Source organism: Sceloporus occidentalis, unplaced genomic scaffold, assembly GCF_023333645.1.
Source record: "Sceloporus occidentalis isolate IW3139 unplaced genomic scaffold, rSceOcc1.0.p SCAF_47, whole genome shotgun sequence".
Classification (NCBI taxonomy): Eukaryota; Metazoa; Chordata; class Lepidosauria; order Squamata; family Phrynosomatidae; genus Sceloporus; species Sceloporus occidentalis.
Genome location: NW_028317027.1, coordinates 1,917,779 through 2,027,979, shown reverse-complemented (window position 1 = coordinate 2,027,979; position 110,201 = coordinate 1,917,779). Strand labels below are relative to the sequence as shown.

General features: G+C 38.8%; 2 protein-coding genes across 2 annotated transcripts; both read left to right on the top strand.

Moving 5' to 3' along the window:
• Positions 1 to 13,248: 13,248 nt before the first annotated feature.
• LOC149289188 (von Willebrand factor A domain-containing protein 3B-like) lies at positions 13,249 to 84,366 on the top strand. The gene is made up of 34 exons (XM_089490858.1): positions 13,249 to 13,396; positions 14,447 to 14,535; positions 16,784 to 17,034; positions 17,884 to 18,040; positions 19,507 to 19,676; positions 22,848 to 22,951; positions 24,293 to 24,403; positions 24,874 to 25,067; positions 25,415 to 25,569; positions 27,734 to 27,872; positions 28,096 to 28,227; positions 33,554 to 33,652; positions 34,383 to 34,565; positions 34,663 to 34,793; positions 35,803 to 35,936; positions 37,309 to 37,446; positions 38,267 to 38,324; positions 38,405 to 38,561; positions 45,107 to 45,225; positions 48,346 to 48,396; positions 49,500 to 49,686; positions 52,679 to 52,799; positions 53,873 to 53,997; positions 54,698 to 54,826; positions 57,292 to 57,389; positions 60,384 to 60,541; positions 74,809 to 74,915; positions 75,265 to 75,424; positions 80,136 to 80,255; positions 80,830 to 80,951; positions 81,676 to 81,768; positions 82,199 to 82,364; positions 83,485 to 83,719; positions 84,168 to 84,366. Exons 1-34 carry the CDS (start codon positions 13,249 to 13,251, stop codon positions 84,364 to 84,366), a joined length of 4,740 nt encoding a protein of 1,579 aa, XP_089346984.1.
• A 7,000-nt stretch (positions 84,367 to 91,366) lies between these two features.
• CNGA3 (cyclic nucleotide gated channel subunit alpha 3) lies at positions 91,367 to 105,091 on the top strand. Its single transcript, XM_089490857.1, has 7 exons — positions 91,367 to 91,470; positions 95,189 to 95,305; positions 96,466 to 96,645; positions 98,082 to 98,132; positions 101,904 to 102,011; positions 102,110 to 102,216; positions 103,671 to 105,091. The coding sequence occupies exons 1-7, from the start codon at positions 91,367 to 91,369 to the stop codon at positions 105,089 to 105,091; spliced, it is 2,088 nt and encodes a 695-aa protein (XP_089346983.1).
• Positions 105,092 to 110,201: the final 5,110 nt, after the last annotated feature.

Sequence of the window (110,201 nt, the reverse complement as noted above, 5' to 3'; positions counted from 1 at the left end):
TGAACTTACACATATCTGAATATGTATTTTAGTGCTTGGGGATTCCTCTATGTTGCTTCCCAAAGTCCCCAAAATGTGTGCCTTGATACTTTGGGTTCACACATGAATTCAAGAGAGTCAATGAACAATCTGCTGAAAATTATTAATGCATACTTTGTGCAGCTCATCACCATGTTGAGGTTCCATTTTTAAATAGATATGAATCATTCAAAAAGAATGTTGAGTTGCTTCCAAGACAATCTTTAGCAATAAAAACTGGTGGGTTGAGACATAATGTGTAGAGACGATAATAAAACCAGGACTTGTGAAAAATGAAAAACACATCTGTACCGTGACACAGCAGAGCACAAAAAATAATGCATTTATTGACACAAGAAGTAGTACATACATTCAATGATAACCATGACAAAAACAGCAAAACTTTAACTACTGTATGTCCAAGGACTGAAGGGGCAGCAGAAGAGGCAGGGTTTAGACCGTCTGCTCAAGACTGTCAATGATCCTGCCGCTTGAACCTAAAAAACATCTCTCGTATCCGCCAATTCCTCATCCAAGAATTCACAAAAACTCTGGTTCATTCGTTTATCATTTCCCGTCTTGACTACTGCAACAAGCTTCTGGTTGGTATTCCACTGTATTCAGCTGCTAGGCTTATTTTCCTTGCACGTCGCTCCTCTTCTGCTTCCCCACTCTGTGAAACCCTCCACTGGCTCCCGATTACCTTTAGAATTAAATTTAAAATCCTGGTACTGACATTTATATAATATATATATATATAATATATACCGGTAATATGCATTTGCAATCTTTGCAGGTGCAGAGCTGCATTTTTTTTAAAGCCCGTAATGCTGATGCTTGTTTATTCAAGTGGGGGTGTCTATGGGTGCACCAGGAGGAGGCACAGTGGATCACTGGGTCCCAAAATCTTACTCCCTACACAGAGAGTGCTAAGAACAGGACCACTGAAGTCTTCAAGGATAGGTGAGAGATGAAAGGCATATACCACCTCTTCCTCCAACAAAACTAATATTCAAGGATCCAACATGGCATCTGCAGTAAAAAAAAAAAAAAGCCCTGTACTGCGATGCCCTGTGCTATATATTAATACAAAAACTGTACACAAAAATAAACAAGCTCATTGGCACACGTGCACAAAAAAAGTGCTGCTATTAAAGGCCTTACGCTAGCTTTATGAAAAATCTTCACCTGCTAGCCAAAAGGCCAGGAGAAGTGAGGAAAATAGGGTCCATTGGTGCTCTTATAAGCAACATCCCACATGTCATGTTGAGTGTACCCTTCACCAGAATCGTGAGGGTGCCCAGGTTAGGAGTTCCCGGGGGGCTCAAGGAATACCTCCGGTTTCAGGTTGCCTCAACTTTATGTCCAGAAGAGCAAATGTTTCCCCCTCACAGGTACTATACATGATCTTAACAAAACTACATTGTGAGCTGCACTCTCGTATGGTTCTGTTGTTGAAAGAGGATGAATGAGTCAAGTATTTTTTTATTGAAATGTAATTTTAGTACATTGTGTTGATCTTATGTATAAGGCTATCCCCTCACCTCTAGTTTCTACCTTCCTAACATGAAATCCCTTAGTACAGGCATAATAAACATGTTCCAATTAACTACAAACATACAAAAAGTGAGAAATGGATCGAAACAACAAACCCCCAAGAAAGCACTCAGCCCAAAGTGTCCATCATTGTGCATAGCCTATTCATATCAATGAACTTGCTGAAAAAAGTCCAACAAGATACTGATTGCAATGATAGACAGTAGTATATATATGTTAAATACACAAACTTTATTCAATTGTAAAGTCCACATGAAAGTTAAACATAAAATGATCAATTTCACCAGTGTTAACCTCATAATTACCTTGCTAGCGGGTGAATCCCTGTTGAGCAGTAAGGTGGCACTGCATGAGGATATTAAAAGGATAAAAGGAGGGAAGAACATTGATCTAATGTTATTCTGGTATGCTATTTTCATTAAAAAAAATGTTTTTTGGGAAAACAGAACTTTTAGGAAAATTATTCAGTGGAAAATGGTTAGGAGAAATAGACGGTTCATGGAGAAGGAGAAGTAAACACAGTAATAAGCCAGTAGACAAGCATAAACATGGATGACAGAGATTACAGAGTTATAGATGACACTAAAAACGTGATGGGCAAGCATTAAGGAATAAAACAATGACAAGTGTTAAGGGATGGAGAGACACAAAGGGTTTATCCTAATTAGGGTAGGGCTGGCACCTTCTGGCCCGTGGGGCAGTTAAAGCCAAGTGACCCCATTGGCCCCTGCACCTCCACCCTGGTAACTCTCAAACACTCTGGAACACCTTTAAAAGACACACACTCTCACATTTACACAAACTTACACACTCACGCTAACATGTATACACACGATTACACATACACTAACACACACTTAAACATATGCACACATTTACACCAAACATACACATTCATAAACAAAAAATCTAACACATCCATACTAACACACATACGTATACATACACTCTAACATACGTACATTCATACATGCATTACATACTCCCTTCTCTCTCTGCAGTATCACCCCCTTACCTCACTTGCAGGGTTACATAACATGGCGTATAATTATTTGCTGAAAGTATTATATCACATTGGTAAAGCCCAGGGAGTTCCTAGACATGCAGTGTGTGGGGAGGAGAGGGGATTCCAGATCATGTGTGTTGTGAGGAGAGGGGGCAGCTGGATCATGTTGTGTGCTAAGTGGCGAAAGGGGCTGCCAATTGCAGTGAGGAGATAAGCTTTCAGGTGGTATTGTGTGGGGGACAGGTGTCAGACAGCATGGGGGGCTGTCAGATATTGTTCAGGTGAAGGAGAATGAGAGGAAGAAGAAAATTGAGAACTAGAGAGAGAAGCTAAAATGACAGAAAAGAAACAAAAGGGAGAAAAAAGAAAGAGAGAGAGAATAAAAATGCAAATACACTAATTTAAATTCCACATAGTAGAGCAGCACCCACTTCTTTCATTCAGAAACCGGGTTTATGTTTTTTTGAAGTATTAAACAGTTGCAATAATAATAAAGCATATATGTAACTTGACATTCATAAGAGTGTAGTTTAAATGAGTCACACTACGCAAACATTATGCACCCGTGACTCACTTGTGACTGCAGGTTAACTCATCAGGACTGAGAAAATAAATTGTAAAGCAAGGTGATCTAACCAAGTACATCTGGGCAATCAATAATTATGTTTTCTTTAAACTGGTTACATTGTTAACATTGCTAAAAGGGTTAGCGAGGATAGTTTAGCCAATATTGGTACTGATAACTTTTTTTATAGCAGGCACATCCCATTATATATGGTTATTACTATTGATTCCAATAACTTGATTGTTTTGCTACATATTTTGATATGTGGAAATATGGCAGTAGTTAGCTGATCGATTTGACACCCTCAGACTTTGTCCCAACCCGTATTTAGTCCGGGACAATTATATGTCTGTCTTTCTAGAGCTACAGCTGAAAAGGCAGTCAAGTTAAAGATTCTTCATACTCTAAATCAGGATTACTTGGTACCTTCTAGTAAAACAGTTTATACCCTAAATATGATTTTTGTATGTAAGAATTATTATCCAGTGCACTGTGCACCATACCTCAGCCTCTATCATTTAGTAATGTTAAAGGGCCGTTTGGGGAGACCTGGCATCTAACTTTTAACGAGCCCATTGAGTAGTGGTGTTGCAGGGAGCCTGAGGCTACTGCCCCTCTGGACCTGCCACCCTAGGCAAAGCCAGAGTACGTCACGTACTGCAAATACAAACTCCTACTTTAGTAAAAAACTCACACAGTCAAGGGAAAATATTCAGGAATCAGGAAGGGCAGCCACACTGCAACATAACAAAGAGCCATTCACCGTACTGCCATTGTTCAATGGGCCAATTCAAATGAACATCACTGATCTCCCCAACTTGCCCATTAACACTATGGAAGACCTTGCGGGCAAAGTCTCCATATTTCAATTACGCCTGGTGATGCAGGTCGTTAAAAGGTGGAGTGCCAGGAATGCTAATGCTCATACAATAAACACATATTTACTTTTCATTGACCCTCAACCTGTTTCTGGAAGTCAAATTGTTATACTATATATACTACTTGTTATGTCCTTTTTACCCATTCTACAGCACTGCAGCAGCAGCCTAAATTCAGGGGCCCGGGGGGGCGTCCTCTACAACCCCTTGTTCTTGTCTCTATATACCAGCGCAAAATAGTTTAGAAAGGGCCCTTTCGACCTGGACCACTCTGGGCCTTTTCTAAATTTTTTTGAACCGGCATGGGGAGACAGAAACGTATTGGGGTCACGTAACGTCACATGACTCTGTGGTGAAACTGAGCAGCCGGAAAGGAAGCTGCTGGTGAGAGGTAAGCCGAGGAAGGGACAGGGGGTATTTATGTTTTTGTTTTGTTTGTGTTTATATGTATACATGTGAGCATGGATGTCTATGTATATGTGTGTTTGCATGGATGTGTAATTTTGTGTGTGAGCATGAATGTGTAATTGTGTGTGTGAGCATGGATGTGTGAGTATGAGTAAATGTGTGTAATTTGTGTAAGTGTCTTTACCTATGTGTGTATGTTGGAGGGGGGGCAAAGTGCAAAGAAGGCACAGACAAGTTGTTTGGGGGCAATGATGACACATACCAGCTGTTTTGGGGCAAAGATGGCACATACCAGCTTTTTGGGGGCACTGACAAGCTGGGGGGCAAAGATGACACAGACATGCTGTTTGGGGGTTAGGATAGCTCTGATAAGCTGCTTGGAGGTAAAGCCACTCGAGCTGTTTGGGACAAAGGTGGTGATCACAAGTTGTTTAGGGCAAAGGTCGCACTGTGGCACATGTTGCTTGGTGAGGTTGGGGGGCCCCAAGGCAATTTTTGCACCAGGGCCCTGTAGTTTCTAGTTACGCCCTGCATTGCGGAATATGATGGAGCTAATACATAATAATAATAATAACAATTATTATTATAATTATACTGGTTGATCCAACTTTAATCTAAAACCAAAACAAATATCTTACTTTTTTATTTTTAAGTGTATTATATTTATAAAGAATAATTCATGTTTACTGTTTACAAAAAAAAAATCTATTTATAACGTCGGTAAGCCAGGCTAGGTAAGGAATGACATAGAAAAACATAACAATCCCCTGGGCAGTATATACCTGACGTAATTATAGGAGTCATGAGTCATGGATAGTTTGATTATTTAATCCTACAAAATACTGTTTTTCACAGATGCAATAGGAGTCATCACTGGTAAATACGCAGCAAACCTCCTTTAACGTACACACACACGTATAAATATATATATTTCCTGCAAAATGAGTAATGTTTTCAATCTGTTTATTTATTCCCAGGGCGTACCTAGAGTATTTGGCACCTGGGGCGGATCCTGTATGTGCCCCCCCCACCCCACACAAACTGCATAGCTGCTATCGTTATATACTGGCACAGACATTGAAGGTGGTACAGCATAACACCTATCATTATATACTGAGGCAGACATTGACGAGGGTACAGCATAACCCCTATCACTTTATACTGAGGCAGACATTGACGGGTACAGCATTACACCTATCACTATATACTGAGGCAGACGTTCACGGGGTAGAGCATAACACCTATCACTAAATACTGAGGCAGACAATGACAGTGGTACAGCATATCACCTATCACTATATACTGAGGCAGACATTGACAGTGGTACAGCATAATCCCTATCACTATACACTGAGCCAGACATTGACAATAGTGCAGCATAACCCCTATCACTATATACAAAGCCAAACATTGATGTGGTATAGGCCTACCACTTCAGTGTCTGGATTAGTAGGGATGCGCCAAAATGAAAATTCTGGACCGAAACCAAAAATTCAGCATTTACTTGGCCAAAACCAAAAATGACCCCCCCACACCATAAGAAAAAATCTCACACTTTTATTAAAAGTAAGTAACACATCAAAATTGGACAAAAAAATAAAATAGCAATATATATATATATATATATATATATATATATATATATATATATATATATATATGATTGTTAACAGCTATCATGCCCATGCATACCCAGGTTCTAGCATGTACTGGTTGCCTGGGCATGATAGGAGTGTGACTGCTGTTAGCAATCATATATATATATTAATATTGTTATTATAATTGTTCACATGTGAACTCAGCACTGGAGGCATAGAATCAGACATACAAATCCCGTATTTGCAGATATACAATAATAATGTACGGAAACAGCATTGCAGGTATAGATCAACTAGAAGTCACATAAAAACTCAGCAATAAAAGGTATAGATAAAACCCCCTAAATTACAGGCATATATCACGGATTGCACACCCCAAAGCGGGCGTCCACATTGCCCACATAGAACCTGACCAGCACCCAAATTACACACACACATAGGACGTGCCATCTTTGCCCCCAAACAGCCCAGCATGAGTCTGCATTGTTCCCAAACAGCCGAGTGTATGCCATCTTTGTCCCATAAACACGCTACCTGTGCCATCTTTGTCCCATAAACACCCTGCTTATACCATCTTTGCCTTTTTGACAAATCAAATCAACAGCCGAGTGTATGCCATCTTTGTCCCATAAACACGCTACCTGTGCCATCTTTGTCCCATAAACACCCTGCCTGTGCCATTTTTGTCCCATAAACACCCTGCTTATACCATCTTTGCCTTTTTGACAAATCAATTATACACCTATGATTAACACAAACACTTTTACACTCACTAATTCACTTTCATTCACACAATAATTTATTCTTTCACACAAATTATTTACACATATTCATTGATGCATTCTCACAAATTCATTAATTCTCTCACTCATTCACACAATTCATCCACACATTAATCCATTCATTTTCTCTCTCTCATTCTGACTCTTTATTTCAATATTCTTGCTACCCTCCTTTCTCCCTATCTACCCATTCTCACCCCCTTCTGCCCTATCTACCCCTTCTCACTCAATTCTCCCCACTATCCCCCGTCTCACTCCCTTCTCCCTATCTACCCCCTCCTATCTACCCTTTCCCCCCTTTGAAGTTCACTTACCTTTCAGGAGTTCAGGAGTGAGGGTGCAAGGCCTCTGTCTCCCAGCTCTGCCACTGTATGGAACAGTATAGAGTGATGGGAGTTATGATGTACTTTAGAGCATAATTATATAATGAAAAAGACATTGGAAATGGTATAGCATAACACCCATCACTCTCACACATTTACCAATCCACAGATTCCACACATACCAATCCACAGATTCCACACTTACCAATCCACAGATTCCACACATACCAATCCACACATACCAATCCACAGATTCCACACATACCAATCCACACATAGCAATCCACTCTCACTGAATGATTTCCTACCTTTCATCTTTTCTTCTTACAGCAGTCAGCTACTTTTCTTCCTCTTCGCTCCGCTTCTTCTGTTCAGAGGGCACAGACATCGGTGGGCGCGGCTTCAGTGTTGTGCGCCGGGATCTGACAACAAACCCCGGCACACAGCAGCAGTTGCCGCAAGGGAGCCGGCTTAAAATCACTGAAGGGAGCCGGAGGTCTGTTAAAGACCTCCGATACCGCTCCCTTGCGAGCCCGTCTCTGGAGGGGTGCCGGGTGCTGGCAAGTTGGCACCCCCCTGATGAGCGGCACCCGGCGCGGACCGCCCCCCGCTAGGTACGCTACTGTTTATTCCTTCTTGTTGAAAAGGATTCCACTTTTAACTAAGGTTAAAAAATGTGTGACACAAAACACATCACAGCATGCATGTCCTAAAGTCCTGGGGAATAACTCATTATATAAGTCTCATTTTAATTATTCTTATTTTTTATTTATATAGCGCCATTAATTTACTCATCGCTTAATACAATACATATATTCAAGGGGTACGACAAGACAAGAATTGACAAACCGATACATTAGGTGGAGAGATCCCTCCTCACAAGCTTACAATCTTGATATTTACCGTATATATATAGAGAGAGAGAACTAAATAATTATTTCCTATATATATAGAGAGAGAGAGTAGAATTATATAATTATTAATTATGTATATATATATATATTTGTGTATATATATATATATATATATATATATATAAAGGAAATTAATAAATACAAAAACCACATACTCGCAAACAATTTTTTAAGCCGATTTCTACGTTGTCTAGATATAGTTTAAAGCACGCAGAACTTTTCCGAGGCATTTGACTCCGCCCACATCGCTGACAACCAATAAGAGCAAGCCATCGTCAATGTGAGGCGGCACTGATTGGTCCGAACGTAGCAACCACGGTTTCCAGTGTCAACAATTCGTAATGACCGAATATCGGACCGAACAGATGCCGAATCTAAACGTGTTTTTTTGACAAGAATTTTACAATCGGATCCCTGACCCAAACCTCTGAGCGGTGCGGGGTGAGTGTGTCTAGGCTCTGACTGGAGCTGCAGTAAAGCCATCCGCATGTCACATGCATACCAGCGCATGATGCCTTCACTCTAAATAATTAAGCACACTTTAGTGAATTGGAATTGGAATTCTGTCAAGCTGGGATAATTGTAATTTATGTATTTATACCAAACACTGACTGGGCAGTAAATCTGCTCTTGAAAGAGCCCATCAGATCCCACAGGTCCTTCCCCTTTATTATTCACAACAATGTGACATCACCTGCACCAAACTGCATCATTCTTCTGCTAAATGCCTTACTCTGAGCATTAGATATTTCGTAACAGTGTACTTGTTGGAGTACTTGTTTATATATCACAATTGTGCACCTTTTAACAAAAAAGGACCCTCTAGATTGTACACTTGCCAGCAGGGCACTTTTTACCTAATGTATCGCTTAGTTTTGTCATACCATATATATATATGTATTGTAAGAAACGCTGTGTAAATAATAAAAGATAATATTTTTGGGTGAAACAATATCTGAACTAATCACAGACATCTTATGAAAATTACTGCACAAACTGAATTTTGTTTTAATGCTGAATTGTGTTAGAATTCTTGGGTATAATTAACCACGTGTTGTTATTTACATCACATTCCCAAGTTTTGTTTATTTATTGATAAAAAACATACTTTGTAAATGGTGCATATATGTTTATTCATAAGAAGCCATCTATCTTCCTATGAATTCTTAATAGACAACTTGGAAATTATTACAATGTAGCAATGGTTGGCTTGGAGTTTGATTTTTTTTTTTTTTAATGAACGGCAGATATATTATACTAAACGTCATCTGATATAAGTCCAGCCTCCCCGTTGCATCACTAATCTATTAAGCAACAACAAACCATCTAGGATAGTTTTCAATCAGACCATGCTCATCTATACCCAATGTTAAGAGTCTAGTTTCTGTTTTCTGCTTTCTTGAATAATTGTTCATTGGCTTCTGGGTTACATCGGTTCAAGTTATCCAGATATATCTAGATCGACCCCCCTTATTGTAGTAAACAAATATTTGACCACCTTTATTGTAGTAAACAGATACTTATGCAGTTGTACTATGCTTTAGCTCAGGGGTGTAACTAGAAACCATGGGGCCCTGGTGCGAAAATTCCCCCGGGGCCCCCAACTTCCAACAGCTGGTCTGTGCCATCATTGCCCCCAAACAACTTGTCTGAGCCTTCTTTGCCCTTTGCCTCCCTTCCAACATAGAACATATGTAAACACACACAAATTACACACACTTTCTCATACTCACTAACACATACTCCATCTCACCCCACTTACACATCCATGCTCATATGCACAATTATACATCCATGTCACACACACACGCACAATTACACATCCATGCTCACACACACACACAAGTACACATCCATGCTTACACACAAGTACACATCCATGCTTACACACAAAAGTACACATCCATGCTCAAACACACACATCATTACACATTCATGCTCACATGCAACTACACATCCATGCTCACACACACACAAGTACACATCCTTGTTGACATACACACAATTACACATCCATGCTCACATACATACATTCATACGTAAACACATAAACACATTGTGACAAAAGGTGTGGTAAAGTGGTAGATGGAAGATATATTAGACCAGCCTTGGTCAATAGTAGCCTGCTTTAACCCCTTCGTGACAAAGGCTGATTTCACTTTTTGTACCCTTCGTGACAATGGCCGTTTTAACATTTCTGCGCTGCTCGTGTTTAGCTGTAATTTTCTTCTTTCCTGTTTACTGAACCCACACAAGTTATATTTTGGGTTTTTTCATGACAAGAAGGGCTTTCTTTAGATGACATTGTTTTGATTGTATCATATTACTGTATTTGCTCGATTATAAGACGACCCCCCCAAATCTTAATATTAATTTAGGAAAAAAAGAAAAAGCCTGAATATAAGACGACTCTATAGGAAAAAAGTTTTACCAGTAAATGTTAATTCATTTAAACTATTTTTTTAATAAAAGCTATGATTGAGAAAAATATTTTGGTTTTATTTCCTTCTATTTTCCAACCTGCCCCCCAGTTATGCACATCTGCCCCAGAAATGCCTTATACCCCCTATATGCCACTGTGCCCCATGATATGCCTTTTAACCCTCTAAATGCCACTGTGCCCCATGATATGCCTTTTAACCCTATATGCCACTGTGCCCCATGATATGCCTTTTAACCCTATATGCCACTCTGGCACTTAGAGGGTTAAAAGGCATATTATGGGGAAGAGTGGCATATAGGGAGGTTTAAGGCATTTCAGGAGGCAGAGTGTCGTATAGAGGGTTAAAAAGGCATTTCTGGAGGCAGAGTGGCATTAAAGGGGTTAAAAGGCATTTCACAGAGCACCCTGCCTCCAGAAATGCCTTATGCCCCCCATTTAACACTCCCCCCCCCCGACCCACTTACCGGTACTTCTGAGTCTCCCGTCATGTAGCTGGGGCAGAATATGTGTTCAGAAACATCTCCTGAGTACAGCGATACCTCACATGAATGATTTTGCCTGGCTGTTTGGGGGCAAAAGGGCCTCATTTGGGGCATGCGCATTTTTCAATGTTGAACTTTGGCATTTGGGGATCCACTGCCCATGCCCTATTTGGTACATCCTTGAGCTGGGCCATTTCAGTGTGCCCAATAAAACCATATATTTTTTAAAACTAAACACCCCAGGGTATTTTAAATGCTGGTATTTTAACTCTTTGCATGCACACATTTTACCACCAGCATTTTTTCAAAGTTTGCAGTAGTATTTTTGTGTGTGTATTTTTCCCACACACACCTACTTTATGTATGAATTTACAGCTCCTGGTATATGCCGCTGTCACACGACACCCCAATATGTGTTCAGCAACATCTCCTGAGTACAGTGATACCCCACATGCATGGGTTTGTCATTTTTTGGGGGAACTAAAAGGCCACATTAGGTACGTGTGCATTTTTCTAATTGGAAATTAGATGTGTGGCCATCCTTCCCCCCGTGTTAATTGGGACATTGTTGAACCCGGCCAATTCAATTTACCCCATCAAATCATACATTTTTTTAAAGTAGACACCCCATGGGCATTTAATATGCCAGTATTTTAACTCTTTCCATGCGAGAATTGTTTTAAGCTAATGTGCTAATTTTAGGACTTGCTCACAAAAATATATTTTTTATATATATTTTTTTTTTTTGCCTTTTTAAAAAAATTTTTTTACATTTTTTTTTACTTGAAGGTTCCCCTGATAGTAAAATGTAAAAATGATTTCCCACAGATGTCACTGTTTTTTTAACTATTTTTTTCTAATTATTATTAATTTTATTTTATTTTTTAATTTATTTTTACTAATCACACTGTGATTAGAAAGCTGGGCTCCATTGACTTGCATGGTTGAATGCAGTACCTGTATTCAACCTGCAAGTGGAGCCAGAGTTCTCTAGAGGGTCTGGAGACCATCTAGCGAACTTTTGCATCTTTATTATTTTTTTTCCTGGGCCACCGCCATCTTGCGGATGGTGAAGACTGCGTGCAGCTGCGGCTGTGACCGCTCTCCGGAGCGATCACAGCCCGCCCTGGGGTAAGTATTTGGTGTCGCTGGATGCCTCCTGATCGAGGCATTCCAGCGACACCATTTAAGTTTAGGAGGCGATCGTTGATCGCCTCCTAAATGTTTTTAAAACGGGCGTCATGTTGACGCCCCGGGGAGGGGCCAGACATGGCCCCTGGTGCCAATCATGGCGTTGCTGAATACCTCGAGGCCGAGGCATTACAGCAACGCCGTTTGGGTGCAGAAAGCGAACGTAGATCGCTTTCTGCACCCGTTTAAAGACATGCCGGTCCTGGCACGTCAATTGTCGTAAACGACTTGTTTTTCCGTGACGTGCCAGAATCGGCAATTGTCATTAAGGGGTTAAAATATGTGCCAGGGAAATATATTGTTTGGGGTGGAGCATCTGGAAGAGCAGGGTGGGCCAGTGCTCCAACAGCACTAATTGCTGTTTTTATCCAGTCCAGAGCCTGCATTCTGGACAGGAGCTCCACAGGTGTGGACTAAGTAACAGCTCACCTGTGGCTGATTAATTAGCAGGAAGAGGCTAAAAGGGGATTGAGCCTAATTCAGAGGGAGGGAGCCATTTTTATGCCAGCTATGAGAGCTGATAAACTGAGGGGTGGTTTCTCTCTGCAAAGCTGTTTTGTCCTAACCAAGTGTTCAAGCAAGCAAAGACTGTTATCCTGTGCTGCTTATAACTGCTGCTGTTATTCCTGAAAAATAAACATTGAAGCTGAGCTGGATGTGTTCTGGGCTTCATTTACCCTAGAAGACTGTGGTAACAACCAAGATCCTTGACAAAAATCCCAAGGAAAAGGGAGGCCTGTCACAACATATACATACATAGCCTCGCTCACCCATGCTTACAGTCTTCGTTTCACTGCGGGGTCACGTGACGTAATGTTATGGTTCCTGCTATTCTAGATATAAGGCTGTAGGATACAGTTTACATGCAATTTAAAAGGATGATGATTCATCCCCTGGGGTTTTTGTTTGTGGCTTTAATGGTAAAATACATGGATTTTTTGTGAATAAAATAAATGCCATTTCATAGTACAAATAATTGTTATATTAAATTGTATGCATCCAATACTAATGTTCTAGTAAATAACATACTGTTATTAATTTTTTAAGATTATTTTTACCCTGCTTTAGAATACTTCCCAAAAGATGGAAATGAGTTCTATAAGCGTGAAGTCTAAGGTTGGTGCAAATGAGCTAGTCTCGTCTACAACCTGGCTCCAATCCCATGGTCTCAGGAAAAAGAAGCTTACTCTGCCAAAGATATTGGCGCAGCTTGGTTTCCAGCATAAAGAAGGTAATTACCACAACCAGGACTTCTGAAAACTATAGGATCTCCCAAGTGGAATGCCGGCGCCTGTCCCTTCCCAGTGAGCAAAGTGGACAGTTGTCTGCCCTATGAGTACCAGTACCGGTATAGAAAACTGCATTTCGGTGACAAAAAGGCAACCATTTTCAGATCCTTACTAATGGTCCACTGCAAGAACCCCGTAACACATTGAAGTTAGCATGTGTAAAGCAGGTGTGGGGCTCTCATAGCCAGCAGCCCACCAGGCATTTGCCCAGTGTGCCAGATGGTCTGTCCGGGCCTGACTTTGACTTCAGTTTGCATACTCTGAAGCGCAGTGGGACCCAGGGCCACATTGGCCATTGGTGACTTGTGCCGACTGAATACATGTAGTGACACACTGTGAGACTACAAGAGCACCATCAGACAGTAGATCCACCCCTGCATTGAGCACTTGTTGCCCCTGCTCTTATTACTTAAAATAAGCTGAAAGTGGGGGAACCACTAATTTAATTTTCTTATTTATTTTTTTAAGTTTTTATTTTGTGGATTTTGGGGGGACTTTACATTTGTGTAGCACACCATGATCAGTGGTTCCAGATCCCAACCAATACCCACGTTACTTTTATATTTTTCAAATATAAGTTACATTTTATTATGTATTATGACTACATAATACATATTTCTCTTTTTGCTGTCTTCTTACACTAGATGGGTATATAACAGTGGATTTGGCAACTCCTTACCTTCAATTCCTCAAATACTTTTATAATTTTATAGTGCGATATAATTATCAAACGTACAAAATGTAGCTTTCAGTTAAAAAAAAAAGGTAACATATGTATTAGGAAATAGTTCCTTAATTTCAAATATAGTAAAAACTTCTAGAACTATTAGGCTGATTGGAAAACAGAAAGCATATACTATAGACAGGTTAACCCTATCTATGAAGGTGTTTAGAATTAGAACCACTATAGTTAATTATTAAGATGGCCTAGATTTATTGTATCTGTTATTTTAGAACATTTTGTATTGTCATTAATATCTCTTTTTCTACAGACTATGAAAACAAACTTGGGCGATCAGTGTCCTCGCGCTATGCACATGGTCTTTTCCACCAATATAGCATTGATGGTAAAATATATAACGTAAGTATAAAGAACATTGCTGGGGCTGGCAGTCAGTGAATGCAAAAACTTTTTCATCAATACTAAAACTAGAAATTTTTTTAAAATTCATGTGAGCCATAATGAAATATTTTTTCTTCAAACAAAGGTATAGAAATCAGGAAATTACACAGTACTTTAATATGCATTACAGTAGGGCTGTCGGGGGCACTAAACTGCCCCGTTAAACCTATTTAGATCTGATCGGTCCAGGACAAATACTGCTCATACAAGTGAATATTGGAACGGCATTACAAAAGTTCCCTGGAGGGTGATGTCGGTAGAAATGATCAAAAAAGAGAAATATACTGAAAAAAGGCTTATATAATCCTAAATGCGTAAGTTGCTCAGCTCAAGGTGTTCCAGGTTACATCACTGCATCGTCACGTAGAAAAGTCTTATTTGCCCAAGGTGTTTTCTGCGGTAAAAGGCAATTAAAAAATGAGATCATTATTTGGGCATCTTATCTTGTTTGTGTTGCTTGTAGAGATTTGCAATTCATGCGGTTGCTAACTCATTGTACAAGCTACCAAGCAACCATAACAATGAATCTCTGCCAATAACGATGACTCCTTAGAAACTATAAAGAAGAGTCACTGAGTCATTTTAAGTCTTTCAGGATTGGATCAGATACATTCGCTTAGCAAAGTATCACATTAGAAAAAAGGATCTCATTTGCAAGGGTCTGCATGGATAATGAGTTTGAGTCAATGACCCGTCTGAACCTTAATTGGTGTTAACATTGATTGAAATTGCATCTCTTAGATTTCAACGCCCTGACTAATCCCCCGAAAAGTGATCATAGGTTCTAGACTGTAACTGCTAATAAAAAGCAGCATTGGAATCAATAGAAAATGACTTCTAGCAACAAATTCAGCTGGTTGATAAGAGTATTAGCACAACTTAAATGTATACATGTGCAATCCATACCATCAAAAACATTTGCTTAGAATCTGCAAGCCACGTCTAAGGAAATTCTATGCACAGTAGAAAGATGGGTTGATGAGCTACATTTCCCGGTGCCTTAAGTCAGAATAATGATGAGGGTGATGGGACTTGTAGTCCCAAAAGCAGATACACGAGGGGTTATTTTAGAACATTTTGTATTGTCAAGAAGAAATAAACGCCCTGCACATGGGAGGCAAACACAGTATAGGAATAACAATTTAACCCTTCTAGTGCCAGCATGTGGAATGTAGCATGAAAAAGAAGCCGTTACGCTACTCCTAAACTAAATGATATGCCACTGAATTAGGAGTTGCATAAATGTATTTTATTATCACATTATTTGACATGAGTTAGTAGCGAGTGCCAGCTACACGGAAGACTATATAAAACAATAAATAATAATATGTATCAAGCAAACTGGGCTCTCCCATGTAACAGCATTCTTCCTGTTGTACATAGCAATTTACAGTGGGGTCACCCATTGCAGAAAATATAGCTGTAATACAGTGGGGTCACCCATGGTGAGGCTTCGTTTTAGGTAAAATGCTGCCGAACAGTCTGTGGAAAGTATTGTATTGCGGCGCACATGCAAGATCAGGTGGCAGCATGCTGGAAAATGATCTGATCCCTGCTAACATGCCTGGATTATTAATTGTGATGTCACATGTGCCCCCCCTAACCTTATTAACATGTACATAAAAATGGGTTGATGAGCTACATTTCCCGGTGCCTTAAGTCAGAATAATGATGAGGGTGATGGGACTTGTAGTCCCAAAAGCAGATACACGAGGGGTGCAAAACAGGCACCATATTATGTGTGTCTCCCCTGCAATATATTGCGTCACCTAAACGGACTGCTTGTGCAATCTGCATAAATGTACAACCATATCTATTGGATACATTTACTAGTGGGTTGGGACCAAATATTTCGATTTAATTACATGTAACTGTTTGGATTGGCCTATATAGGGATTTTATGAGGAAAAATATTTATTTTTCCTATTTTTACCATTATATCTTGTGATGGGATGCACGGTTGGACTTAAACTGGAAAAATATAGTCTTCCCTAAAACAAAGGGTAGGCGGAAACATGTATTCAGAGCATTGGAACTCTAAGGGTTAAAAGCTATCACCACATATTCCTCTAATGTTTAACTATATAATTCTACACACATTTTGTGAGCTTTTGTCTATGTGACTCAGTTACAAAATAAAACACTTTTTTAAAGGCATTTATTTCATTGATGTTTGTGTATTATTTTTCTTTTTAATTCTGACTAGCTGACAGCCAAGAAAGAACATTTCCCGCAGAAGATCCGTTTGGTCACCGATGCTATTGAGCTGTACAAGCAAAGACTCGCCTGGCTCGCCGGGGGAAGCCGGCTTACGTTTGGTGTAATACAGGAACAGTCCGTAGTTTTTATCCTAGACTTTAATACTGTGACTAAACTTCAATATGACCGAAGCCGGGATGCTTTCTGCAATGTTCTCCGAGAACAGGTGGCAAAAATTTCCAAGTTTAACTTAATTTGGTTAGTATGCATTTTAGTCACATGCACAACCCCATTTTTGTTATTATTATTTATTGTTTTATATAGCGCCGTCATATTCCATAGCGCTGTATATATATATTTATGTACTGCGGTGTCAACATAGAAATAAAGAAGTGATTTATTATTTTGAGTTGTAGCGTTGCTTGCTAATTGCTTACTTAATCCTGTGCACACTGGGATGCAGGTGATATTGGGGTTTTAATGTGTATAATTTTATAATGGGATCACATGGCTTGATGATATCTGTGTACAATAGTAAGTGTGCACACACATTTTATGCATAGGCATTTGGGCAAAGTAATATTAAACCACGAAGATTTTAAAGCTGATCTGTAACTTTTCCGGAATTTTAAAACTGAGTACACTAAATAAACCTTGTTTATGGCGGTTATAGATTAAAATGAGCAATATATGCATAAGAAACTCACCTTATGTGTATAGGTGTGAACTCTCCAGGATTGACCCGGTGTCTCTCCGTGAATCCCTCCCTCCTGGGACTCTGGGTCAGTTTTGCATTCTCCCGGCAGGAGATTGCTCTTTGGTCACACATTTCTCTTTGAGTTGTTGTTTTCGCCATCAAGCATCTGATCTCACATGGTAGCAGATGATCTACTACTTCAAAAATCCTTACAAAAAACAAAAAAAACCCTTACAAAACCAGCAAAAAATGAAACTAACAATGTACTCGGAGTTTCCAAAATCCATCTTTAGTTCCCTGTACTTTGAAGACCAGGGTTTGTTTTCTGTGCAATCACAATACATTACTATACATGCCCTAGTCTCTTGTAAAGTGTTTTTTCTTTATTTTCCTTATTACCTTTCTTTCAGGGTTTCGCTGGAGCCTGTTAAATGGCATCAGAAAACTGTTCGTGGCACTCAGCAGTCAATCGAGGCAGCTGTTGAGTGGGTTTCGAACCTACCATATACACCAGTGGACAACCTAGATAGTGCCGCTGAAGCTTTATCACAAGCGGTGAATGACCAGGTAATGAAATAATAAACACTAATTAAAGGCAGCAGCACGTAATTGTTGAATAATTAGACATTACACCAACTCTGTTGAATTTAACACCTTTATAATGCAGCATTAGATACAGCTTCCAAGTAGTGTTGAATTCTCTGGCTCTTCCTCGAAATATTTATTTCACCGGTAGGGTATTGACAACTAAAAAGTAAAAGTCTGTATTGTTTTTATGTTATTAAACCTTCAGAACAAAGAATGAAAATACATGTCTACTTAAGTTTAACCACTTAAAATACTAAAGAGTGCAGTTAACGTTTTGTCTTAGTAGAACAGCACCGTTTAGTCAGGCACTGGTACAGTATCGCCCAACAGTGAGTTGAGATATTCATGCTGCTCCTGCTCAGCTCTCTGTGGTTTGTTCCTTCATCATATTTTGATGTTCACAGTCAGGGCCGGACTGGGGATGACTAGGTGGCCCTGGCACTTTAAGGCTGGTGGCTGCCAAATGACAGGCTTGCACCGTGATCTGACGCTCACTCGGATTGTTTTATGGGACTTTTGATGGCTGTACTGACGTTTTACAGATTTGTAACATTAAACACATTTGGACTACACTTTGAGTTGGTTTTTGGTCTTCAGGACTTGGAAGTCCTCTTTGGAGTTCATATATATATAGCTCCTCGTTGGATTGGAGTTTTTGGAGCTTATCCCTAATTATTATTTTTCATTTATTATTATTTACACAGCTATGCACTTTATATACTTTTAGTTATTTTGTTTTATTATTATTTGCTCCCTGGTGTCCCTTGGCATAAATATTAATATACATTTTTCTGTCACCTTTGGACACATTTATATCCAGGGATTGCATTTTTCTGTAAGTTAATTTTAATTAAACACTTTTGGTGTTTTCACGGCATCGTTGTATCATCTAATGCAGGATTATCTATTTGGGCAGATTTTTGTCCCAGCATCAAAGGATCCACTAAGAAAGCTTTTGGGGCCCTTCAGCATGCAGCAGCTGCAGGGTCCTATGTGATGCCCCTGCTGTAGTGTGTTAAATTGTATCATATATCTGGCTCTGTTACTAAAGTAAATTCCTGCTGACATCCCGGTTAACTTCCCCAATTAAAGGGGAAATAGAGGGGGGAGTGGAGAATGTCAGGACCCCGCTCCCACGACCCGGAAGATTCCAGTATTGACCCGGAGAACCGGAGGAACTGTGTTTCTTCCAGAGTTCTCCAGGCCAAACCCGGAGAGTTCCCAGGTATGGTAATAAGCGCTGCATAAATTGTTGGCGCTATATATATAAAAGATGAAAATGATAATAATTTAGGACCACTTAAGTATAATAATGAAACTTGTGCAGCAAAAACATAATTACACATCAAATGTAAGCACATCCTTTTCAGCTCTGTTGTTTTTTTAAGTTTTTATGTACATCTAAAATAATGACCCAAGCCTTGCTCAAAATTAATATCTTGCAGGTTGAGGCCGTGTACTACTTCAATGTAGGAGACATTTCTGATGGAAAGAAACCACTATTGGGGCAAAGCTTTTCGAGTAGCCCGCGTCCAATTCATGTTGTGTCTTATAACCCCCAGAGCAGTGGAACTATTACATTTTGGAAAGAGTTACGCCATCAGTCATCTGGCAGGTATGTACTTTTTAAAGTTATTATTATTAATAATAGTAATTATTATTAATAATAATATTGCTTCACCCATCGCACTTGATCAGCTTCTTCTATGAAGTAATATAAGCCAGGAGTGGAACGTTTAGATTGCCACATCTACAGTGGTGATAGATATGTATCTTGTTCCAAAATGTACAATTATGTTTAATGAACAAAAATAACGCAGAATTGTACATTGTTATTGGTATATATATATATATAATGTATATATATATATTTATATATAATGTTTGAGTCAGCCTACAAAAAAACTTTTTAAACAAGAGTTCAATCCTTAACCTATAGTAAACATGCTGAGGACTGTAGATTAACTAAATAAAATAATTTATTACACAGATACATATAATTAGATGGTTGGTTTTTACATGGCAGGTCAATACATGTTTGGCGTATCTTCTATCACAAAATATTCACCAATCACAAAATATTTACATCACAATACATAATCTTGGCACCGATGCCAAATTACTCTAAATAGGAGTATTTTGCAACCCCTTACAAAATCGTCACAACAGGTATGTTTTGTGCAGGTTCAGCTAAAAACATCCTTGCATATAATGTACTATCTGCCAGTCGGTTCTAGTGCTGGGTTGGCAAACTTTGTGGATGGTCTAACAAGACCATCCATGCGCATGTGTGCAAAGGTCTCCCATTTAATTCAATGGGAATGCCTTCCTGCCACTGAATGACTGCTTCAAGCAGTGCCGATAAACATCGACCATGTTGGAGGAGGAGAGCTGCAGCTTCTCCGGAAGGTAAGTACCTTATTATTATTTTTAATTTTTAAAGAATACATTTTAATATGCATTCTTTTTTAATGAGGCTGCCAGGGACATTACCATACCTGGGAACTCTCCGGCTTTGACCAGGAGATTGCCGGGTGAGCACTGCTTCTCCGGTTCTCCGGGTCAAGACCCGAATCCTCAGGACACGCCCCGCTCCCCGCCCATTTTTCCTTTAAATGAGGGTGTGTCCAGCTGCCGTCAGTGGGAACGTCCCCGAACTCCCATTAATGTCACTGGGACCACCCACCGGCGTCAGCGGGACCGCCCACTGACATCAGTGTGCAGTCCTGGCCGCATCCCGCAAGGGAAGGCTCCGGGTATCCAGAGCCCAGAAGTTCCCAGGTATGGACACTGTCCCGTTAACAAGCAGACTTAATATGGTCTGCTGTTAGATGTATCTTTAGCCAATATATTTTGGATTTACCAAGTCTGTTAGCATGGCCTTTTTTATAAATATTTATTTTGTTGAACTGATAAGTGACTCCTAATGTGTACCCACAGAGCACACACACTACACACTTACGCTGGCATGTGGGAAGAAATGTAAGCCTAACCTATGAAAGCCTGGAAAGCATCCATTTCACATTAAAAGCAATTTTGTTTAATGGACATAATAGATAATAGAATGACAATTCATTGAATAAACAGAGAAAGCCATGCATGTAGAAGAGACCGCATGGCATACTATAACCTAGTATCTAATCAAAGTATTTTCTAGAGCAATTGTAGCTTGTATTTCTCCAGGCACTGAAAGCTATTAGCTTCTTCATAGCCAAAGGAGACAATTAACACCACATAGGAAATCGTGTGCTGAATTAAAACGGCAATTAGGATTTCTGGTATGATTATCACCCCCTGCTTACTCCTTTCCATTTAAACTTCTGCTTCATTGAGTTAATTTGACTGCTTGCGTTTGTTAATCTGTCACGCTTGATGTTATTGCCAAAAACTAGCAAGATTAACTAATCGATCAGCTTCCGGGATCTTTGCCGCCTCCATCATCACATATACAGTATATTAAAAAGTAATTCTGGCCTGTGGATGATGAGATATGACCCGTATTGGCCATACGTTGATCTGTCTCTCCAATAAATAGTAGTAAATAGTAGACTTGGGCACCAGGGGGCTCTTCATCTTCATCTTCGTGCTCGTCTTTGGCAAAAAAAAAAATCGTATAGCATAATAACTTTGGATTTCAAGCATATGAAACAATCCAAAGTTATTATGCTCAATGTATCTTACCAATAGACAGCAGCATTCTGCCCGAAGCTATATTAGCCATATATGGTAGTGTGCTCATTTGCATTTGTTAATTATTCAAATCAAATATATTCCCATGATCCTTTCGTCTAACAGTTTAATACAAAAAAACCCAAAATAAATATAAAAAAAAAGTTTGCAAGTTCGACAGAATTATTGTCCGCGAGTGCGGACATTTAACTGTTGCAGCGGGGAGACCAGCGGTGTCCCCGCTGTGTAAGTTAAATGTCCGTACCAGCAACTTTGTTGGTCGCTGGCACGGACTTTTAACTGTTGCAGCAGGGTCCCAGGTTGTTTTATTTATTTATTTCTGAATAGAACCAGTGGGCCGTGCGAGTGAGCCTATTGGTCGCTTGCACGGCCCTTTAACCTACGGATTTCTGCACCCGTTATTTAACGCAGCATCGCAGGGGTTAACGGGAGCGGAAATCCGTAGGTTTGCTGTCAGGGGTTAAAAAGGCCGTGCGAATGAGCCCATTGGTCACCTGCAGGGTCTTCCTCTGGCATCAACCAATTGGTTGATGCCAGAGGAGGTCCCTGCAGGCAACCAATAGGCTCACTCGCACTGCCCTTTAACCCCTGACGGCGAACCTGCGGATTTCCGCTTCCGTCGACTCCTGCGATGTCGCGAAGATGGGGAAGGGACCAGGGAGATTAGTAGACGACGACTAACATGAAGATTCTTTGTGTGTGTGTGTTCGTCTTCGTCTACATTTTACCGCCTCTCTCTTCTCTTCTTCGTGTCTTCGGAACGAACACGAAAACGCAAGACGAATGCACAAGTCTAGTAAATAGTGTTGTTTTAAAGAATAAAAATCTGGCACCACTTCAGCTTTTCATTTACTTAAACCCTTCATCATTCTCAGTCAGCTTTTGTCAGACCAATAAATTGCAGATGCTTGCAAGCCGCAATTTTACTACAGATGATGGGCTATCCAAATTTAGGAGATGTATATTAGCACTGGCATTTTCGTAAAAAATGATGTACGTAGTAAAATATATGACATCAGACACGTACTCCAATTTTATTATTTGGCGGAGAGTGGGCCCTATGGGCATTATGTTAATGTTATTTCTGTTATAGCAGGTTCCATCTATATTCAGAACAAAATAAAAATACTGTCAGGACGTTAACTCAACATGGGGAAGATCCAGCCACAACAAAGCCAATCGCTGCCAACATTCTTCCTGGTAAAATATTTCACCGTTCTTTTCTCTATGTTTGCATGTCTTCCTCCTACATATGTTGTAGTTATAGAATTCCCATCATTGTAAGCCACATTCAGTAGTTCAATGCAACAACAACAGGAAACCTGTCTGCATGCCAATAAACACAACTATGTCAGTTTGTGAATCCATAGAGAATTTGATATATTAAAACTGAAATGTACCTAGCAAGTGACAGCTAGGGTGTTAGTCCCAAGTTCCAGGTTCTCAGGCTCCTTCACCACATATACATATACTACGTTCAAAAGTTTGGGGTGACTTGTTTTTGAAAGAAAAGCTCATTTTGTTCGTTGAAATAACATGAAATGGATCAGAAATACAGAGTAGACATTGTTAGTGTTGTAAATGACTATTGTGGGTGTAAATGCCTGATTTTTAATTGAATGTCTTTATAGGGGATACAGAGGCCTCTTATCACTCCCATCACTCATGTGTTCCAATGACATGTTGTGTTACTAATCTAAGCTTCAAAGGATAATTGATTATTAGAAAGCCCTTTTGCATTTTTTTTACACAGCTAGAAATTTCCTTGAAAGCAGCTAAGTGACCCCAAACATTTGAATGTATATCTGTATCTTGTATATATGTCTATATAAGTGTGAACTGTCACCATGTCATAAAAAATGACAATGTATATGTAATTCTTTATTGCTTGCCACAAGCAAACCTTGTCACTTGTGTATTATGTGGATATGCAGTGTTTATAGCATTAAAAACCCAGGCTGGTCTTTCTGTGGCATTCTGTGGCAACCCAATAAGAGTTATACTTTACCCTACTATAAGCACCTGTAAGCACCGAGTTTGCACTTGCCAGTTCACTTCAGATTTGTGTCTGCCATGTCTGGAAATAGAACTGTCACATTAGTCACTTTCAATCACTTTGCTGACAAGAGCTATTCACAGCTGCTTGAAGAAAGACACCTTACATGCCTGATATGTAGAGTACACATGATCTGATCATCAGAGATTTTAACCGTGTTGGCCAGTGTGTAGCTCTTTATTCTTTGGAGTGTTTGTTTTCTCTTTAAAAAAATATCTAAATTATACATGCTTTGCTGTTTATTTTGTTTGGGTATATATGTGGAGTGCAGAGGTTTTTCCCTTTCTATATGAGGCATTTACTAAAATGTTCTCAATATAGCTTGATGCTAAATACCCCTGGTGCACCATGTCTGTGTATTTGCCCGCTGCCCCTGTATCTCTCACTACTTCATTTTCCTATACAAAAATGTATTTATATGTATATAAAAATGTAACAATTAAATGTTAAATAGATATTAACTATAAGTGATTGTTATTTTCTAGAGTGTGACCTGAGAGAAGATCAGCTGATGATTACGAAGGAAATGGATGAAGCCGAAAATACTCTTAAAAAATTACATGATATTTTAAAAGCATTTTATGATCCCGATGATGGTAATTATTTTCTAGCCTTGTCTTTTCTTGTTAAAGCCACTTTGATGTCACTGAAAAGATCTTAGTTCTGAGACATCAACCACTTCATTATACAGAATGAATGCAGAAATAAGGCTAATTGCTAACAAAGTTATGCCTTTATCAGCTCAATGAAGAAAAAGATGCCAAAAAATATAAGACCAATTTAAGATATTCAATCAGTTTACAATCTAGAAGTATCTAGGATAGATAGAGATAAGTTATATTAGAATGATGAGTTTCAAACCACGCAGGATGCAATCAAATATTTAAGACCTACCAAGTCTTTTTCAAATAAAGATCATTAGTATATCATATTTGTCACTGTTATTTGGCAATTCGGTGATGGGAGCTACCCGATTGCTGAAGTATATGACCAGGAGATGCATCTAGAAGAAGGATTTTGTCCTGTTGGGTTATAAATAACGTGCCTTAAATTTGTGTTTGCCTAGAAAACAGCACCCAACCCATGCCTGAGCCAGGACCTGACGATTATGTTAGTTCAAAAGAATGGCTAAAAAAATTTGGATTAAAACCACAGAAACTGCGGTTTTATGATGCCCTCGCAGACTGTGCTTTCCGCCACAGTGATGGTGTAGTGGACATTAAGACGAAGCCAGAGGATGAGTCCGTGCAGACAGATGCTGTAAGTACTATAAACAAAGCATATACAGTATAGTATTTTTAATAATATAATAATAATACATGCACAATTGTGAACAGAACCACAATCCTAACACATTTTATTATATATCTGTGTAAACTCCAGCTACTTCTAGCAGAAGCCCTTTCCAAGAATCCAGGCAAAAAAAAGTATTTCTTGAATCACGCAACACAGTTTTCATAGTTTTTTCAGTAAAAAAACATATTTAAATATCGTTATCATAGGTTCCCTCTCCCTTCTAACTTATTAACATGCAGTCACATTTTGTGCAAGGCTTATAAATGTTTTGTCCAAGGTTTAGTATAGAATCTCACTGGCCTTCCCTGCAGGAAAATAACATAAAATTTATCAACGCCAAATACTGTGATCGCTTTGTGCATGCGATCTGGAGAGATGGCTCTGTGGTCCATTTATACGTCAGCAAAGAAAAGTGTCGCTGGTATGAAGAAAAAATGAAGGCTGCTCTAGAGCTGATGGAGAGAAGGTATTTCTTCACAATTGATTGAAAGGCTTTGAGATTCAGTACAAAGGGGGTTAATGCAGCTCTTCTATTCTTTCATTCTATTGTCTATTCTTCCAAATCTGCCAATGGTATATATATATACCGTATTGGCTCAGATATAGGCCGCCCCCGTGTATAGGCCGCACCCTAAAAGTTTGGTGCTTTTTTAAAGAAATTTTTTTTTAATAGACATGCTGCCACTCTGTCTCCCCCCCCCCGAGATATGCTGCCACTACCCCCCCCGAGATATGCTGCCACTGTCCTCCCCCCCCGAGATATGCTGCCACTGTCCTCCCCCCCCGAGAAATGCTGCCACTGTCCTCCCCCGAGATATGCTGCCACTGTCCTCCTCCCCCCGAGATATGCTGCCACTATCCTCCTCCTCCTCCCCCCGAGATATGCTGCCACTGTCCTCCCCCCCGAGATATGCTGCCACTGTCCTCCTCCCCCCGAGATATGCTGCCACTATCCTCCTCCTCCCCCCGAGATATGCTGCCACTATCCTCCTCCCCCCCCCGAGATATGCTGCCACTCTGCCCCCCCCCCCGACTTACCAGAGCAGACTCCCGGGTGTCTTGCGGGGTTGGCGGGGGACATCTATGCAATACGCATATACAACTTCCGGTGCCGGGACTCAGCGGATGTGCCGGCACCGGCAGTTGTATACGCGTATTGCGTAGGTGTCCCCCGCCGGCCCCGCAAGACACCCGGGAGTCTGCTCTGGTAAGTCGGGGGGGGGGGGCAGAGTGGCAGCATATCTCGGGGGGGGGGGAGTAGGATAGTGGCAGCATATCTCGGGGGGAGGAGGAGTCTGCTCTGGTAAGTCTTGGGGGCAGAGGTAAAACGCATCGTGCGGACGTTCACCGCTGCCGGTGAACGTCTGCACGATGCGCTTAGACAATCTCCCGTGCCGGCACCCCCCCGTGGAAAGTGCCGGCAGGGGAGGCTGTCTGAGCGTATCAGAGAGTAGGATACGGGTCCCCTGCACCGCTGCGGGGGATCTGTATCCTAACCCTGCTGCCTGCCCGGCGCTTGACCCCGAATATAGGCCGCACCCCCACTTTAAAGACTTAAAGTGGGGGGGGGAAAGTGCGGCCTATATTCGAGCCAATACGGTATATATATATATATATATATATATATATATATATATATATATATATATATATATAAATACTCACACATGTAGTACAAAACCCCCTTATGTTTATCTTCTTGTTCTTATGGTTGTTCCTCCTTGTTAAGTTATCTCTTCCCCATTCGTAAGTTGCTGATTGTTGCTGATTGGTTAAGGAGACTTTGTAAAGGGGGTAATGACAAGCTATATGTAGATTTAATAAATTAATTGTGACAGCAACAGTTCCCCTTTAACATGGTTCAAAACTAAATATCTGACACTGTCTTTTGAAGATGAAAGAGGCTCATATTAAAAAGAAAAGGTTAGGTGTAGAGCATACATTCAATATTAATATATGACATTTGCTACAGAGGAGGTGCTTCAGCTTTAAAGCACAAAGTCATTAAATAATAACTTAGAAGACATGAAAGACATATTTTTACCTTCATTCAACAAAGTAAGAAATATTCTGGGTTTTTTAAAGGTGCCATTCTGCCTACTTTACTACTCTGCCTACTTCTAAAACTAAATGCATTATCCTTAGTACTTTTAAATACCAAAATTATTCTCAAAAATAATTTAAGCTAGTTTTTGAGTAATTCATAATACCACAAAACACTTAATTGTCATGTCCCCTTTGCCATTCTCTTCTGCTTTTGTGAGCAGTGGTGATCATGGGACAATTAGGGAACTCAGGCCCTTGAGCGACCTGCCAAACTCTGAACCGGACCACGATCACAGTTCCCATGTGGCCACATTACAATGTACTGATGCAGAAAAACTGCAATATGATGTCATATGCCAGTATTTTACCTCGATACATAGTGTGGTAGTTTGGTGATATAGGTAAGGAGATTGTCGTGCTATGGCTCCGCCTCTAACCACACCCAACATATCTGTAACCACACCCTCAGTGAAGTTGGCCTGCTTTAGTGCCCATGAAATGTTGGGGTGGGGGTATGTTACTGTTCAATGCAAAAATATACAGCTTGTGTGCGCTCTGCTTTATACCGTATTGCCTTCTCGTAGAGTCAAGTGGCTTCAGAAAGGCAGCAGAGAACTTTTTGGCACTATCCTTGAAGACCAAATCTATATTCTAATTGACGTCTCACATTCCATGAAAGAGAAGCTGTTTCTTGTGAAGGAAAAAATATTTCAACTTATGGAGGTAATATTGGCTACTATTTTAAAAATCAGTTTTGCTTCACTCCTGCTGAAGAAACATCGCTATTGGCTCGTACATGGATATTTAATTAAATATAGTGTCTAGGTTTGTATCGAAATATGCATCTTACAAACTAAAATTAAGCTGTGTGACATTTACATGTTTTTAAAAATATAAGTAGAAGCTTTGTTTTTTAACAAATTGTGTAAAAATTTGGTTTTGACAGGAGCAGCTCAGATACAAAAAGATGTTCAACTTTGTAAAGTTTGATTCTAAAGTTGAAGCGTGGAAGTCACAATTAGCAGAGGCTACTGAAAACAACTTAAAAGATGCTTGGTTTTGGGTTAAAGAGCTCCAGGTAAGGCTATCTACTTACAAATTTTGAAGTATTTTAACCCCTTCGAGTTACCTCCCTAAGTGACCAGAGATCTATGTCATTTTTAGCATATATATGTCCATTATTCTGCTTTTCCATGTTTAGTGTACCCACACAAATTATATATTGATTTTTTTCAAGGACAGCTAGTGCATTATCTTTATACTACTTTTTTTTAAAATAGTATTTAATTTAATGTGAATAATATGTCAAAAACAGCAAAAAATTTGAAAAAGATTTTCACATTTTTTTCAATTTGACTTTTCTTTCACAAATTAGGTGACACCGATAAAAAAAAAACAAAAAAAAAACCAACCAATTTAATGTCCAGCAACATCCCCTCAGCAGAATAATATTTTTAATGTATATTTCCAGTGGGAGGGGTGAGAGGTCTTTGGGCACATATTTTTCCATTTTTTATTATTTTTTTACATTTTAATTTATGTATTTATTTATTTTTCAGTAGCAGGAGCTAGGGATGGGGATGAAGTCTCCTAATCCAAAAACTAAAGAATGTATGCTTTGATTTGAATGCAGTAGAATGCATTAGTGTCTATGCAAAGCCTAAACTGCCCCTGTAACTTTATTATGTGTTTTTCCATTATCTTATGTGTTCAGTGGGTTTAAAGTAGGGCTGCAACTAACGATTATTTTAATAATCGATTAGTTGGCCGATTATTTTTTCGATTAATCGGATAAAAAAATTCAATTTTTTTTTCAATTTAAAATAATGTAATAAAAAACGTACAATTTACACTTTCATCTCTTTATTGCAATGACCTCTCTCTATTCACCTTCTTATTTTACTGACATAATAATAAAAGCTACAAGAACCCAAACACAGTGTTTCTCAAACTAGGTTTTAATACAAAGTTATTAGTAAATATTAATTCATATGTTAACTATTTTTCATATTTAATAAAAACTATGAGAAAAAAGCCTTGTTTAAATTTTTTTTTATTTACCAAACTGCCCCCGGTTATGTACATCTGACCCCCAGCTTGCCACTCTGCCCCCATATATGCCTTATACCTCTTATATGCCAGTGATATGCCACTGAGCCCCCTGATATACCTTTTACCCCCAGATATGTTTTATGCCCCCCTGATATGCCTTATACCCCCTATATGCCCTGAAATTCATAATACCCCCCATACACCACTATAACTCACCCATACACCACTCTGGCTGCTCCCCCTCCCATACACCACTCTGGCTCCTCCCCCTCCCATACACCACTCTGGCTTCTCCCCCTCCCATACATCACTTTGCCTCCTCCCCCTCCCATATACCACTTTGCCTCCCCCTCCAATACTCCACTCTGGCTCCTCCCCCCTCCCATACATCACTTTGCCTCCTCCCCCTCCCATATACCACTTTGCCTCCTCCCCCTCCCATATACCACTTTGCCCCCTCCCCCTCCCATACTCCACTCTGCCTCCTCCCCCCTCCCATACTCCACTCTGCCTCCTCCCCCCTCCCATACTCCACTCTGCCTCCTGTCAGCAACGGAGGTTCACAAGACACCAGGGAGCCGTGTAGAGAGGCAGAGTGCCGTATGGGAGGGGGAGGAGCCAGAGTGGTGTATGGGAGGGTGGCTCCCATACACCCCTCTGACTCCTCCCCCCTCCCATACACCGCTCTGCCTCTCTACCCGGCTCCGTTACTGACAGGAACTTTCACTGCAGCTTCATACGCTGAGGCTGCAGTGAAAGTTCCTGTCAGTAACGGAGCCGGGTAGAGAGGCAGAGTGATGTATGGGAGGGGGGAAGGAGTCAGAGGGGTGTATGGGAGGGGGAGAGAGACGGAAGTGAGAGACCGGCCGACAGTGAGGGGAATCCAGGTCCCCTGCAGCGTTGCGGGGGATCTGGATTCTAGTGTTATAATCCGATCTCTGTTTGAGGTCGGATTATAATTTTTATAATCGATAAAAATCGATTCGATTAATCGATAATGAAAATCGTTGACAACCAGATTAGTTGTTTCAGCCCTAGTTTAAAGTCAGGGCTCTGCGCAGGTCAATCATGCTCATTCACACCAAACTTGTCAAACAATGTTTTCATGGACCTTGCTTTTTACACTGGGACTGGGAGTCATGCTGGAACAGGAAAGGGCCCTCCCCAAACTGGTGCCACTATGTTGGAAGCATGCATTATTCTAAAATGTCTTGGTATGCTATAGCATTAACATTGCCCTTCCCTGGGACCAAGGGACCTAGCCCAAATCTTAAAAAACAACCCCAGAACATTATGCCTCCTCCACCAAACTTTACAGTAGGCACTATGTCCAGTGGCTTTATACCACTTCATCTGACGCTTTTCATGAAGCTCCCGACACACAGTGGTTTTGCTGATGTTGCACTCTGTAGCGAATGATGCTACAGAGGACAGGTGATTTTTACATGCTACGTTCTTCAGCTACGTTCTACTGCTTCATGGCTGAGCTGTTACTCTAGAATGCTTCCACTTTACAATAATAGCAGAGCAGAAATGTCATAAATTGACTTCTGGCAAAGGTGGCATCCTATGACAGTGCCATGTTTAAAGTCGCTGAGCTCTTCCATATGACCCATTCTACTGCCAATATTTGGTGTATGGAGATATATATTTATATACCAGTTGGCAGAGAGTGTGGCAGAAACATCTAAACTCAATAATTAGGAGGGGTGTCCACATATTTAGGTCATATACTGTGTATTGACCAATGGTGATCCATTCAGTTATCCATTGGATGCTTAATGTTTTTTTGAATGTTTGCTTAAATATGTGGATTTATGCATATAATCTGTCACTTAAGTAAAGTAAATTATGGAATCACATTATTATTGGAAATATCCAACAAGAGATTCCAGATGGAAACAGTATCTTGTGAATCTGTGAATATAAACACATGGGCACATGCAATTCTACAAAACATTCTGAACACGAATAAGAAACAGTACTTGCTGGCAGGATACACAGATAAAAAAACCTTATTTATGCCTGTAGAGAATTGTACACAGTGATTTGTTTAACCCTCTATGCAAGCAAACTGATTAGGTGAACGCATGATAGTCAAAACAGTTTACTCATACAGTGATATTTGGAGACAGTCAGCTACATGACCTTGCATATAGCTGGAGTAAAACAGACTGCTATGAATATTAAACAAATATACTCTTTGATGTCCTCTCCTTCACCGAGAGGCTCTTAAAGTAAAAAAATTTTCCAAGGGAGATGAACTGTCAGTAGCAAGTCCAACATTTGCACAGCTAGACGCCGGCCTTGTGTAAACCACTGTGGTACTCCACAGATGTGGCACAAATATTAATGGAAACCACAATAGCATTTAGGAACTATAAGCAAACTCAAAACGAGGAACATAAGAGCAAATATAAAGCTAAGCTTAAGGAGGCAAAACACTTTATTAGATGCACCCACAGAGGAGAAAATTGCCAGGTTAACAAAGAAAGGGTGATAAAACCCTTTTTTGGCTATATAAGTGAAAAAAAATATAGTAAACAAGGAATAATTAGATTAAAGACAAATACAAAGTTATATAAATGAGGATAATGATCCACCCTACTGCCTAAATGACTAATGGCGTGGATCGCACATGATAACTGTTACATGGCTGGCCAGTGTTTCCCTTTTTTAATATCCAACATCTTTTTCTGCGGTGGAAATCTCTTCTTTTTTGGCATAGTGCACAGATCAAGGGATTAAGCATGGTGTTTGTGATTTCTGGCACCAATGGACTAGCTACACAAAATTGTTAATTGTAATTTTGTTTTTAATGTAATCATAAATATTCTGCTCTCACCATTTAGTAGCGGAAGAGTAAATAGCAGGATAAAGGTATTTCTCAGGAGTGTAGTGGTGGGTAGTTGTTATTAGAACATGATGGGGGTATACAGGGCCGGCCCTACCATGGAGCAGAGTGGGGCAATTGCTCCAGGCGGCACTTTTGAAGGGGCGACACTTTTGCCCCAAGCCCTTTTTTTTTTTTTTTAAGCGGGAGAGAGAGAGCGTGTCGAGTGGTTTTCGCTTACCAAGTTGTCAGTACCCGCTTGGCGCCCCTCTCTCTCTCCTCTGCGAGCCCTCTAGCTCGGTCTCGGTGCCGGCTTGTAATGCTGAGCGCCGGAAGGTGACGTCATTTCCGGTGCTCAGCATTACAAGCCGGCACCGAGACCGAGCAGGGACGTTTGATATTCCTAATGTGTGGTCCATTGTCTTATTTGCATTTAAATGAGAAGTGATGAAAAATATTGTAATGGAGAGATATGCATTGGCCAGATTAATGTTTTTGTGTCCATTGTGAACCTCACCAGCACCCCGTAAGTAGGTCACTAATGGTTAATATTGTTGGTGATAATTACCGTATTGGTTCGAATATAGGCTGCACCCGAATATAAAAGTTAGGGGCTTTTTTAAAGAAAAAAAATTCTTAGTAAAAAAAAAACACTTAGTGGAACAGATATGCTGCCACTCTGCCCCCGCGAGATATGCTGCCACTCTGCCCTCCCCAGAAATGCTGCCACTCTGCCCCCCCGAGATATGTTACCACTCTATCCACCCCTGAGATATGCACTCTGCCCCTGAGATGTGCCCCCCCCGAGATATGCTGCCACTCTATCCCCCCCTGAGATATGCTGCCACTCTGCCCCCAAGAGGCCCCCCCCCTAGACTTACCGGTGCAGACTCCCCGGGGTCTTGCAGGGCCGGCGGGGGACAGCTACGCAGTACGCGTATTCAACTTCCGGTGCTGGCACTTCCGCCGTGGGAAGGAAGATAGTTAGCGTACATCGCGCAGACGTTCAACCGCGAACATAAACAACCTCCGCTGCCGGCACGTCTGCACGATGTGCTTTAACAATCTCTCTTGCCGGGACTCCCCTCGTGGGAATTCCCGGCAAGGGAGATTGTTAAAGCACATCGTGCAGATGTGCTGGCAGCGGGGGGTGTTTACCCGCATCGCCGCTGCTGGTGAACGTCCGCACGATGCGCTTAGACAACCTCCCGTGCCGGCATTCCCCCCATTAAAAGTGCTGGCAGGGGAGGCTGTCTCAGCGTATCAAAGAGTAGGATGCAGGTCCCCTGCACCGCTGCGGGGGATCTGTATCCTAACCCTGCTGCCTGCCCGGCGCCCGGAAACTGCAAGTGCCGCCTATATTCAAGCCAATACGGTAATTTGACTGTTCTCTCTTATTTATTGAATGCCGTTCACTATTGAATTGAGATATGTCTTTCACCAACAGTATTTAGTAAACTGAGTTTTTAGACTGTTTAAGATGATTCTTAAGTTTGACTTTAACCCTTTTTGTTGAAAGGTTGGCAGCTCAACTAACACCCTGAGAGCTCTCCAAGTGGCACTTGCAGACAGCAACACTCAAGCAGTATACCTGCTTACTGATGGACGCCCTGACCAGGTACCTGCCTTCACTAACTTAATAACGTTAAATAGCGAATGGCCAACACTGTTCCATATCATACATAGAAAATACGTATTTGTCACAATAGCACATAGATGAACAGATTTGCAAACGTATATTAGAAATGTAGAGGAAAAAATAACAGGAGGCAGCACAGTTTGGTGTTAATACGGAAACCATGTCAAATAGATTTAGAATCATACCGGAGAACTCTCAGGGTTTGACTTCCTATTCTACACTGCTGTGATCATGCATTTGCCTGCCAATTGGTGCTTTTCCAACTAGTATGTTATATTTGATATCCTTGCTTGAATGCTGGTGACTTAGTTAAGTGTATCTTTAAACAAAAGTCCAGCTTTCCATGTGGAGCCATTTGGTTTACATATCTGGCAAGTCATTGCATAGAATCTCGTGATGGACCGTGAAAGGGTTAACATGTCAGAAGTCTCAGAGCCAGCTCATATAGAACATTTCCAGGTATGTTTATAATTAAAGCCCTAGGTGGTTAGTGTGTTACATATGTAGATGTCATCATAAAATGAATGTTGTGTACCAAGCAGTAAATATGCAACATTACTAATTTAAGTAAAGTTATTATCACCACTATTAAAATTTTTCACCACTGTTAACACCAAGTTACATTTTTAGGGGTCATTTATTGAGCCTATCCCTTTGTAGTTTTTAGATATCTAGACCTGAGCTAAAAAAAATTTTAACATTCTTGCAGCCCTCTTCATTGATTCTCAATCAACTGAATCTCCAGCAACAAGTTCCAATACACACCATTTCCTTCAACTGCAATGATACGGAGGCGAACAACTTCTTGTATGAGCTTTCAAAAAAGACAGGTGGGAGATTCCACTGTTATAACAGTTATCTAAAAGACTCAGAAGCCCCACAGCCTTTCGTGGTGAGTACCAATTGCATTCTTCTTAATTCGTCTTTTATGGAGAATGTATGTTTATCCTGCATAATTATGGTCTTCCATTTATTTGTATTGGTTACAGAGTGAAGACATACAGTTACTTGTGAATGAGATTGAGATGGGTAAAGCAGATCTGGAGAAAATACAGGAAGTTCACAGCGAATGCTTAATGTTGGATTGGTACCACAACGGAGAAAAAGATATTTCACATACGTAGGTCGCTAATTAACAGTGGGACCTAGTGTTGACCTGTGTTTGTTTTGCACCTATACTCATTGTCCTATGGTTTTAAGGGACACATAGAATATTTGTGGCAAAAAAAGTCTCATAAATAGTAGCTATGATTTATTTTTATGTTCTATGTCGATGCACACCTACCAATGATCCTCTGCGTATTTCCAATTGTGTAACACATGACCCAGTGGATAATATATTTGCGTAATTATTTATTCCTTAAATGATGTGAGTGTGAGGGTAAGGGAAGGAATATGTATGGATTTATGTTGAATGAGAATTTATGTATAAGTGTGTGTGTTTGCATGAATGTGTATGTGTGTTTATGTGCCTACATAGATGTGTATGGGTGTTTGTGTGTTAGAACGGATGTGTGTGTGTTTATGTGTTAGTATGAGTGTGTAAGTGTGTATGAGTAAAGTATGTTAGTTTAAGTATGTGTAAGCATGTGTAAGTGTGTGTACATATGTGTGCCAGTGAGTATGTTGGGGGGACAAGAGGCCGATTGGACCACTTGGCTTTACTTACCTCTGGGCCAGAGCATGCCATCACTCCCCTGCAAACTTTAAAAAGTACCCTACTGAAAATATACTGTAAGTATACCACATATAGAAAATTAGGTGGATGTTCCCTTTTAAATGCCGGGTGACATCCATTGTCATTGTATACAATGTATACCCTGTACATATGTGGTTGTGTCTCAGACACACCAGACACAAGAATTATATCTGTCAGAGCATTACATTATATTCACATCTATTATTACTACTACCTAGACTATGTTCTAATGCAATGTGCCCATAATTTAGGTGTGCGTTGATGGAGACAGTGGGGTAAACCATACGATAAGTACCATTATTGCACCTAGCCCTTATAGGTTTGTCTGTTTTTTATACACCTTGTTATTTACCAAGATATTTACAAACACGTATAAACATTTACTGCATTGCCGAAAATGTTTTGTTTTTTTCCTTTATGATCTTTTCAGGTCTTTTCAGTTCCATCAGAAATCTCTGGTTAGATCACAGTCAGCTCATGAACTTACCGCCACCGCGCCACTTCTGCACAGGCCAAGGCTTAGTGCGCCGAAACTGCTCCAGAGGAACAAAGCGCGCCATGCAGGTGACCACCCTCTGACTGCTTTACAAGAAAGCTTTGCGTCACAGCAAAAACCTGTCCAGTTCCTATGTTACTAAGTTCTAAAGAGAGAGACCCTACTTCCTTTTGTACCTAGACTTTAAAGAACTAGGGAACTAAAACGTGCCCCCATTCCATTGCTTACGAGACAATGTGTTAAGGTCTAACAATGTGAGGGAAAAACTCTGGGGAACATTTATTTTGCATTGCCCAGTAATGATATCTCACAAGTCAGTTTATTCCTCTTATAATTTGCCTACAGAAGATTTTAATAGACAATATTAACACATTATTCGTTTGCCTCAGTAATTGAGCAAAATATTTGCTTGTTCAAAGAAAGAAATATTAAATTATTCCGTCCTTATAATATTAGTTTTTTTTTAATGAAGTAATTATATGAAAGGTTGGCAAGCTAACGCAATGTAAAGGACACGTACTCAATGTACTGTTTTGATTTATTATTATTTTTAATGAGACTCATAAATGCATGTGCGTAAATAAGGTGTGTGTGTATATATATATATATATATATATATATATATATATATATATATATATGTATGTGTAATCACTGCTTTCAGAGTGCAATAGCTGCCATGTAGAATTACACATTAGGAAGTGTCTTTACATGTAGACAATTGTTCCACTGGACAGAATAAAGGGAGTTTGGAGAGAGCGAGAGAGAGAGAGAGAGAGAGAGAGTCATAAAACATTCTATGATATCAGCCATCGTAACTTAGAATGACGCACATATTAGCCTATACACTATATGGACAAAAGTATTGGGACAACTGACCATTACACCAACCGGGACTTTTATGACATTACATTCTAAATACATAGAAATTAATATGTAGTTGGTCCCTTCTTCGCAGCTATAACAGCTTCCACTCTTTTGGGAAGGCTTTCCACAAGATTTTGGAGTGTTTCTTGGTGAATTTTTGCCCATTCATCCAGAAGAGCATTTGTGAGGTCAGGCACTAATGTTGGATGAGAAGGCCTGGCTCCCAATCTGGCTCCCCATACTCTTTCTACAAAGTTGGAGGCATAGTATTGTCCAAAATGTTTTGGTATGTACTCTTTAGCCTCGACCTCAACCCCATCGAACATCTTTGGGATGAACTGGAACGGAGATTGTGAGCCAGGCCTTCTCGTCCAACATCAGTGCCTCAGAAATGCTCTACTGGATGAAACACTCCAGAATGTGCATGTTTACATGCATGCAGTCCTTTTCTCATTGTGTGTAGTAGGCTATGTTAGCAAAGGAGATGGACTTTAAAGAACTTAATAAAGTTAAATACAAGAAAATATGGCTGATGCTTTAATTTATTGTTTATATTTCTGGCAAAATCTGCAGCACAAACCAAATCTAGCCTTCTTCGGGCCCTCAGCCATGGGGTGAACCTCGGTGAAAGCTCAGTAGAAACAGACATGCCCACAGAAACTAAAGATCTTTTTAACAATAACAACAAGAAAACTGCCAAGGTCCTCAAAGGTAAGACAGTATAGTCTTCTGTGTGAACACACCGGAAATCCTAGGATTTTTTCTGTTGACCATTTTAGTAGTGCTGACTGGCAGTGGCTCCATGTGGGTGGGAAGAGAGTTGTCTAGATGTCAGAGAAGCTCTAAAAAGGATGTGTGTATGGCTACCTCCTAAACATGTCAAGAACATTAATTCCAAGATGAAATGCCATTCAGCAGTGTATTCTGGAGACTCAAGACAAACAACTATAGTTCTTTGCACAAGATCAATGTTCTATTGTACTCACCCAGTTCAAAGTAAAATGCTGTACAATAATACAAAGGTGGAAATATCAAACCGAACCATATTTAACAAGTATAAAATACAAATGTCGGTTTTAATAGGTAGAATTTTTCTTTGTGCTGTAGAGGCGAGCTAAAATAATTACCCAGTGAAAAATAGTATTATAAGATCCTTAAGCACAAGTACTTCATCTCATAAAAGTATGATTAGAACAATCCAGCCAAAGAAGAAGGCTTGTTTTTTTTTTTCTTAAGATAAACCAAAAAAAAGTGATGTAACGATAACCATAGCCAAGGTTATTTTTAGCATGTAATCAGTTATAAGAGGCTGCTTCAGCCTGATGAAATAGGTTCCAGACAATCATTAAATTAGATGCTACAATTTCCCAGGTCATTATTTGTCAACTCATGTGATACTAATTATAGAAGATGCTCTGTTCTATGGCAGCATTAACAATGTTTGCTACTACATTTATGCAGAATTCAGATGGAGAACTGGGATTTGGCGTTCTTGCACATGTTTTGTTCAATACTGTATATTCTTTTATAGAATTAAAAATTGTAGATGGCGCCACATCAAGACAAAAAGTCAAGCGACTGACAAAAGAGTAAGTGAAAAGATGAAAATGCTCCTCTTCTTGGTATATTTATGCTGTGCTCACCATTATCCATTCTTTGATCGCTTTAGTTCTCTGGACGTTTCTTCTGGCCGCTGGCTGAAGACGCACAGTTTGGTTGCTAAACGTCTTACCATAATGGATGTGCTTGGCCCCACGACTGTTCCACACACTGCTAAATATGTGCCAATTCTTGACAAGCACATACTTTCTAAAGTTTTTAATGAGGTAAGAACCCACTGTTTGCAAGAGGCCACTCAAAAGGCATTTTCTATGAATAAAGTTGTAAATGAAACGCATAGGGGGTTTGGGCCCTTGGTAAATTCTCTTAATACCACAATGGAGATTTTAAATGTCACTGCCAGAAAAGTGTATATAGTATGTGAAGCATGTGATAGATGCAAATATTAGTTACCTGCATTTTACAATGTATGCCATTCATTTTAAGATGAATATCGTTAACAGAAAACGTTACAGTGAAAAATATAGATCTTCACATTTAAACACAGGATGTAAAACCGATAAGATGCACAGCGGAAATGATCACTGAGCAAAGAAACTAATTTGTGTTAGAGGTGCGCCAGACTCTCATGATCTATAGAGTTGGTTGAGTGATAGAAAATTAGAGAATTTTTATTGATCTTGGAGCTGTTTATTACTTTTATCTGTTTCTGCAAGGATTCCCTGAGTGTTTGTAATGGGAGTCTCATTTAAAGGGGATGCAATTAATTTCAACTTATTTTTTGCACCATAGGAAACCCTATGGTACTGCATAGTTTTCAGTTTCAACGTACAGTTTTAAGTCGTTTTGTGTTTGGAATGGTTATTGTACCCCACTTAGATATACACGCTAACTCTTTCTGTTGCTGCATTTTTGTAAACAGTATATGCTTTTTTTGTACTTGGCCCCCAGAGTCGTAATACAATAAATTTAATGGACTTGCCTACATCTAGGCCAAAAATACAGAACAGTCATTCTGTACACAGTATGTACATAGCAATTCAAAGTCCCAGACTAAAAGCAAATGAGCGACTGTTTTCAGCCAGAATGCACATAAGCTTTAAGTGACCGCATTATGCAATCACGTCACAATATGAGCCGAGAGCGCGGCTAAACTACTTACACCTTTGCATGTATCACAAAACCTGCATCTAGAAACATTAACAAGCATTTTTTTCTATTAACATATTATACATTTTTAATCTTTATTGGAACAGTGTGATTGGCCACTGACAAGGCATGTCAAGGGTGATACGTATGTGCAAACAGGTGGTGGTGCAATTCACAGCGGCGATTGGACTTTGAGCACGTTTAGTAATGTCTAATTAGTGCAGTAGTAGCAGTGTGCTTGAAATCTTATGTCATATAGCATGTGTCAACCCTTAGCAAGGTTTATTTTAGCTTGACTGCGCATGTGAAGTGTGTTTAATTGGGTTTTGTATAGCGTTTGCTTTTAGTTTAGTCTGGTACAGGGGAGGTTAAACAAAGGTTTTTAATGGCCTGCTGTTAAATTGGTCTGTTTTGTTTTGTACATCTTTGAGGCCAGGAGAGGGCTGGCACCTTCTGGCCTGTGTACACATATTTACACACACTTAATTGATCATTGCAATAAACACATATATACACTCACACTTACACAGACATTAACGCACATGTATACATACCCACACTAACATACAACCTAACACACACTTACTCATGCTAACCCATATTCCCTCTCACACCCATGCTAACACATACACATTCATGCAAACACGCACAACCTTCTTTCTACACACACATGTGTTCACTCTAACACCTATGTACAGTGGCGGAACTACCGGGGTCGCAGGGGTCGCGACTGCGACCGGGCCCTGGAGTTCTGCCAGTCAGGGGGGCCCAAGGTGTGCCGAGCGGTTGCTGACAGAAATCCAGGACTCCTCTGCTCCCCGCCGCTGCCGCTGCTGCCGCCTACCTCAGTGCTGCCCAAAGTGCAGTGTTGGGAGTGTGAGGAGCAGTGAAGTGCCGGCACCCAAGACAAACGCCTCACGTTCCCAACACAGGAGTTGACGGTTAGTGACCTACAAAGGGGGTAGGGAGGGAGTGGGTAGATCGTGAGAAGGAGGGGTAGGGAGGGAAAAGGGGGGGTAGGGAGGGAGAGGGTAGATCATGAGAAGGGGGGTAGGCAGGGAGAGGGTAGATCGTGAGAAGGGGGGTAGGGAGGGAGAGGGTAGATCGTGAAAAGGGGGGGTAGGGAGGGAGAGGGGAGATCGTGAGAAGAGGGGTAGGGAGGGAGAGGGGAGATCGTGAGAAAGGGATAGATGGGTTGGGGGGGGCCCTTAACAGATCCTCGCACCGGGGCCCTGAGGTTTCTAGTTACGCCCCTGCCTATGTACATACCCATTCACCCCCCCCCCCGCTCTTTTACCCCCTTACTCTCTTACCTTGCCCTAAGCCTTCTTTCTAGCTGGCACACTCACCTCCCTTTTCAATTAATTTTGGACAGCCCACCGCTGGTTGATGCTAAATAAGGTTTATTTAGATCACTGTGTTGAGCACGGTCTCTCAACTCAGACACTGATAATTATTATAATTGTAATGACCGTAATGATGTAATTAAGATTTAATAAACAGTTCTGAGGATTGAAATCAAACATTTTGTAAATATTTTTTTCAGTTTTCCATCACACCATCATTTTATAATGAAAATACCAATGGGCGCGCTTTGGTTTATGACCACTGGGGTGCAGCATAGAGCTACCGCAGGACAGCAATGGTCTAGTTTTCGCAGCAGCTCTAGGCAGTAGTGCAGGCTTCTCAATAATAAATTAAATGCTTTTGTATGTATATGAAATGCAAAAATAAATGAAAGTAAAATCAAAAGCAATGTGCTGGGTATTCGGCAGAACTGCAATGACTCTGATTACCCTTTATGTACAAAATTTGTTTTTTATCTTCAGTTGCGTGCCTTTGTTCAAGTGAACTGCTTCCAACTACACGTACTAGAACCTGTTTTAAATACATATTGAAATCAAGGGTGTATACAGAACACATTCACTCTTCGCAAAGACACAGCAGGCCCAGATCTTCTTAGGTACTTTCTCATGGTCCTGCATGACCATATGAGGTTAAAGGTTGGATATCTTACCCCAATGTTCTTGCCCTAAAGGTTGTGAAAAAAAATAAAACAAATTTTATATATATTATATATATATATATATAAACAGTACTGTGCAAAAGTTTTAGGCGTGCTGTAAAGTAAGAATAGAAAAATACACAAGTTAATAGTTTATTTTTATCATTTCATAAAATGCAAAGTGATTATTATTATTTATTATTATTATATAGCGCCATCAATTTACGCAGCGCTTAATACAATACATATATTCAAGGGGTATGACAAGACGAGAATTGACAGACTAAGACAAAACGATACATCAGGTGGAGAGAGACATTAAAATGTTGTCTTTTGACTTACATGCCCTTGCTTAATCCTCACCCCTTCTTAAGTAAAACTGCCCCTGAAAACCAAATATAATTTGTGAGTTTAAACCTTACAGAACAGAAATTAGTCTAGGCCTTAGCAGGACCAGTCATTGGTGAATCCCATGTAAAAATATTTTCTCCTTGAGTAAAAAGGACAGTGCTGCATACAGTAATGTAGAGGAGCAAAAACCTGGTTTTATCTCCTCTTGTTACAATAAACTTCCATAACATGCAGACCCGAAGACCGTCATTGTCAGTAATGTGATGTTTTGGGTGACTTTCCATGCTCAAACACCTTTGTGGAAATTCTAATAAAGTATGTTCCTCCATTGACTTTCATAAGTCAGTGTTTAGCTAGATGATTAAGACCGAGCCATTCTATTAGTTACCACAAGGTGTATGATAAATTCTAATTGTTTCCATAGCAGTTAGAGCTAAATTAACAGACCGAGAACACATCCAGTATTGGGGGGGGGGAAACAGGATAATATTTTTGAAAGCTTATTTTTAATCTGATACTTATAATAAAAAAATTGTCAGTGGTGACCCAGTTCATATTTCTCCATGTTTGACAAAAGTTGCAGAACGTGTTTTGGAATGAAGGGCCAAAGTAAACTTGGACTCAACTCTGAGTAGCTTGTAGATGACACTCATTACTCCTGAAGCTTTGGTTCTGCTAAACATGGGAGTCCATCCACGCCAATGTTTTCTGGAGAGTAACAGAATAGCAACAAATTTACAAAGTCAGCATTTTTGTAAACAAACAAGAGTTTGTAGATACATTATATATAAATACATACACATATAAGTACATTATCAGCGTTTCACATTCATTCATCTATTAGATTATATACTGAATGAATGTGCTAGTTTGCCCTGTCAGCTGGTAATTATAGTGTAATCCTTCATATCGCACTACTAAATTTCCATTAGTGCCCATACTATATTGAGTTGTAGGCTTTAAGGTTGCTATGGCAGATTTTAATTAACACCAGGGCAGTCTGTGCACTCAATATCTGTATGGCAAGGGAGCATAACTTGATCTTTTTCAAGAGATTAATTCATTATACTTTTTTTGGAATACGTATTAGCTAAAATAAAATATATTCAATACAGTTTGGTTTTTAGCAGCGACCACAAACATATATATACATTTTTTGGTGCACATTATTTGAGCTAAACACACATATTTGCATAGGCTATACATTGCATTACAGTATGTGTTGCGGTACATTTCAATAGTAAAGCTTTGCATCAATTCATATACAAGTAAACTATCTATATTTCGCCACTTGAACAGCTGTATATAACTCGGGTTTCTTGGGTTTAATGATAAATAATATAGATAAGAATGACTGAGTTTGCTGAAGAAATGGAGGATAATATGAAAAAGCCACAATAGGAATGTCATAGTGAGCGTACAGGAAAAGACATCTAAACATGATTTACTTTACAAGAAGCAGTTTGCGATATAAAATGATTAAATGGTAGATTTTTATCTAGGTGGTATGATCCTTTATCCAATATAACAGGGATTCAATTCTGCCAGAATGAGGCATAGCCTATAGACAGAAGGCCATCTTTGTGTGTCACACTGTATCCTATCCTAATACATAAGTCAGGGATTTGGTAAAACCAATAAATGTATAAAACTAGGAAAGGAAAGAAAGAGGTGAAAGCCGCAATTGAATGGAACGCAATTGAAGCAAGACCCAACGGGTTTTTATGCAGTGATTTCAGATGGGCCCTTGCCAGCATGCTTTAGTTGGTTGCCAGGTGGAGAAGTAAGGATGAAAGGACCTTCATGAATTATATAAAGTTAATCATTATTTTAAGAATTGGTTTTGAATTTGTGATATATTTTTTCTTTTATTGTCCTCTGTTTTTTTTGACAGTGGCTTTTTTTTTTTGTCTTCAAGGCTACATGTAAGAACGATGCAAATGTTAAGATTAGGATATGACTGAATTAAGCGGACTCTGTCATCTATGTATTTTGTGTTTGCGAAATATAATCATGGAAAAGACAAAAGTTGTTTCAGAATGGTTTCACCACATATCCAAGGGATCATCCATTTAAAGGGAAACTCCTACATATCATATGAACTTTAATGCATTTGATAGCTGAGTGTCTGCTGTAAAGCATTAAAAGTCATGCAAATACGTGGAAGGATTAATCAGGATCTCTCCTGTGCATTTGACCTTTTCCCACCTTCTGACTTGCCGTAGTGAACATACGTGCCATATTCAGCACTAGCCAGCCCCAGAGCTGATTTCCATGAGATTTTCAGGAGGTTTATCAAGACCCCCAACAGCAGGAACTCTGCGCCAAATGCGGATAGCCGAGGGAGCACCGATAGAATAGACATGCGATAAGGGGAAGTGGGAAGGACAATTGTCAGTTATTCTGATGGGTTTATGTCTTTGATACTAGACTATGTGCTGGTTGGATGATCTTTATACATTTGGCAAAGGCACATTTGATACATTAGAGGTGCACAAGGCTTTTTTAGAGTCAGTGTTATTTTATTCAAGATACAATGTAGTGGTATAGAGTTATTACTTATAATCACCTTATATTATCTGGTATGGTTCCTATCAGACTTTTGGCATATGATGTAAGTGACTTAGCATATGACAAGCAGTGTTTGGGTTATCTACCTTATTGATGACCCAACTCTGGCCTTCCAGAGCTCAGCAGTGGGGTCAGGATATTTCAGATACCTGGTTGCTCTTTAATTCACACAGCTAAATCAAGAATTGCAACCAAGACTGTGTCTACTTCATTGAATTGTCCTGAGATGAATCTCCTTACCACAGATTCGGGTCTGGAGCATTACTCATGGTAAACCCAATGTATCTGTGCAGTTGCTGTGCGTTTCTCATGAGCTTGCTATCTTTCAGAAGCTTTCAATAGGTCTTACAACTCACTGGGATCTGTGGCAGTGAGTGATCCTGATCCATTACTCCCAGAGGAAGGACCGAATGGTCTTGAGAATACATTGTCACATTCCTATGTTTAAGCTTTCTGCTTTTCTAGGTTTTAATTATTATTATCCTTTATTTATACAGCGCCAACAGTTTACGCAGTGCTTACATGTGCATTTAAATATGTGTATACAATTTACAGCTGGTTTATGATTCATGCAAATGCATGTAAAACGTGTTAATGCCCCAATTAACAAATTACATGAATTAAAAAATAAATATAGCCAATAACACAATGTGATTCAGTAAATGTATGTATATTTTCAAAATGTATCTGTTTATAATTTGCAAATGGGTAATAAATGTAATTTAATTCTTTCAGGTGTTACCGTTGGCTCACATAAATGGAAACCGGAAGCTCATCACATTAATAAATCCCCAAGCTGTGAATCTCAGTGAATACAAGCAGAAGCTGGCGCGGGCAATTGGGTATTATGAAAGGTGTGTTCTACATCCTAACTATACTGTATGTTTAAACCTCACGTTTAGACAGTTTTCATATATATGTATATATAATGCATGAAAGCAATTTTTTTTTGTAATTAAATGGATTAATATTTTTTACATATTTCCTATTATCTAGCAATTGGTCCCTTTGAAAAGATATGAGCTGTTGCATTTGTATCCCTAGAAACCCTGTAGTTATATCATTATAAAACTTATTTGAAGTGAGATGAGTTGGTATAAAGGTGACAGACAAAAAGTGATTGAATGATCTTAGTGCACGATGAATAAGGCTAAAGAGACTTTTATGGGGACGAAGAAAAAAAATCAATACATTTTGTAAGTAATTAAATTGTGGAGGAACACAGGTATCGCAATAAACCACTTGATGTATGTGTATTGGAAAAGTAAGCCTACTTTAAGCACACTCTGCTTATTTGGCTACTGGATATTTTCCTACTACAAAACCAATATAGTCTGTATGATCTGACTGTGTCTTTAATCATTTTTTTAAACCTATTTTTAACAGAGCTTGTGTAAAAATGAGGTCCCCTTCTTTCTAGCACCTATACGCTAAGTGCACAATAAAGAGGTCCACGTTTAGGTAGAGGTATAGAAGAACGCAAGCTGCGTGGCTATGGAAGATTGGATTCTGTTCCAATTCTATGATTTTATTGGATATATTTGTATGTGCTATTTTTGTTGGAGGTTATATGTAGGGATAAATGTGTGTGGCACAAATGCTAGATCTTATTGTCCTGGAGGTTAATAATGGTGGCAGGAAAGATAATGAATTCAATTGATGGATGTAGGCAGGTTGACAAAGAGAAATAGACCAAAAAAGCCGCACAAGGTGAAGCAAAAAGAGGCCACGCATATAATCAGATGTACCCAGGAGAGGAGAAAATAGCTCAAGAGCTTTCTGCACGGCAAAGAAGAACAATACGATGAGGGGTAAAGTGGCTGCAGACTAGGGAGGATCAGGCTGAACAAGTTGTTGATATAGCTAACCACCAGAACAATTATTATTACAATGCCAGTAGTACGGCAGATAGGGAAAATAACAGCAAGATATATTTATAGATAAAGGGCCCAAATCATGGGACACAATGTGTGAATACTGGTGCCCTTTTGAAATGTACCACCCACGGCTAGTTTTTATTCCAAATCTGGCCCTGTTCCATTGCTGCTAACCCAGTGAGCCCTGCATAATGCACAATGTAAATTGCTAATATGACTTTGAAGCATTATACAGGATAAATCAAGCTCTTCGTGCAGGAAAAGCTCACCGGGGTTAACCCTTTGTAATGCACACGGATGTTTATGACTTAGAACTTCAGCTGTCCTGCAAATGATAAACCCCAACGTCTGCAACAGAATTTGATATCAAAAAGTGATCTAATTTTTATTTTCAGAGTATGTAGCTCAAAGCTGTTTTTTTTCCCCCAGGCAGTTATTTTATACACAGTCGTATTTACTAATTGTGTCTTGATCACAACAACAAAAAAACACCCTTTTTAATACCATTTTTAGTATCCTAATAGCCCTAGTTCGACGATAAAAAAATTAATTAGTCACACAGTTGTAGCCAACTTTTTAAATTATGTTAACTAGTGACTTAATGTAAAAATGTATACGTAAAGTGTCAGCAAATTGAAATTAATCTGGGCCCTTAGAAATTATTTGGCAGTAGGCCCGGACATCCAACATATTTAGGCTTTCATGATGTTGTACTGTAGTGAGTGGAAAACTTTAAGTTTGTTTTTTACATCTTTATGTTTTTACTTATCCTGCACATACACGCCAATATTTCTTTCTGTTGGGAAGTCACTGTGGATCTCCGCTCGGAACTCTTCAGTGCATTGGCGCATTGACGCCATGGGTACCACCTCACAGCCCCTGGAGATAGGGCAGAAAACCAGCCTGCGGCACTAAGTTCTGCATATCACAGGCCTTGAGTGTCACAGATGACTTCTTATGATGTTAAAAAAAGCTGGTGTAGGCTATAGCAGTTAATGTGGGGCTATGATGAGGAAACAGACGCCTTTGTCAAGTTAGATCAAAAGAAAAACCTTTGGGATGCCATGATGGACAAGTTGCAGTTGATGTTGCCGGTTACAGCACAATGTAGGTTAGGAAACTGTCCCACTAAAAAGAGCCAGTAAGTATATATAAATCTATATTTGTTCCATGGAATCCCATTTCAGTCCCAAGTGCTTTTGTTAATTCTTAATTGCTGCAATGGTCAGCCTATCCCATAAAGCACTTTAAAGAAGACAATTTATGTAGCTTGCCAGTAAAACTGAAAAGCTGCCTCTTAAACTAAACCACTCACTTAATCTGAATTATGTGAGCATTGCTTTGTTTTAGATGGAAAAGTCATAGAACATCAAAGGTGATTGTACAAGTGTTCAGTGACTAGTTCTGTGAAAGCCTGTCTAGTTATACAGTACAAGTTAATAGTGGTTCATAATGGAAATATTAGAAGCACAATACATGTATTCACATTTTCAGGGAATTATTGATACATGTTTTCTTGGGGTTAGTCATTTAATGTTACAGAAGTTATAAGCAGTAACAGGTAATAGTTGCTATGGTTAATGATGAACATGATCCAAATATGTGTCCCTGTCTACTTAATGCAGGCATACTCCATTTGTAAGAATTAAGCATTATCAAACAGTATTTGTAACCAACCACATTATACTCCATGCCTGCATTAAATAAAAAAAGGATCGTAGCTGGCTAAGATCTGTTTTTCATATCTGCCCAAATGAGCAACAGCTAGCATAAGACATGAGTTTCAATCACATTTTTCATGAGTGTCTGAATGGTTCCAAATTCTAAAACCTTAGGGGAGAAAAAAATGGTAGTGATTTGTAAGAGCCCTACCACGTGCTCCTGAAATAATCACCATGCTGATGGAAGATGCCATTTTCTCATTTCTTTATGTAGAAGGTAATTTCATGCCTATGACATGAGATGTGCTTCGATGCGATGGTGTATCGGGAATGCAAATCACTCTAGATATCCTTTGAAGTGTATAATCTGTTTGTTTAACTCGTATTATGCTAATCAACCTAAATATATTCATTCCTTTTTTTGTGTCTTTCACAGACGTTTAAATTTAGTCATTTGGAGAGCTTTATCTCAGGAGGAAAGAGATAAGTAAGTGCTTGCATTTTTTAGTAACTTATAACACTTTTAGTGTTATGATTCTAAATTCATGTACTTAATGTAGAAAAATATAAATACACACACATATATATATAAGGAAGATATTAAAGCACTTGAAAGTTTGGGCCACCAAATCCCGTTCTATGGTTTGCATAGAAAAGCACTTTAAAATTGATAGGTTAAATGGACACTTATTTTATAAATCTCTGGTACCCATGTGTCTGGCTTTGTAATGTACTAATGGGAGTAAACATGGTCTGGACATGTTCTAGGTAGTACCATTTAACAATTGACATTGTACATGGGATTTTAATAAGGTTGATGAATAAATGTCACTTGATGTGGCTAAGCAGGCCTTTTATAATGTATAGTTTAATTGAAAATAATGATAAAGTGAAATAATCTCCCATATAATAAAGCTATACATTATCCATGGGCATCTCAACTTCTTGCAGTAAAAGATAACTGTGGTTGACCCTTCACAATGTATAATGAAATTGGTGACACAAAATGTCTCGTCTCAATTTTTTTTTATTTTTTTTATAATTTAATGGATAAACTGCTGTGGTTGGTGAAAAGGCATCCAGACTGAAAAAAGTAAAAATAAGTCGGAAATATCTGCCACTTAAAAAAAACCCAAAACTTTCTGACACAATAGTGGGTATATCTTTTTTTACAAAGAGCATTTCTGATGAAAAATTAATTTTCTACCAAATATCAGGAAAATAGATTAGAACGTAGGGTGCTGTCAGCTTTTATAACACTTTGTAAAGATTTGTATTGGAAATCAATCATCTAATTCTTAAGATACACTTTAAATGGTATAATTGCAAAAAAAAATAATAGTAACTAATAATAGGGAACCATTTATTTCTGAATATGTTATCTTACAATATAAAGATGTACATTTTTTCTATTAATTTTACTTTATTGTTATTATTCATTGATTTATATAACACAATCATTTTCTGCAGCACTATACAAGTGGTAAACTTTACTTTGTTCTGGGTATTGTTGTTTTAATTTGCTCCTTATTGTGCATGCGCAATACCTAAAAAGATCAAAAAAAGCATAAATAGAATTTATCTTCAAAGGTTTGAGAGCGACACTCCAATCTCATACCTGGAAAACAAAGAGGCTTTATTACAAGCCTTAGACCGGCTCGGCTGGCCCATTCCTCTTGATGATGTGATGTTACTGGAGGAAGAAATCGAAGCTGGGAAAAGATACCTCCAGCAGGCTTCGGATCTTCAGGAGGCCATCAAAAGTAAAACACCAGCGGTAAGTTTAGAGAGACAGATGACTCTAGTTGATGAGCATTTTTGGTTAAACACCAATTCTTCAAACATGGCATTCTTCAAAATGTGGCTGGATGCAGTCTAGCGTGTTTGACAATATAGAGATGTAGTGGCACTTACAATCAGTATTCACCACCATCATTCACTGGACTTTAAACTCTTGTTCCAAAGTGGGAACGCCTCCCTAGTGAATTGTGCCCTTGTTGGTGGTAGTATAGTAATTTTGTTTGTACAGACACCTTAGCTATTTACTGATTTAGTTGTGACTGTGAAATAAATAATTTATTCCTATTTATGTCAGTTTAATATGATCATGGAATGTGTTATTATAACCATGTAATCTGTCATCAGATAAAATTCTATAACCTGTTAAGAAGAGTTATCATGAACATGTTTTGGCCGATATAAAGAAGCACATATGTGTCTTGGAGACATATATCCATAACTTTTGTTAAATAATAATTCATGTAGTGATTTTTCAGAGCTAACAATCACCTACACACATGCAGAAATGACATGCAGTTGTATCACAAGTGCTTTACTTGTCTAAAAGAAAACCTTTTTGGTTTTAATTTAATGAATGTTTATTTGTCTTTATAATCATCTTGATTTTTTTGGTTTTTACCTAATAATGTAATTTTGTAGCGAATACTATTCCATGACAAGAAAAAAAATGTGTCCATTAAAATACCATGAAATGGATCAGTAATATAGCCTAGACATTGTTGTAAATGACTATTGTAGCTGGAAACGGGTGATTTTTAATGGAATATCTTCATGGGTGTATAGAGGTCTATTATCACTCCCATCACTGCTGTGTTCCAATGGCACCTTGTGTTGGCTAATCCAAGTGTAAGTTTAAAGGCTAATTGATCATTAGAAAACCCTTTTCGCACCCGGATTTTGAACGGTAGTGTATAAACTTGTTTAAGTAGTTGATTTCTTTCTGGAAGTTTCTACTGCCCACGTACGGTAGGGTATCAGTATAGAGGAGGGTCAGCGACGTGTAAAAAAATAGATTTGGCCTGGAAAAAAGGCCAATATGCCATCCTTCTACTGAACGGTAAATAAACCCCAGCAGATCAGCTCCCTCCCTGAGAAATGTGAGAGCAGGTGCACAATCTAGGAGCACAGCAGCACTCTACTCTATATAATTAATTGCAAATACAGACGGTCACTGAACTCAATTAAAATTCGCTGAATATTTAGATGATGACAACATGATACAACAAGCAATGTTTCAGCTCACAATTAGCCTTTATCAAGCTTGATTTGTACCATCAATGTGTTCTTTAACTAACAAATATCGCATGACATTTAACTGATTTTGAAAACTTAGCTCGTTTGCCTAATAATTCCAATAATTTTCCATTATAAGCTATTTTAATGTGTATAAGCTGTATAATGCTACAGTGTAATATTACAAATATCTACCATGTGAAAGCTTGGCTAAATTCGGACATTTATTAGTGCTATTAAAAAATATGACATAAAGCTTACGTAAAATATAAAATGTCATTCAAAAAAATATTTCCCAATTTACAACTTGCTCTGTTTTATTTCAAGGGCATTGCTAAGCAGAAACTTCTTGATGATAAATGACACCTACTTAGCTTTTCTAAATAGGTCTTTTTTCAGAAACACCTGCAACTTTGTATTGATAAATGACACAGTAACACACCTTGAAAGGAATTTCAGATATTCTTTTGCAGATTAAATTATGATGTATAAGGTCACCTAACACGAGGGTCTACTAAAGAAGGGAAGAAAAATATCAGTCCCATCCAAATAGGGTTGCATTGTCAGGAAATTTCTGGGACAATTTTGCAGATGGCACCTACTCCCATGTCACCTAATACACTATTACAAGCTGGGGTAGATCAAGGTTTACTGCTTTTCCCTTTGACAAAAATTTGGTATTTTTTCTTTTGTTAACCACTAGACCAGCGATGGCTAACCTACTGCACACGTGTCACAACGGGCACTCCAATGCCTCTGTTGTGGCACGCGGCAAGGTTGCCGGCCGACTGGTTAATTTTTAAAAAAGGCACAAAACTGAGGGAGAGCGCCCATTGATGCAGAGTGCTGGGATATGATGTCATACCACGGTGCTCAGGACTGAAGCCGTGCGCACCGGGGTTGGGATAATAGGGAGAGATAGATAATGATAAAGAGAAGAGATAGTAAGGAAATGGAGAGAAAAAGAGAAATATATAGGGGAGAGATTAGAGGAGAGAAAGGGGAGAGATAGTGACAGAAACATGGGTTTCATCTAAGAAGACGCCAAACACCTTGCACCCGTCCTGCTTAATCTAAATATATTTAAATACATTTAGATTAAATAGGGTGGGTGCAAGGTGTTTGGTGTAGAAGTAAAATTCCTATAGTGTACCGAACAGTGTATTTACTAAAGGTTTGCTAATTCATTTTAACAAAATGAAAAATCTAAACTCACTACATTTGAAGGGCCAACTTGGACCTTCTCATTAGAGAAACACGTGCTGCATGTACCCTTCACAATGAATAGTTCAGAAAGTGGGATGGGATTTTACACCCCACAGCAGGGGGCTACCCAAGGTTTGATGCATGTTTGTTACAACGTTAATCAAAGGGCCATCCAACCGGCACATTGAACCGCAGCCCATCATTGGGCCCAGTTTCCCAATAGATCTATTGTCTTAGTCAGCCCAGGGTTGAATACACTGCAGCACAGGAGAGGCGTATTTGCTAAAGGGGAACTGAACAGATCATTTTGATATTGCTATATGTTATGAAGGGAGTCTTATGCAAGAAGACCTGAGTTGACCCTACATAATGCATAAGAATTTTCTTTTAATCTGTATGTTGCGCAAATATATTTCTATAAAATATATATTAATATCTCATTTAGGCTGAACCACCTCTCACCATTGCTGGCTAGAAAACATCTATTTAAATTAAAATGCTGTGTGTGACATACTTTGTCTAATTTATAGATCGCTACAAAAGACATCAAGAATGAAAATCCGAAAATGAAGCAAAGTAAGAAAGTTTTAGACACAATGAGGAGTCAAAGGGTCATTGCAAGGTCAGATGTTGATGGATTTTACTACCAAGGTAACACAGTTAATGTAAAGTGCTAAGGGGGGCTGTCAACCAATTAACTGCAACTACTGTGTTTGATCATATAGTAAGAAAAAGAGGTGTAATACAGCTGGGTGGTGTGCAGTGATGAGATTTCTGAGAGATAGTTGGTGACATTGGTCAACAGTGAGGTTATCCCAATATAGGTGGTTAGTGACGGTCGCGCACAGCGACGTGTTCCCACTATGTAAGAGAAATGAACAGTGACAGTGGTGTGCAGTGAGATGTTCCCTCTATGTAAGAGAGATGGTTGGTTACAGTGGTGCGCAGCGAGATGATCCCAATACATTATACAGATGGTTAGAGATGCTGGTAAGCAGTGACGTGTTCCCACTGTATAAGGGAGATGGTTGGTTACAGTGGCGGTCAGTGTCATGTTCCCGCTCTATCAGACAGATGGTTGGTTATAGTGTCCCTCAGTGACATGTTCCCACTGTATAAGACAGATAGTTGGTTACAGTGGTGTGCAGTAACACATTCCCACTATATAAGAGAGACGGGTGGTGGCAGTAGTGTGCAGTGACATTTTCCCACTATATAAGTGAGATGGTTTGTTACAGTGGTATGCAGTGATGTATTCCCACTATATTACAGAGACGGGTGGTGACAGTGGTGTGCAGTGACATTTTCCCACTGTATAAGTGAGATGGTTAGTTACAGTGGTATGCAGTGATGTATTCCCATTATATAAGAAAGATGGGTGGTGACAGTGGTGTGTATGGCTTTGCACCAGCTATATAATGCAGCTTAGCGGTGAAAGTAGTATGCAATGTGTTGGACTCATTAGGTAATCCTGCTTGTTTGGGGAATTGATGTGAAGTGTATATACTATACAGCTGTACATATGCGTGGTGCACAAGGCTGTGTAATCAGTGTAAGTGACGTTTATTTAGCTTGATATCAAAATAGAGAATATTGAATACACACATTAAGCCAAGGCACAATAGTTTTTCGTACTGTTTAATAACTAATTTATTTGTAAAATTAACTTTTAACCCTTGAAAAATGCACTCTTTATTACCTTGTATGTTTGTGTATCTTTACAGGTACTGTTGTAAGGAGTATCAGTTCCAAGCTTGCTCTTGTGGATTTTTGCCAAGGGGAAAATCAGATTGTTCCAATTAAATTTATAATACAGACTGGAGGAGCAGTGTCCTGCCCGCCTCTAAAGGTTACATTATTATGTTGTTATAATACGTGCAGGGCTGGTGCAAACAAACACTATCAAAAAACAAACACACCCTCTCTCCCCTTTCTCACAATTTCTCCCCTATGTCATTATCTATCCCCTTTCTCCTTACCCCATTTTATCTCTCCCCTTTCCCCTTATCTGTCTCATTTCTCTTTACCTCCCCTCTATTCTTTATTTATCTCTTTATTTTCTTACAATCTCGTCCTGTTTTTTTTTTTATCACTCTTCTTTCTCTTTATCTCTTTTTTCTCTTTAGTTCTACTTCTTTTATCCCCTTCTCATGATCTCTCCTTATCATTCTACTTATTTCTCCTTTCACTTTCTCCCCTTTCTTTTTATCGTCCTTTGTTCTCTTTAGCTCTCAACCTTTTCTCTATATTTTTCCTTCTCTTTAACATTTTCCCTGTCTCTCCCCTTTTTGTTTATCCCTCCTACTTTCTTTTTTTCTCTCTTTTCACCATGCATCTCCTCTCTCTTTTCATTTCATTTCTTTTCTTTGACCGCTATTTCTGTTTATCTCTCCTCTTTTTTTTTATCTCATCTCTCCTATTTCACATTATCACTCCCTTTTATCTTTTAACATACTGAAAACTATTAATCTGTGCAAGTTCAGACATTGAAATAAAATAATTTCATAAAAATAATTTCATTTTTTTAATGAAGATTTGTGTTTTCTCAGGTTGGGGATTTTGTGTTTTCAAAAACCGGGACAGGAAGTGGTTGCTATGTGCCTGCTGTCGTCATAGCAACACCAAGGACTGAAGCAGCAGATAAACTGTACTCCGTTCTAAAATACAACAATAGAAAAGTAAGTGCAGTGACTATAGGGCTCCTACTGAATTGCTTAATAACATGCGATACCTTCTATCCAGTTTCACATCATACAGTCTGTTCCAGTTTACTTCTTCTGCATGTGATCAGAGCAGTAGTATACATACACTTCTGACTTTGGGTCATTTTTGCCCTTGTTTTTTAATTATTTTTTTAATAATTGATTAACAAAGTAAATTTATTTTTTATTCATTTTATTAATTAATTGATAATTTGATTAATTTTGGGATAAGTGGGGGGAATTTAGTTGACTAGTAAGTTACATGGAGAACTGTCAAGCTTAAGTTTAGTAAACAGAAAATTTTAGGAATTTAGTTGGGAATTTTATTCTAATTCAGATTTTAATTTATCAGATATATTGTATTAATATATATATTGTAAGATATTAGTGGATAAGCTAGCTAGTAAGTAAGTTGCGTAAATCATTAGGTCTGGTTAATTAGTAATCAATATTTTTGGACAGATTCATTTTAGGACATTATACGTAAATTAGATAATACGTTTAGTTAATAAGAGGGCAATTTTATTAATTACAATTAAATTTCATTTATAAGGCTATTTGGTGTGTGGGTGGGCAGTTATTTAGGGTTAGTCTTCATTTATGTTTTTTAGGGTTAAAAAATACATGTAGTTGGATACTGTAACGAGTTCACCAAGAGAGCTGTAGTAACTCCCAGAGATCACCCAGTATCCTCCTGTTGTCCCCGGAATAACTTCCAGCACCAACCAGCATGCGCACCTTGGAACCCTGCTATGTGTACCCAATAAGTAGACACAACTACCTTGACTTGAGTACAGCAGGAATGAACAGTTTATTGATGTCATTTAATCATATAGCCACAGAACTTCATTAACATAAATTAACATTAATAAACAGGTACATGTAGACAACCCAACCTTTAATCCCCTTTAGCTACTGAATCTCCCCCTGGTAGCAATCCTGTTATGGGATTAGTTTACACAATAGAGTTCATGCCTGTTTGGCAGCCAGGCTGGAGCCATCTCGGAGTACCATAGGGGCCCTGTATTACAGGTCATTCTGTCACAGATACCATATTATTATGATTTTTTTTTTTTTATACAGCGCCAACAATTTTTGCAGCGCTTAATACAATACATATATTTAAGACAAGATGAGAATAGACAGACTAAGACAAACCTATACATTAGGTGGAGAGAGTAATGGTCTGTGGGCTTTTTAGGGAAGTGTGTCATTTTATTTATTGAATTTAGTAAAATTGTTGGGTGTCTGATTAGGAGGATGGGTGGTTATGTAGGTGGTTGCATGGTAAGGGGGATTTTTATATTTTGGTATAGTTAGTTAGGAGGGATTGTTGGATTTAATTGTAAACAAAAACTTGTTACCACGTTAAAGATTATGGTAAAGGTTTATTCCCTTGAGGAGGCCAACATTTGGCTTTCCTGTGTGCTGTGGTTCATATGATGCTCATCCAGCCATTTTGAAGGCTAAATTATCACGGGAACATTAGTCCACAAAAACTGGTGTGTTCACTAGTTGGTGATATTCCTTACAATTGATGAGGAATCAAAAAGTGGCATATGTTTAGCCTTTGGGTTCTAATCACTAAACAGAGAGTTGACAGGAGAGTTGCGGTTTCAACTCATTGACTATACTCCATCCCTAATAAGCTTCTGATGCAGGAAGAACTTGGCTGGTACAATATATAGTTTAAATCAGTGAGATTTCTTCATTCTCTTTGTCCAATGAATTATGCATTTAGCTCAGCCTTTCTTGCTGGAGAAAGGTCTCCCTTTAGTGAATAAACACTGTGTCCATGTCTTAGACAAGTCTGCATTGGCATAAGTGTATTTTATTTTGCTTTGCTGTAAAAAAGTACAGTGGAGGGCTTTTGACATTTTTTGCTTACCATAAGATGACAGAAGTGTTGGTCTGTGTTACAAAGTAATGGAATGTGCTTGTTAAAGAATAAGTAAATCTTTAACTTAACTTTACCTTTTATAAAATATCATCTCAGGAGAACTTCAGATATATATGTAAACGTTTTGGAGTTTAGATGTGTCTGTTTTTATCCTTTTTATTTTATAGCAGAAGGAAGGAAGGTTGTTTAGTTAATTGATTAAGTGTGCATTTTAGTCTACCCGACTGGCTGTAAACGTTAATAAGTCAATTACAGTTAAGCTATGATCTTGAATGTGACCGATATCTTTGTTCTGTGTCCCTGTGGGCTGCCTTCTATAAAATGTAGGATTTCTTGTTGCAACGAAAAGCGGAGCAGTCAAGTCTCATCATTTTTACATACCTATTTAATTGTTTATTAAGTTGTTAATGTCCCTTTACAATTACATATTAAAGAAACCATTAAAGATGTTTTATGATGATGTATACTTGTTATTAATTAGTATTTTTTTTAATTACATTAACCTTGATTAATACAAATCCTCTTTTTTTGTGTCAATCAGGAGCACCGTTTAAGAAGCGAGCTCATCAAAATCAGCCCCTCACTATTTGCTTATTCCTGTCGCTACATTAGGAAAGCACAGATGGTGGATTTTAGTATGTGAGTATGTCTGCACGACACACAATTTTATGACTTTCAATTTCTTTATTTTCCATGATTTGTAGCACATCAGAAATGATATACATATCAACTTGACAAAAGTGGCCCAGGCACACAGTGTTATCAGAAATTGCAGAATAATATGTAAGGGAACGGCTAAGCTAATGCTTTTCTTTATGTACTTTATCAGTACACATACTGTGCAAGCATGTGATGTACTTAAGTTTGACCAAAGCAATACTGTACGTAAAGCAGTCAATTACGTTACATGTATGTATAGAGAGGCAGCAGATTCCAGGGTACTATAACAATAGGGGGTGAGGTTCATTGCTTTACAAAACAAAAGGAAAAAAGTGCAAATGTTTTATTTTATAAATGCAGCTGTTCTGGACTGGAGCCGCATCAGGGGTCATTGTTCAAGTTAGTGGCCACAGGCTGGAAATTTTGCAAAATAAATATGAAAAAAATAACTATAATAGCACAATTGTCAGACTACATTACATTACACTATATTTGCAGAGACTGTAACTGCAATCACATTTGTGAAAACATGCACTCGTCACTTAGAGGGTAAATGGCCCAGATTTGTCTTTTCCTTCCAGTAAGAAAAAATACAAAACAAAACTAAACCAGAGGACGAATAGACTTTCACTAAAGGAGGAATACACTTTCAAGACATCTCAGTGATTTAATATGCTTTATACAGGGCTATCTAAGCTATTCTTGAAGCTGAAGCTCGCTAGGGTTGGCCCTTCATAATGTAAAGTGAAGCCAGTGAGATAAAACTCCAACTCTCCTACTCTATTGCCCATTACCTGTAGTGAATAAATCCATTGAGTGGCAGTGTCATCACACTGGGGCCTTCATTCGTGTGATTCATATCACTGCTGGGTTTTCTTTAATACATTTCATGCTGGGCACATTGGTAACACTAACACTAGGGACTGGCGACTTCCACTGTATTGAAAGATGCAAGGGTCTCTAGTCGAGAACATGCATGGATGGAAATTCACCCAACTTATACGCTACCGTTCAAAAGTTTGGTGTGATTTAGAAATGCTCTTTGTTTTTGAAAGAAAAGAAAATTGTGTCCATTAAAATAACATGAAATGGACCAGAAATACAGTGCAGACGATGTTAATGTTGTAAATGACTGGAAACGGCTGATTTCTTATAAAATATGTTCTTAGAGGCCCTTTATCACTCCCATCACTCCTGTGTTTCAATGACACGTTGTGTTCTGTAATCCAAGTTTAAGTTAAAAAGCCTACTTGATTAGAAAATGATGCAATTATGTTCCAGAGCTAAAAATGTCCTTTTTCCCCATAAAAACAGTTAAGCGACCTCAAACTTCTGTGTACACATATCTAATAACAGGACCAGGTGTTCATTGCTATTCTTTGCATGTGAATACACAGTCACATTGGTCACATTGCTGCAAATGGCTCAAAAAACACTGTCCATAATAGGCGAGTGGGATTGTCATTTTTCAAATGTTAAGTTATTGGTGGATATTTTACCCTAGACTTGAGCAATTAAAAATGCTATGTATGTCAGCATACATAGATTTATGTGTATATTTACTTGTATTGCAAAACTCATTATGCATCCTAAAACTTATTTGAAAGACAGGTAGAGCTATAGCTCAGACAATGCTTGGTACATTAAGACCACAAATTGGCTGTTGCATTGGCTATGCCTTCTTCGAATCTATGGGGAAATTGAAAGCTTAAAATTGCACATTAAAGGAAAAAAACTACAGATTTTCAAAACCAACACACAGTGCTGTAAAAAAGTATTTGCTCCTTTCATGATTCCTTCTCTTATTTGTCACATTTAAAAGTTTCAGATCATCCAAATAATTCTATATAAGACAACGTGAGTTACCGCACAATGCAGCTTTCAAATAACCATTTCATTTATTGAAGTTAAAGAGTTAATCGAAACTACATGCATGAAATGATCATTTAAAAACTGGATTTGGATATACATTTCCAAATCTTCTGGCCGATAGTTATTTATGTCTAAAGGCTTTGACATGGATAACTTAATCACTAGTGTTTTTTTCTGTCAACATGCTTATGTGGCACATTAACGTTATATCGGTTATTACATTCAGCAACCTCAACATCATTAATGAGAATGTGTCTGCTTTCTTAAGGAAACAGACTGATTAACGCTTTATAATTATCCTTAAGACATGCTGATGTGCCAATAATTTCTATTAATGGAAAGGCAGGTGATTGTAGCTCTGGGGGGGCTTACTTTTGTACCTATCCCAACAAACATTTGGTTTTGCTATGTATTAAAATTAATTTTGTACTTCTAATATTTATGGTACAAGGGGGTAGGTGAGACACTAGTGTGAACGTGAATATATTATTATTCGCATGCTAGCAATGGCCTTGCTGTGACATTGACATACTTTCGCCATTGGTCTTGGAAGCTATTTCAAGTTAAAAAATTGTGTTTGCCGTTGGATAAGGTATATTAAACTCTGTGATATTACAGTAATAGTTACTCCGGTCATTTTGTGATATTAACATAGTTGCAGCTTTAGTAGTAAACGCATTCATATATATATATAGGGTAGTTTGGTAAAATATGTGGTCATTTAGTAGAATCATAAAAAAGGAATTAACCGTTAACTATTGGAAATGCCGTCACACTATGTGTCTTATGTCAAAGGACCTATCTAATCCTTACATGGCTCTATTGCACTCCATGGAGCTGAATAAATGGCATTACATTGCTTATAAACCCACTGAGACTTCATTTAAAGCCCTCGTTGGACACCATCAATGAGGCTGTGTGGTGGCAGGTGCAATTTGTATACTTGTTAGGTGTGTGCTTTTGTGTACCGAAATAAGGCTGCACCTCTCAAAGTCACTTTGATTTTGCTAAATATGTTTACTAACTGATAATCAGTTCCTGAAAACTGCAGTTTAGGATATCAGGCCTTACATTTTCTTTTTTTCTGATGATGAATTTTAGACCAAATGTCCAAATCGTTAAACCTCTCATGAAGCTGTCGCCTCCTGGGGAGGAAATGCGCAAGAGATCAAAGAAAGGAAGAAGACACAACCTATCTGAAGAGAAATCCCCTGTAGACAAACCCATTGCGTGCCTTGAAACTGATAGCAAAGAGGAAGGTAATGTACATGTTCTAATATATTTCATGGAAAATGAGGACTACATACATATACATTATTACATACTGATACATCTGTTTGTATAATAATATATCCTAGTTAGGTTAGGGAATGATATTCCCATGCTTAACCCCTTCGTGACAAAGGCTGATTTTACTTTTTGTACCCTTCGTGACAATGGCCGTTTTAACATTTCTGCGCTAGTCGTGTTTAGTTGTAATTTTCTTCTTTCCCGTTTACTGAACCCACACACGTTAGATATTGTTTTTTTCAGGACAAGAAGGGCTTTCTTTAGATGACATTGTTTTGATTGTATCATATTATTTACTATTAAAAAAAGTATAAAATATGGTGAAAAATTTAGAAAAAAAATGACTTTCTAACTTTTAGTTGAAAAATCTTTTACTCATCTACAAAAGGTAATGAAAAAACCTGCTAAATAGATTCTACTATTTGTCCTGAGTTTAGAAATACCCAATGTTTTTATGTTTTTTTGCTTTTTTCTACACATTATGGGGCAAAAAGTACAGGTAGCGTTTTGCTATTTCAAAGCCATTTTTTCCAAATCTGGTAATTCTTCCCCATGTGCCATTTCGGGTATCTTTGAAGCCGGCCATCAAGTCATATATTTTTGTCATCAAGTCATATATTTTTGAAAACTAGACAGCCCAGGGTATTCCAAGTGCTAGTATTTTAACCCTTTCCAAGCACTAATTCTACCATCAGCCTTTGTCAAACTTTATGGTAGTCATTTTTTTGCATTTGTTTTTTCACACACTTTACTTTAGGTATGAATAAACAGGTTCTGGTATATGTCACTATCACAAAACACCCCAATATGTGTTCAGCAACATCTCCTGAGTACAGCGATACTTCACATGAATGATTTTGCCTGGGTGTTTGGGGGAAAAAGGGCCACATTTGGGGCATGCGCATTTTCAATGTTGAACTTTGGCATTTGGGGATCCACTGCCCATGCCCTATTTGGCACATCTTTGAGCCGGGCCATTTCAGTATGCCCAATAAAGCCATATATTTTTGAAAACTAGACACCCCAGGGTATTTCAAATGCTAGTATTTTAACTCTTTCCATGCACCATATCTACCACCAGTCTTTGTCAAACTTTGTGGTAGTCATTTTTTTGCATTTGTTTTGTCACACACATTTTACTTCAGGTATGAATTAAAAAGTTCTCGTATATGTCATTATCACAAAACACCCCAATATGTGTTCAGCAACATCTCCTGAGCTCAGTGATACCCCACATGAATGATTTTGCCTGGCTGTTTGGGGGCAAAAGGGCCACATTTGGAGCGTGCACATTTTTCAATGTGGAACTTTGGCATTTGGGGATCCACTGCCCATGCCCTATTTGGTACATCTTTGAGCCGGGCCATTTCAGTGTGCCCAATAAAGCCATATATTTTTGAAAACTAGACACCCCAGGGTATTTTAAATGCTGGTATTTTAACTCTTTGCATGCACACACGTAAAGTGTGTTTTTTCAAAAGTTTGCAGTAGTATTTTTGTGTGTGTATTTTTCCCACACACACCTACTTTATGTATGAATTTACAGCTCCTGGTATATGCCGCTGTCACACGACACCCCAATATGTGTTCATATGCATGTGTTTGTCATTTTTGGGGGGAACTAAAAGGCCACATTTGGTACGTGTGCATTTTTCTAATTGGAAATTAGATGTGTGGCCATCCTTCCCCCCGTGTTATTTGGGACATTGTTGAATCCGGCCAATTCAATTTACCCCATCAAATCATACATTTTTTAAAAGTAGACACCCCATGGGCATTTAATATGCCAGTATTTTAACTCTTTCCATGCGAGAATTGTTTTAAGCTAATGTGCTAATTTTTTTTTTGCCTTTTTTAAAACATTAAGATTTTTTTTCAACTTGAAGGTTCCCCTGATAGTGACAGAGGGAAATTATTTTTACATTTTACTGGTTTTTTACTATTTTTTTTCTAATGATTATTGATTTTATTTTATTTTTAATTTATTTTTTTCTAATCACACTGTGATTAGAAAGCTGAGCTCCATTGACTTGCATGGTTGAATGCAGTACCTATATTCAACCTGCAAGTGGAGCCAGAGTTCTCTAGAGGGTCAGGAGACCGTCTAGCGAACTTTTTCGTCTTTATTATTTTTTTTCCCGGGTCGCCGCCATCTTGCTGATGGCGAAGATCACCGGCAGCTGCGACTGTGACCGGTCTCCGGAGCGGTCACAGTCCATCAAGAGGTAAGTGTTTGGTGTCGCTGGATGCCTCCTGATCGAGGCATTCCAGCGACACCATTTAAGTTTAGGAGGTGATCGTTGATCGCCTCCTAAACGCTTTTAAAACGGGCGTCCACCGCCATACATTGTATGGCGGATGTTGATGCCCCGGGGAGGGGCCAGACATGGCCCCTGATTCCGATGGTGGCGTTGCTGAATGCCTCGAGGTCGACATGTTTTTCCGTGACGTGCCCGGACCGGCAATTGTCATCAAGGGGTTAAACAGTGTTTTTTCTCTGACCAATAACCAGCACCCAGATGTGTTTGAACCATGCAAATCCGATTGCCCACAGTACAGTGATACGAGGAGAGGCCTGACCATGGCTAGCATTAAACATATAATCTATTTAGTTTATTTACAAGCTTTGTGAACCTCTGCTTGTACGTTTTATTTTCATACATTTGCATGGGAGTACTTTTTTTTACCCCAGGCATGTAGTTATTATTGAGTTTAAACCGTTTATTTTCTTATTTTACACACACTGCTTTGTATGGTGTGTCTTAACTAGACTTGGTCACCAGGGGGCTTTTCGTGTTCGTCTTCGTACTCGTCTTCGGAGAAAAAAAAACCTTCGTATTCCGCGAATATTCGCCCGTTCCTGTCTTCTTTTCGGGCGAATATTTGTGGCTATTCTTCGTGCTCGTTTCATCTTCGTTTCCTCCCGGCTGCGTAGCAGTGGTTAATACGGGGTTAAGAACACATCGGAGCAGCAGCAGCAGCAGATGCGTTCGCGCCGTTAAGGTACGTGTTTGCGACTCTATTGGTCGCCGGAAGGGGGCTGGTCTGGCATCAACAAATGAATTGCAGAACTGCAGAATGCACCTCATTCGTTGATGGCAGGTGAGCCCCCTGCCGAAACGACCAATAGAGTTGCACACACGTACCGAGGTGTACTGTACACAAAATGACCTAGAGACAAATGCTCCAAGGAACTTGGCCTCCTTTGTTTTTATCATACACAATCACACATCCATAGATGTTTAATAAAAGAATAGGGATTGTTTTACATTTTTAAATTGATTTTGGACCACTTGTAATACATGCCTAACATTTGCTACCTATTTATAATGGCATACTTTGCAACAACCCAACTTTTACTGGACAGGACTGGAAAAAAGCAGGACTGTCCACAAAAATGTTGGGTGTGTTGGCAGGTATGCAAATGGGAAAATGTTGGACAAGAACCAAAAAATAGCTTGAATTTTATTTTAAAGTTATATTTATTATTATTTACTTTATTATATTTATTTAATGTTGTAGTGCTACCCTACCCAGCTATACCTATGTGCACTAGCATACCTAGCTTAGCTAAATTTGATGGGACAGGAAAAAAGCGGGACTGTCCCTGAAAAAGTTGGGTCTGTTGGCAGCTATGTGGATGGAAAAATGTTATAGGGTGAAGTGTGAGTTATAGCGTTAATGCTAGTGAGTGTAGAAGTGAAGGCCAGGGCAAATAACAGGAGGAAAGGTCCTTGTGTTAATTCACTGTGTTATATGTGTTATTGTGTGTGTTATGTTTGGTAGGTTGTGTATCAGATGGAAAAAAATGAAATGGAAATGGAAAAGGCGAATGAGTGGGCATTTGGCGACCCACTCACCTGTTTCACCCCAGGGCAAAGCATCCAAACAACTGTCAGTCCTAGACGTTTGGCAGCGGACTTACAGAACTCAGACACAAGGCCCTAGCGTAAGCTGGCTACACCGGCAGAGGTAGCAGGCGATGCCACACCGCAAACAGACGCAGCCAGGGGGGAGAAACTACCCTTACCATTAGGGACATTTGAGGCATGACACTAGCCAGGAAGGGAACTGGCAGAGAAGAGACGCTGGCACCACCACCAGCAACATTGGGAAAGGCAAATGAGTGGGCAATTGGCGACCCGCTCACCTATTTCACCCCAGAGCAAAGCATCTAAACACTGTCAGTCCTAGACGTTTGGCAGCGGACTTCCAGAGCTCAGACACTAGGCCCTAGCGTAAATTGGCTACACCGGCGGAGGTAGCAGATGTTGCCACACCGCAAACACGTGCAACCAGGGGGAGAAACTACCTTGAACATTTTGGACATTTGAGGCATGACACTAGCCAGGAAGCGAAATGGCAGAGAAGAGACGCTGGCACCACCTCCAGCAGCAGCAACATTGGGAAAGGCAAATGAGTGGGCAATTGGCGACCCGCTCACCTATTTCACCCCAGAGCAAAGCATCTAAACACTGTCAGTCCTAGACGTTTGGCAGCGGACTTCCAGAGCTCAGACACTAGGCCCTAGCGTAAATTGGCTACACCGGCGGAGGTAGCAGATGTTGCCACACCGCAAACACGTGCAACCAGGGGGAGAAACTACCTTGAACATTTTGGACATTTGAGGCATGACACTAGCCAGGAAGCGAAATGGCAGAGAAGAGACGCTGGCACCACCTCCAGCAGCATTGGGAAAGTTGAATGAGTGGGCAATTAGCGACCCACTCACCTGTTCCACCCCAGAGCAAAGCATCCAAAGACTGTCAGTCCTAGACGTTTGGCAGCGGACTTCCAGAGCTCAGACACTAGGCCCTAGCATAAATTGGCTACACCGGCGGAGGTAGCAGGCGTTGCCACACCGCAAACAGACGCAGCCAGGGGGAGAAACTACCTTGAAGATTTTGGACATTTGAGGCATGACTCTAGCCAGGAAGTGAACTGGCAGAGAAGAGACGCTGGCACCACAACCACCAGCAGCAGCAGCATTGGGAAAGTTGAATGAGTGGGCAATTGACGACCCACTCACCTGTTTCACCCCAGGGCAAAGCATCAAAGTCTGTCAGTCCATGGCGTTTGGGAGCGGACTTCCAGAACTCAGACACTAGGCCCTAACGTAAATTGGCTACACCGGCGGAGGTAGCAGACGTTGCCACACCACAAACACGTGCAACCAGGGGGAGAAACTACCTTAAACATTAGAGAAAAAAAATGTAACTTTCCAAGCTAAGAGCTAGGTAACCCAACTTGGGCAGATTGAATTTAAGAAAGGCAATCTGCTCCATCAGATGAGATGCCACGCGTGAGCGCTGTGGACTCAGTATGTTTCCAGTCATAGAAAACACGTGCTTACTTTGAACAGTGGTTGGCGGACATGATAGAAGCTGCTGCGCAACCCATGAGAGTGCAGGCCACACACTCTTCTTTTCATCCCAGTAGCTAAGAGGATCAACATTAGGTGAAGAAGGAACTTCACAGAGGTAAAGTTTGGCCATTTCAACAGCACTACTTTCCTTTCTGCTGCTAGCTCTGTCAGATGGTCCAACTATACTCCCAAGTGCCTCTTCCCAAAACACAGCTGCTCCACTCAGCTGTGTTGTTGTGATGCTTGTGGCACTGCTGCTGATGTTGCTGCTAGGAGTAGCAGACCACATAATCTCTTCCTCCTCCTGGACCTCTCCCTCCTCGGACAGCATTCCCATTTTACGCTGCCAGTCACGCACCTTGTTGACCAATTGCTCCCGGTAGCTACTGAGAACATTGAATTTCAAAGCTAGCTTTCCCTTAATTCTTGGATCGCAAAGGCACGCTAGCATCATTTCGGGACTCTCTTCCATGCGTTTGCGAAGGTGTACTTTTAGCAGATCCTTCAGCTTCCTGACTATGGCTGCTACGTCAGGATGTAGAGTGCCACCTTGAACAGCCTCACGGTTTTCAAGGAACACATCCATCTTGCTGCCTAGATGGGAGAACACTGGGATTACCTGGGCCAGACTGGCAGTGTTTGAGTTTAAATTTTCTGTGGCATCCCTGAATGGTTTAAGGACTGCCACTAGCTGGGCGATCACTGTCCAATCCTCCCTATTCAATGGAGATGTAATTCCAATATTGTGCTCTGAGGCAAGATTATGGATTGCCCTCTGCTGCTCCAAAATCCTCTCCAGCATGTCTAACGTGGAGTTCCACCGCGTACTGACATCCTGACGTAGGCAGTGTATGGGAAGACCTGACCTCTCTTGCTCTTCCCTCAAAAGTTGGCTAGCCTTAACACTATGGTGAAAGTGCCCAGCGATCTTTCTGCAGCGGGACAGAACTACTGCTCTGCCACATTAGTTCCTTCTGACATTGCTGCCTTCACTACAAGATGGATGATGTGGGCTGCACAGCGCACACCAACAATATGACCATCTCGCAGCGCTTTCACCATATTGGCACCTCCGTCAGTTACCACAAAACCAACTTCAACATTGGCGCCTGCCTCTGCTTCCACCCAAAGGCTAAACATTTTCCTCATCGCATGCAGAATATTTTGGGAAGTGTGCTTTTCATCCATCACTTCTGCATGGAGAAGGAAAGATCGGTAGCCTGCTGCAGCAGTTTCCTTAGACACACCGGGCTGCCACCAGTGTGCTGTCAAAGAAAGAAAGGCATGCTGCCCACTAGGTGCACTCCACAAATCTGTAGTGAAATGAACAGACTGACCAGCAGCCTTGGAAAGCTCCTCTTTCACTGCTGCAACACAGGACCGATACAATGAGTGGACAATGTTCCTGCTGAAAGTGGAACGTGACGGAACTGTATATTGTGGAGCCACAGCCGTCATCAACTGTTTGAAAGGCTCCCCTTCAATCATAGAGAAGGATGCCCCTCCAACAGCAATGAACTGACCAATAAGGCATGTTACTTTATTGGCCTGTTTTTTGGGCATTGACCTTTTGGATTGGAATGCCACAAATTGTTCCAGGGTGGGCTGGACATGCAGTGCTCCAACCTGCCTTGGTCTCTGGCTGCCAGCACTAGCTGCTGCTGCTGCTATTGGCTCAGAAGCAGCTGTTGGGGTTTTTCCACGGCCACCAGCAATGCTGCCTGCACTAAGTTTTACTTCTGCATCTTTCCCCAATAGCACTGCGTTATGTTGAGTGCTGAGGTGATGCTTCATGCTAGCACTGGTGAAATGGCCAGACACTTTTCCTCTGCTTATTAGCTTCCCACAATGTTTGCACTTTCCATAGCGCCCTTCTTCAACATTTTCAAAGTGCCTTGGAGTGTGCCTTGGGTGCTGCTCCTACTGCTCGGGGTGGATGAACAGAGGCAGAACTAGTGGTGGTGGGACTGGTGGTAACAGTACTGGCCATAGTGGGACTGCTAATTGCTTTAACTTTAGATTTGCTATGTTTTGCTGCTGCTGGTGGTGGTGATGGTGATGATCGTAGCAGAGAAGGTGGAGGCCCAGGGGAAAATTGTGCACTAGTCATTTGGACACTGCTCCCTGAGGAAGCTGATTCCTGACCACTCATCTCCTCTACTTCCTCTGGCTCTGGAGCTTGTCCCTCCTTAGTCCCAAAAGGAGGATCCATTTCAAATTTTGTGTTGTGTGTGTGTAGTGTAGTGTAGTGTTTAAAAAAACATAAAAAAAGAAAAGAAAAAAAAAGGTGGATAAAAAAAATTAGACTTTGAATTTACACAGGCCTAAGAGCCTATCCTACTACTATGCTAAACCTAAAGCTATATTAGTATTCTAGTCTAACTCTAGGCAGACGCTCTCAAGCCCACTAAGCTAGAGTGAGGTTAAGTTATATATAATATTATATTATTAATAGATTAGAATTACTTATATTTTGGATTATAGATAGAATATAGATTATGAATTACTTATATATATTATAGATTATGAATTAGAATTTATATTATATAATATTATAGATAAGATTAAGAAGATTAAAGATTAGAATTATTTTAGTACTACAGCTAGTAGCTTGAAGCTTTGCTTAGTACAGTTGTTGTCGTCACACAGTCAATTTTTCTTGAAAAGAAATTAGAAATAAAATAAAATGTCACAGCAAAACAGTTAGCTTTACTGCTTGCTGAAACACACAGCACTTATGCGGCTGCACTCACTAGCCCAACAAGTTCACTTCACTGATGGACTGAGGTGAGCAAAACACTAAGGGTACTTTTTAATAAAATTAAAATAAAATGTAAAATAAATGAGAAAATCTTTGCAAAACAGTTAACGTCACTACTTGCTGATCAAAAAAGAACACAGCACTTATGCGGCTGCACTCACTAGCCCAACAAGTTCACTTCACTGATGGACTGAGGTGAGCAAAACAAATTAAATAAAATGAAAGATTATTAATTAAGAAAAATTGACTTGGTCTCTTGCTGTTGCTAAAACAAAGCACAAACTATAGAGCTGCAGCACCAGTACTATTAGCTGAACTATAAGATAGTAGTAATTATTAATTATATTTTTTATAGCTAATTTAATTAACTATTAAGATAAGAATGATAGAATTATTGATATTAATGATTTTAGATTAGACACTAGTAGATGTCTTGAATGACTACAGTACACTCTACACTAGTATACTATTACTATACTAACTATAGTATATATAACTGACAAATATATATATAATTTTATATGTATTCAATTATTAATAATATATTCTATTAAATTTATAAATTCTATTATTTACTTTATTTAAGCAGGACAGGCAGTAGGCACTAGTGCCAGCCCAGGGCAAGGGCACCCCAGTGCCAGTGAGGCACTGAGTGCACTGTCAACTCAGCAGCACTACACAGTTGATGACAAATTAAATAAAAAAAATATTAAATTAATCAAATTATTATTATTAAATATTAATCAAGTAGAACTGAAGTGAGGATGAAGTACACTGAGAAATGGCAGGCTAAGGCTTACCAGTCTCACACAGAACAGAACAATCTCTCTGTAACGCTCGGATGCAGCACAGCAGTGTTGCCAAAGCAGTCACAGCGAAAAATTAATGGATCTCTCAGGCAAGCTCTGGTCTTATAAAGGCGCCTTCAGAATTCAAAAAACAGCAGCACAGGCATTGGACGAGACCCTTAGCGTGACGTCACAAGAGTGAGCTGATTGGACAGACGAGGATCAGCTCACTCCTGTTTGAAATTTTGGCGGCTGCGCGGCAAAAACGAAGACGGTTGTGAGTCTTCGTCTTCTCCTACGTTTTGCCGGCACTGTATTCTCTTCGGCGCATCTTCGGCACGAACAAAAAAACGGCCTCTTCGTGCTCGTTTACATGTTCGCTCGAAGACGAATGCGCAAGTCTAGTCTTAACCCAAATTGACTAATTCTGAATCAGGGACTAAAATATAGGACACCATCTATAAGTACAGACTGGATTCTCATCATACATTTGCCTGGGGAATAGTTGCTACATAATTGTGTCCTTTACTTCTCACATATTTGGTGCATTTACTTGTAAAACTGCTCCTCTCTCAGTACTTTTCCCATTTGGTGTGCAATGCAGTACTGATCAATTTGGCACCCATGTGGGCATTTATGTTTTTTCCCCTCAAAATGTTCTTCTCTCACACTCAGTGGCCAGACTCCTTCCATACTATAGTCTGTCTCTTAGCCGATGATCTTCAATCATAAGCACTTAATGAAGACCCACTTTTCAACGAAGATTGTCTTATAAATAATGCAATGATAGCGAGTGGCACTGGAATAGATAATTATCCCCCAAAAGAAACAGTATTAACTCGGCAAAAACATATGTGCAACAACCACAAAGCATGCAAAGATATATATCTATATATATTGTGACAATACCCCTTCACTTGGTACTCTGTCCGGGAATCTTTACTTACACACAGTCTTCCAGGCTGCAGAGACGGCTCAGACACGAGGAGGGTAAAATAAAAGGCTGGGCCTGTTTTTATTTTGTCATCACAGGCATTACAAAAAATAAATAAATCAAAACAAAAAGCCTTGCTCTCGTGAGCACTAACTAATACACAGTTCTCCAGCCTAGCTACAGTTGGACGGCTTATCCGTTCCCAACAAACAAAATAACAAATTGTATATAATATTGGCAGCACTCAGTAGCTTAGCAGCTCTCTCCCTCTCACTCATATCTGTGTAGCATTACTGTGGATTGAATCTGAACATGAAATATAACACCTATACAATCTTATGTGTTTAATGTAAACTACGATGAAGAACAAACCTAGGATTTACATTAACCGTACAGATTTAAACGCACGGGCTGGAAAATAATCATTTGCTTGGAGTTCAGAGAAAAATGCTATAAATGTCCATGTCTCCTTAATGCAAACGTACATGTCAGTAGTCAGAATGCCCTCCCTGACATTAACACATTTTCAAGTGTCAGATTCTATATCCTTCAATACCTTTTGGAGGTTCCCAAGCAAAGTCTTTTGTGAATATCTGATTTTACTTAAAGAACCAAATTAGCCATTTTGCAATGTAACATACACATATGTGATGTAGTTTCTTGATATATTCAATACACATATGTCCGTGCTTTCGGAGCATATAATAGAATTTGCCACATCGTTTACCATCAAGGTTGCAAATGGTTAATTGCCCCCATACTGTTCTATACTGTGCTTATTCCTGCACACATTAATAGAAGCATTAATGCTTTTATTATGTTAAGGCAAGTGCAACATTATCGAAACGTGGAGCTATAAACACATAAAGTCACTAATATAGCTCAACTGTGCGATACGCAATTTCCTAATAAGTAGCTTGAAAAAAGCTGTAAAATCTTAAGAGCCCATTTGCTGTGATGAGAAAAGCCCCCAAAATGCATCAACACACTTGTATTTAAAACAGGACATTATTTGCCTGAGTAGTATTTATACAAGCTAACTGGGATTCATTCTGCTAGCTTTCATATCTTGCTGTCCTGGAGTCTTTCATTCTTACGATGCCATTTCTACCTTCTGCATAATTCATTTCATTTGGATAGCTCAGACTGTGGCACGTTACTTTCATCAGACACATTAACTGTTCAAGTGCTCTCCGTTCCTACAGCCAAATTATTCCATTTGGATAAAAAAAACACTTCCACAAAAATCATGGCATAAGATTTAGGAATGTCTGGTAAGCAAATAATCAATGGCGGTAGAGCTTAGAACAATACAAATACCGAATTTGCTTCTTTTTGTGTCCTGCTTTTTTCCTATATAATGTCTGTTTATTTAATACACCTTACCATCTTGGGTATAATACTTATGCATATTTTAGAACTAGATTTTCAGAAACAACTTTACATAGAGGTCATGCTATTTTGTACTTGTATGCAATATGTACCTAAAAAGGAGAAAATCGTGTAAACGTGAGATTTCACATAATGTGCATTATTTGATTTCAAGAGAGCTGCCTAGTATCTTTCACTTTAAAGCAGATCTTTATATAGTAATGAAGGCATTAGCAACCATGGAAAGCAATGACATCATCAGGACTTAATGGATATCGATGTAGCTTAGACAGACACATCGAACTTACGCAGCAAAAGAGAATGAACTTCTTATGCACTATATGACTGCATTGATCCCATAGCTACTACAGGTCTAGAAACCTAATATTAGTCAATAACCAAGCTTAGGTTATTCAACCAATTACAGATAAAACAGGCATCCTATTTCCTACTTAAATGATCATTCAATGCTATATGTGTAAAGTATACACCACCGCGCTGGGTCAACGTTGATAATGTATCTTAACGTTGATTGACTTTATTGCTGCATTGGGATGGAATAAGAGCAGAGATGCAATATTGGGATTATGTGTTTACATCAGTCTCCCAGTACCTGTAGCATTTGTAGGTGAGGAACTATATTATTCTGAATCTACACTGAAAAAGAGGAGGCTTTTGTGTTTATAGATATGTTATTGCAGTTTTTTCTATGGAAAATCAAATAGGAGTTCCCACTGCATTTAATGTGGCATTCACAGCAGACAGAGGAGAACTGGTGCCGTACTAGCACTTCATAACACATTACCGCTCCTCGCACATGGATACATGCCCAGCATGTCCCTTTACCTATGTGTCATAAAACATGTGAAGCCTTATGAAGATACATATGGTACATTGGTATGCATGCCAGATATCACAGTAGCTTATATATCCAAAGGCAAATTATACAAAGTTTAAAAATAAAATGTCTTAAAACCCGCCAACATTTTAACCCCTTAAGGACCGGGCTCATTTTTCGTTTTGTACCCTGTGGGACCGAGGCTGTTTTGACACTTTTGTGGTGCTTGTGTTCAGCTGTAATTTTCTCCTCACCCATTTAGTGTACCCACATAAGTTATATATTGTTTTTTTCAGGACAAGATGGGCTTTCTTCAGATACCATTATTTTGATCATCTTATCATCTTATTTACTATAAAAAAAATAAAAAAAACATGGTGAAAAATTGAAAAAAAAACACATTTTATGACTTTTATTTGAAAAATCTTTTACTCACCTAAAAAAGCAAGTAAAAAAACTAGCTAAATAGATTCTACTACTTGTCCTGAGTTTAGAAATACCCAATGTTTTTATGTTTTTTTGCTGTTTTTTGTAAGTTATAGGGCAATAAGTACAAGCAGCGTTTTATGATTTCCAAATCTTTTTTAACAAATCTGGTCAGTCTGCCTCCATCTCCTCTTTGGAACATCTTTGAAGCCGGTTAACTCAATTTAACCCATTCAAACCATATATTTTTGAAAACTAGACACCCCAGGGTATTCCAAATGCTGTTATTTTAACCCTTTCCATGCACCAATTATAGAACTACACTTTGTCAAACTTTGTAATAGTAATTTTTTTTTTTTTTTTTTCACACAAATTGTACTTTAGTTATAGATATACAGGTCCTGGTATATGCCACTGTCAAACAACACGCCAATGTGTGTTCAGGAACATCTCCTGAGTGCAGTGATACCCGACATGCATGGGTTTGTCGGGTTGTTTCAGATTTAAAATGCCACATTTGGGAAGTGCGCTTTTTTTCTCCATTTTGGTCAGTCTGTACCTATGCCCTATATTTGAGCTAGGCCACTCCAATTTACCCCATCAGCCATTTTTTTTATATATTAGACACCCCTTGGGTATTTGAAGTGCTTTTATTTTAACTCTTTGTTGAGATTTTTGAGAATTTTTAGCACTTGCTCAAAATAATAAACTTTATTTTTTAATTTTATTTTATTTTTTTAATACTTTTTTTATATTTTTTTTTACACATTTTGCTGGTACTGGATGGTTCATCTAGTGACATCACTGCATAATTATTTTTAAATGTTAGCACATTTTTTTTTAATTTTTTTTTCCATTTTTTATTTATTTTTATTTTTTTTGAATATTTTACTAATCACATAGTGATTAGAAAGCTGGGCTCCATTGACTTGCATGGTTGAATGCAGTACCTGTATTCAACCAGCAAGTGGAGCCAGTTCTCTAGAGGGTCTGGAGACCCTCTAGCGAACTTTTTCGTCTTTATTGTTTTATTTCCCGGGCCGCCGCCATCTTGCTTGATGGCGAAGATCACCGGCAGCGGCGGCTGTGACCGCTCTCCGGAGCGGTCACAGCCCACCCAGAGGTAAGTGTTTGGTGTCGCTGGATGCCTCCTGATCGAGGCATTCCAGCGACACCATTTAAGTTTAGGAGGCGATCGTTGATCGCCTCCTAAACGCTTTTAAAACGGGCGTCCGCCGCCATACAATGTATGGCGGCTGTTGACGCCCCGTGGAGGGGCCAGACATGGCCCCCGATGCCGATCTCGGCCTTGCTGAATGCCTCGACATCGAGGCATTGCAGCAAGGCCGTTTAAGCGAAGAAAGTGATCCTTGATCACTTTCTAAGCTTATTTAATTTTTTGACGGTTCAGGACCGTCAAAGGTCATTTAGTGACCTTCTTGTTATGACGGTCCTGAACCGGCAAAGGTCGCGAAGGGGTTAAACTCTATAACGATATATAAACAGTTGGCATATAGTAGGAGATAAGTAGGAGATTTCCATATTATGTTTACTGCAACAATTTGTGGAAGTCAGTTCTTAAGTATTGGAAATTGTTACAAGACAGAAAACATTTAGTATTAAAATTAGGAGCATATAAAATCTTTAGATTGTTTCCTATGGCATCAACTGAGCGACCATCATAGATGGTCGTTAGCCTGGTTCCATGGGCAATAACTCATGATGATCATAACGCATAATGGTTTTTCTTTAGATGGCAAAAATGAAAACACCGGTATTCACAAGAAACTGGAAGATTTCATATCTCGGATAATGCAATATCAAGAGGAACAGAGGACTCAGCAACAAGTGAGTGCCACGGTAATGATAATTGCACAGTGGCGATCTGTATCATTCTGTGTGAACTACTAGAACTCATTCCATCGAGGCATGTCAAGATTTCTGTGCTTCCAAATGTGGTATGAGGCTTGCACATGCTACCGACTGCTTTTGTAATTGCTAAATGGTTCTTAACTGCTGGTGCTGTTAACCCTTTGCATTAGTCCAGATACTTAATTTGTGTTAACCAAACGTAACAAACTGAGACATATAAATGTTTTAATCATACTGTAATGTTTGTGATAGTCTGTCCTCCATGTTTAGTTAAGCCATGGAATACGTGGTGAAAATTTTTACTTTTTGTTAAGCTTTTGATTTTCTCCTTAAAAAGGCAGTCCAGGAGTACCTAAAGGAAATAGCTGTGTTAAGGTCTCATCAAGATAAATGTCCATCGGAAGAGGAAATAAAAGACATTTCAAGGAAGCAGCTTGATCTCCTTCAGCAACTGGAGAGGCTGATGCCGGCTAGCAACATTCAGCAGAAAAAGGAAGGTTAGTTGTGTCTTGACAAATATGCCATCGATTTTCTCTCTGTGCATAGATCAAAAATGTTGTAGTTTCTACATCAAAACATAATTAGTATTTATTATAATTCATATTTAATCTTTTCCAACAGTTTATATTGTGAATCGGAATGCAAAAAATAAGCTATTTTCTTCCTTATGATCTGTCAGTTTTAGGTAGTTAAACAACTCATGAATAATGTAATATAATACAAGTGCAGAAACCCACCAGGAGAAAGAAGGTGACACAAGAGACAGGAAATATAGCCATTCCATTATATAATGTGGTCTTTTTTCCTACACCTAGTACTATAATATATTTGCCAACATGTGGGAGTATCATTATGTGGCACCCTTGTGATGTTGCTCATCCTAATTATATCCCAGATGCTTTGCAGATGTGATATGTCTATATTGCCACAGAACTGGCATTCTAATGCAGTGGCCGGATCATTGGACAGTATGACAATGCTAGGAGCACCCTGGCAAGTGCGCTCGAAGTCCTGCTGTGGAATACCTGGACCAAAAATGATAGTTGGCTGCCATATTGACTGGATGAGTCAGATACCAAACAGCCTATGCATTAGAGGATTACTTCTTAATTAACGTTGTCACCTGCGGGGACCACTTTATAAATGATTTGGACCTTAATAACTACATCACTGATTTGTGTCATTTGAGTAGTCACCAAGAAAATTCAGATAATAATATACATAATAATGTTATGCTATGTTTTATCTAGTTCTGTAACTTTTTAACTCCCTATCATACTCTTTATAAATGAAGATTGAAAGGAGATGATGGCAAGCTGGAGATGAAATAACCTAGATTGGTAGTTCTTTGCTCTCTGCTTCCTGTGTAGTATATTTTTGGCCATTAGCAGAAGAGCACAATCTTGCCAAATAAATGTTTGTTGGAAGGTGGTACAAAATCAGTAGTTTGGAAAAACAGCAAACAATTCTCGGTAAAATGTAATTGTAATGTGGATCCAGAGAGATGCCTGCATGCCATAAATTACCAGTGCCAGTTCACCGTGTAACATAATCCACAGCTCTGTTTTTCTTTGATTAAAATTGAAGAGATGCTATTTGAAATTGAGCAATAGCAGATGCTGAACTTGGCCCCGATCATCTGGGGTCTTGCAGACAGGGAAAGGATTATGGATAGATTGCGTGCTTTTAATTTCGCTAAAATTAAACTTTACAGTTTAATGAACACGTTCTCCTTAGTTCACCCGTGATGTCAGAAAGTTTACTGGATGCGGCTACCTAAAATCTAATGAATTTTGTCTCTTTTGAAAATTTTTGCACTTCATCAACTTCAAGTGACCCTTTGTTGATGTGGCAAGGATCCTTATTATGAATTAAGAAAATATTAAATCCAGTGTGTGAACTTTTAAGTTAATTACTAATTATTTAGATAATTAATTGTATCATTATTATAATTAATACTTTAGTTAATTAGTGAACTTTTTAGTTCGATACTTTCCTGGAGATCTGTATGCAGATGCTATACATTAACATGATAAAAAATTGGCAACAGTGAAAGGAAGTCCCATATAAAATGTATTCTTATTTCCACCATTTGTTTTGGTGAATACATTTTCTGATATGTCCTGATATACCGTATTTGCTCGATTATAAGACGACCCTGATTATAAGACGACCCCCCAAAATCTGAATATTAACTTAGGAAAAAAAGAAAAAGCCTGAATATAAGACGACCCTAAAGGAAAAAAGTTTTACCAGTAAATGTTAATTCATGTAAACTATTTTTTTTAATAAAAGCTATGATTGAGAAAAATATTTTTTTTGTTTTTATTTCTTGTATTTTCCAACCTGTCCCCCAGTTACGCACATCTGCCCCCAGGCTTGCCACTCCAATATGGCACTGTGGCCCATGATATGCCTTTTAACCCTCTATATGCCACTGTGCCCCATGGTATGCCTTTTGACCCCCTATGTGCCACTCTGCCTCCAGAAATGCCTTATACCCCTATATGCCACTCTGCCTCCAGAAATGCCTTATACCCCTATATCCCATTCTGGCATTTAGGGGGTTAAAATGCATATTATGGGGCAGAGTGGCATATAGGGAGGTATAAGGCATTTCAGGAGGCAGAGTGGCATTAAGGGAGTTAAAAGGCATTGTATAGAGCACTCTGCCTCCAGAAATGCCTTATACCCCTATATGCCACTCTGGCATTTAGGGGGTTAAAATGCATATTATGGGGCAGAGTGGCATATAGGTGTATAAGGCATTTCAGGAGGCAGAGTGCTCTATTAAATGCCCCCTTAACGCCACTCCAGAAATGCCCTATGCCCCCATTTAACACACACACACACACCCTATACCCCCATTTAACTAACACACACACACACACACACTCTCCCCTCCCCTCCCCTCTCAGCCCTCTCTTACCGGTGCTTCCAGCCGGGGCAGCGGGTTGACGTCGCCTTCTGCTGCAGCCGGAAGGAGGTGGAGTTGGCAGCGGGGGTTTGTATCCGTCCGTCGCGTATACTTTCCCCGGCTGTCAGAGATCAGAGTTCCCCGCACCGGTGCGGGGAACTCTGATCTCTGACAGTCGGGGAAGGTTTGCGCGACGGACGCAGACAACCCCCGCTGCTAGCCACACCTCCTTCCGGCTGCAGCGGACGTTGTCTACGCGGATCGCGTAGACGTCAACCCGCTGCCCCGGCAATACAGCAGGAAGCACCGGTAAGTGTGTGTATGATGGGGGGGGGGGGGGGGTGAGACAGGAGGATCCAGGTCCCCTGCAGCGGTGCGGGGGATCTGGATCTTAGTCTCCTAATCAGACTCTATTTGAGGTCTGATTAGAAGACGACCCCGATTAGAAGACGAGGGGTATTTTTCAGAGCATTTGCTCTGAAAAAAACCTCGTCTTATAATCGAGCAAATACGGTACCTTTGAATGTGCTTACATGCGCCCGTTAGTGTATGTGCGATATAAATCTGTGCTTGGTGTTTGATGGCAGACTATGCATTTTTGCTCTTTATGCTAATGTGGTGTTTTTTACCACCATATAAGATGTATTTTATGGACAATAGGACATCTAAAAATGGACATAGTCCTCCTTAATTCTGCATATGTCTTTAAAGTCTTTTTTTTTCTCATGTAGCAGCTGCATTGCCACTTCTTATTTAGCTTTCCAAAGACTTCAGAAGATTAGTCCCCATTACGAGAGCTAATCCGTATCTTAGAAGCACAGGAGTCTTGTAGGATATCATTAAATAAAAAATAAAAAACCAAGAGGAATAGTTTGTTCTTGCAAAATGGAACCTGCATGATAACAAGCAATACACGTATCTCAATACAAATACTAGTTGCTACACAACTATGTATCAGTGAATGATGTCTTGGGGTATTTTACTTTGTCGCTGCTGTTTGGGGCTTTACCGAGACCTTTTATATGACTTTATGATCTATTGATAACTATTTATCTGACTATGGCATAGTATAGAGATAAACATGTATATTTTATCTAAATAATTTATATTCTAAATGCATTTTTATATACACATTATTAGGCTCTAAAACTTTAGTTTTAGAGAAGAAGAGCATTAGGGAAAGAAACAAGCAGAAGGGGCTTTGGATCCCAAAGAGAGGGTATCTTTTTTTTTTAAAGGAGGACACTTAGGAGGTATGAAGGCACACGATGGTTAACTTTTATAAGCAATGGAGGTAGCAATAAAGCCCGTTTCATTCCTATGCTCAATAGTGTATCCTGAAACAAGGAATGAACAAGCTTGCTGTAAGCATGCCTTAAGTCTGTGATTATGAGATTGCCCAATGGATTTCTCGGGATTTGTCTGTTTTTGAAAGTGATTGGCTTCCCTAAGACCTGATGAGAGATCAGACAGATGTCAGTGTTCACCTACTGTGAATCACCAACTGTATACACGTGGTTTATCCAAGAAGACATCAGGATTGGCCCTGCTGCTGTAATGTGTGTGTTTTTTCAAAGCAAGATATATCTAAATCCGCGCTACCAGGCAATGGAGAAAGGCTTCTATTATGGACATCAAACATTAAATCCTGCACTGATAAAAGTTCTATGCTACTACTTACGTTAAAGGAGTAGAAGCTTTGTCAAAACAGGTTATTTGGGGGAAATCCTTTTTCTGAGTCCAAGCAGTGTTTTGGGATGAGCTAGGTCACTGATTTTCCAGGGGTACTATGAGGCCAAACTAATTCAGAATTCTTTCATTCAGTAAGTGTTCCAGCCTGCCCGATGAATCACATTTAAGGACAGATGGTATGGAAACACTGGAAGTGTGTTCTAGCAATGTATGCAGGACATAACTGCTAAACTTGTATGTGCGTTTGGATTACTTCCATAACTTACTCATGAGTATGATGTTAAAGTGCGATCTTCATTTTATTAAAATGTCTATTTAGAGAATCATTTAATTGAGTTCTTTGTGTACAAAATTATCTTTTTACAAACATACCCAGTGCTTCTTCTTGTGGTAGGGAGGTCCCTTCCAACCATCGCTGGCATTCCTGCAATAAAGCTGTGATGGTACAATCACACGTGTAGGTAGCAATTAAGTTGTTGTTTTGTATACAGTATATGCACTGTACATCTTTACATACTAAGTATTAATGTTAAATTGTTTTAATTGCAGTTTTTTTTACATTGTATACTTAAAACATGTTGAAAAATTTTGACTCACAGAGGTCAGTAAAGATCAAGCTGCTATGAAACAACAAAAGCCAGGCAACGTGGATGATAGCCCACTGGTTCCCAACCAAAAAGTTATGGCTCTCTGCACCTATAATGGATGGTATGAAGAAGGTAGGTTTAATGAACGATGATGAATGTCTTTTAATAGTTTTGTAAGCTGGTCACAGTGCTCTTGAATTGTTTCCATTGTTACCTACATCCAGCAATGTATTTATATTGAGAGGTTCCCTATGTCTGACCCAGGGCAGTTTCATACCTCTGTAGCCATAATTCTTTGCTGATCAGCACCAGTAAATGATGTCATATCTGTAAGGAGGGCTGCTGTCAGCCTAGTCCAGAAAACACTGCTGTCTGTATCAGATTCATTAACAGAACAATCAAAGTTAGAAAATTAGGGTACTATGTACTATATACTATGTACATTGTAAATATAGTCTATAAAGCAGACACTTAATGGTTCTTATCTGTCATCTATATTTCTATGTAACAAATGACACAATTCTGATAACAGTTCTTAGTTTAGCATCTTTTCACCAAGGAGACTGCCTTGATAAACATCACTTTATGAGCCTAAAGTGTAAGATGTCAGAAAGATGTCATACTAAGCTTAGAATTTGTCATATTACCTAGTAAAATAACATTGTACGAATGCAGTACTTGATTTTGATCAATCAACTCCTTGTAGGATCCATTGTTCATGACTGTGGAGACCAAAGTTACTTTGTACAAATGTCCTCTGGTGAGATGTCAAGGATGTGGAGGGAGGATATATTTAGTGAAACTGATGACTACGAGAAAGATATACAGGTACAGTGTTAAAGTGTGGTAGGAACTGTATAAGGTTAATGCTTCAATCAGCTTTTTTTGGGATACCAAAATTAATACTTCCTTTAGACAAAGAAACCAAAGTGGTATTTTTGCACATAAAAATGACTTTGATTACGTTGGTGTCTCCATGGCATGCTGCTTAATGCATTTATGAGAACACAATGTTATACTTGCTCTCTAGAGAGAACACTTCTTGGAAGATTACCTGCATCACAATTGCTCAATTATGTAAACATCTTTGACAGACATTAACCATATCATTGATGTAAACCTGATGATCGCAGGCCTTTTTTTGTAGCCGGGTGAACTATCATGTTTAAGAAGAGGCTGTGTACAATTTCGCAAACTCATATTGAATGACGGTGTGAAATTATAGGGTTTATACTATGTATGTTCTATAATCTCTTCAAAAATAAAGGAATTTAGGTTTTGAGATTTTGTGAAACTGCTCGCGTTTGTAACTATACTGAAAGCTGTCATCTAGGCTTGTTGTAAAAAGACACGGAGACCTGTTCACGCCAATGATAAAGCATGCAAGCCCTATGTCTGCAGGTCTTAGTGTGGAGTAAGAGTGAAACTGTTTAATAAGTATATTTTGGGTCTCCAATATGATCACATCATTTACATTTTTGAATAGGCATAAGCAACACCTCAATCTTGTAAATTTAGCCTTATGATCTGACATTTGGCCATGTTTCCACAGGAAGGAGAGACGGTGATCGCACCTTATCCACAACATATTGGTAGTTACTGTCCCGCCATTGTATTGAAAGTAATGCCAGACTTTAAACTGATGGTAAGATGTATTATTGCTGGAATGGAAATTAAAGATATTTCTGTCTTTTTGGTTTTGATGCATGCCATTATTGTTCATGGAAAGCAATGGCTGCTACTTGAATATGTTTTGTAGGGAAAATATGAGTGCGTCCACAAAATGAAAAACCTTGAAATCAATCAAAAATTCAGAATTAGAGGCTGTTATGCCTAAAACTCTTAATTTCTAACATGATTCAAACCTGTTAACCTCAGTGCGTTACATTGGCCTAAACCTAGATTAGTACAGCAGGTAATGTTAGTATACAAACTGAGCAGAAAGCATAGAGAGTAAAGCAATGCACTAGTGACCCTACTGCTGATCATAGTGTTGGAGATATCTCCCACACATAATGTTTATTGCGATTGCTCATGTCTCTTGATCTTTCCCATTTATTTTTTGTTTACTGCAGGTTCAGTATTATGATCACACTGAAGATTGTGTGGCAAGGGAGAGGGTATACTCTATGAGCCGTGAAAGATACGAGCGGGACACTGCATATATCTTGGAGTGTGAAAAGAGATGGCTTGGGCAGGCAGTGGTGGCCAGGAACAATGAAACTGGGACATTCCATCTGGGTAAAAAACCTTCACAGTGTAGCATTAGTCAATGAACCGTTGGGACATGTTTGCAAAATGCTTGGTTTAGAGCTACTGTGCTTTATTTCCTGTTCTTAGTGATTAACATATTTTCCCACCGCTTAATGGGACAGGTCCTGTCTCTTCAAGTCATCATTGGTGTCCTTGGTTTATTGAAATTGTAACAAAAGTAGTGGAAGAATGAGTTAAGTATATTAACTATGTAGGATCATCAATAGAACAAACCATACATCATTTCTATGGCAGATAGTAATGTTGTATTGCATGTAGTGTAATGATCTTGATACCACAATTCAAAATTCCAGACTGCAATGCCAACAGCTTTGTCCCATAAATTGTACTTAAGTTTCCCGCACAATCTCTTTTGGTGTCTCCTCACTCGGACTCTTGGAGCTACCAATCTATATGATGTAGGTGCTTGCTGAGTCCTTGGGAAGTTAAACCTACTGGGAAAAGTGTCCGTTTATTGTTTATTAAGCCATGTTTATAAGGAGGCTGTTCGTTAATATAACTTTTTTCTGAGCTTTACAAAGAACTTTAGAAATGTAAAAAATAAAATAGATATTTCAGTTAAACATTAAAAGTTAAACATAAAACTCTCAGCCGTATAACATCTGTCTGTTGCAAAAAGGGTGTTCTAAGTAATCTTAATTTGTCTTTATTATTTTAATGATGCTTATGCCTATATCTGAAATTAGAGTGATTAGAGGTTCAACTAATAATGTTATTACATACATTTATTAATTTATTAAGGGAGCCTACTTGAAGCTTCTTGGCTACCCCTTTGATCATGTGGAATATAAAATGTGTTTCTGTCCTCTACATTTTTGTAGCTGTTGCTTTAAAATTGCTGGCACTTTGCAAATTATGTATCGGGTAATATTCACTCTGCAAAATGATTTATGACCCCTTTGTGCATGCCTCTGAAATATGTTGTCAGTAGGAAGATAATAAAATTAGCGTTGTTACGCTAAAGAGTCGAGTCCAGTGGAAAATACACGCTCCATCAATCCATCCTATGAAAATGATAGATAATGAAGCTGTTTTCCATTTTGTATATTACCACTGAAGGCTCTTACACAATCATTTACCTTTGCAGCGGAAGTACAGAGGCGTGTTGGTAGCGGCAGACAGTATGCTATTTGTTGGACCGATGGCAGTATGGCTATTCAAGACATAGACTGGATATTCGGGAAATTCAGCCAGCCCCATGTTCTAGATATTGGTCATCACATCTTGACTTTAGCTTCTCCATCTTCAATCACTTTTCTACCTGGTGTCATCACTGGAAGCAGCGGGAAGAAACTGCATGTTGAGTTTTGCAATGGAAAAAGGTTGGTAAAATCTTATGACCAGGGACATAGTTCTTTGGTTTAGATAGCTGGGTGAGTAGATGTTCTGTTTTCCCTCCTAATATCATAAATAGGACCAATCTCCACAATTAATTTGTTTTAGGATGTTTTTCCTCAGTCCCAAAGATCTAGAATTAGGTTTTAAGCTTCTGATGATTGTCCTCTGAACCTTTTATATCACTTTGTGTTAAGTGTTTGTAGTTTTCTGAAGGAGATTGATCCATTACAAATGTTGGCCTTTAAACACATACACAAGCACACGTAAACCTGACTATAGGCAGATGTATGGTTCTAACCTGAAGCGGTTCCTTGTCGTGACAGTCAGGCCCTGTCACAGGCCAAAAGTTTGAAGTGTGTATGAGTTCACTGACCATGTAATAACATAGCGTCATATTCTGAACAGTGTTCCTTCTGGGTTTGTGTCCTTCAGCTGCCAGAGTGTGGAATCCCATCACTGTTTCGGCCTCTCAGAGAGCAAATTTTACAGTGCAGTGCAGTTTTACCACCAGCACAACCAAAGAAGAAATACAGATGGAGAAGACACGATCTCTGAAAATGAAGATTCACATTCGGACATCTCATCTATTACATTAACATCAACTGATTCAGATGAAGACATTTATGATTAGAGGTGGAGATGTTATATAAATGTATAGAACAAAACACATTTACAGATTTACTTCTGTGCCTGTACACTTATTATCAAAATAAAAATGGTTTTGTCATTATCCCATTATCAATACATAATATAGCTTATCTATTTGGTATATGAATCATTTATATTTTTTATGATATTCATATAATAAAACAGTAAATTATGCAAAATATCGCCTCTGTTTAATTCTAATGTAGTTTTGTACTGTACGTATTCTCTCTCTCTCTCTCTCTCTCTCTCTCTCTCTTTTATATATATATATATATATATATAATATACACACAGTGAATTGGTAAGTCATGGACTGCTTAATAGGATTACTACAGTCAGAGCACAATTCACCCTGGGACTGGAACACTCCAGACAGCATCATGCATGGGAACCATATTTAAGGAGATTTAACTACAAACAAAGGCATAATGTACATACATACACACACATGCACAGATATGATTAATGAGAATAATCACATGCGTACATACATACACACACCTGTATAATAATAATACATACACACACCTGTATACACACTGACTGCCATAAACACAAATCCCAGCTCCTACCTACAGAGTATCTGTCTAACTGAAGCTGCAGACTGCTGCAGATCCTGAGACAGTAACTCTGAGCCTTGCCATGCAGCCTCCTATCTTACTGACTGCGGTATGTGACTAGGGAAGGAGCTTCTTAGTGGTAGGTCTTGTCACAATAATGGAGTCTGTCTCTGCAAATACCCCTGCTTCAGGTAAGGTGCCCCTGCACCAAGTGAGCCCCCATCTAACCCCCTACATCACCCAGCGCAACAAGTACTGTATGCATGCTGTGTAGTGCAGGCCAATATATAAATTACACTGCTGCATGCAAGTTGATACCAGGGGACCTTGCGCAATTGCCTCACTGTTAATCCGCCCCTGCTCAAATGACCCCCCATGTAGCTTGCAGCACAGGCATAATTTGTATAGATACAAATTACTAGCTTCCTTTTGTTGTCATATAATAACATTGCGAAAAAAATCAAGGGCATAGAATATGAATAGACTTAACTCTGTTAAGGAACACGGTAATGAGTGGTACACAGGGATCATGACAGAGGCTCTACACAGCAAAGGACATAGGGACATGTAACAGTAAGTCAAGGGAGAGTAAAGCCCAGATTATAGTGACAGCGGGATGTTACAGAACATGTGACAATACATTAGCAGTTGCTCATGACAAACTGTAACAAAAATATCAAACAAAAACAAAATGAACAATAGTCAAGAGGCGAGTGAGAATTGTGGCTGCTGTATGCATACAGTATATGTATATATAAAAAAATATATATACACACACACATTGTCCACCTTAACTGTATGCTTCTCAGAAGTGTGGCTCACTAGCAGTAGGGTAATTTATCTCTCCTTGTATTTATTTAAAAGCTGTAATGCCATTCTGGCTGACTTCTCACTGAAAATAGTTTGGTTTGTGCATTGTTTAATAACTCCAGACTTTGGGGAAGGAATTGATAAAATTTGTATTTGTGTGATTTTCTTTTTTTCCTTGGTTGTGTGATATCTATTGCTGCTGAAGGACAATGCTGTCTTCCCATATAACATACAGCGTTTCCTTACAATGGAATTCGCATGCTTCTCACTTTGTAGAAGATTTGCAGCAAAACTGACACTTCTTCATCAGGAGATTCTAATAGACAGCTTATACACTAATATATAAATAACATAAATTATATATTTGTGTTTCTAAGGTTTTTGGGCACATGTTTAAGATCCCCATGAAGCTGTGACGAAAGTCTTTATAGGGATGCCTTTCTTGGCATTATGCAGAATGCTCTTCGTGTGCTCAGTTTGTAAGCAGGACGTGTTACTGTTACTGTAATGGTTACATTAAGAAGTGGAGTGGAGCTGCAGGGGAGACATTCTCAAGCTGTTAGCTGTCCAGACCATCGGTGCTGAAAGCACATCCGAGCGCAATACCCCCGCTTCACCTGAAGGGGGCGCTCCATAGCTCCTGGCTCTAATGAGAGGAGGTGGAGGGCAGCTGCCTTGATGTCTGTAGAGCACAGAGCGGGGAGAGCAGGGGCTGAGGACAGGACGCTATACGAGGGGACCCAATGGACACGGAATAAAAAGGCGATTCTAGGAATAAGGGATGAGTAAACCGATGAATCACCCTCCAGGTCCCGGCCATTTGATTGCATGGAGTATCCTTCCACATGCCAAAGAGTTAACCGATTCACGTGCAGGAACACCAAACTTCGGAGTGTTGTGAGAGCGAATCATGCGGATCACAGAGTCATTGTAGCGAATTAACAGTAAGTATCGTGTCTGGCGGCGTGTGGACCTTGTAATGTTACATTCACTGTATGGGGCATAAACAAGATCAACTGTATATACAGATAAAAAAACTCCAGCTACAGAAAGCGTCTTAAGCAATTGAGCTGGTTGTCTTGGTGACAGTAATTAAGAAAGCACTTAACGAGATGGAAAAGGCAGATCTGTGCATGAAGAAGAAGTGAGAATCTGCTTTCACTTTAATCCGTAATGCTGCTCGGTGACCGAGCCAAATTCGGCTCGATGTACTGGCAGGATTTAGAAGGCGAGGAGCTATAGAGACAATTTATAGATTGACTAACACGTGGATACAAGTCTGCTCATAAACTTTTACACTCGTGTCTACATTATATCTATACAGAATGTAACTCTATACCTATAGAGTGTGTGACACTACACCTATACAGTTTGTAACACTACACCTATACAGTGTGTGACACTACACCTATACAGTGTGTAACCCTATACCTATACAGTTTGTAACACTATATCTATACAGTGTGTAACACTATGCTTATACAGTTTCTAACACTATACCTATACAGTTTCCAACACTATACCTATACAGTGTGCAACACTACACCTATACAGTTTGTAACACTACACCTATACAGTGTGTGACACTACACCTATAGTTTGTAACCCTATACCTCTACAGTGTGTAACACTATACCTATACAGTGTGTAACACTATACCTATACAGTGTGTAACACTATACCTATACAGTTTTTAAACCCTTCTTAATACGGTTTTTAAACTTGATCTATACAGTTGGTAAAACTATATCCATACAGTGTAAAAATGCCTTCTTATATGTAATCTACGTGAAGCTCTTTGATCCTCTAATTTGTTTTTCACATATATTTGTTTGGGGTACCAGTGTGAGCCTTGGGATCCTTGGCCACCGTTCTTAACTTTCTTCCTAATCAGTATAATAGATATTCTTTAACATTAGAAAATCCTCATTATATAATACTGCTTATTTCTTTGTACAGCAATGCTTACTGTGTGCTTTGTACTTTTCCGATAAGATAGTTTGCATAAACAAAGTATTGTTCGGTGTTATGGGATAGCAGAACAACCCCCATGATCAATACATTACCTGCCCAGTTTGTGCATATAAAATATACAACTATTGGTGCACCTCCCCAATGCAATTAGCAGTATTGGGGGCACTAAGGCTAATAGGCTACTACAAATTTGTACACAGTCTGTGTACTAAAGAAATTAAAATGTTTTAGTATAAAATCACGCATGATCTAAAGTGGTTTCTCACAACCAACTAATAAAACTCTAATGGCTTTCCCACAGAAATGTGTATTTGGAACATTAGTAGTTAGAACACTGTTTTTATGCTCCAGAAGATGCTTTGGTCACTTTGACATTGTTATTTTGATTTTAAATGACCAACTATAGAGATTTATTCAGTAAGATGAATATACAGAACATTCTTCACTATGTATTATAGAGTATATATATATGTATACCGGTATATATAATATATAATATATATAATATATAATATATATAATATATATGTTTACTTATTGTACAGTGCTGCAGAATATGATGGCGCTATGTTAAACAATAAAGAATAATAATAATCATAATGTTTTGATGGTTTGGTTTAGTGAAGAAACCCATAGGTGGGTCGGGTACATATAAACACAAATAAAAAAGTGCACGTGAAATTGTACACGGTATATTTAGCATTGAAATAAAGAAGATGGTGAAAATTAAACTGTAGGCTAACACGTGTTAATTAGAAATAGTATGTGTATGCATATTACCCATAAAAGCGTGTCGTGTTATGAGGGTACGTATCCTGTGGTTTATTTTAGAGAAATGTGTGCCGACTGTAGGGCCCGTATTTATAAATTTGCCATCCCCTTTGTATTCCTGTCAGCTGGGAGGAAGAGTACAGTGGATTAGACAGCACTGAATTATATCCGATTCAGAGATTTAAACAATTTTTGGAACAAACCTGTGTGTGAAGAAAACAAAGCAAATTTCGCAAAGTACAGATACAGAATGCTTAATGAAACCTAAAATGTCACGGGGTCCTTTCATTTTTTAGGCTTTTGCTTAATATAATATGATTTGTAAGGAGTCCAAGGACTGTAGATTACTTTTGGTTTTCCCTGCAGGAAAGATGTGACATCGATGAAGATTCCTTTTGTCCTTAAGCCTCCGTTTTCAAGGGAACGGTTTTCTAATGTGTGTACGGCGTTTGTTATGGTAACTGATTTCGTGACACGGTATCCAGCCCCCTGGTCATTGTGCTGACAAAAGATTGCCCACCGCGCAGGCTGCATCCCTCCGCTATCATAGGGCTGAATGTAAATGGGTGCAAATGCACTACAGGCCTTTCAGAATAATAATAATAATAAAAGCAATGCATGCATAATGCTTTTCACTCTACAATTTTACTTTATTAAATGCACCTACCATTAACGGTTTGCATGCTTAACCAAAGTTATCAATGTCTTCCTTTTTTAATATTAAGTGACTACCAAAATGTAAGGTGAAATAGCTTTTCAGTATGGCCTAGATTCCACTATAACTTATTATTATTGAAGGAGCACTATTATGGAAATGTCACAAAAAAACCAATCATATGATAACACAGACACACATACTAACACTTACAGTATTGGGTCAAGGACACACCAGTAGACTTTGCAGCTTATAAAAGTGGTTTATTGTTTTTTCACAATCTGACATTAGTGTCAAGGCCCAACATCTACAGTATGTTGTGGAAATGTAATGATTGGAAACATTCTTAGTACTGAGAATGTTCAATTTAGGAGACCTCACATGACACCAAGGGCCAGTGCCAGGTGGCATATATTTGGCATGCACATAAATTAACATGAACTAAGCTTTATTAGAAGGAGTTCTGTATAACTACCACAAAAGAAATAAAAACACTTAGCCATGTTCATTATAAAATATTTTTATAGGCACACGGTGAAAAACTCCGCCTGTAAGCCTTTGGGTATTAATGCCATGCAAAGAGATGACATTAGAAATAGAATCCTCTTAAATCCAATGTATTTATAAGATCACAAAGGGGGTTATTTATAAAAAGTGATATTAGTATGTATAAGTGTGAAAAGTGGCCTTATCGCCATATAATTAAGACTACTGTATAGGTGAAGTGTTACAAACTTTGCATAAAAATCATTTTTTTTTGGCATAATTGCTAAATGATCTTACTCCTGTAGTAAGGGCCTCTCTTAGACTTATTTCAAATTACCGGTATAGTCATATTGCAATTAAAATCATATTAATAAAAAATACATTAAAATAGAATCTAATCCTTCTGTTATTTTTCATTAGAATAAATGTATAGATATTTTACCCCAAAATAAAATATATATATATATTTGTTTTAAATAAAACATTTTAACAGCTTGTATTCTCCCCCTGTGGTTAGAAGGTGCTGCTTGTTTCATGAGGTCTCTTGGGTGGGATTACAAGAAGGTCATCTTCTGCCATGCCTTGTTATCCCTTTTAAGCACCAATTATATTACCTACTGGGTTCAGACTTAGATGTTGTTTGTCTCTCTCAGCAGATGTCCCATGCAATTAGCTTGATGTATTCTGTACTCAGACAAAAACACATCAAACAGTCTTTCCTGTCATCCTGTAAATGGTATTCAAATGCAGTGTATGCATGTAGAAGGCATTGTCCCATTACACTTTCGGTCTTTAAAGTGCAATTTTTTAAAATTATTTTATTTTTAGGGATTGGTGAAGCATACAACATTTCATTCATTAATGTATTTGTTCCATTAAGGGGATGTGCTCCCAATGCTTTTTTTCCCTAGCATCAAGCTTCTAAGGTTCAAATGCTAATTGAGTCCTACTTATGCTAATGAAGTCCTTTCTTCTATTGACTTTCATGAGTCAGAGGATTTCTCTGTGTAGTCTGTCTCTAATAGGTGTTGCCAAAAGAACAGATTTAAACAGACACATGGACATTGCATTTCATTTTAAAACTATTTATTAATATTAAAAATAAAACCATGGGGAGCCACCCCCCTTCGATGACAGTCCAGACCTGAAATGTCAAGCTGCAATTCTGCACTTTGCAATTCTGAAAACTTTCAGGGGCTTTCCAGATGTTGTCCCCCTTGCTCGCTGTGGTTAGAGCTATAACAAGCTAAACCTCAATGACAAGACTCAGGGCATGCTGAAACGTAATGTCTGTGGTTCAGGGTTGTCTTGTGCTGAGGCATACTGTTTAGCATTCTAGGTATGGGAAGTGCCATTCTATGCCGGAAACAGAATTAATGGCAAAAACAAGTCAAATATATTTTAGATGCTCCAATGTATGGTCTACCCATAAGCCAAGTAATGAAGCTTCGCCTCATCTCCTAACTACAGACACTCTTTGTACTTATCCACTATGGACGTAGACTGTAGACAATTAAACAGAAAGGTGAAGGTGTTATTTTGCCCTTGTATCTGCTGATGTATCGGCCTATTTGGATTCTATTCCTGCAGCTACATTTCCAAGCAAATTTGGTACGGAACTCTATAAAACAATATTATATTTTATTTGTAATAATGTCTTCATTGATCTCCTTAATGTTACCTAGAAATCTGTCTGCACTGTGGAAACCATTGGACTGTAAATGAAGATGGCGGCAGTAGTGCATACGCAGAAATCCTACCCTATGCTGCAGAGACTGTCTGTCAGGACCATTGATGAAGATATAGAAGGAATTGAAAATGGATCAAGCAGGTAATGGCAAACTGTATGCACCCATTGAATTATACATAATGCAGGGCAATGCCAGCCCTTCTTGCAGGAGAATCCTGCTAGTGTTGGCTTTCATTATGGATAGTGAAGTGAGGCATTTGAATCCAGCTGACTTATAGTGAATGTATCATTCTGTCTCTATTTAGCATAATAAGAAATTGTACCCAATTAGGGTTTTAGGAGATTGCTGAAAAATAGTGAGGATCTATACTTTTTCCCCTTAATTGCTGACTGTTAATTCTCAGCATGGACATTTTATCATCATTACTTATCATGACAAAGCGAGTTGGCACTTTTCCTTTCTTTCCTTCCCTTGCCTGTAACTTTAAAGCTGCTTTGCATAGGCATTATATGTCTAACATTTTTAGAGACTATCTACTAGTTGTTCAGATGCACTGTCTACCATACCCAGTTTCAACTTGTATCAGAGCGGATCCAGAGCCCGACCTCAGGAGGGGCACTCGCACTAAGACACACCCAGGCACATACATCCACACTAACACATGCATCCAGACACGGACACTAACACATACGCACACAGACACTCAGCGCTAACTCACACACACACATCCAGACACGCGTACTAACACATGCACACAGATGCAAAGCACTAACACACACCCAAACACTCACACCAACACAACTAGACATTCAACAGTAACACACCCAAACACTCTTACTAACACACACTCATAAATACATGCACATGCACACACACTAACACACATGCCCAGACACTTAAACTAACACAATCAGAGACACACACTAACACACCCAAACATGCTAACATTCCCAAACATACCTAGGCACTTTTACTAACATACCCAAACACACACACGCTGTCCCGCATGGGTCACGCAATGTGACGTTCTGTTAACCGGCTCAACCCTGCCTCCTCCTGGAAGTTATTGAAATGAAAAGGTTAGTCCTGGTGTTGGAACTTACCTTTGTATACTGACATCTACTTTGGGGGGAGGCCAACTGCCCCCCCTGGATCTGCCGATGCTCAGTATATTATAATTTATGTCAGCTTTATTTCCAATCCTTTTAAAGTGCATGCAGCTCTTATAGTCTTAGTTAGAGTGGAAGGGGAATAAATGAGGACAAAACAATTATTTGTATTCTAGAAATGCCACAGGTTTCATCTCTATAATATAAAAATTGCCCCTCAGCTTTAAACTTAATATCCGAAAAGGGATGTGCAGTTTAAAAAAAATAAAAACAAAAAAATGTTGTACTAAATGCTGCAAAGATGATAGGACCCTTTTAATATTCTTAAAGAAAGATAACCAACAGGCCAGGAAATTAATGTTAGCTTTGCTTTATAATCTATGTGGTTTTCTGGCTTTCAATTTTGATTATTGCAAAACCAATTTATTTTTAATGAACTGCACAATCTCTTGCTAGAATGACTTAAAAAGAGGTAGCTTGCCAGATCTATATGAACTACACAATCTCTTGCTAGAATTAATCGACAAGAGGTAGCTTGCCAGATCTATTCTGAATTAAATTTTGTAAGTAATATATCAGGACAATCATATTTAACTTAACATATAACCAGTTGGATTGACAACATGATATTGTAGGGTTTTCTATAGTTCCATAACTACCTCACCTGACTATATTCATCCAAGACCCCAGACGGGCTGCCATTCATCCAAGACCCAGAGGGGGCAGGAGACAGTTGTCCAAATTCTTCAAACTGGTCCGGTCCAACTTGCATCTCCCAGTCCAGTTCCAAAAACTGTGGTCACAAAATAACTTTTTTGCAAATAAATGACCTAGCTCATGATGTGTTCTTTTATAAAATTCATATAAAAATGTTCCGTAGATAAATTACCGTATGTATGCACTTCATTGTTGCAGGTAGGCAATGTGGCACAGTTGCCAGCTGTACTGAAATGGTTAGGACAATCCCCAGAGCAGTAGTCATGTTTACTGGCCAGTTGCCCCATGTTTACTGGCCTTTCTGGGCTGCAAATGTTCCTATAGAATGACTAGTGGACCAGGTTCTTGAGCTTAAATCTTTACTTGGTATCCTATTTATTACAGATGGAAACTAGTCCCTGGGTCCTCCCAATTACTATTGACTGGAATGCTATTACAAGTAACATACATTCCTGGAAAAGAACTCTGTATGCCACCACATGTTTCCAGGAGCTAGTGTTTATATTCTTTTCAAAATAGCCATATTAACATATTTACAGTTTTTTTCCAATAATCAAAAACATATTTCTAGTTTAGGACATAAAATTGTTTGAAGACCTTCATTGTTTTTTCTTCAGAGCTAATCTCTGTTCTCAGATGTTCTCCATTTGTCAATTCCTTGAGCGGAAGTTCATAGCTAATCCATGTCACAGCAATATGTTATGTCCCTGGATGGTCCAGAATTTTCTGAAGGGGAAATTCACATTTTGGGTTATAATTAGATACATTTAATACATAATTTTTCTTTTAATGCAAATATTAACATAATGGCCTGTTGTTTTCTGTTGTTCTGTACGGAGCTTTTGTTTGTAGAACATATTAAAGTATTGACTTTTCCTTGAGACAAATAGTTATAATAATTATTTTTTTGTAAAAACTGTACTGTTGTAAACAATCTCTAGTGCTAGACACATGTGCATAATCTGCTAACAAATTGCAGGTAGAGTTGAATGGGCTCCTTAAAACGTTCTACTCTTGCAGACAGTGGCATTCCAACACAATATTTATCGGAGGATCATGGGAAATGAAGTTGCATGAAATGCGCTGGCTATGCCAAATCTGAACACTTTAAAATGAAAGTTCTGAGTTGGTGGTCTATTTTCAACCTCACTAACTCTGTAACTATTAATCATTAAATATCATATATTCATGACTCTGTTCAAGTGAGGTTTTATCTCCAATGTGGATCATCCCCTTTGCCCTTACGCATATTGTTCCTTTAGATTGTAAGCTCACGCCAGGAACTTTGTGTAAAAGTACCATAAAAGTACGGACAGAGCTCTCAACTCCACGTGTATCTGTATGTATTTGTTAACTGCCCCATTTAACGTGTACAGTGCTGCATCATTTGTTGGCACTTAACAAATAAAAGATAATAATAATAATGTATCTACACATTGCTAATACATACATGTGTTCATAATGTATATGACTAGACGTAATTGGGGGTTATTAATGATGTAGTTCTTCACGTTTTGGGTGGTTTACGGACCAAACCACGTTTTTCTTCTACAATGGACACAAGGACACAGCAGAGATTGCAATCATGGAAGGGGAAAATGTGTGAAAGTTAATTTATTTTTTAATCTGAGACGAAGGGAGGATGCAAGAGTTTATAATACTCTACAGTGATAACCTTACTGTGTTAAGTGCTGGTTGCTATTATCACCTGTCTAGCTCTTAGTTCCCTTCTGTGTCCACCTGCATAAGACTGCCACCTACAGGGCTACAAACTACACAGCTAACCTAGTATACTATATATAACGTGTACTGTATGTATGTATTTATGTATGGTTTTTTTTGTTACTCTTTCATCATATGTAACACCAATATGAATTAAGCTAAAAATGTCTATTAAAAGAATTTTTCTGGCCCTGCAGTATTAATTTTTTTTTTGAATAACCAATATATTTATCTAGTTGTGATGATAGGTTCTGTTTAATTCAGACACGTATGGAACCATATAAATAAAGATGCTTTGGTGCCGTTTCAGAGCCCACTCACTGTGTGAGGACACATCCTCTGAGCTGCAGCGTGTGATTTCTTTGGATCCTAGAGGCCTAACAGATTCCCGCAGGAGTTCATTTACTGGAAGGGGAGCAATGGTCAGGTAAAATATATACTTCATTCTGTGTTGAGTGGTTGTCTAAAAATGTGTGTTAACAGTTTGACGAAAACCAGATAAGGATCATCAGACATAATTATGTAACTTAGACAAGGGTCTTGGAAGCTGGAACTCTAGAAAGGTCAATGCAAAAAGCACTGAGAGCGCCTGCATAAAGCTAGAGAGAGAAACTTAGCCAACCCAAATACAGCTTAAGTCGTCCTGCACATTTATCTAGATGTGCTTTCTCGAAGGATGAATTGATTTGTCTCGTGCCTTGCTAAATCTGGCTTATGTGCCTCCCCAAAAACTTCTAGACACTTGTGGACATCTCCAGTTTCATGACTTGCTTGATGTCTTCCTTGAGCATCAGGGGAAGTGTTTTCAGCTAGTCATGGAAAGGAATAACATGCATGAAACATTTGCCATAGCTACTAGTAGAGCAATTCACAAATAAAGTAAAAATGTATTAAAAATAATAATAGGTGCTTCTGGGTATTTTTCAAATTTTTAAGATGGTAAGAAGATCAAAAAGACTGGGGGCCAACAAACAATTCTGTCTTGAGTTTGAGTAGGATTACTTGAATCACTGATTGACTTTGAACATTGCTATGCCTACATAACACTTTTAACTTGGTTTGTTAAGCTGGCAGTTAGAAGCTTTTTCACCCCTCGAATCACCTTCTTTACATGGACAGTTAAATTGTAACGCTGCAGTGATAAGTTACATTATGTTCCATGATGATTATTGTAGACAACTCCACAAGAGATCAAAAGCATCAAATATTAGACTTGGGCGCCAGCACAAAGTTTGTGTTCGTCTTCTGTTTGGACAAAATTTGTCCAACATTTTCGTTTTTGGAAATCCCATTCGTCCCTCTGTGTTGCCATGGAAACAAGAAATAAATGCGTAGAAGAAGCTGCTTTAAAATGACAGGATTCTCCTCCTTTTTAAAATGGGGGCCGCGGCGACTAATGAATGAATGAAAGAAGATTTTCGTATTGCACACATACGTTTTTCGTTTCTTTCGTCGAATGTTGCATTCGTTTGTTCGGTATTCAGACGAATGGTCGGAGCAGTAAAATTCAGCAAGAAAAAAGAATGTGCAAGTCTATTAAATATTAGCACTGCAAATGTGTTTGTTTTATTGTTCTGTTTCGTCCAGGTTGTCAAGATTTCTTATTACAATGCGCAGCTGGGCCATGAGGCACATTACTCAGGAGGACCAGAGGCCAGACTCTTTTCTGGAACGTTTCAGAGGACCAGAGCTCAAAGAGATGTCCAGCAGGAACAGTAACGCTCAGTCACTCCCGGAAAACCAGGAAAGACTGGAGAAAGCCTATAGGTATCTTGAATTAAATGAGTTTGTTTTATCAAATATATTGAAATTGTGCTTGCGGTACATGATGACCAGTTTGATTTGCTCATGTTTTAATGTGTTGCCATTTTTGCAATTTAATTAAATATGGTACATTCAGTATGATTGTTGATAATAGGAAGGGCTGGTAACATTTTGCCTCGGGTGCAATTCTGTCCAAGCTGTCTGAAAGAGAAGGAGCCTCATCTCATCCAAATCACCACATAACAAGAAGAGAATACATAAAACCGCATAGAGGGTGCACAGAAAGTATTCAATCAATGAGAAAAGTATTCCAACAGCCCTTATTACTCTAAACCCATGTGGCTGTACGTGGAATGGCAAGTAATATATATATATATATATATAAAAAAAAGATATAGAATGTAACGCACTCACTTGACTGGAAGAAGGTGCAATATGCCTGGGTGCTAAGAATCCAAAAAGTATATACAGCAAATAAAGTTGATGCACTCAGTGGGTCTTCTTTTTATAAAATGTATTGACTTGGTGAAGGTCCTTCACCAAGTCAATACATTTTATAAAAAGAAGACCCGCTGAGTGCATCAACTTTATTTGCTGTATATATATATATATATATATATATATATATATATATATATGTTGCTCAAGATTATACCACTAACCCAAAATGTCAGTAGAACCAGTACACGCAAAATACGTGTAGTACCTCCTATAATTTTTTGACTTGGCCTTCCCATGTTGCTGCTTGAGATTCTGACCTTAACACTGATTTCTATATAACCGTTAGCATAGACTAAAATACTATCCCCCTTCTGTGGTCTTAGTTTAGGGGCTCTCTTCCTTATGATCATGTATGTGCTTTAACACACAAATAACCAACAGGTGGCTCTCTAGCATTCAACATGTTCCACTGACTTGTCAATGCATCTAGAGACTTCTCTTTGGTAGTGGCATCTTTGTGGGCTTCTGTATGTACAAAACAGAAGAAATTATGGTATTAGCTTGTGAAGCCTGGCTTGATTTATGTGCAGCCCACCATCCATTAACAATCTATATCTTACGTTACTCATATTTCCCAATTTCCAGCCTTTTCTACGTTCAACCATAATTAAGCTTTTTTACCTAGGATTTCACAATTTCCAGTTTACCATCTGCAGAAATGTCCTTGTTTGTGTCTTTCACGTCTCTCTGTTGTGTTTGTTAAACTAAAATATTGCAAATTGGAAAAACAACTGCTGTTGGACTAGCAAAGTAAACATGGCTTGCCCTTAATAATGCTGTGAGCACATACAATTTGCCACCCCTAATTTGTATGTACTTGGGAATATATACACACAATATCTGATATGAATGGTACTTTTGTTCAGCTTTACCAGGTATTTGTTAGCGTTGTTGGTGGCGCTGCGGTTTCATTTTGTACTTTTCGTTTAACTCCCTAGTCATTGCATTCTTGCCAACTTCAATGTAAACAACAGCAACAACACGGAAGAGTAAGTGTGTGTTCATTTACACCTACAAGAAAACACGATCCTTATGAATCCCAATATCCTTATTGTCATGCTGGTCAATGATGCGTGGTCAGTTTTAAATTATCGCTAGCTTAGAATGTCAAATTAATTCTTAGAAGTAGAAAAATCTTTCCCTTACTTGTTGTAGACTAGCTAGATGTTCCAACGTTCCTACTCTTCTGCTGTATTGAACTTTAAGAATTGTGACCATTATAAGACCTAACCTTTTGAAAAATGGCGGTGAGATGGATACTGAAAAGCACTTCTCATGTACTTACATGGTGAATGCTGGAAAATAAAAAAACATGTGGACTTTAAGAATAACACCAGTGCATGTCTGGGTGGCAAAATTCATCCATCTCCAAAAATAGGTGGAAAGTAGCAGTGGTTTCCATCAGCATATATGTTGTGTTGTCAAAACCCATATGTCATATCAAGGAAACGGCCTGTTTTCACCAGCATTAGCCCTCGTCGGTACTCCTATTGGAGTTTTCAGGAGCAGGTGAAAAAGCCAGCTGTAACTCTCACAGGAGCATTTTTGGCCAGCTGTAAAACAGCTCTAAACCCAACACTTCAGGCCAACGAGAAGCATTTTTTCTTTAGTGTGTATGGCATGGCTAGGGAGCAAGTCTCTACACGAGGTTTAACATAACTTCGTGACTAACTGATAGATACGTGTGCAATTAAGTAAGAGATTTAGAAGACGACTCATTCAAATTGTTTATGCCAGCTAATTTATAGGCACGTTTTTTCTACTCGTGTCACTGTAGGACACTGTGATACACTAATAACCACCCAAAATTCTGAGCTGCTCCCTAGAATAAAAGTTTGTAAGTTTATGGTAAGGAGAAGGTAGGAGACTCCAGAACAGAACATTGTTTTGGTGATATTGCACAATCCTGAGTTTCCTCTGGAAACGTAACACATCTCTTACTTAACAAATCTCTCCAAAATGATCACCCTGATTTCCATCAAAAAAAGCAAATGCTAGCAGTTCTTCTTAAAGTTGTGATGGTGACAGCTCTCTTTTAGATCCAAAACAAACTGTTGATTTTATGTTATAGATTTCTTACCTTGGTTAATATTCCATCTACAGAAACATTATAGAAAAAAAAGCACCCCTGGGCTTACTCCACATCTCAGATCTGTAACCTTATCTTAAAACTGCTAGGTTATTTTTGAGGCCAGTAATGGAGGTTTAGCCTGGGACCAAAATAATCTGCCCCACGTTGGTTAAAAGGAAATGATTGTGTATATGTATTTAGTGATCGCATAGCATTCTCAGGGCAGTGCCCCCTCCTAATGTGACACGAAGCTCTATCGCTGCTTCAGTGCATCGGTTTGCAGCGGTTAATCCAGTTTTCACTAGGAATTGCTAACAATAAAGCCTGTCTCAGATGACTTGAGAGTGGACTTGATCTTGCAAAGTGCATCTTTGAGCTGCTAATATGTGCTCGCCGTCACAAGAGATGCAATGAAGCATGGCTCCGGTTTCTGCAGAGGGAAGATGGAGAATCAAGGAGCCACACAGGGTTTCAGCCTCAGAGATACACAACAGGGGTGAGTGTTTACTTCTAAACACTTCATTCGTACCACAGGCCCTTTTCAATTAGGGTATTAGGGCATCATAATAATACCCCCCCTCCCCCACCTAGCCTGATATGCATTTGTCCTTATCTTTAAAATATGAGAAAACTGCTTTTTTCTTCTTTCCTCTATAGCCAACATTTTTTTCAGGTTTCATTGGGAACATCTACATTCCTAATGGTGTAACATTAATATTATATTATAAGAAGCCTTATTGTGGGAGAAGATGTTAAAACAAATAAATTCAAATTGAGAAATTTGGGGCAAATAAGGTATCTTTCAAAATAATGGTGGTCACATATTCTGTTCTACTGCAGGCAACAATGCCAAGAGGTAGCTCTCTTTCAACTGATGCTGGACCGCAGATCTCATGATGCTTAGCAAACCTGTGCTCAAGCAAAGGGGATATTGAAGGCTGTAGTACATAACAGCTTGGTATTTCCGTTCTTGATCCCTTTGTTTTAGAGAAAAAATTCATAGTTTAGTGCCATTTTCTCCTCTAGCGCTCCTTCCTATAAAGCACTTTCCCCACCCTCTGTTAATAAGAACTTGCATTATACTGAGCAGCGCTCCAAATGAAAAGAAACCTATGAATGACAACAAGGAACAGGCGAACAACAAAGATACAAACAAAGATGATAAAAAAGAAAATGAGTAAGTACTCAAACATATTTATGGGCACTCTACATATTACATATATAATTATTTCTTTACATATTGATAAGATGCTCTGCAATTGGTCTTTGATGGTTGCTACATTGTTCAGCATTTTTCTTCTTGGTAAGTTGTGTTTGTCTTGCCAACTCTGCTAACTGAATGGCTTTTTTGAATAAACAATAAAAAATGCATAATATGTAAGAGGTAAAAATGATAATTTATTATATTGTTCCTTACAGCAAGATTCCAACAAAAGTAGGAGCATCCTTTCTAAGCTACACATATTGTATGTGGCAGGTTTAGGGCCAATAAATTATCGTATAGGTGTGGGTCCGTAATTGGTTTGTACCTTCCAAAGTGGATGTTGTTCAGGCCAGTGTAATTGACCTGTAGTTTTGTTCTTTAATGTTTCTTGTGGAGTAATAACACAGCTGAACTGAGCAACACAAAATTAAGTGTATTGTTTAGCAGGGAATGCAGGTGAGAGTTGTGTATTCCAACACCTGTGATCTTATTCCAGTGCGTACTTGGGAACTTGTGGCTCTTCTGAAGGATTAGCTTTGGGAGGGACAGGGCCATCCATGTACAAGGGTGGAGCTTGCCATGCAAAGGGAAATGGTTAGCTGTGCGATGAACAGGGCTGACTGCTGATAAGGGCGGGGCTAGCCCTTCGTAACATTAAATGGGTTGGGAGTGGGAGGGGAATCGGGCGGGTAGTGGGTGTGGTTAAACACTACACCAGAGAAAGAGAAGAGTGACCCAGGCACCTGGGAAAACAGTGCTACAGCTAGAGACTCTGGGTCAAACCCAGAAAGTTCTCAGATATGAGCCAATGGCAGCTGCATTATAATTTTAATTCATACAACATGCCTTTCTACATAGTAGATATTGCAGAAATGCTCACCTCAATTGTGAACATTTGTGAACAGCTGTGAACCATTATATCCATTTATTTGCTTCTGAAATGTTATTTTTTTCTCTAGTGTTTGATTCCTTCTAGTGGTACGGTTTGTAATTGATATACATGTTTGATGTTTAAGGAGTTAATTAAAACAAAACTGCATTACTTCCCATACTACTCTTTGCTCCCTGCTGCCTGAATTCTCTTGATGATGGCCATATGTGTTGCTGTCAGGTTTAATGATCAGATCTGAAAAGTCCAACTGGTGGATTTCTAAATCACAAATTAAATCTTTAATTCAAAACATTTCTAGCTTCTGAAAAATATAGTTTTGTATTAGGACTAGTGTCTATAACAGTTTGGTTACCATCATTAGTAAATCACTACATAGAAAGCCTGAAATGTGTCTCAGTGTTAGGTCATTAGACCAACATTCACAGGTTGGTCTAATGACCAAATTAGTTAAAATATTTTTCATGGAATGCTGAAGGATGGATGAAATTATAACTTTGAAGCCCCTTCTGCCACACAAGTTAAAAATATATTTTAAATATATTGTGCATGCGAATCATATAAGAAGTAATAACCTATGTGCTTTCTGTTCCTAGAAAGAAAAAAGAAATGTTTGTAGTTGATCCAGCAAGTAATTTCTATTACCGATGGCTGTCAATCATATCTGTTCCTGTGCTATATAATTGGTGTTTACTGGTGTGTAGGTAGGTTTTGTATTTTAGACTGTATTGTATTTTCCACATATTTATTAAATATGTATATTAAATGTATGAAAAGACACTAATTCTTCCATTATTCTTAGAGCTTGTTTTGATGAGCTCCAGAAAAGCCATACAACACTGTGGTTGGTTCTGGATTACACCGCAGACCTCATCTACATCCTTGATACAATAGTGCGATTCAGAACAGGTGAGTTATTCCCAGCTCCAGAAGTGTACGGGTAATGCGCAAAAGCTCTTATTATCATAAATCAAAATCATATCTTGGTGCCGTCTTCTGCTTCCTTTAAAGGGCTTCTCCCTATGACACATTAAGTCTGTGGCCCTTAACCCCTTCACGACAAAGCCCGCACATGTACGGGCTCCCAATGCATTATCATTAATGGGTTTAAGGACAACTCGTTTTACTCAAGGCGTTAATATTTGCATAATTATTCACTTCGAACACGCTGACCATGTGCTTAGACTGCACAAAGCTTTCATGGGAGTGGCAGGACCAACCTCCCTCTGACTGCTAGTCTGTTTGCAGCGTGTAATTACTTCCGTACATACGATTGGGGGGCTCTGCCTCTATGTTATTATCCAATAGTGTCGGTCTGCAACGGGGTGCAGCCTACAACGCATTCTGATCTCCTGTTGTTAACAACACCAATGAGACACGGACATATGATCTGCTCCGAAAATAAACCATGTACTACCATCGTATTGTATCCATCAATTTCTATTATAAATACCAATAAACTTTATATAACTAATACTAACTAGAAATGTATCCATGTAGTATACAAATACAAACTTCTTAAAATATCCATAATATATTAAGTAATCATATATTGCGAAATATAATATACAGATGGATCAACATGAATGTAAATATATCAATACCATAAATATGAATATTAAGATGGATCAGCATAAAAAAATAGATGAAATAGGAATATATCTTAAATATATATATATATATATATATATATATATATATATAAAGGAAAAAATTATTATATATTATCTTGTACTTTTATATTTTCTAGTGTAACTATCATGCATGATCTAGCAATATGGATTACATTATTTAAATGCCAGAATGTCCAATTCGGTATTTAAACTTATAAATCCATTCTTTTTTTCTGGATAGGGCTTGTCCTATATCTCCCTATGTCCAGTGAGTTGTTACAATATTAATTCAATATCAATGTATGTGATAGAGCAGCAATCTTTCTTTCAAAAGCTGCAGTCAGGCATAATTATGCGGGAGGGGAAACTATTGATCCGTAGGGTATTGTTTACAGCTTGCAAGAAGTGTTACCCCAAAATGTATTCTCCAATCATTACTTGACAATGGAGATTATATATAAAGTAACAGGGTTGCTTGTTGCGCTATTACTGTGGTCCAACATACCGCATGTTTATATACATATGTATAACATGCGTAAAGCTTCCTCACGCTTGGCACCTGTTGACGCACATTTGTGGGTTCAATCACCATGAGTTGGACCAAAGTAGTGTGATAATATAAAACAAGAATTATCATGTCACTTATTAAGTTGTTTCACTACTTATGATCATATACTAGAAAAAATATGTTTAGTAAATGTAAGCGTAAATGCATTGAATTAATGTTTGAAAATATATTTTATTATATAGGTTTTCTTGAGCAAGGCCTGCTGGTGAAAGATGCCAAGAAGTTAAGGGTGCATTATTCAAAGACATTACAATTTAAACTTGATATGCTGTCATTGCTACCAACAGATTTGGCCTATTTTAAAGTAGGACTTAACGTGCCAGAGCTACGATTTAATCGCCTGCTGAGGTTTGCCAGAATGTTTGAGTTCTTTGATCGCACAGAGACCAGAACCAATTATCCTAACATCTTCCGTATAGGGAATCTTGTCCTCTACATTCTAATCATCATACACTGGAATGCGTGCATTTATTTTGCAATTTCAAAAGCCATTGGGTTTGGAACCGACACATGGGTATATCCCAACATCTCTCACCCAGAATATGGTCGCCTTGCACGGAAATATATTTACAGCCTTTATTGGTCAACCTTAACTCTTACTACAATTGGAGAAACCCCACCTCCAGTCAAGGATGTAGAATACCTTTTTGTTGTGTTTGACTTCCTCATTGGCGTACTGATTTTTGCAACCATTGTTGGTAATGTGGGGGCCATGATCTCAAATATGAATGCATCCAGAGCAGAGTTTCAGGCCAAGATAGATTCCATAAAGCAGTACATGCAGTTTCGTAAAGTAACCAAGGATTTAGAAGCACGAGTCATAAAATGGTTTGATTACCTCTGGACAAACAAAAAAACCATGGATGAGAAAGAGGTGCTAAAAAATTTACCAGACAAATTAAAAGCTGAAATTGCAATCAACGTTCACTTAGATACTTTAAAGAAAGTACGAATTTTTCAGGACTGTGAGGCCGGACTTCTTGTGGAACTGGTACTAAAATTGAGACCTCAGGTTTTCAGTCCTGGAGATTATATCTGTAGAAAAGGTGATATTGGACGGGAAATGTACATCATCAAAGAGGGGAAACTGGCTGTGGTGGCAGATGATGGTGTGACTCAATTTGTGGTCCTCAGCGACGGCAGTTACTTTGGTGAAATTAGCATTTTAAACATTAAAGGAAGCAAATCAGGTAATCGACGGACGGCCAACATCCGAAGTATTGGCTATTCCGATCTCTTTTGCTTATCAAAAGACGATCTGATGGAGGCTCTTACTGAGTATCCAGATGCTAAAACAGCACTTGAAGAAAAAGGACGCCAAATCCTAATGAAAGATGGTTTGATCGACGAAGAAGCGGCAAGAGCAGGTGCAGACCCAAAAGACGTAGAAGAAAAAGTAGAGAGAATGGAAACGGCCTTTGACAGTTTGCAGACCAGGTTTGCAAGATTACTGGCAGACTACAACTCAACTCAGTTAAAACTTAAACAAAGGATTACCAAGGTAGAGAAAAGAATGAAGAAATACAGGAAGGAATGTGTATCCGAAGGACCAGACAGTGCAGCAGAAACAGACAAAGCAGATGACAATGAAAATGAGAACTAGACATGTAGCCAGATTAAACACTTTAACACATATTTTATACATAAATTTACTAATATCCTGACATCTTGTTAAAACTATTTTTTTCTGGTAAAAGAGCAATATTGCTACATCCATACAGGAGAGAACCTTTTATAAGCTGAGTTTTTCCAATATATTTTTATATGCCAATGCTTTTAGAATGAACTTTTTTTTTAAGAAATAAGATAAATGTATGTGTATTTGTAAGGTCATAGAGTATTGAAGCAGCAAAAAAAAAAACAGGTGCAACCAACTACAAATCACAATTTTAGAAATGCTTTTGGAACATTTACATTTTAGTAATTGTGAGATGGAAATGCCACTTGGCCAATGCTTTGGGATGTTTTAATAAAGGATAATCCTGAGGTCACTATATGTGGTGTAAAAAACTAATGTTACGCTTATATAGGATATTATGGGGATGACCAAGTGAAAATTTTACAGACATGGTTAAACATACTTGACAAAGTTTAAATATATGTTTGTCTTTGTTGCATTCAGCCAAATCCCATCACTTGTATTTTAACACAAGTTGCTCTCTGGTGATCTGATGCATTTTATATTATTTGGAACGCACATAATTGTGGGCCCTTGAAGACTAGATATACTACAATGCATAATATTGGTTTCAGGGTCTGGTATTTTACATTGGGGGGGTCATACCTATGTTAAGAGTACTAGAGACTCAAGGCTATTGTCTCTTAAGGTTAAGGGTGGTCTCATTTCCCTTTATTTCACTGCCTGTTCTCAACCAAACAGAAACAGTTATTGAAGGATTGGAGTTAAACATGTGGTATGTACACTGTATGATTTATGAAGAGCAGTGTCTTCTTAAACCAAATGGTGCCTCAGCTAAAAGGTATACTCGGATATCCAATGCTGCCCATGACAAAACGTCCGGTGTCTGCAAATGCAGGCAGTAAATTCAAGTGAGCAGTCAAAAAGCAAAGGTAGATTTAATCATCATGCTATTCGGCATTCTTCCAATGTGGGTTCATGGATTGAAATAAACTAGTATCAATCAAGTAAACAGGTTTGATGTGACTGTGGCTGCTTTATGAAATGCATTCTGCTTATTGCATATAAATGTTTTACTTTTCATATATTCCACCCAGTACTTACAGTTGTACAGAGGCAAGATTCACAATGAGAGAAAACAACAGAAAACTAGATTAGCAGGGCCACCAAAGTCTTTTTTAAGGGTCGTTATTGTGGCTAAGCCTTAAGATTTAACATGTTATTAACTGAACACCTGACACCTGAAAAAAATTTCGACTACATTTTCTAATACAATAGTAGAAATGTTCATGAATTGATTAAAATGTTTACCTAATTCCTGAACTGTAAGAATGCAAAGGTTGCTAACAACAAGGCACATTTGTTCTACATAGCATGACATTCATTGTGTGGGAAAATGCATTGCAATGAAGAATATACGGTCAAAGTGTTCACCGAAGACATTTCCAGCCAATAATCACATGTAGCCCTTTCATAGAGGACCTACCCATTGCACCTCCCTAACAACATGAAACAGTTACTCCACAACAAATACCCGAGAAGTCTCCTTAGGATATTATACACATTTCAACAGAAATGTCAGAAAAGAAACTGAGAGAAGCAGAGAAGTCTCCCATGACCATATCCTTTAATGTCAAAGAAGAAAGTCTGCTAAAAAAGAAAATCGGGACTTTGGAGTCAATGAAGAAACAAGCAGCAGATTCGATGACCCTCGATCAAAAGGTTTTATACAATCGATTTACCTTGAGGCTTAGGAGGTCTGAGCTGGCACATGCTAGACTCATTGGGAATAAAGAACTGGTTAAATGTTTGACCAATTCTATCTTCTCAAACTTTAATACTTCGGTGAATGATGGAACTGGAGAAGAGCTTAGAAACATATTAAAAAATGGTAAACCTCTGAGGGCAGCATCCGCACCATGTAGGCCAATGTCCAAGATGAGCTACGTGTCAGACAGCGATCAAAGTTTTGGAGGAGATATCAACCGTGCAATTGGTCACAATTTTGAAAGCAAAAGATCGAATTGTAAGGATTTTACAAGCTCTAGAAAATTATACAAACTCCATCAAAGATTCTCTTCAGCTCCTGGCACAAGACAAGCTGGAGGAAAGCAAGTTCAATTTCATATTTCCCAGGACGACGGAAATGAGATGAATTTGGCTACTGCTCCGATGGGAAAAAGTCAAGCAAGCCTAAAAGAAGACAATTCCATAGATATTCTGAAACTAAACCAATCACTAGAAACTGTGCCAGCGCCCAAGTATAAAGACTTAAAGGAACTAAGGTCTGAAAGCACACGTCTCTTAAGAAAGCGGCCTAAGAGCACAACATTTTCTACACTACCTGAAAGAACCAAACTTGCAAGTCATTCCCTAAGCAAGGACGATGCGGCATTTAGTAAAGGCCTAGACTTTGAAGGAAAGGTGAAGCAGTTTGTTGAGAAGGTAAATTCTATGCAACAAAAGGCCCCAGTATCCAAGGATTACTATTCGCAGAAAATTCTTGATGGAGCAAGAAAAGGGGAACATACATCTCTACATGACAAAGAAGAGGAACAGAGGCAATGGCTGCCTGTGGGTCTAGAGGCCAATCACAGAAGCGTCACATTAAAGAAGCTTGATCAAGTCATCACCAGAAATGACATTCCTATGGACATTTTGTTTATGGAACAATATAATCTGGTGCTTACCAAAGAAAATTTAACTGTAAGAAACTGGCTCAACAATAATCCCTATTTTTCTGCTATTTATACTGAGACATTTACTTGAATTAGTTTGCTCTGGTTATGAATACAGATGTTTAAAGTACGGTATTTGCTCGATTATAAGACGAGGTTTTTTTCAGAGCAACTGCTCTGAAAAATACCCCTCGTCTTATAATCGAGGTCGTCTTATAATCAGACCTCCGCTGGGGCCAGGCTGCTTTGGTCGCGAGCAGCGTCGCTGCTACTAGCAGCAGGAGAACAGGAAGCTAGCACAGTCCTCACATAACTCTGCCTCCCCCCTCCTTCCTCTGGGGGCGGGGCCAGAGAAGTTGCTCGCACAGCCGGACCCCTGCAGAAGTCTGCGAGTGGGAGATCTGCAGTTCAGGTAAGGGGGTGGGGGAGGGTTTTTTTTTTTTTTTTTGATTAATGTGTGAAGTATGTGTGATAAATGGAATGAATGAGTATTTAAATGTTTGTGAATAAGTGTGTGATAGCATGGATGTGTAAGGGGGGTGGTGGTGGTAGCATGGCATAGGGAGGCTGTACTCACACTCCTATCATCCCCAGGTTCCAGCTGCCTTGGCTTGATAGGAGTGTGATTGCTGTTAGCAGTTATATATATATACCTTCAGAAATGCCTTTTAACCCCCTATATGCCACTCTGCCCCATGATATGCCTTTTAACCCCCTATATGCCACTCTGGCATATAGGGGATTAAAAGGCATATCATGGGGCATATAGAGGGTTAAAAGGCACATCATGGGGTATAAGGCATTTCTGGGGGAAGAGTGGCAACCCTGGGGGCAGATGTGCATAACTGGGGGGGCAGGTTGGCAAATAAAAGGAAATAAAAAAAATATATTTTTCTCAATCATAGCTTTTATTAAATATGAAAAAATGGTTTACATGAATTAATATTTACTAGTAAAACTTTTTTTCCTATAGGGTAGTCTTATATTCAGGCTTTGTTTTTTTCCTAAATTAATATTTAGATTTTAGGGGGTCGTCTTATAATCAGGGTCGTCTTATAATCAGGGTCGTCTTATAATCGAGCAAATACGGTACTATTTCTGGTGCATTTCTCGTTTGATAACTAGATAGAAGAGCAGCACTTAATGCAAAATATTGCTTAATACCCTGAAATCTAAAATCTTTTGCACACTCTAAATCATGATGCCTAGTCTATGTTTCAAGCTATAATGTTTGTGGCAGATAGCGGGGGGGGGGGGGATTCAAACCATTTATTTTGAATTCATTAGCATATAATTTTAGGATGTTTTTAAACAATTTATTAACCTTAATGCAAGTAACATTAAAACAGGTTGAAAAGCAATGTTCCAGGCTTCTCTTCTCAAAAGTTCAGATTTATTTGTATATCCCTGCTTAGCCACAGGTTTAATGAAATGCTTGTGAGAATGCATTTTTGTCAATATAAAAGGATGCATGTCCCAAAATCATACCAAACATCGCCAGCTGTTTGGTTGGTTTCTATATTACAGCAAGTCAAAGAAGACTTGCTTTAGGAAGCACATTATTGTGACTTTTAGGGCTGTACCGTTGTATCATTATACATTATATATTTTGGTGGTTCCAAAGGAAAACCTCAGGTCCATTCTAACACCTGGTGAGAACTTACCAACTCTATCGAAAAAGTCCCTCAAGGCAACATTTCGAGGGGAAATGCAGTAAGAAAATAAGTCATTTCTAGATAAACAGATATTGGTGTTGAGGTTGAGATCAACTGTGTAGTTTATGTAGATGCAGTGCCCATAAAACAATTACACACACCTTGTGTACATTATGAATGCAGTGCAATAATCGTAAATTAATCATAATATAATTGTGAAGGCAATAAAATGTCAGTACCTTGATAACATGACTAACACCAAACTATAATAGGCAGGGAATCGGTCACTTATTTACTGTATGCAGTTTGGGTTGTGTGTGAGTATGTTTCACTAAACTTCCACAGTTTCTCAGCAGAAATAATAGATTATGTATTTTTATCGTATTAAGGATGGAACTTGGATTTGCATCCGTGATGCAAGGAGAAAACATATCATTTGGTGTTTTCTTTAGACCATTTTATTGAAACTTACCAAAGAAAATGTTTCACATAAAATCTAATGTCAATTTGTGGGATTTCAAATGAACAAGTCAGTAATTTGTGGTTCAACATTTATGCCCATCTAAACTTTTGTTTTGTTTACAGAGCTACATAATAAATTGGTTATGTTTGGCATCAACTTTTTTTTGTGTATAACCCCAAAGTCCAATAGGGAAATCTAATAGGGACTCAAAAAAAATAAAAAATAAAAAGTAGTACAATCTAGTACATTACACAAAAATACCCAAAACATTCATTGTT

Bases quoted from the DNA above. Each gene is read 5' to 3' on its own strand.
- CNGA3 (XM_089490857.1), top strand. From the start codon at position 91,367: ATGGCGGCAGTAGTGCATACGCAGAAATCCTACCCTATGCTGCAGAGA. The intron at 96,646-98,081 runs GTATCTTGAATT...TTAACTCCCTAG, and splicing joins AGACTGGAGAAAGCCTATAG to TCATTGCATTCTTGCCAACT. The intron at 98,133-101,903 runs GTAAGTGTGTGT...TTCTGTTCCTAG, and splicing joins AACAGCAACAACACGGAAGA to AAAGAAAAAAGAAATGTTTG.
- LOC149289188 (XM_089490858.1), top strand. From the start codon at position 13,249: ATGGAAATGAGTTCTATAAGCGTGAAGTCTAAGGTTGGTGCAAATGAG. The intron at 14,536-16,783 runs GTAAGTATAAAG...AATTCTGACTAG, and splicing joins TTGATGGTAAAATATATAAC to CTGACAGCCAAGAAAGAACA. The intron at 83,720-84,167 runs GTTGGTAAAATC...TGTGTCCTTCAG, and splicing joins GAGTTTTGCAATGGAAAAAG to CTGCCAGAGTGTGGAATCCC.